The sequence below is a fragment of the Cervus elaphus genome, chromosome X (assembly GCF_910594005.1).
Source record: "Cervus elaphus chromosome X, mCerEla1.1, whole genome shotgun sequence".
In the NCBI taxonomy this organism is placed as follows: domain Eukaryota; kingdom Metazoa; phylum Chordata; class Mammalia; order Artiodactyla; family Cervidae; genus Cervus; species Cervus elaphus.
This window is the reverse complement of record NC_057848.1, coordinates 131,908,254-132,038,664: the sequence shown is the minus strand read 5'-3', so window position 1 is coordinate 132,038,664 and position 130,411 is coordinate 131,908,254. Positions and strand designations below refer to the sequence as shown.

Here is a 130,411-nt window from a genome sequence, read left to right as displayed (position 1 = left end):
CATGCACCAGGGTTGTTTAGCATCAGGTGGGTGCTTTCAAGCACTTGGCAGACAACATCCTTCATGGATCAATGTCCAGGAAAATTGGATCTGCATGGCCAGTCCCTCTGAGACAGAAAGAAGAAGCCTGTGCCTGGCACAATTCTGTCTCCTGGGGCAGAGGCATCATGGGGCCGAGGGGAGGGGGTGGCTAGGGTGAGCCAAAGGGAAATGACAGTCTTGGTGGTCAAGGAGCATTCAGGGTAAAAGAAGAGCTTGTCATGCAAGGGTCCAGCCATTCTCAGTCTGGGTTTCTCTGGAAGTTGGCAGAGAATAACAATAGGAAATATTAATCTGGGGTAGGACACCTTTTCGAGTTCAGGCAGGAGGGCCTTCCCTCCCCCAGGTCGAGGAGCAGAGGCTGAGCCGCCCACAGAATTCCCAGGGGACTGCTGATGGCTACTGGACATGGAACCTCTGTCATGTCCCCTCAGGCAGACCCTTTGTGAAAAGATGGGGTCTGGGGCCATCCTAAGTCAGGGGTCAGCACTGAGCACCTCACCCTGTTCTCACCACATCTCCCTATGAGACACTGGATATCTCTGGAACCCAGATGCTGCCAGTCTCCTACCTCCCCACCCTCACAGCTGAAGTAGACCTTTCATACCCCTGTTGAGGTCTGGGCCCCTGAATCCACCTGCACTGGTCTCCATGGAACCACAACTGAATCACCTACCAACCTGGGACCTGGTGTTCTGCCCCACTCACCTGGGCTTCCCTGATGGCTCAGATGGTAAAGAAGCTGCCTATAATGCCAGAGACCTGAGTTCCATCCTTGGGTCAGGAAGATTCCCTAGAGCTGGAAATGGCAACACATTCCAGTATTCTTGCCTGGAGAATCCCATGGGCAGAGGAGTCTGGTGAGCTACAGTCCATGGGGTCACAAAGAGGTGGACACGACTGACTGACTAACATCCTTCATTCACCTGCCCGGGTCACCCTACCAAGCCAGGTGTTCTGTGTGATTGGCACTACACCTAGATGGGTTGGCTTAGGGGGAAGGATATGGGCTGGCTCTCCTCCCCTTGCCTTCCTGAAGAAGGATATTCTGGAGTTGAGTGGCTGAAGACAAAATGTAGCCATTCTCCAGGCTGACAACAGGGAAGGACACCCAAGGCAGAGGAAATAGTATTGTCCACAGGTACAAGTCCCGGGAGAAGGTTCTCAGGCTGCGGTCAGCTGAGTAGACAAAAGGCCAACCAAACTCATTGGAGCCTTCCATGCTCCCTCCACCTATGTTTTGGTTCTCTCACCCATCCACTTTTTCATGGAACTCTTTCAAATAAGGAACCCATCTTTCTGAGGGCAAGCCATGAAAAGTATCCTTTAGCATCCCCCTGTTGGTCCCTGGGAAACACTGGACATGCATGGCACCATCTTCTCTCCATCAGCAAGATCTTGGCACCATTTATGTCAATGAGTATCCTTCCTATGCTTTCCTCTAGGAATTTTATAGTACCTAGTCTTACATTTAGGTCTTTAATCCATTTTGAGTTTATTATTGTGTATGATGTTAGAGAGTGTTCTAATTTTACTCTTTCACATGGAGCTGTCTAGTTTTCCCAACACCACTTATTGAAAAGACTATCTTTTCCTCCATTGTATATTTTTGCCTCCTTGAAAGTAAAAGCATTAGTCACTCAGTCATGTCCACCTCTTTGTGAGTCTGTGAACTGTAGCCCACTAGGTTCTGCAGTCCAGGGAATTCTCCATGCAAGAATGCTGGAGTGGGTAGCCATGCCCTCCTCCAGGGGATCTTCCTGTCCCAGGGATCGAACCCAGGTCTCCCACATTGCAGGCAGATTCTTTACCATATGAGCCACCAGGGAACATTCTCCTTGACTCCTTGGAATCCTTTGCCTCCTTGGTCATAGATTAATTGATCATAGGTGCATGGGTTTATCCCTGGGCATCAGCAGGATCTTAGAAAGGAGGAGGTCACCAACTGAAAGGACCCCAGGCAGAGGTCAAGGAGAGACATGAGGAAAAGCTGATGTGGAAGAAGAGGGCAGAAAGAGGAGCCCAGAAAGCCATGGGGAAGGAGGAATCCTTGGGCCTCCCAACATTCTGCAGTCACCTCAAGCTGATGCTTCCCAGAAATTCATTTTCAGAGTAGATTTTATTCTAGGTTGACCATAGTTTGATGAAGCTTATTTATACTAGCTGGGAAAGACTGAGGGCAAGAGGAGAAGGGGGCGATGGAGGATGAGATGGTTGGATGGCATCACTGATTCAGTGGACAAGAGCTGGAGCAAACTCTGGGAGATAGAAGGACAGGGAGGCCTGGTGTGCTGCAGTCCATGGGGTTGCAAAGAGTCAGACACGACTGAGTGACTGAACAACAGCAATAAAAACTGCCAGGAATCGACTTGGTGAGTTGAATGTCCATTTTGAGAAACCCTGATCCAAGAGGATTTCTAATGTAATATTTCACCAGTGTGACAAAACAAAATAGCAACATTTCAGGCCTGGGTCAATGTGTCCCTGCTAACTCAGATTCTGCACTTCGATGGCAGTTGGCCTTCCCTGTGGCCGGCTCTTCATCCGTCTTCTCTTCAACCACTTACAGCTCACCCACCATCTCCTTTTTGGCATGAGTCTTGATATTCTGTTTTTGTTTTATTAAGTTTATATGTTCATGTAATGCTGGATGTTGTCTCAAATTCTTTGGGAGGTAGCAGACAATAAACAAACACCTAAATACAGCAGCAGATTATTTAACTAGGTGTCTGAGCTCCAGAAATATATAACACATATGTTGAAAGGACATTTTTTTAAAAAACAACTACTCACTTTTTAACATCAGGTTATAATATTCATTGAAAAGCTGTAATAGTGTGGCTTAGAAGGCATGTCCATACTTAACTAATTATGAGACCTTAGGCTCATAGCATCTCTGAGAGTCAGACTCCTCATCTGCAAAATGTAGATGGGGATGATGTCATGATAAAATGAGATGATGTACAGTGCACGCCTGTACGTGCTAAGTCACTTCAGTTGTGTCCAACCCTTTGCGATCCCATGGACTGTAGCCCACCAGGCTCCTCTGTCCATGAAATTCTCCAGGCAGGAATACTGGAATGGGTTGCCATGAAAAGATTTTTGACAGCAGGTTAGGGAAAAGAAACTGTAATGCAATGAAGATAGCCTAGAGGTAAGACAGTTAAATATGTTAAACTCAAGAGCAAAAAGCTCAGTGCCACTGAGCATTCTGCCTTGCATGGAAACGGATTTTTGAGGAGAATAAACTGAACCACAATGCTTGAGGAAGAAATGGCTGAGGATTAGAGATGTAAAGAAGGGTGAAAGAAGAGGTCAAAGTGATCATGGATGGAGGCCAGAGGCTAAAATGTCTTTCTGCCGGAGTGGTATATGTCTTGTCAGTGACTCACTGTGAGATCTCAGCAGAAACGCCAAGAACAATCACATCAGAAAGGAGCAGCCCAGGCTAAGTGCAGGGTCTGATTAAATCAGCTGTTTCTAATATAGGGGCTTAGCTTCCACTGTCCACAGGCTGAAATGTCATTAAGATCACTCTCCAGGAGAAGTTTCCACTCGGATGAACCTTGCTCAGCACTTCAAAAGCAAACTGCTGCTGCTGCTAAGTCACTTCAGTCGTGGCCGACTCTGTGCGACCCCATAGACGGGAGCCCACCAGGCTCCCCCGTCCCTGGGATTCTCCAGGCAAGAACACTGGAGTGGGTTGCCATTTCCTTCTCCAATGCATGAAAGTGAAAAATGAAAGTGAAGTCGTTCAGTCGTGTCTGACTCTTAGCGACCCCATGGACTGCAGCCTGCCAGGCTCCTCCATCCATGGGATTTTCCAGGCAAGAGTACTGGAGTGGGGTGCCATTGCCTTCTCCATAAAAAGCAAACTAACAGAAAACAAATGACAAACCCACCACCACATTCTACCAAGCTGTCTTTACATTCACTTAGAGTACAGAGCATTCTAGATTTTTCCCATCTCTTATGTCTCCTGCATTGGCAGGCAGAGTCTTTACCACTAGCACCACCTGGGAAGTCCTCTATTTGGTTACAAGATGTAATTTATTGTGAAAATGGGAACCCACTCTTCTTAGTTTGGAGCCAAGGCTAAGATGGAAGTTAAGGGATCCTACCAGATTATCCAGGAGACAAGACCCTAAAAGGTATACAGTGACAGGAGTCATTGGGGACAAGCAGAAGTTGAAGTTCGAGAGGAAGCAGATAGGAGGGAGGTGAATGTTGGCAGGAAAAAAGACATCTCTGTTAGATACATTGAGTTTCTATAGAAAAACTAGAGGAAGTAAAGAAGTCGGGGAGATTAGGCCACTAGGGTTCAGGACACTTCTAATGTCCTGGCACATTGGCCATCGCTGCTGAGATGTGTCAATAGGTCGAGTGACACAGAAACCACTCTACTGTCACTCCCTTGGAATCAGCCAACATTTCTCCATTCCTATGTCTTAGTCTGCCCCTCCTTGTGTCCATTTTACCTTCACCACCACAGAAGGGCTTTGGATCAGGCCAACTCATGGGCCACTGCCCACTCATAGACTTCTATCTTTGACTCAGGAATCAACCCTAGTCCAATCTGTTGTGGCCAGAGTAGTAGGATCACAAAAGAAGGTGTCCTACCTGCAAGGATCCACTTCTGACCACTTAAAAAAATGTTTTTAATTTTCAGTTTTAGTTTTAGTTATGTGTATGTGCTGGCTTCCCAGGTAGCACTAGTGGTAAAAAACCCACCTGTCAATGCAGAAGATGTAAGAGACCTGGGTTTGATCCCTGGGTCAGGGAAGATCCCCTGGAGGAGGACATGGCAACCCACTCCAGTATTCTTGCCAGGAGAATCCCATGGACAGAGGAGCCTGGTGGGCTACAGTCCATGGGGTTGCAAAGAGTCGGACATGACTGAAGTGACTTAGCATTCACGCAAAACCTTCACAAAGTTCTATGAAGAGACTTGCCTTCTTCTCAACCTGCTAAATTAAACTTCTCATGTAAAGCATGAAGACATGTGGGTCTTTCCAAAGCACCCCACTAATTTTGGTGTGTACCCTCAGTTGAGAATCATTGCTTTAGACTCATCACCTACTCAAGAAGAAAATCAGATCCAACCACTTATTAGAGCTACCTCAACTAAAACATGATCAAGGCAGTTGATACTTTCAAAATGAATATGAGGAAATATGAAAATTAGCTCTCACTGATACATTCTCTTTAAAAAGAGTAGGTATGATAGGATCATCAAATCCAAAATTATAATGAAAATTACAGGAATCTATTCATTTATTTTTGAGAAATTTTGATGGCTTATACACCATAGTGATAAGGAAGATGAAAAGATGAATACAAGACAGTCTCTGCTCTCATGAATAGGTGACAATAACACCAGTGCATTGAATAGGATGCATAGAAATCACAAGTTTATCTTCTGTTGTTCATTTAAACCTGATCAGTGAGAGAAGTGTCTTCCCTTCTTGCTGAAAACCTGGGCAGGTCTGTGATTTTACCAATCACTCTTAAATTAGAGGCAATCCTAAGGTTTCTTTAAATCACAAAGCACAGCTTCAATTCAATAATTTGAATGTCTAATATTGAAAGTGTGAAAGTGTTAGTCCCTCAGTCGTGTCTGACTCTTTGTGACCCTAGGGACTGTAGCCAGCCAGGCTCCTCTGTTCATAAAATTATCCAGGCAAGAATACTGGAGTAGGTTGCCATTCCCTTCTCCAGAGGATCTTTCCAACCCAGGTATCGAACCAGCGTCTCCTGCATTGCAGGCAGATTTTTTTTTTTTTTTTTTTTTTTTTTTACCATCTGAGCCACCAGGGAAGCCTGTCTAATACTGTGGAAGAAGCAAACCTCTAAACTTGATTTAGGATCTTGCAGGAGCCTGTGGTTAGCTTTTCCTCTCCTTGCTTATCTTGCCAACTGTGAATTCTGGGACTTCATGGGTTGAGTGTGGAAAGTGAGGAGGGAAAAGGGCTCCTGAACATTCCTACTTGACTCATCCTCTTCTAAGAGTTTTATATGCTCTGGGCCTGGCTGTTATGAGAACTGACTTTTTCTTGTGGGGACACTTACAGACTTTTTTTCAGGGAATTTTGCACTGGCCTTTTCTGACTTTGACTACCATAACACAGGAAGACCTCTCCTTTGTCCCTCAATGTTGATCCCCATGCAGCTTCTGTTTTCTGGCAGTCTCGGTGACATACCCTCACTCTCTAGTCACAAGTGTCTTGAACAAAAGCCAAGACTTTAAATTCCTCTGGGGTGTTTCAAGTGGTAGAAAGGGTATCCTTGAAGCCCTTCTCACAAGGCTTCAGATGAGAAGGTAAAACCCTGGCCCTCCCTTTTAGGGTGGGTTGGACTCAAGAATGGTAACTTTCTCTAAAGAGATCTCTTCACAAATTTACCCCTTCAAATCCCCTCCGTGTGCTAGACAGTAGGGCCTTGTTATTTATTTTATATTCTCATGCATGTATGCTAAGTCACTTCAGTTGTGTCCGAATCTTTGCAACCCCATGGACTGTAGCCCGCCAGGCTCCTCTGTCCATGGGATTCTCCAGGCAAGAATACTGGAGTGGGTTTCCACGCCCTCCTCCAGGGGATCTTCTGACCCAAGGATTGAAACTGCATCTCTTAATTCTTCTGCATTGACAGGCAGATTCCTTATCACTAGTGCCACCTGGGAATCCCATTTTATATACAGTAGTGTGCATATTTTCATCTCAAACTCCTAATTTATCCCTCCCCCTTTCCCTTTTAGTAACCATAAGTTTGTGTACTATGTGAGTCTATTTTTTTTTTATTAAAAAAATTTTTTTTATTTCTGTTTTGTAAAACAGTTCATTTGTATCATTTTTTAGATCCCACATATATTCATTTTCTTGAAAAAAACCTATAATAGAAGAAAATGAAAAGAATATATGTACATATATGTATGTATATATATGTAACTGAATAACTTTGCTTTACACCTGAAGCTAAACAGAATATTGTAAATCAACTATATTTCAAGAAAAAAAAATTTTTTTAATTCCCATTCTTTTCATACACTCAAAACTGATGAGAGGTTTCATCAGACAAGAAATTGGTTTTTAGGTCTTTCATTTAAAGTTTCCCATTTTCATCTATCTCAGGATTTACCTTGGTAATTAATATCGAATGTAACTTGGCACCTCAAATCATGTAGTTTAACAAGATGTCATAATTGCAGTATCACAGTTTAAGTGTTACTCTGGTGGCTCAGACGGTAAAGAGTCTGCCTGCAGTGTGAGAGGCCCACATTCAATCCCTGGGTTGGGAAGATTCCCTGGAGGAGGGCATGGCAACCCACTCCAGTATTCTTCCCTGGAGAACCCCATGGACAGAGGAGCCTGGAGGGCCACAGTCCATGGGGTCACAAAGAGTCGGACATGACTGAGCGACTAACACTTTCATTTTCTTTTCTATGTCAGTACAGGACAAGAAGTAATACTGGGAGAACACTGAGCATCTTCCACGGGCCTGGCTGGAGGACGAGTGGTCCAGGAGATTCCTGAAGAAGGTAATCCCTTACTTGACTCTTTCATAATGGATGTTCCCTCATGGCTCAGATGGTAAAGAACCTGCCTGTATATGCGAGAGACCCAGGTTTGATCCCTGGATCAGGAAGATGACTCAGAGAAGGGAATGGCAACCCACTCCAGAATCCTTGCCTGGAGAATTCCGTGGACAGAGGAGCCTGGTGAGCAACAAACATTTTTCACTTAATGGATATGCTGGAGTTGAGTAGTATGACAACTCTCAGGGTGGGTGAGGCTGTTTTAAAGGGCAACATGCTCAAGTAGACACTCCTAGGACAAATACATTATATTTCTAGACAGATCCAAAAACCAAAATTGTTGCAGAAGTCTTTTTATTTTGGCCATGCCACACAGCATGTGGGAACCTCAGTACCCTGACTAGGGATCCAAACTGTACCTCTTACAGTAGAAACTCAGAGTCCCAACCACCAGACTGCCAGGGAAATCACTTCAGAAGTCTTAGTTGGTTTTTTCATCTCCTCATTTAGTCTCTAAAGTTCCTACAAATTCACAAGTGTAAATGTCACTGTAAAATCAGAAACTATATTATTATTGATTAATCCTGGGAGATTTCTTAAATGTCATTTATGCTAAGAATAATAACATTCATTTTCTAAAGGAGCATGTGAGAATTGTCATTTATGGATTTAAAATATATCCTGATAAAAGCTGACCTTGGGAGTTGAGATATATGAGTACTTTGAAATGAAGATCTCATTTAAAAAGTAGTTCGAATAGGATTAATGGACTGTGGAACTGTGGTTTTAAATTAATGAGTGTACCTAGTAAAAAGCTTTGCACTAACAGGCATATGAAAGGCCAACTGAAATATTACAATTATCTTAATTGTTAAAGCATCTTGCTTATTAATATGTCAATTATTTTGACAGCCTTTTGGGGGGCAGAAACAAGGAGCTCTGTCTTTTAGCATCCTTATCATATCATTATAAATCACTTGCCAAGTGCTCACATAGACGCCACCCATGATGGATCACACAATCAAAATGCATGCATCATCTGAGCTTCAAGGAAATTTTGACTAAATGCTTTTAAGCCTCAATTATATGCCTAATACTGAATCTTGATTTGATCTATCAAAACCCTGAAAGTCATTACCCAAAAAGAAAAGACAACAGACATCTGGTCAATCAACTTTATTTGAATTACCCAAATGTGCACCAACCTTTGTATCCAGATTCAGTGGAGGATACAAAAGGAAGAAAAGACAAGAACTCTTACCATGAAAAAAAGTAAAATGAGCTCAAGACACACTGCCTAAGACAGTAAGACTTAAGGATATATACTGAGTAGTAGCATCTGAGTAGCACAAAACAACTTAGTACAGAGTAAACCCACCCAAGGGGACACTATCAGCGACCTTGGCAGGGAGTAGAGAAGGGTGATTGGGCAATCCATCCTGAGAGACGGGATAAAGCAATGGACCTGTGTCCTAGTCACCAGAATATCAGTGGCTTATTGTGGACATTAAGCCATTAAGTTCCTCCTCTCTCCATTTCAGTTTGCTCAACTCTAAAACAGAAAGTAAGGATTTGATGGTGTCTAAGTTCTTCCAGCTGTAACAATATGGGATTTTAAAGACAAATGCAGAGAGCCTGGAAGGTTGTGGACATTACAGGAAAGAAGAAGGACAAGCGCAAAGCCATAGAGGTAAGAAAAAAGTAGTGTTTTATGTGTGTGTGTGTGTGTGCCTGGGCAATGTATAGCAGGATAGCAAGGACCTTTCACAAGCCAATTTAACTACTGTAAAGATTCTGGAGCCAGTGAACTTGGAAGTGGGTGAGACAGAGCTAGGTACTAGACAATACACAGGTGTCAAAATGGAGAAAGAGAGACTGTGTATTCTGTGGTCAGAAAGTCTGACTGATCGTCATGCTCCCCGCCTCACTCTACATTCTTCGCGTCTTTGTGCAACTTTATTACAGTGCCTTCCCCCAAACCCATACACCAGGGTGTGGTTACAGATGCCCTCTCTTTAGATTCGCATCAGGAGCCCCCTCTTGTGGGCCAGGTAGCCGAGAGCAGTTGCTGAAAAGATGGTGGTCAATCCAATCAGCTTCAGCAGGCCAGGCACAGAGGGCAAATGCCTTTGCAAGAAGGTGGTGGTGATGGGTTTTGCAGGAACATCCTGGGGTCAGAGAATACTTGGTGTCAGTACAGGGCTTGTGCACCTTGCTCCAGGAAGTCTGTATTTCCCCCATTTCTCTGAATGTGGCTCACATTTGCCAACCTCCAGGCCACGAAACATCACATTCCCTTTGCTCAGAACATTCATCTCCATTCCCCACCTGTTGTTATTGTTCAGTTGCTTGGTCACGTCCAACTCTCTGCAACCCCATGGACTGCAGCATGCCAGGCCTCCCTATCCCTCACCAACTCCCAGAGTTTGCCCAAGTTCACATCCACTGAGTCAGTGTGATGCTCTCCTTGAATTAGTTAACTCTGACCACTAACTTCAAGCCTCAGTTTCCCCCTCACTTCCTCCGGGAGCCTTTCCAATATCCCCAAGCTAAGTTGACTCTCTCTGTTTACATTCTCAGCATGTCATCTTCATCACACATGGGGCTTTTTGGTTGTCATCTCTTTTCTCCACCACGTGCTGAGCTCTGAAAGTATGGTTGTACCATTATCCCAGTGGCTGATGACACAATAAGTATTGTGCCAGTGGCGGGTTGCATAATAAATATGTGTTGAGTGAATGGATCTGTGGTCCACTCAGTCCTCAATCCCATCTCTGACAGAAGCACTAAGAGAAAGACTTTGGAGTGACCAGGCTATTGCCTTTGACCTGATAGACAAGTAACTCTGACCTTTCAGATACTTGTCCTCTACAATGCATTTCACTCTATCCCCCTATGTATCCTTCCTTCCAGTCAGGAAAATCTCCTGGGGTCTTATTACAAAATGATAGGCATATTGAAAATGCATTTTTTTTTTAATTTTTTTATTAGTTGGAGGCTAATTACTTCACAACATTTCAGTGGGTTTTGTCATACATTGATATGAATCAGCCATAGATTTACACTTATTCCCCATCCCGATCCCCCCTCCCATCTCCCTCTCCACCCGATTCCTCTGGGTCTTCCCAGTGTACCAGGCCCGAGCACTTGTCTCATGCATCCCACCTGGGCTGGTGATCTGTTTCACCATAGATAGTATACATGCTGTTCTTTTGAAACATCCCACCCTCACCTTCTCCCACAGAGTTCAAAAGTCTGTTCTGTATTTCTGTGTCTCTTTTTCTGTTTTGCATATAGGATTATCGTTACCATCTTTCTAAATTCCATATATATGTGTTAGTATGCTGTAATGTTCTTTATCTTTCTGGCTTACTTCACTCTGTATAAGGGGCTCCAGTTTCATCCATCTCATTAGGACTGGTTCAAATGAATTCTTTTTGACGGCTGAGTAAAATTCCATGGTGTATATGTACCACAGCTTCCTTATCCATTCATCTGCTGATGGGCATCTAGGTTGCTTCCATGTCCTGGCTATTATAAACAGTGCTGCGATGAACATTGGGGTGCATGTGTCTCTTTCAGATCTGGTTTCCTCAGTGTGTGTGCCCAGAAGTGGTATTGCTGGGTCATATGGCAGTTCTATTTCCAGTTGAAAATGCATTTTTAATTTAAATCTGCCCTGTTTCATTCCACTTCTTTGCCCTCCTAACAGAGGATACTGACTTATCTTCCCTTCATTTCCTCCACCCTATCACCAGGTTAGAGAGTTATTCAAGAGACCTTTATCGAGTTCTTAATAAGCCTAGAATTCTCTGAGTAATCTTACCCGACCCAAAAATATTTTTCCTAATAATCTGCAAGGCATGTGGCAGCTACAAATTTATCAAAGTTCTTCTAAATCCCTCACCTCTGCCCTTACCCATGAAATCCCTTTAAACATCCATGGGTTGAATCACTATGGGGAGGGTCTGTGAACATATGCAAGTGTGTTCTATTTGCAAATAACTGTTCTCAAAGGAAAGAGATTTAAATTCATGAAATAAAATAGAACCTACCACAGACTCCGGTTCAGGCAGCCAGATTTCATCCTCTGGGATCTTGCCCATGGCATGCAGGATCTGAAAAGAAAGAGCATCTTCGTGAATAACAAAAACAACACTGTCTTTCTCCTCATCTACTAATCTTTCTCTTAATCTCCTAATCTGCTCTTTAAATACAGATTAACAATGTCTTTTGGGATATCCATTAAACACCCCAGGGTAAAAGCCAGTGTAGTCCACTGAACCTTCAAAAAAGATCCAAAAGATCTTTCATCTGTGGCATCTTGGGCTTCCTTGGTGGCTCAAGGTAAGGAATCTGCCTGCAACGCAGGAGACTCGGGTTCGATCCCTGGGTTGGGAAGATGCCCTGGAGGAGGGCATGGCAACCCACTCCAATATTCTTGTCTGGAGAATTCCAAGGACAGAGGAGCCTGGTGGGCTACAGTCCATAGGGTTGCACAGAGTCAGACACGACTGAGCGACTAAGCACAATCATTAGACTCACAATAAATTTTAGTAGCCGCAAACACGTCTTAATAGGGATGAGACCAGAGGAACTGTCAGGAAATATATAAATGAATTCTGAGTCCTAGGCTAAACATGTTTGGTTTCATAATATTAGACCGAGGTTCTCTCTCAAGTATAGCCATGGTGATATTTTGCCCCATGGAGTCTTTTTACCTTGGACTCATTACTTTGGGGTTAAGGTGCTCGTTTCACCCAAGACTACTGTTAAAAGGGTGTTCTGTGGTTTTTCAGATGGGGGTTAATGGGGAGTTGGCCTCCAGGATCTCAGACATCTTTAACCTGCTTGTCAGGACCCTGAGTTACTTCCTTCTCCACAGCATGTGACCTCAGGCCCTACCTCTCGGGCCGCTCTCTCGCCAGCCTCCACAGCTCCCTCCATGTAGCCACTCCAGTGTGTAGCAGTCTCTGTGCCTGCAAAGTAAATCCTGCCCACTGGCTGGCGTAGAACCCTTGAAATGAAAGCAAAGAGGTAACAGTGGTCAGTCTCAGAGAGCCAGAGGACAGCCTTCCTACAAAGACCAAGGCTGGTCACTTTCCTCAGATTCTAAATGTCAGGAGGTCCAATGGCAATTTTGGAATGAAGTTCATAGTTTCCTTCAGTTCTTGCATGATCTCTGTCACAGACAAAAGTGGAATAAAAGCCAAAATTCACTCCTGCACCAAGAAACTTACAGGTAAAGGGGCTGTCATCAACCGAGGTAAAAGAAGCATTTGCTTCCAGTACATGAAGTGAGGGACTATATGTGCCCGGTCATGGATAGCTCCTTTTATGATTCACCAGGTTTGAGCAAGGAGACCCGTGCCCCCAGTTTCCCACCTGGTCATTCCACCAGTGAATTTGGCAAAGTGTTCTCTCACTGAGCTCCAGCTTCCCCAACCCTTAAGGGGCATGATCCAATGATTTTTAAAACCTTTCTTAACAGCAACATTCAACAAACCTGTGCATATCACTATGGCTCCACAATAACGATTCACTGAGCACTTTATCAATGTGAAGAGTTTTATTGCATTAAATGATAACAGTTAACATTTTGGGGGGCACCAAGCGCTCCTCTAAGTGCATTAATCTTTACCACAACCCTAAGAGGTCAATACTATCATTATCCTCATTTTGCAGATGAGAATATGGAGGTACAGGAACTATGGTGGACATTAGGTTCACCTAGACCTTCCTTCAAGAATGAAGGACTTACTCCCAGCTGCTGAAAGGTAGTCTTCTGATGTCAGCACTGTTTGGCTATTGCCTCCACTAAAGAAAATTGCCCCGGGCTTGCTGGTGGCTTAGTGGTAAAGAATCCCCCTGCAATGCAGGAAATGTAAGAGATGCAGGTTTGATCCCTGGGTCAGCAAGATCCCCTGGAGGAGGAAATGGCAACCCACTCCAGTATTCTTGTCTGGAGAATCCCCATGGACAGAGGAGCCTGGTGGGCTATAGTGCATGGGGTTGCAAAGAGTCGGACATGATTGAGTGACTACACAACAGCAACAACAAGAAGCCCATATGCTACATAATAGTACAGAAGGTCACAACATTTGGTTTCTAAGAGGGGTAGTTTGCTGTTACCTTGACAAAAATACCATAAGGGAGGCACCATCAATATGGCATTATTCATCCTAGTCCATGTTTCCATTATATTCCAGATAATGGATGTGGATGTCCAGAGCTAATACCCTGACTCTTAGCCACCACTGTACACCACTGAACTTTTCAGAGAAAACAAAACGAATTGGTTTGAACTGGTGGGTTTTCTTTCACCTAACCTTATTGCAGCCATCAAGAAAAAAAAAGGAGGAGAATAGAAGATATTATAAAAGACTAGAATGCTGATAACAATACACAGCATCATCTGGAATTACCCATAGCCAGCATGGGTTGCAGAGCCTAAGGGTCTTCAGGAAGGGTTCTCCAAGCAAGAATACCGGAGTGGGCTGCCAGGCCCTTCTCCAGGGTATCTTCCCAACCGAGGGATTGAACCCGAGTCTCCTGCATTGCAGGCAGACTCTTTACCACAGTGCCATCTGGGAAGCTCCAAAAGAGCTCACCTCCGCTTCGGGGAATGTAACCCCGGTCTCCCACCTGACAGGCGGGGATACTCATCACTGTACTAACAAGGAAACTATGCACTACGAAACCAAAAAAAAAAAAAAAAATTGTGTGACTCACTTTATTGTAGTGGTCTGGGACTGAACCCTCAATATCTTCCAGGTCTGCCTATACTGAAGTTTTCAACAGAATGCTTGGCAAATAGTTGGCACATAGGTAATAAGTGATGAATGAAATAATTATTACTGACATAGTCTACAATCAGCATATACAAAAATTAGCTTATTGACCCAGTAACTAATCAGGTGGCGCCCTTTTACCCCAGAATGATCTCACAGATGATATTTTGCCATCTTCAGGAAGATGCAGACAGTGCTAACCAAAGCCTCTATGTATCTTCTCACAAGCAGGTTTTAATCCTTCTTTGACTGGTTTTTACGAACATATTGATTAGCCATTTACATTTACTCACACCCCTTTTTTTTCTGTTGCATATTCAGCCTTTTACTCATCACTCTACATTTCTTATTCTGTTTAGATTGAGCTCTTGATACCAAATGATTCCTTGGTTTAGTATTGCTCTAACGGTCATAATAATTACTGCTGTATTATTAATTCATACCTTGTTAACTACAATAAACTAAACACTAATGATTCATACTTGTCTGCACAACACTATAAAATGCTAAAGCCATTGAATTATGCATTTTGAATGGGTGGATTTTATGGTATGTGAATTCAGTTCAGTCTCTCAGTTGTGTCCAACTCTTTGCGACCCCATGGACTGCAGCACGCCAGGCTTCTTTGTCCATCACCAACTCCCAGAGCTTACTCAAACTCATGTCCATCGAGTCAGTGATGCCATACAACCATCTCATCCTCTGTCATCCCCCTCTCCTCCTGCCTTCAATCTTTCCCAGCATCAGGGTCTTGTCCAGTGAATCAATTCTTCCCATCATGTGGCCAAAGGATTGGAGTTTCAGCTTCAGCATCAGTCCTTCCAATGAATATTCAGGACTGATTTTCTTTAGGATGGACTGGTCGGATCTCCTTGCAGTCCAAGGGACTCTCAAGAGTCTTCTCCAACACCACAGTTAAAAAATTTTCAGTGCTCAGCTTTCTTTATAGTCCAACTCTCACCTTTCCCAATAAAATCTCTTGCTTTATCAGCACATGTGTCTCCTCGGACAGTTCATTTCTGAGTATTAGAAAAGAGCCCAGTTTTGGGCCCTGGAAGGGGTCCTCCTTCCTGCAACAAATGGCAACTCTGGTGGGATTCTTCTTCGCTGAGACTGACATCCTGACCACTCAGGGTACTCAGGGGCCTGCTTGCCTGCCAATGGACCAGACCCAGTGGCCGCAACTGGGACCCTTTTGTCCCTGGTCTCCTCCTGACATGGACAACTGGCTAGAGTGCCCTGATCGGCCCTGGATTGGTCTATAGAGAAGACAGCTGACCTGATCTCACCTTAATGATGCTCAAACAGGAGAAACTACACTACACCAGGATGAGAAGACAGCGACATCAGAGGTAGACAGCTTGTCCAAGATGCTGGACCTGATTCGTATGATCATTTATGTTTTCTTGACTTCTTAGACCTTTGTATATAAATCAAATGCTTTTTTATCATAGGCCTGATCCTATGCTAGTTTTAGAAATCAATCCAATTGTTGGGTTTGTGGCCAATTACCTGTGTCTAGCTCTGGGTTACTTTAGTAAATTTCTCTACTACAAGGCTCTAACTGGTTGGCCCTGAGAAAATTCACTTAAAAAAAAATTATAGTCGTATTCAGGTCACTGTGATATTACTAGATGGGATCCCCTCACCAGGCCAATTAATAATGCCTGCTCTGACTCTGGCCATAAATTTGAGCTTTTATCTATTACTCAAGCTCAATCAGAGCAGCAAGAAAAGTTTCAGCAAAGGAGAAAGAAATCTCCCACAATTATGAGAAGGATTTATATAGATAACACCAGGCTATGGTAATTTAGGTTTAAAGTCTCCTCTGTGTTGGAAACAATTAAATCATACTAAGGATAATCAGTCTAGTAACACTAGAAAACTGGGCTATGTGCCTTATAGATGGTGGTGCCAATGTATAATTTCCCTGAAAGATAAAGATTCGTACAGAGTAGACTAAGTCAGACAACCTGGGATATACTGGGCTACATCTAATGGAAGCTCTTAACTTAAGTCTTACTTGTGACTTTACTAATACTGCTGGCTATGTTCTTTATATTTCACCTGTTTTACAAAATTACTGTTTCTTACACTGCCAAATGTGTGACTGAGGCCTCTGATAGAATAATATATAGTTCCCTATGAGATCGATGATGATAACAGTGTAACTCTAGATATGAGAAAAAGCAACAAGAGGGAATGTTTTCCTGGACCAAGAGGCTAGTAAGACAGGTGGTCCAGAGAATTTTGGATACTGTTTAATGGCCTAGTCCAGTAACAGCACATTGAGTGGCCTGTCAACAAAATCTTTGCCAAACCTGAGAATGGACATTCTCAGCACTATGGGATAAAATGGTCATGAAATGCCCCCCTCAAAATCATGGTCAAGTTTGTGAGCAAAAAGGGGCTCTGTCAATTGAAGATTGACACTTGCCATCTGCATCTACAGAGATTAAATCATGGCCTGTGCAACTGCTGACTTTCAACGGCCCTGAAAGGAGTTCAGGGTGAAAATCAGGAATGAGGCACTCTGTGCTCTAAAAAAAAAACTGGCAGAACAGGCCTTCAGATAGTTAGATCTTTTCAAGAGATTTTATGAGTCCCAATTCTTGCATCTTCTCATACCTAGAGAAACACTGACATCATTAATAGTGACATCTGCTTTGGCTATTAAGGAAAAATTTTACAATTAAAAGTCAAAATAGAGTACTCAGCTATGGTTCAGACATCCTGGGGAATAACCAGGTGTTACTATGGGTGTAATTTCAGACTAGACCTTGTATTGCTAAACACTTGAGTTTTCTGAGTCGTGTCAGGCTTAGATGCCACCATTTTCAAAACAATGTCTGCTGGAAGCTAGTAACTTATACCTTACTTTTTATAAAACTAGGCAACTGGCCACCTGGCTAAAAGTCTCCCCGAAGTGCCAGGTACAGACTGGGTTTCAGACCTATTCTTCTAAAAAAAAAAAAAAAGAGAGATTTACTTTGTCTACTAAAATTCCAGTTATCCCTCCTCCAGCTACTACTAATTGGGTCTGTTACAACAAAATGGCAGACCAAGAGATTGAGATTTTAATCATACAAGGCTCAGATCTAGGACTTGGAACTCAGGAATACTTCCAATTCAGTGTCTCTTCTCCAAGCTGAGGCAGTCCTATGCTCCATTTTGACAGGAAGTTATCACAGTCATAGTTGCCCTGTTCCCTAAATTAAAACTGAACAGGACTCTGTGGGGTGGCGATTCTGGAGTACAGATCTGCTGTGTGTTCTCCATTTCTTATCTGTAGGATATAGGCTTCATTCAGCCTCCTTGACCTTCCCTGAGTTCCAAAGGGTGGATTCAAACAATTGCTAATCAGGGAAGGGAGGGAATACAGAAACAGAGGAGAAACAATCAAATGGTGGTACAGCCTTGAGACAGGGTCCTAGTTCCTACTCAAAGAAATATGCATAACAATGTCTTTTGAGTTCTTCTACAGAACTGGAGCCCCCACCCAGGTGGAAAGTGGTAACTTCAGACTAAACACAAGATTCCTGGAGCACAGCTCTGTTGCTTCACCACCAGCCAATCAAAAAAAAAAAAAAAGTCACAAACCCTGCAGCCCTCACCCCAAATGTTGCCTCCTGTTTCTGGGGACCAGTGATGACCATCCTTTTAGGTCTCCTGTTTGGCCCCTGTCTATTTCAACTCTGAGAGGCGCCAACAGTTTCAAACCAAAATGCTGTTATTACAAGAGTGAAAGCTGGTTTCAGATATGGAACACCCCAACTTAGATCAGGTAGAGAGAGACTTCTGCTCTGCTAGGCAGACCTACGCCCAGGCACAGCAGGAAGAAGTTACAGAAGAAAGAGACCTCCGCCCCAATTCCCAAGAAGCATCTTGAGTATGAAGTCTCTCAGGGGGGAGTTGTTAGGGGAAGCACACTGACTGAAACCGCCCACCCTGGCCAGGCACCATAATAACCATTTGCATGAGTTGTTTTATGACAGGAGATCCTGATAAGGAATACGGAACTAATAAGCCACCACCAACCGGAAGAGTTCCAGAAAGGTCAAAAGGAGACACCACGTGTCTGTCCACTTCCCAGAATCCCTCTCGCTAGCACCCATCTTGGCTGATGCGTGTGCCACCAGGAAAGACTCTGAATTAGAATGATTGGCCAAAGACTACCCGGAAACAAATCCCATCACCATAAAACCCAAGACTGCGAGCCACGCGGCAGAGCAGTTCTCCTGGGTTCCCTTACCCTCCTGCTCTCCACCCGGGTGCCCTTTCCCAATAAAATCTCTTGCTTTATCAGCAAAAAAAAAAAAAAAAAATAGTCCAACTCTCACATCCATACATGACTACTGGAAAAACCATAGCTTTGACTAGACAGACCTTTGTTGGCAAAGTAATGGTATGTGAATTATATCCCAATAAAGATGTTTTTAAAAAGTATGCTCTCATTAATATACTGATTCTTGTCTACTGTATGCTACCTTGTGTTTTCTCATACACCTGATAAGGAAAATAAGGTTCAGAGAGAAATGGCCTGTCCAGGATGGAAAAGTTGGTTATTGGTAGAATCAACAGTGGAACCCAAGTCCCTTTATCCTCAGTCTAGAACTTGATTTGTTTTTATAATGCTGTACACATGTTGGCACTTATGTGGTGCCATTTGAGGAAGTTTCACTGAGCCCTACACTTGCTATAGAGACAGTTTTTCTGACAATATACATGAATCCCCTATCTAAATTCCTAATCTTAGGCTGCAATCTTCTTTGGTTCTATTGACTGGGATTGCTCCTTCAGAGGAATTCAGAGTCCAAAGTGCCACCATGATGTGGCATTGCAAAGACTTCAGTAGTGAGATTGACAAGATACAAAGGAACCCGGGGATTTGGGGATTTTTTCCAAGCATTTACAAGAAACAAGAGAGAAGAGCTACATGAACCTTCTTAGAGTTATGGATTCAGGTTCAGGGAATTTCAGTTAGAACTGAGCCCACTTTTACTCTACCTTCCATATTGAGTCATGATCCCAGGAGGGAAATAAGAAGTGTAGCAACCTGCTGAGTACTGCTCCTCACACCAGTTCTTCTCTTCATAGTGCACCGGCTGCAAGGCAGAGTGACAAAAATTCAGAGAAGAATCAAAGGAAGTGATCTCATCCAGAATAAATCAAACACATCACGGTAGGCTTCACTGGAGAACCAACATATATCTAAAGTATCACTCAGTTGTGTCCAAAACTTTGCGACCCCATGGACTATACAGTCCATGGAATTCTCCAGGTCAGAATACTGGAGTGGGTAACCATTCCCTACTCCAGGGGATCTTCCCAACCCAGGGATGGAATCCAGGTCTCCTGTATTGCAGGCAGATTCTTTACCAGCTGAGCCACAATGGAAGCCCAAGAATACTGGAGTGGGTAGCCTATCCCTTCTCCAGTGGATCTTCCTGACCCAGGAATCGAACGGGGGTCTCCTGCGTTGCAGGCAGATTCTTTACCAATTGAGCTATCAGGGAAGCCCTATGTCTAAAATAAAGCCTTATCGTTCTAATGTTTTTAGAGATATGACTTTGAACATGTAAATGTCCTTGGTTATAAACTTCTAAGAAATTCTGACTTAGAAAGTTTTCACCCTTGCTTCATTCATGTCCCAGGTACCATTCATAAATTGCAACTGTCTAGCTCCATGTTTAAAGTGGTCTTAGGTATTAAGAAGCTTTTAGTGCCTAATAGTTTCAGGACAAGTTTGAAAAAGGATTTATGCTTAATGGAGTAAAGAGGAGGAAGAAAAGTAGAAAGACTGACTGTTAAGTAAAAAGAATGACCAGATTCACGTTTTTGGTGCAAGTCAACTTTGTTAAGAGAAGCTAGGACAGACAAATTAATGTTTTCATGGGATGTAGGCAATTCTGTTGATGGCAATGTGCAGTGCTGTGCTGTGTTTAGTCACTCAGTCATGTCCGACTCTTTGAGACCCTATGAACTATAGTCCGCCAGGCTCCTTTGCCCATGGGGATTCTCCAGGCAAGAATACTGGAGTAGGTTGCCATGCCCTCTTCCAGGGGATCTTCCCAACCCAGGGATCAAACACAGGTCTCCTGCATTGCAGGCAGATTCTTTACCATCTGAGCCATGAGGGTAGCCCAAGAATACTGGAGTGGGTAGCCTATCCCTTCTCCAGGGGAACTTCCTGACCCAGGAATCGAACTGGAGTCTCTTGCATTGCAGGCAGATTCTTTACCAGCTGAAGCCCATTGATGGCAATACATGCAGGCAATGATCAGCCTGAAAAATATGTTTTTGCCATGAATAGGCAAAACATTAGCTGAGGTTTTGTGAAGTGCAAGTTTTATTTAAAAAAAGTAAACGTAAGTGTTATCATTAAGCATTATTTTGAAAAGTTATTAATAAAATCAACATGGCAAGTCTTAAGAGAAAAATGTTAGTTGTAAAAAGAGATTTGGAAAAGTTGTTTCATTTAAAACAATTGCAGTCACACATGGGACTTTGAATAGCTATTTGTAACAATGAACAAAGCACAAGGCCCTTTGTGCTAGGTATAAGTGGCTCCGATGCCTCTGGCCCAGCCCTCTTCCCTCTCTGCATCTGAGTGTGATAACCACCTCATAAGCATCCTTCTCTGCCTATATCCAGTCAGCCAATCAGAAGAAAGTTTGGATTTCATGTTTCACCTTTCCCTGCTCCCAGGACAAATGCCAAAGCAAGTGCCACTCTCTATGCCAAGAACAAACAACTCATTCTTATCATCAGAAATTAATTATCCATATTTTTCTAAGAAAAAGAGACTGTCCCCCTGTTAAAAATGATCAGCTTTTTGGGAATTTGAGAACTGTTTTCCCCTCCCACTGGGGTTCCCCAAACAACCATCTCACAGGTGGTCGGAGGATTCTCAGCTCTGCACTGCCTCAGCCTGAGGGTGTCTCAGAATGTAACTTCAAAAAAACTTGAGTATCTACCAGGGAGAAATATCTTGAACTGTATTTTTTAAATAGAAAGACCAGCCAATTTCAGCAGCTGTGACAGGATTAATTTTTAATGTGCGTATAGTTTGGGTTTTGCTTCTTCACTCATAGTATCCTTGTGTCCAGAGGCTATGCTTATACTTAATCTTGTTAAATGGCGTATGACAATGAAAAATGAAACAAAACCCATTCTTCATTATTATTATGTTTCTCTCCAAACCAATCAATTTGTCATTCTTGTTCATTTGCTGAGGACGAATTCTTCGAAGCTTCAAGAGCATGTGTTTCACCTATAACAAGTAACTCTTGCCTTAAAAGGATGAACAAAAATGACAAATTCAAAAACCACAACAACTTGACTAGAAGGAAGTCAGGCATTGCAAAGTTGAGCAAAATAAATGTTCAAGGGATTAGATGAAGCCATGGAGCTGTTCAACTCGGTCATGATGTGTGGTGCAGAGATTTAGATTTAAGAGGCTTAACAAGTTAAACATTCTTAGCCCCTTCATTAGAGTTTCCTTATGCTTTAACCGCTCATTCGTACATTGTTTTCCATTGTCTTCAAATGCTTCATGGATAACTGGATTTAATAATAACTTGCAAAAGGTGATGTAATCCGTGTCAAAACATTAAAAACCCAGCAGTCTGGTGAATGGAAGGAAACGTCGGCTTGTCTTAAATATTGATGGGGGTGGTGGTTATGGCTACTGGTTATGGGCACATTGGGTCCTTTGACTATCACCTAATGCCCCTACAGCCCTACCTCCCATATCATCCCGCCTTTAGCCATGAGGAGGGGAGGAGAACTACCTGCAAAGATGTCTAGGAAGCTCAGCTGACAAGGCTCACCTTGAGCCAATCAGCATGTCTTCCCTGCTCCAGGAAGAGCTCTGAACTCAGGGACAAGGGTAGCATCACGTAAAACACATTAATTTGCAGGGTCCCTAAGCTGCCACTTGGAGAAGGAAATGGCAACTCACTCCAGTACTCTTGCCTGGAAAATCCCATGGATGGAGTGGCCTGGTAGGCTATAGTCCATGGGGTCACAAAGAGTCAGACATGACTGAACGACTTCACTTTCACTTTTCAAGCTGCCACTAGCCAGGGCCCATGCCCTCCAGGACAACTCATAAGTTGACCGGCCCTGTTGTGCACACCCCACCAAGAATAGATCAAGGAAAACATGAACTCTAGAACCTGACTTGCATGAGCCCATCACTGCTAGGCCCAACACAACAAAGAAAGATCTCTCGGGTTCCCTGGTGCTCCAGTGGTTAAGATTCCCAGCTTCCACTGCAGGGTGCACAGGTTCAATCCCTGGTCAGGGAACTAAGATCCCACATGCTGCACAGTGCTGCCAAAGTTGAAAAAAAAAGAAAGAAAGAAAAAAAAAAGAAGATCTTTCTCCCATAGGGAAGGGTTGGGAAGCCTTACGTGCAAAGCTTCTTGTGAGCCCAGAACCTTTGCATAGAGGTCACAGAGTTTCTTCAACCTATGGGAAGAGGGGAGGAAAAAAATAAATGCAAATGAAGAAGGAAGCAAAAGTGGAAGAGGTGTCTATGATTCTCATCATTCAAAAAGATTCTGAGCCTCTGAACTTTTGCTTCCACTTGACATTTGATTTTAACTTTTCAAAGCAAGGCACTTTATTTTAGTTCCAGTATCTGAAATCTACGAGGTCACAAAAAGTTATAATGAAAAGAAAGGGATGCATTGCCTGCATCACCAGGGGCACAGGGCAATTTATTCATTCATTGAAGGAAACTTTGTGTACCTGTTGTCAATTTCCTAAGCACTGGAGATTCTGAGAGGACCAAGATAGGATTCCTGCTACCTTCCTTCTCTCCTAATCCCACTAAGAGGAAATGGGCAAAGTGGAGCAAGAGCAACTTTGAATTCTGCTTCTGTCTCTTCCATGCTGTGAAGTCTTAAGCAGGTTACTTAAGCTCTCCAACCTTTATTTTTGTCCACAAACTCATCTGATTTTTTCACTAATCACGGTAAAACAGTGTGGCCCCAGAACCAGTAGCAACTGCATCATTTGGGAGCTTGTCAGAAATGCAGACTCTCAGATCTCATCCCAGACCTGCCAACTCAGAAACAGCAGTGGAAGCATGTGTGTTTTCACAAACCTTCTAGGTGATTAAGTTTGAGAACCATGGGTAAAAAGCATATAAAGTTTCCAGTCAGACAGAACAAAGAAAATTAAATAGAACCAAATATATAAGGGAATTTAGAATCATAAAGGCGGGCATTTTAAACTCATGAAGAAAAGATAGATTATTCAATAAAATGACGCTGGGACAAACGGCTACCCATGAAAGAAGCAAAATTGGACTCCTATGTGACTTCTTACACCAAAATATATTTCAGAAGGATCAAAGATTCACACAGAATAGATGAAAACAGAAAAGCACTGAAAATGAGTAATTTAAACCGATCTTGAAACGGAAAAGTCTTTTCTATGCATGATAGACCATTCAGAAGCAATGATTTTAAAAACAGATCAACCTAACTTCATAAAAAGCTAAATCTTTATTATAGTATAAAATGAATAACCCATAAATATGATCAAAAGACATATTGGGAAAAGATCTGTTCCAGGCACTGGAGATTCAGCAGTGAACCGACCAGACAAAACTTCCTACTTTCACGGATTTTTTTTTTTTTTTTTTACTGTTTTGCAACATTTTATTTTACTTAATACTGTAATTATTAACATTTACAGATAATACTATTTTCTTATTGGTTTATAATATGTTTTATTGTATGCAATTTTTGTACATTCTTTTTTTCATATTCTTTTCCATTATGGTTTATCACCAGATATTGAAAATAGTTCCCTGTGCTATTCAGCAGGACCTTGCTGTCTATCCATTCTATGTATAAGAGTTTGCATCTGCTAATTCCAAACTCCCAATCCATCCCTTTTTGGATCTTAATATTCTAGTGGGGACATTTTTTAGGTAAGTGGCCCAATCAGACCTCCATAGCCCTGGCCAAGCACAGTGGTGGCAATAGTCGTAAAGCAGCAAGCTAAGGATGGAGGCAGGAGAGGATGTGCCATAATGTATTCATGGGCTCTTGTGTGTGCACGCTCATCATGTCTGACTCTTTGTGACCCCATGGACTGTAGCCCACCAGGCTCCTCTGTCCATAGTATTTCCCAGGAAAGCATACTGAGGTAAGTTGCCATTTCCTTCTCCAGGGGACCTTCCCAAGCCAGGGATCAAACCCACGTCTCCTGCGTCTCCTGCATTGGTAGGCATGTTCTTTACCACTAGTGCCACCTGGAAAGCCCTCCAGGGGCTCTTAGTTGGTAAATATGTTATCAGGGAGGCTCCCAAGGTGGCAGAGTGGTAAAGAATTTGCCTGCCAATGCAGGAGACACAGGAGACATGGCTTTGATCTCCGGGTTGGGAATGTGCCCTGAAGAAGGAAATGGCAACCTGCTCCAGTATTCTTGCCTGGGAAGTTCCATGGACAGAAGAGCCTGGCGGGCTATAGTCTTTGAACTTGCAGAGTCAGACATGACTAAGCATGCACACCATGCCAGAAGCACACCATGTTATCAGGGGTGGTATGGGAATAAATAGTTGGTAGTGGTGAATACAAATTGCTGAAAGAAATTGCCACCTCCAGGGAATCTAGTCCATCTGTAACTATACTTTTTCATTGTTATGCATCTTTCATGCAGGATGTATGGCAGAGTGCCCTGCAAGGGGTTATTTGTTTACCTGGTTGTCTCCTCCCCCAGTAAGTTTTCAACTCCTGGGCTATATCCATTTTTGTATTCTCCATAGCTCCTTGCATGGTATCTTATGCATGATAAACTCAACAAATTTGAATTTTGAACACTTGGTTCTTCAGTTATCAGCATTGTGCCTCTCTACAAGACCCTCATGATGAAACATAACAGATATGTCGTGTTAGGAATACACATTAAGCAGTCTTTAAGTTAAAAAGTTAAGTGAAGTTGAAAGTAGGTAGAAAGAAGAAACAGAGGGGAAAAGGAAGGGAGAGAGGGGGAAAGGAAGGGAGGGAGGGAGGCAGAGAGGAGGGAAGAAAGAACAGATACTTTTTTCCTTACCTTTCCTCCTTGGTAAGACGGGCCAGTTTTCTGGCTTTGTGGGCAAGGATAAATCTAAAACATACAAACAATAAAATGGGGGGAAATCAATGGATGCTATCATCTTGGCCTCATTTCTATAGCTACACATGTGTCTAGTGTACAAGTTAAAAGTAAACCAGAAGAAACAAACAACACACTATCTTATTTTATGTTCCATATTTTACTATTTAGGTGTTACATTCCTGACATTAAAAGATACCTTCTAGTTTTAGGAATTCAAGGGACTAAAAACAGATCACTGGCCATAATTTTTGCCTAGGGGTTTACCATGACTAAGCCATCTCCCCATATATGACTGGCGGTCAATAGGAATACACTCTGGGTCTCAAATGCCTATCTAAGATGTGCCTGAGACGTTACAGTTCCATCCAGTCCTTGTTCTTTGGTCCTGTCTTCAATATGCTTCTCCCTAGTGCCCAGCCTTCTAGAATCTGCCTCCATTTCCAGCCCTATGATTGCCTTCAACTAACCAACTGGTTTTGATTTCCCTCTTTTGACCTTTGGCTCTCTCTGAAATAAACTCATACATATCTTAAGACCCATCTCAGTTTTGGCTGCTCCAGGTAATCACCACCTTTCCATCCCCATGACATCCGCACCTGCGTTGCTGTTCCCTACCAAACTGAGGACTGGGCTGGTCTTGGCTTCTCTCTTGTGGGAAATCTCAGCATCCCACATAAGTACCATCGATGCTCATGTAGCCTCCACAAGAAGCCTTCTTAGTGGAACACCCTAAGTCAAATCTTCATATCATACTTTCACAAAAGATAGCTTACCATAATATATCAACTCCCAGTGCTAAACATGAAGAAGAAAACTAGTATAACACATTTTAAAATGTTATTGATATTCTAATTCCTTTCTAAATTTTTATTCCTTGAAAGACATTATTTTTATTTTTATTTTTTTTTTTTGGCCTTGCCATGTGGCTTGCAGGACCTGAGCAGAGATCAAACCTGTGTCCCCTGTAATGAAAGCGTGGAGTCCTAACCAGTGGACTACCAGGGAATTCCCAGAAGACATTATTTGTAAAAAATCAATAAGATCTTTCTTATTGCTAGATTTGGAGAAAAGTGACATTGGGTAAAAAATTATTGAACAAAGTTTGGGACACAATTACTGATAGTATAGGAATACATTATCAATATGGAAGATCATCACACCACCACAAGCATGCCTTACCCTATTATGGCAGGATAGCTGCCATCAGGTTTAGTATCATCCAATGCGTAGGCAACTGGAGCTTCCTCTCCTTCAATAATCATGCTTCCACAGTAATCTTGGAGAAGAACAAAATGGAAAAAGACATTCATCACCCTATCAAACTACCTGTAGCAGTTACAATGAAGCATACAGTTTTCAATTTGAGAAGCCCAAAGGATGAAAATAAGACCTTATACTCTAAATATATGAAGGCAAATCAAACTGATGTTTGAAAAGCGAAGGAGCCAACATTTGGTGAAAAACTCAAATGCTAAGTTCCTCTCTGCAAAGAAGCAATGTGATGTCATGAATTAATCCAGGCCACCATTAAATGCAATCTTGTTTTCCCTTACCGTTACCACATGTGTCCCCATTTCTTTTTTCACAAGAAATCACATAAAACCAAAGATGTGTCAAAGACATGCTATTCTATTCCTGTAAAATAGAAGGCACTGAACATTCACATTTTATGAGGGGCCACTTGGATGGCGCTAGAAGTAAAGAACCCGTCTGTCAATGTAGGAGACATAAGAGATGAGGGTTCGATCCCTGGGTCAGGAAGATCCCCTGGAGGAGGGTATGGCAACCCACTCCAATATTCCTGCCTGGAGAATCCCATGGACAGAGGAGCCTGGGAGGTTATAGTCCAAAGGGCCGCAAAGAGTCAGATATGACTGAAGTGACATAGCACACATGTACTTATGCTAACTAATTCTTGACTATCTGTAGACAGGGCAGAAAGCATTTCACACAGCACCTCCAGAACAACTTGGGAAACAATTTCAGCTCATTCTGGACAAAGTGCTTATCTGATTCCCCTCCTGAACAAAAAAGATATGTAATTTTAACAAAAGAATACAACAGGGCAATGGTGAAAATGTCAGGGCAGAATTTTAAATGTTAGACTAAGATCCTACTACAGTGTACCACTCTTCCTGCTCCATCATTTACTAGGAAATTGGGATTGTTTGAACAAAATTATGGTGGGACACTTCGGAGCAAAGGTTGCATAGAAAATCCAATGAGAGGGCTTCAAAATGAGGAATAAAGACTAGAGAAAGAACTTGGAGGATATGCAACGCCCCCAACTTGTGTGTGAGCAGGCACACCTGTAGACCTTTTAACCTGCATTTGCTTCTCTGTCTCCCTTCATGACCCTCCCCACTTGGCATCTGTGAGAATCAGTGTCCTAGTCGGTCACTGGATTGAGGGGCATTTGCATGTCCCTAAGGTGTTTTGGCAGAGAAGGCAATGGCACCCCACTCCAGTACTCTTGCCTGGAAAATCCCATGGATAGAGGAGCCTGGTAGGCTGCAGTCCATGGGGTCGCGAAAGGTCAGACACGACTGAGCATCTTCACTTTCACTTTTCACTTTAATGTTTTGGAGAAGGAAATGGCAACCCACTCCAGTATTCTTGCCTGGAGAATCCCAGGGACGGGGGAGCCTGGTGGGCTGCCGTCTATGGGGTCGCACAGAGTCGGCCACGACTGAAGTGACTTAGCAGCAGCAGCAGGTGTTTTGGGGTTAGGAAAAACATTGAGAAAAACTGAACTACAGGGAGAAGAAATGTTTAAAGTATGTCTGAGAATTTAAGAAGATTTAAGAATACAAGAGAAATAGGTAGGGAATCACCGTGTTATAAGAAGACAAGGAAGAAGATAGGATGTGATAAGAGGAAAGAGCAAGGGCACACTGGTCTCATAGTCAGCTGAACTGGCTGGGGTGGAGGCCCTGCTTCCTGGGCAGAGATGCTGCTTGGCCTCTGCACCACCCAGGTGCGCTGGGAGGAAACAAAGGACCAAAGGACAGAGAGAAGAATCCTGTTCATGCCAGGACAAATCAGGTGACAACAGTAGTATTTCTGTCATTTGTAGGTAGAAAGCTGAGGAGTTCTGCCCATGCATGGGGACTTCTGATTAACTTGCTCCAGCCTTACTCTTAAAAAGGGGCATTCAAGGACATCTAGACATTTAACAAAGTCCTTTAACAAAAGAAGCAGACAAAAGCAGAAACAAACTAACAAACAAAAAGGAATCCTCAAGAAAAAAGGACAGAGTAAAGTGGCAAGTAACATCCTCAGAGAAAAAAGAAGATATCGTACCTACGGTGTTGACAAAGAGGACTATTCCCAGGTGGTGCTAGTGGTTTAAAAAAAAAAAAAACAAAACCTGCCTGCCAACACAGAAGACATAAGAGATGTGGGTTCTAGCCCTGGGTCAGGAAAATGCCCTGGAGGAGGGCATGGCAACCACTCCAGTATTGTTGTCTGGAGAATCCCATGGACAGAGGAGCCTGGCGGGCTACAGTCTACAGGGTCGCACAGATTCAGACACGACTGAAATGACTTAGTACACGCATGCAAAGACCATTCAGAATAAAATAACACATGAGCAGCTTTTTTTAGTGTGGGAGTGTGGAAGGACTGCTGAGCAGATAGATGATCACATTCATCTGGAAGAATAACTGATATTTACCAAGGACAAAATTATAGGAAAAATAATGAAGAGAGAATGTGTGTGTGTACTAAGCTGCTTCAGTGGTGTGTGACTCTTTGCGACCCCATGGACTGTAGCCCTCCAGGTTCCTCTGTCCATGGGATTCTCCAGGCAAGAATACTGCAGTGGGTTGCCATGCCCTTCTCCAAGGCATCTTCCCGACTCAGGGATCGAACACAAGTCTCTTAGGTCTCCTGCATTGACAGGCAGGTTCTTTACCACTAGCACCACCTGGGAAGCCAAAGAGAGACTCTTGTACCAGATATCAAACATATATATTATAAAGCCACAGGGATTACAATAGTACAAGTGCTGCCAAAGGACTAGATAATGGAAATCAATGTTCTCTAAAGTGGAATGTGCACACCTAGATTGCACATCTGGTAGGGGAGAAAATTCTTATTTTCAATTTTAACTGTTTTGACTACTTTTGTATATCTTAGAATAAAGATATCTTTTTTCCGACATAATTTAGAAATAATATATTCAGTGGTTTTTTGTTTAGTTGCTGAGCTACGCCCGATTCTTTTGCGACCCCCACGCATTGTAACCCACCAGGCTCCTCTGTCCACGGGATTTCCCAGGCACGAATACTGGAGTGGGTCTCCATGCCCTCCTCCAAAGGATCTTCCTGACCCAGGGATCCAATCTGCATTTCCTGCACTGCAGGTGGATTCTTTACTGCTGAGCCACTGGGGAAGCCCCTTTTATATAGAGTGCTACAAAAAAAACATTTGGAACCCAGTGACAAAGATCAGAGAAGAATGGTTGGTCCAGAAAAGCCCCATGTAGATATATTTCCTAGTAGGATGAAATCATCATAAACATGTTTTTAAAAATGATACACTGGAAGAAAATATTTGCAACAGATGCAGAAAAAAATTAATGAGCACAGGATAAAAATATAATTGACAAAATGATTTTACATAGTTCTGAACTCTTATTAATGATAAACGTTACAAATTTTATCAAAAAGAAATGCTCCTATTCAAATCTTCAGAGCGATACGGAAGAAGCTGTTTATTGCAGCATCGTATATAATAGCAAAAACTTGGAAACAATGGAAATGCCTATTATCAGCATAAATACTGGACACATTTTTATAGAGCCATACAGGGAACTATTGTTTATTCACTTGTTATAATAAAGTAGATTTAAATGCCAAGATGTGGAGAAATGTCTGTGGTCATGGAGGGAAACAGCTTAGCACCAGCAAGCTCTCCATGGTGGGTCACGTCCGGTTCTTTGGAAAACATAGATTACTTGCTCAAGTGATGCACCAACCCAGTAACAGTCCTAAATATAATGTCCTGCAAAGGCGGAGGATTAGGAGGCTGCAATGTGGTGGAAAGGGGTAGATACAATAAGAACTGTCCTAAGAGAAAAATGTGGAACTTTCCCCCTTTGCCTGCAGCACAACCTTCCTCTCATCTTCTGTAATCTAGGTCCTCATTTCAGTCCACCCTTCCCTTTGTCCTCAGTCTCAGGTACTGACTGTTCTTACCTGGCCTCCTCTTAGAAGAAAAGGAGCTGTGATGAGGGTAAATGTGAGAAGACTCTAGCATTGTGCTGTTCAATACAGTACGCATGTATGGCTTTTTTACATTTGAATTTTTTTTCTTTTTTTAAGCTTTTAAATTTCATATTGGAGTAAAGTTGATTAAGAGTGTTGTGATATTTTTAAGGGTATAACAAAGTGACTCAGTCAATACATTAATATATATACACGTATCTACTCTTTTTCAGATTCTTTTCCCATTTAGGTTATTATAGAATATTGAGCCAAGTTCTCTGTGCTATACATTTAAGACCTTGTTGGTTATCCATTTTAAATAAAGCAGTATGTACATGTCAATCCCAAACTCCCTAACTATCCCTCCCCACAACCTTTCCCTACAGGGTAACCATAAATTCGTTCTCTAAGTCTGTGAGTCTGTTTCTGTTTTGTAAATAAGTTCATTTCTATATTTTTCTTTTTAGATTCCACATATAAGTGATATCATATGGCATTTGTCTTTGTCTGGCTTACTTCAGTCAGGTGATAATCTCTAGGTCCATCCACGCTGCTACAAATGGCATTATTTCTTTCTTTTTAGTGGCTGCATAATATTTTTTAAATTTTAAAGCAATTAAAATGAAGTAGCCATGTGTGGCTTCTCATATTTGACTTTGAAGCAATTAAAATGAAACAAAATTGAAAAATTCAGGTCCTCAGTCTCATTAGCTACATTTCAAGTATTCAGTTCTCAACACAAGTGATCAGTATACTGGAGAGAACCACTCTGGAACATTTCCATCATTGTAGAATCTAGTATTTTAGTGGGCATCTCTGTAATGTTCTATCCAGCAGAGCAACACACTTATTGAATATCTATTTTACACAGTAGAATCCTGACACAAGCAAGAAATTGCCTGGAAATTTTCAGAATCCCCATCTTTGTAAATGGCTCTATAAACTCATACTTTAAAAAAAACTGTATCAGAAAGTGTTAATAATCTATTTTCACAAAATTATGTGAAAGGATTAAGTAAACATTATATTGAATTATGATGTGCTGTGCTAAGCTGCCTCAGTCGTGTATGACTCTTTGAGACCCCATGGACTGTAGCCCACCAGGCCCCTCTGTCCATGTGGATTCTCCAGGCAAGAATACTGGAGTGGGTTGCCATTTCCTCCTCCAGGGGATTTTCCCAACCCAGGGATCGAACCAGAGTCTCTTACATTGGCAAGCAGGTTCTTTACCACTAGAACCACCTAGGAAGCCCATATTGAATCATAAAAAGAGTTAATCATATTCTAAGGAAAGTTAATACCATGAGTTTGTGCCAATGTACTTTACTTGATGGAACTGCCCTTAGAACCTGGATGAATGTTTTATGCTCGCATGCTAAGAAAAACAGTTATACACAAATGTGTAACTTTGCATCAAGTTTTTTGGACCTTCTACCAAAGAAAAGTACTCACCCATATTCCTCCAGAAGGGCTCTTTATAATAAACTATACTCTTGATGACTGAACCCAAAGGCACACGAGTGATCAGCTGATTTCTCATCATTGGCAGAGGGGGATTGAAGTGAATCTTCATGCCCAGAACAGGAGGAACAGCGCTAATCACATACTTAGCCTGGAAAAAAAATGGTGTGATAAAACATTGTTGGTGGGTTGTTTTTGCTCTTTTTTCAATGTTTCTCCCTCATTTTACCTTTGTCCCCCACTCAATCTCTTCTTAACAGAGAAACTAGAAGGGCCCTGTTAAAATCAAAATGAGCTCTGATTGTTCCTTAGTTCAAAACCTCCAATGACTTCCCATCACACTTGGAGTCAAAGCCAAGTTCCTCACAGTCACTTTCAAGGCCATACATGAGAGGAGCCCCTGTCACATCTCTGATCTCATCTTCTGTTACTCTTCCCCACAATCCTCTTAATATCACCATTTTTACTACCTTGCTGTTACTTCATTATGCCAGGCTTGCTCCTACCTCAGAGCTTTTGCACTGATGTTCAGTCTATCTGAAAAATTATTCCCCAGAGGGCCACCTGGCTCAATCTGTCATCTCTTTGGGTTCTGCCCTCAAACATCACCTTCTGAGTGAGACCATCCTTGATGACCTTGTTTCAAATTGCATAACCAGTGGCCCACCCCGCCTCTGGCACCACCCCCACGTCCCTTCCCTGTTTGGTTTTTCCCACAATACTCATCACTATCTGGCATTGTCTATGTTTTAACTATATATTTAATTACAGCTTTTCTCCTTCACTAGAACGTAAGTCACATGAAAGCAAGCAATTTTACCTGTTTTGTTCACTGCTACGTTTCCAACTCCAAGAAGAATGCCAGGCACATAGGAAGCACTTAATATGTATCAAATCATTGCTTTCTTTGGTTTTCTAATTCTGCAGGAGCCCAATACAGAGGATTGATAATATATATTTTATAAATCTTCTGACTTAGCCCCAGATATTGTGGTTCCCTTTTCCTTTCTTTCAGATAGAGGTAGCTTTTTCACTTTGGGCAAAGACATTGTCTGTGAAGTCTGGAATGTTCTTAGCTTTATTTACTCTCTGGTTACCTATGGGACTCTGGTCTCCTCCACCTGGTTTAAGGCTCTTGGTTACCTCGTACAATTCATGGTTTAGGGTCTCCACAAGGACATTTTCTCCTGTCTGGTCAATGTGGATCACAGGCCTCTCCAGCTTCACTCGATCCCCCAAGAGGTCCATTATCCGCTCACTCACTTGACCAGATCCACCCACAATTTTCCTCTCCTGGAAAGGAAAAAAAAAGACCCAAGAAGTGAGTAGGAAATATAAGAATAGATACAAATTGCTAGTTTCCCTCACACATCTTTACTGTGTGAGGTTTTATTTTATTTAGCTTCCTGTTGCTCTCGTGGCTGCTTTCTTCACCATTGTTTTCTAACTAATGATGGATGCATCTGTCCTCAGTTGCCTCAGTCGTGTCCTACTCTTTGAGACCCCATGGCCTGTAGCCCACCAGGCTCCTCTGTCCGTGGGATTCTCCAGGCAAGAATACTGAAGTGGGAAGCCATTCCCTCCTCCAGGGGATCTTCCCAACCCAAGGATCCAACTTGGGTCTCCTGCATTGCAGGTGGATTCTTTACCACTAGCACCACCTGGGAAGCTGCTTTCAACAAAATCACAGGTTTTCTAACAGTCACATTTCATACTGTGTTCTGATGGGCTCCTAGGCTCCAAACTCAGGTGGACATCCTCAGCCTGACTCCCAAGTCCCACCTGCTTGGCCACTGCCCCCACTCTGTGTCCCACCTGCATCCTTTGATTGGGTGGCTGGGCCAACCACTTGCCTGAGCCTGCCTAGGCCTGTTTCCCCTCTCCTTGTCACTCAGTCTCAGAACCTTGCTGGCCTACCCATCCCCAGGCCAGCTTACTCCCTGTTACAGTCTGTCTGTCTCACCCTGGGTCAGGTACCTGCTGTTTCTGTGGTCACTGAGGTCATTTCACCTCCCTGCACCCCCTTGTCCCGAGCCCAGGAAAACACTTCAAAATGTTCTGTGTGATTGTACACACAGTTGAACTGACCACCTCCTCCTACATGTTCAGTTCAGCTGAATTTTAAAAAGACTATTTCAAATAGTTCTCAGAAGAAAAAGGTGAAAGAGAAAGAGAACAGAGGGGGAGAAGGAGAAGGGAGATGAGAGGAAGGAAGGGGGAGGAAGAGTAAGGAGAGAAAAGGAAAGTGGCTGTCAATCAGATTATCTAAGAACTCTAATCCATTTCCTACAGTGCCCAGCACAGCCACTTATACAAGGCTGGGGTTCAGGAAATAAGCATGAGTGAATGAATAAGAATGAGTGAATGAATGAATTCCACATGGTGCATGTGTTTTTAATTGAAAATGTATTTCTGATTTTCTCCGTTGAGCTTTCTAAGAAGTACCCAGTTCATCAGCCGGTCTCTTACAAACTTATTAAACTATCATTGGATGTATATCCAAATGGAAGATTGCAAAAGTACATTAAAAAGCCCAATTTTTAAATGCTATTGGCCACTGGGTTGTCACATTTGATACCTAACAACAGACTCCCCCTTTCAAAAGTCACTTTGAGCTGCTATGCTTAAATTCCAAAAGCCACAAGTGTGCCTCCAGCTCCATCTGTTCATGACTGAAGGATGGATGATGGGAATCTTTCAATTAGGCAGTGGTGGTTTTCTGTTGGAATGGTCTGGGTATGAATGGGTACCTGCCCTCCATTGGATGTTGAGAAGATCCTGGTCGTGCCCCCACACTGCTTCACATACCACAGGAACCAGAGAGCGGAGACCTCATGGATCTCTGCAGCGACGCAAAGGTTCACAAAGAGAATAGCAAGCTGCTTCGAAGATCTGCTCAGGAAGAAATAAGGGCAACATTGGCAAATGCAGGGGAGCATCTTCTTCATTGTCTGGAAATTATTCAAACAGCAAATTTACTTGGCTAAGTGGAATGCAATTTGGCAAGTTGCAGAAATTTGTCACTAGAATCTAATATTATAAAACATGACATCAGAGATTTGGGGAATAAGAGCTATATTTTCCCCTTCATCAGAAGACCTAACTCAGAATCAGGCTTCTCTGGTGGCTCAGGTAGTAAAGAATCTGCCTGCAATGCAGAACCCAGGTTCGATCCCTGGGTCAGGAAGATTCCCCTGGAGAAGGAAATGGCTACCCACTCCAGTATTCTTGCCTGGAGAATCCCATGGACAGAGGAGCCCAGTAGGCTATAGTCCATGGGGTCACAAAGAGTCAGATACGACTGAGCAACTAATACACACATGATTTCTCTCCACACACTTGCTACTCTTCCAGTCATCCCCGTCTCAGTAAAAGGCATCACCATTCATCCACTTGCTAAGGCCAACACTAGAGAAATAAACTTTACTTTCTCTTTCCATCATTCCCCTCCCCGATCCAATCCATTGAGAAGTCCTATTGTTTCTCACCACATCACTCCATCTTCATCACTACCAATATCTTGCCAAGGTTATCGCAATTATTTCCTCTAGACTGGTTCCTGGACAAGGTTCCACTTGTCCTCACCTAGTATCTATTTACCATGCTTGAAGCCAAAATCTTTTTACTGCCTTTGCCTCTGTGATGCTCTTTTTAAAGTGTAAAGTCACGTCATCCCCCCGCTTAAAACTCTCCAGTGGCATCCTTTCAAAACCAGAATAAGATTCAGATTTTTTACCACAGCCTTCAAAGCCCTAAGTAGTCTAACCCATTTCTGTGTCTTCTACTTCATCCCATACCTTCTCTACTTATTCTAATATCTCCTCAGAAAGATGAGCTTTTTAGACTAAATTTTAAATTTTTTGTTTAGTTAGTTAATTATATAGTTACCTTCGGCTGTGCTGGGTCTCCATTGCCATGTGGGTTTTTCTCTAGTTGCAGCAGGTAAAGACTACTCTCTAGTTTTGGTGTGCAGGTTTCTCACTGTGGTGGGTTCTCTCGTTGTGGAGCATGGGCTCTAGGGCTGTGTAGGCTCAGTAGCTGTGGCACATGGGCCTAGTTGTTCTGTGGCATGTGGGATATGGGTCCGATCCCTGGTCGAGGAGGATCCCACATGCCACAGAGCAACCAGGCCCATGGACCACCAGGGAAGCCCCAAATGAACTCTTACATGTTCATGAAAGTGAGCACCAGCTTCTATATTCCCAGCACACTGGCATTCTCTTTCATTTTACCACAGTATCATTTAAATTCTTTTCACTGTCTTATCTTAATTATTGGTTTATTATTTTTTATTGCTGTCTCCCACACTAGAATATCATCAGTGAGACGGGAATCTTAACTTTTTTGCTCACCATAGTGTCCTCTTTAATAAAATAGTGTCTGGCACATAGTCAGCACTTAATAGACTACTTGTTATATGACTGAATGAAGACACATTGATGAGAAATATCAATTCAACATTACTTTCATTTTATTTATTTATTTATTTATTTGGCCATGCCACACAACTTGCAGAGCTTCACTCATGTCTCAGGAGTAAAGAATCTACCTGCCAGTGCAGGAGATGCAGGAGACCCAGGTTCGATCCCTGGGTGGGGAAGATCCTGTGGGGAAGGAAATGGCAACTCACTCCAGTATTCTTGCCTAGGAAATCTGAGCAGAGGAGCCTGGCGGGATATAATCCATGGGGTAGCAAAGAGTTGGACACAACTGAGCAATTAAACAACAAAACAACTTATGGGATCTCAGTTTCCCAACCAGGGATTGAAGCTGTGCCACAGCCTGGAATCCTTAACTACTAGGCCACTAGGGGGAACTCCCTAAAAAAATTTTTTTTTTCCTCTTTTTTTTTTATTTTTTTATTTATTTATTTTTTTTATTAGTTGGAGGCTAATTACTTCACAACATTTCAGTGGGTTTTGTCATACATTGATATGAATCAACCATAGATTTACATGTATTCCCCATCCCGATCCCCCCTCCCACCTCCCTCTCCCTAAAAATTATTTTTAAATGATCTATAAGCAAGGAGATCAAACCAGTCAACCCTAAAGGAAATCAGTCCTGAATATTCATTGGAAGGACTGATGTTGAAGCTGAAACTCCAATACTTTGGCCACTTGATGCAAAGAACTGACTCATTGGAAAAGACCCTGCCGCTGGGAAAGACTGAAGGCAGGAGGAGAAGGGGACAACAGAGGATGAGATGGTTGGATGGCATCACTGACTTGATAGACATGAGTTTGAGCAAGCTCCAGGAGTTGGTGATGGATAGGGAAAAGTGGCATGTTGCAGTCTATGAGGTCTCAAAGAGTCAGACACGACTGAGTGACTGAACTGAACTGATAATGCTCAAAGGATATGCTAGGTGATGTACCAAGTACAGAATTAGTCACAGTTACCTATTCAGTTATTTTACCACCTAATGGAAGACTAGCCCAAAGAATGGAGGAGGCAAAAAATAGATGAACTTTTGCTTGAGGATGGCAGGTAAATGATGAGAGGTTATGTCCTACCTATAGCCACACCAGAAGGTGAAAGATCTCATGCAATTCCAACCACTCAGTTATATCTAACAGATCCTAAAATTCACCAGGAGTAATGTGTACTCTGGGATATCTTTAATTAGGACCAACCCCACTTTTGACTTTGACATAAAGTTTGCATGTTGTTTTACATCTGACGCAGAATTTGCTACCTGGTAATGCTGACAATGCATGGAATAAATAATACCGTCTTTTACTTATTGAACTCTTTCATACTCCATGGTTTTTTTTAAACCCACTGTCTTACTGATTTGCTCTAAAAATGACAGTTATTATTTTTCCCCTGTTCATAAGCCCCAAAACTGAGTCTCAGGGAGCTCACTAAATGGTACCACTGTAAACCACATCATACATGATTCAAACCTCATGCTTTTAATACCTCAAAATGCTTTATAATTAATCAGCTGACCTCGAAGGGACAAATACTTACCAAGGGACACCTCTCTACTTTAGCTCTAGAAGTTTGTAGAATCACATAACACATACCAGTTACTTGTGACAATGTTTGCAACCATAACCACCTGGTAGCACTTTTGTGTGGAGAAGGAAATGGCAGCCCACTCCAGTGCTCTTGCCTGGAGAATCCCAGGGATGGCGGGGCCTGGTGGGCTGCCGTCTATGGGGTCACACAGAGTCGGACATGACTGAAGTGACCTAGCAGCAGCAGCACTTTTGTGATAGTCCCCATCATTAAGCCTGAAAATAGTGTAATATATATGTTCTAGTGACTTAAAGTTAGTTTTGCAAGATTCCTCATGATAATTGAAGGGACAGAAATTGCTGACTCATGCTTTCTTTGCAGAGGCAATTTTTGTCATCTATCTAAAGCAAAGAATGGTTTAAAATATTACTTCAAAATAAAAATATCCTTTGCTGTTTCCTGACGTCTTTTTTCCTTTGTTCTTTAATTTATAGGTGAATTCGGACAATATAAGGTAAAGGGAGTCATAAATAACTGAAATCTAATATTGCCCTAGCTAGATAACCAATATCAAACATAAAAATGGTGCTGTGATTGTTGCTGTTGCCACTTTAGTGAGAAAGAAAATAACTGGTTTGAAATCAAGGGAGATGTATAAGTCATTCTCTCTGGAGGGTCAGGCCATATCTAATGCTTTATTTGATTTACTCTGGGAGCTTCAGTGGGAAAAGAAATGAGAAGAAAAATATCTGAGGGATGGAAGGTCAAAGAAGCGAGTGCAATAATATTTTTGTGTTCCTTGCCCTGTCGACTTTTTAAAAGGTAAGTGTTACTATATTTTCTATGTGGAAAAAATATATATATATTATATAAAATTTGGAAAATTCATAAAAATAAAAAGATGAGAGAATGAGTATCTTCCACATTTCTGCCTCCTCCAAAGACAACCCCTAGACTCATTTTGGTGCATTTTTTCTAGTTACAGATTTTAAAAAGTATATTTACATAGTTGCGACTATATCATAAATTCGATGTGTTTCTTAAAGCATATTATAAAATGATAATAACAGAATGATCAACATTAATCTTTGAATGTATGATTGTACTTTAGTTTGAATCACAGTAGGTTGGATATGGTGAGGATTTAGTTCAGTTCAGTTCAGTTCAGTTCAGTCACTCAGTCATGTCTGACTCTTTGTGACCCCATGGACTGCAGCAAGCCAGGCCTCCCTGTCCATCATCAACTCCCAGAGTTTACCCAAACTCATCTCCATTGATCCGGTGATGCCATCCAATCATCTCACCCTCCGTTGTCCCCTTCCCTTTATTTTATTTATTTTTAAAATATTTATTTGGCTACACTGGGTCTTAGTTGCAGCATGTGGGATCTAGTTCTCTGACCAGGTATCAAACCTGGGCCCCCTGCATTGGGAGAGCAGAGTCTTAGCCACTGGACCACCAGAGAACTCCCAAGGGTTACTTCCTTTGAAACTAGGAAATGATATCATAGTTATCTTGCTTAGGAAAAATTTAAAAATTAGCTTGTGTTCATATAGTCCTAGCATCTCAGAATGCAGTATTTTGTCAGCCAACAATCTTAAATATTCACTAACAGGAGGACAAGGCCAAGGACTATGACAGAAAAACTCAGATCTCTATGAGACCAAAGAAATATAATTAGTCTTATCTTCAATAAGCTTTAAGGCTCTCTGGAGAGTTCATGAATTTATTAAAAGTTTTTTATAACAGGAGTTATAAAATACATGCAGGTAATAAATACTCATTATATTTTGAAAATCTCATGTATAAAAATTCAAACTTAATACTGCAATTTTATTACAAAAAAATACTTTGCATCACAAGCTACATTCTCAAAAAATGTGGTAAATCACATGTGTTAAAACGATGTAATTAATAATAGGCATAATTTCATGACAATAAAAGGGTTTTACTCTTTCAAAATTGGTTGCTTTCAAAGGCTGAAGACATAAGAGTAGTACATTTTCATCACAAACTATTATATAATAATAATGGAAATGACTAAAAACTGGAAGTAACTAAAATGTCTAATGATAATAGATAAACACATTATGATATTCACTTTTCATGGAATAGCCTGCAACCATGAAATATGGTATTTGATGAAGAATTTTAATTACTTGGACAAATGTTTGCATTGTAATACATGTTAAAAAAAGTTCTGATGGGTGTCCATTGCTTGCAATGCATATACTGTTTTCTTTTTAGAAATGAGATTACACTGTACATACTTGGTTATCGCCTGCTTTTCTATTTGTTTAATAATACAATTTTTTCAAGCCATTAAATAGTCTTCTACAACAAAATTTTTAAAGATTTTAGGGTATTCCAATTTTCAGACAAAGCATAATTGATTTAACCAATCTTCAATTACAGGACCTTTAGATTTTCCTTTTAAAAATAATGCTTTGAGGAAATTCCCTGGTGATCCAGTGGTGAGGACTCTGTGCTTCTACTGTCAAGGGCCTGGGTTTGATTCCTGTTCAGGGAACTAAGATTCTGCAAGCCATGTGACCAAAAGAATAATAATAATGCTTTGAATCTCCCTTTCTCTCTCCTTCTTTAAGCTAAATTTTTAAAGTTGAATTCACATATGAAAAAGTATGTACATTTTATGTCTTTTGATTATTTCCATATCTCAGATTCAGATATCCCTAAAATCTTTTTTTTCACATTTAGTTGCCAGAGCTCCAACTTCCCTCCCCAATGCCTAGAGGATGAAGCTATCAACCGCAGAGTCATATTCCCAACTAATGCTGTTTAGCATGGGCAAATACCCTCATTGCAATTCCATTTTCTTACTTTGCTTACCACAAATTCACCACATGCTTGAGATTTAATCCTTTCCCTTTTCCCTGATGTCCAAGATCAATGAGGCCTCTCCATCTTGTCTGTCTATACAGCTTCCACAACTCTGCCAACTGCAATTTAATACTTGACTCATGCGCACTTTTTTTCAATGCTACCTATATCTCCTTAATGGGGAGTAGTCAGTCCAGTCATCCATGTTTCCTGGATACTTGTGAATGATCCAGAGAACTTCTCTAGAAGTTCCTCTTCAAAGCCTTAAAGAGTTGCACCCCATTTCATAGGTGTTTGAAATGTATATCCTGATACACTATCTCCATACCTGACCTTTAGCAAGGAGTACAAAACTATCTTTACTTCTTTACTTCAACAGCTTGATAAATGAGATCTTTAAACTGTTCCTTTTTTAAAAAACACATAACATATTTATTTTTTTTTTTATTTATTTTGGCCATGCCATGAAGGATCTTAGTTTCCCCCACCAGGGGTTAAAACCGTGCCCCCTGCACTGGAAGCACAGAGTCCTAACTACCGGACCGCCAAGGAAGTCTCCCTTTAAGCTGTTCTAAATAAAAAAGATGGCACATTCTAGACTGTCCTGAGGACTTTATGGGGCAATATCACCTTTGTGATGCAAAACTATTTCAAAGAAGTAGGTTTGATGTATAGACACCTTTAGGACATGATCCCAATATTTTTCAGCCCTCCACTTGACCAACTGTGGTTTTAGACACAAAACAGCTCTTTATCTCAGAGCTGCTGAATGGAATTGCTAAATACATCTGAAAGTGGGTCACAGTCAATGCTTGTGCTTGATGGCAAGTCTTACTCTGTCCAGCAGATCTTGTCTAGCAACTCCTTCATTGTCATCAGGTCCCACTGTTCTGCAAGGGGTGCCTTCCATGGGGCATCACTGGGAATCTACATTCAGGTGATGATTCAGAGGGGAAAAAACAAATGCAATTTTCCATTTTAAATAACCGTTTCAATAGTATTAAAAACCCTAACTGAAACAAAATTCCAAATTCCTTCAATAGTGGTTTTTATTGCACAATCCATTTCCTATTCCTATTCACTCAATCCATATTTAATTTATGCCAACCTTTCCTCTACTATAAATGGAGGCAATGCTGTAATCAGGCAGTTTCCAAATAACGACTAAGTTACTAATTTAGAGAGAACAATATAGAAGTTCAATGCCTTAACAAAGATCAGTCAGTTGCACCAAATCATGTTTAAACTGGACCTTCAGGTGTGTTTACTCTGTCTGTGTTTACTTAGGAGATGCAGGTTTGGGCATGGTGATGACTCAAAGATCCAGAAATCTTATTTGCTATTTCTGAAGATATTCTAAATTAGAAACATTATCACAGGAAGGTTGAATGATATAAAATCTGCCCCCAACCATTGGTAGTATGCAAATAGGAGCCTGTTGGACATCTCATTCTTTCAAGGGTTAGAAACAAGTTCATTCATTCATCTCACAAATCTTTACTGTGAGTCACTGTGCTACACAATGTGCTAGGCATTGGTAACATGTTTCACCTTCTTTCAAGGACTAAACTTATCACGAAGAATACAAATGTCATCAAACAAGTTTGTGGAAGTTTTACCTCTCGTCCCATGTCATCCATCGTCCTCCAGAGGTTGTTATGATCTAGGTAGGCGATAGGATTCCACACAGATGGGAATGAGCCCCTGAAGGGGTAGGATTTGCCCTGTGAGATACAAGATATTTTTCAAAGGAAACATTTACTTCGATGGAAGAGTAGTTAAATATGTTAAGCTGTTAAATAGCTGTAAGCAAAATCATGTTATCAGTATGTGCATGCTAAGTCGCTTCAGTAATGTTGGACTCTTTGCAAAACTATGGACTGTAGCCCTCCAGGTTCCTCTGTCCACTGGATTCTCCAGGCAAGAATACTGGAGTGGGTTTCCATTTCCTCCTCCAGGGGATCTTCCCCACCCAGGGATTGAACCCAGGTCTCCTAAATCTCCTGCATTAGCAGGCGAGTTCTTAACCACTAGCACCACCTGGGAAGCCCCCTACCAGTTTGTGACAGACACTCAAATGTTTTAGTTCCTTGTGTTCTGAGAACTTAACTTTTCAGCATAAAGATTTTCAGCAGAATTTTCTGTTACTAAATAAATTTGGTGCCACACCCAACACAACAGAGAAGCTTCTTTCTGAAACTGGAACTCTTACCATGTAAAATATAAATGCCAGTACAGAAGTGAGGTTACCTAATCTCATTTGCCAATGGTACTTACAAATATCTCAGAGCCAGGACATCCCTGCATGGTGGAGGGTCAGAAAATGGAAACTATAAGTATTACACAATTTAGAAGGGGAAGGAAAACCAATCGCAGGAATGCAAATATCTCTAGGGAGAATCACAAAAGAGGGCCCAGCAAGTTTTTCCCAGGAACAGATACACTAGGTCAACACAGGAGTTCCAAAAGATCAATGTCAAAGCAAAAAGAAGAGACAAGTTAGGGAGTTCCCTGGTGGTCCAGTTAGGACTCCTAACTTTCACTGTCATGGCCCCAGGTTCAATCCCTGGTTGGGGAACTAAGATCCTGCAAGCAGAGTACAGTCACACACACAATAAGAGATGACTTTAAGGCTCTCTTTGTGACATGTTTACACTACCTGGTGCTTCCAAGAGAGCAGGGATACCTCAACACAGAGATAAAAGGCATATATTAATATTTCTGCAAGGATCACTACTAATATGGCAGCATGTAAGACATCTCTGGGAAACTTAACTTGTTAATGCTGGAAGAAAACAAACATTAATCACTTTTGGTTGATTTGAAAACCTGAGTCAGAAGTTAGGCTGTGTATTCTGACATCATCTTGCAACCAAACTGGAGTAACTGAAGGTCCACAATCAACCCAAATCTCACAATAATCTCAGTCATTCAGCAAAGTTGCATCTCATACTGATTTTGTGCTCACAGAAATAATTTTAATTACAAACTCTATGGTCATATTGCTCTTTCTCCAACAAGGTCCTAAGGTTCTCAGGGAAGAGTTATCATATAGGCTTATTTTTCTTCTTCTATTAGTCAAGATTCTCCAGACAAACAAAGCCAATTGAATATGTGTGTGTGTGTGTGTGTGTGTATGTGTGCGCGCGCGCGCACGCATGGGAGTGATGAGAGAGAGATTAATTTAATTTAAGGAATTGGCTCAGGTAATTGTAGAGGCTTGGCAACTCCTTAATCTACAGGGCAGGCTGGCTGGCTGGAAACTCAGGGAAGAGTTGCAGTTCAAGTCCAAAGACCATCTGCTAGCAGAATTCCCTCTTCCTTGGGGAACCTCAGTGTTTTCTGTTAAGGCCTTTAACTGATTGGATGAGGTCCACTCACATTATGGAGGGGAATCTGCTTTATTCAAAGTCTAATTTAAATGATAATTTCATCTAGAAAAATACCTGCACAGAAGCATCTAGAAGAGCGTTTGATCAAATATCTGGGTGTTGTGGCCTAGCCAAGTTGACACATAAAATTAACTACTACACTTTTCAGCCGGCAAAGAATCTTTCTGCAGTGCATGAGACCCTGGTTCGATCCCAGGATCGGGAAGATCCCCTGGCAAAGGGAATGGCTACCCACTTCAGTATTCTTGCCTGGAGAATTGCAGGGACAGAGGATACAGTCCAGGGGGTCACAAAGAGTGGGACACGACTGAGTAACTAACACTTTCACAAGGTATAATTCACATAAAATGAAACTATTTTAAATGAACCATTTGGGAAGTTTTTGACCCATTGTATGTACCTGTGTAACCATTATCACAATCAAGATATAAAACATTTCCATCACCCCAGAAAGTTCTCTCCTACCCCTTCCCAGTCAATTCCTATTCCCTTTCTGCCCTCAGACAAACACTGATCAGTTTTTCGTCACTATAGATTGGTTTTGCCTGTTCTAGAATTTTTTCTTTTTTTTACAAATGGAATCATGCAGTATGTATGATTCCACCTTTATCTGCCTTCTTTTGCTCAACATGGTGTTCTTCAGGCTCATCCATGCTGCAATGGTCCCTTTTGATTGCTGAGTGTTTCACTGTATGGATGCACCATGGTTTGTTAATCCATTCCTCTGCTGATGATTGTTTCCAGGTTTGATTCCTTGTGAATAAAGCTATTATGAACATCTTTGTACAGGTCTTTTTGTCACACACACATTATGTATTTTTTTTTCTCTTGAATAAATGCCCAGGAGCAGAATGGCTGTGCTGCATGGTAACTGTACATTGAACTTTTCAAGTTTAACAGTTTCCCAAAGTGATTCTACCACTTTACATTCTCACCAGAAATGTACAAGAGTTGTACTTGCTCCAAAGCCTGAACAACACTTGGTTGACTTTTACACTTTAAGTACCCTTTTGATTTTAGAATATTAGACTTATGGAGAAATTGCAGAGACAGTACAGAAAGTGTCTTTATACCTTTCGACTAGTTTTCCCTAATGCTAATATTGTACATTACCACTGTACATTTCTGAAAACTTGGATCCACAGGATCATTCATTGCAAAGGACATGTGGGTCCCACCCCAGCACTGCCTCTCCAAAGTTGATTGACATGGAACAAGTAAGTTGCTTGATCTCATTAGGCCCCATATATCAATCTTTCCAACTCGACAACTCTTGGCCCCATCATCTTCCTCTGGGAAGTATGTCCAGATTACCATAAACAACTGGGTTGGGGGCCTTCTCCATGTCCCAGAGCTCTCCTGACACTAACTACCCTGCACTAGTGTCATGCATTTACCACTCTGTGTTACCCATTGGACTCTAAGCTACAAGATCACATACTCTGGAGCCAATCTTATGATCAAGTCACATCTCTGCCACTCACTAGCTGTGTTCAGCTGCTTAAGCTCTCTGTCCTCAGTTTATCCATGTGTAAAATGGGATGACAGTCACTACCTCATAGATGTACTGGAAAGATGAAGTGAGATGACTCACGTGAGTTACTCTGACACCTGGCATATTGTCAGTTCTCAACAAACAATGTTGCTGTTATTCCTGCAGCAGTTACCACTGCTGTAATTATTATTTTTGCGTGTCTAGGACCTGTGGGCATAGACTGCTGGCACACAGTAGGTTCAGAATAAATGTTGGATATCATCTCAGGTGTGTGACTTTGAACTTACTTTTTTGACACACAATGTCCTAAATTCTAAGAAAGATCTTTGGTCTTAGTCCCTTTGGGCTGCTCTAACAACAACAACCCCCCCCCAAAAAAAAACAATACACTGGGTTTTTATGAATAACAGAAACATATTTCTCAAAGTTCTGGAGGTTGGGAAGTTCAAGGTCAAGACACTGGCAGATGTGGTGTCTGGTGAGGACCAAATTCCTGGTTCACAGATGACCATCTTCCTGCTACATCATCACATAGTAGAAGAGACAAGGGTGCTTTCTAGGTCTCTTTATAAGGGCACTAATCTCATTCATGAGGACTTTGCCCTTATGACCTAATCACCTCTCAAAGGCTCTGTCTTTTAATACTATCTCACTGCGGGTTAAGATTTCAATATATGAATTGGAGGGAGGGCACAAACATTTGGTTTACAGCAGGTTTCCTATGCTATTATTAACTTCTTTGCTTTTAAGTTCCCTCTTTGGGCCCCTGCAGCTCCCCACCATCAATCTTTGTCCCTCTTCCCACCACACCCCAGAGATGCACTTATAAAAGGAGGTGAGAGATAGAACTCCCGCAGTAAAGAAACAGGTCAGGCTACCTCGCAAAGACAGAGTAACCCAAGGCTGGCACTCGAAGACCTCTCCCTGGACTCTTTGGGCCTTCTGCCCACAGGTAAAGGAGATCAGAAAGAGATAAAACCACAAGCAGGTTGAAAAATCACCCCTTAAATGGGAAGCACAGCCCATTTTTGCTGCAAAAACCTTTAGGACCAAGAATCGGTTCAATTCAGTTCAGTCGCTCAGTCGTATATGACTCTTTGCAACCCCGTGGACTGCAGCACGCCAGGCCTCCCTGTTCATCAACTCCTGGAGTTTACTCAAACTCATGTCCATTGAGTCGGTGATGACATCCAACCATCTTATCTTCTGTCATCCCCTTCTCCTCCTGCCCTCAACCTTTCCTAGCATGAGGGTCTTTTCAAATGAGTCAGTTCTTCACATCAAGTGGACAAAGTATTGGAGTTGCAGCTTCAACATCAGTCCTTCCAATGGACATTCAAGACTGATTTCTTTTAGGATGGACTGGTTAAGAGTCTTCTCCAACACCACAGTTCAAAAGCATCAATTCTTCGGTTCTCAGAGTCCAACTCTCACATCCATATAGGACTACTGGAAAAACCATAGATTTGACTAGATGGACCTTTGTTGGCAAAGTAATGTCTCTGCTTTTTAGCACGCTGTCTAGGTTGGTCATAACTTTTCTTCCAAGGAGCAAGCATCTTTTTATTTCATGGTTGCAGTCACCATCTGCAGTGATTTTGGAGCCCAAGAAAATAAAGTCTGCCACTGTTTCCACTGTTTCTCCATCTATTTGCCATGAAGTGATGGGACTGGATGCCATGATCTTTGTTTTCTGAATGTTGAGCTTTAAGCCAACTTTTTCACTCTCCTCTTTCACTTTCATCAGAAGCTCTTTAGTTCTTCTTCACTTTCTACCATAAGAGTTGTGTCATTTGTATATCTGAGGTTATTGATATATCTCCCAGCAATCTTGATTCCAGCTTGTGCTTCATCCAGGCCAGCATTTCTCATGATGTACTCTGCATATAAGTTCAATAAGCAGGGTGACAATATACAGCCTTGATGTACTCCTTTTCCTATTTGGAACCAGTCTGTTGTTCCATGCTCCAGGACCAAGAATGGAGGGGAAGAAATTAGTAATCAGACAGACAATTAGCTTGTTCAGTGCTTTGAGTGTGCTTGTTTTCACAAACACTTTGGTTCTGCCAGAAATCACCAGCAGATGACTTGAAGAAGCATGTGAGCCCAGCAGATTTGATTAATTGGTGCCTGCTCTGTCACTGCCAAGGTCTGCACCAACAGCCACAGCAGCTCCTGGGAAAATAAGGGCAATGGCTTCAGAAACTGGGAACTTCCAACTGATGCATGTGGTTTGGCCCAGGAAAAGGTGAAGAACACCTTTTGGGTGAGGGCAGAGTTACCATGACCTGCACAGAGAGCCCCATCCAACAACAGTGACCTATTTCTCCTTTCTGGTTAACCTTCAACCTATTGTGAAATGGGTACCTCTCCACCATCCCTCCCTCCTTTCTCAAGGATAACACCTTTGTACAGCACACATCATATGGAAAGGATATGATGGAGGTAGGGGGGTGGCTTCCAAGACTGCACTTGATAGATGCCAGCTTAGCAGCCCAGTTGAGACGTCACCCCCACTGAAAGCCAGGCATTCAACTGGGTCCTAAACACAGTGGGGGCTGCACCAAATAGCAATCATTCCAGCAACGTGATGGGGTCAGAGATCAGCTGCCAAAGCCCTCCTAAATCAGAAATGTTCTTAGATAGGAGGTGTGTTCAAAACTCTAAAGCCAAAACCAAAGTGAGAAGTGACCACCACAAAGAGCTCTGTGTGAGTAAATGGAAACCAAACAATGTACAAAGATCACCATGATGAAGAAAAATAAAACACTTTACCCTTTTTATGTGCTCATTTACTGACAGTCCTTGGTGTCTTACACCCAAGCAAGTAGCACCTTAGCTAAGTTTATAAAAGCGATTACATCTTTTAGTGTCTTTGGGTACTGTTTCCAAGACCCACAGCAGATACCCAAATCCATGAATTCTCAAGTCCCAGGGCTGACCCTCTGTATCCGTGAGTTCTATATCCATGGATTCAACCAACCACGATCATAAATATAATACATGATCTGTGGTTGGTTGAATCTGCAAACACGGAGAGCCAACTGTATTGTTGTATAAAATTACAGAAATCTTATGATAAACCCAGGAAATAATTATTATTAGAGCTGTAAAAACTCAAGTCTTCAAGCTTCAGGGAATAAGTAGGGGAAGTAGGAAAATGTCTAAATTTGTTTGACATGACCAAAGATACTGCGAGACTTTTGTGCCTCAGATTTGGCTTTTGTAGAAACATTCCAGTGATTATTACTATTTAGAATATTGCCCAGGGAGGCTTGTCTCATCTGAGGAAATCATGGGAAGATATCAGAGTAAGTCCCCAGCTCAGGGACAAAGCAACATATCACAACAGATTGAATGCCAAATGCAGATAGGAGAATCCAGTTATTTCCTCTTCAGCAAGATGGGAAAGATACGCAAAAATGAAAATCAATGCCACTCACTCATGTGTTTGCTTTAGAAAACATCTTTTTTTCCCATAAAACTATGTTAACTTGTCATAGGGGTATTATTGTTACTTTAGGTGAATTGGGCTTCCCTGGTGGCTCAGCTGGTAAAGAATCCACCTGCAATGCGGGAAGCCTGGGTTCAGTCCCTGGGTTGGGAAGATCCCCTGGAGAAGGGAAAGGTTACCCACTCTAGTATTCTGGCCTGGAGAATTCCATGGACTGTATAGTCTAGTGGACTATATATGGTCTAGTCAAATGGACTATATATAGTCTAGTCAAAGCTATGGTCTTTCCAGTAGTCATGTATGGATGTGACAGTTGGACTATAAAGAAAGTTGAGCACCGAAGAATTGATGCTTTTGAACTGTGATGTTGGAGAAGACTCTTGAGAGTCCCTTGGACTATAAGGAGATCCAACAAGTCCCTCCTAAAGAAAATCAGTCCTGAATATTCATTGGAAGGACTGATGCTAAAGCTGAAACTCCAATACTTAGGCCACCTGATGCGAAGAACTGACACATTAGAAAAGACCCTGATGCTGGGAAAGATTGAAGGCTGGAGAAGATCAGACGACAAAGGATGAGATGGTTGGATGGCATCACCAACTCCATAGACATGAGTTTAAGCAAGCTCTGGGAGTTGGTGATGAACAGGGAAGCCTGGTGTGCTGCAGTCCATGGGGTCGCAAATAGTTGGACACGACTGAGCAACTTTCACTTTCACTTTAGGTCAATTAATAGATATTGTTTAAAACTCTCAGTTTTGATTCCTAATATGGAAAATACAAACAGATGGAGTCATTTGAGCCAAAGTTACTTGAAGTTCTCAGTAATTTTCAAGAATGTAAGTCTGAGAAGACCTGAAACAGAAGCACACGAGGAGGGATGCAGGGTGGCTTGAAAAGACCAAAGAATGGATTCAAAACAGTCTCTGAAACTTGATAGCTGTGTGACTACAGACAAGTTGCTCAACATTTGTGTACTCCTATCCTTAGATTTTGAATAATGGTACCCATCTCACAGGGGTATTGTAAGAATTAAACCAAATGATACATAGCAAATAGGATGCACTCACTAAATGGATGGTGCTGATGGTTTTAGGATCGTGAGGCATGCCCTGTCATTTATACAACCACTTCTTACCCATAAATCCATGTTTATCAATTAATCTCCTTTGGGTAAATTCCTAGAATCAGAAAACCTGGCTCGGAGATTGATGTGTGACAATTTAAAGGAAACTTGCAGACAACCAGCAACCAACTTGATTATCACATGGCCTTATTTTGTAGCCTTTGAGCCATGTAAGCCAGTGAAAACACTTGAAAACTGCCTTCTCGGCCCATAATGAGATGGGCTGGCTTGGCAGGCACACACATCACTAACGACAGTGACAATCCTGATGTTCCAGGTGTTCTCGCCCTTCTCCTGACCCTCCTTCTCTGGAGGCAAAGACTGCCCACCCTGAATTTGGTCCCATATGGGATGCCCTTTTGCCATCTTATTTCCCACATTGACGCAAAGAACTGACTCATTGGAAAAGACCCTGATGCTGGAAAAGATTGAAGGCAGGAGGAGAAGGGGTGACAGAGGATGAGATGGTTGAATGGCATCACCGACTCAATGGACATGAGTTTGAGCAAGCTCCAGGAGTTGGTGTTGGACAGAGAAACCTGGCGTGCTGTAGTCCATGGGGCCGCAAAGAGTCGGACACGACTAAGTGAATGAACTGAACTTCCCATGCTGACCCCAGTCTCTGCAGTAAGGACAGGTGAGCCCAAGCTACTTCCAGTTCTCAGTAATCTTCAAGAATGAAAAAAGTCTAGGAAGGGCTGGAATACAACCACAGGAGAAGGGGTACAGGGTGACTTTTAAAAGACCAAACAACAGATTCAAAACAGATTCCTTCTCAGTGTCTCCTCTGCTGTTCATGGAAATCTTGCCTTCCTCACGGCTGGGAGCCAGAGCCAGCCACCCAGCCCCTCTAGAACTCAATCATTTTTACAGCTCTTGGCAAGGACTCCAGTCGAGTCAAAGACAAAACAGGAGGAGGACCAAGCTTAACTTTTGATCTATATTTCCAGTTTGGAAGAAAAGAAATTTAATCTACCCCATGGGGGAGGAGGGCAGGAAGCTCTACTTGGGCAAATGGCTTTCTTCCTCTGTTAATGTGTTCTCATTTCTAAGTGCTTGGAGCCTGGTGTCAGCACTGTGTTCTGATTGCATCATCACATGGGTGAAGCTGGAGGGAGGCACAGACAACAGTGACACTTAGTAGAGGAAAGGCCTGGAGAGGTTAGGCAACTGTTGACTGAAACCACTCGCCTTGGCCAGGCCAGCCTGACTTTCTCACAACAGGAGGTCTTGATAAGGAATAGAATGCTACTTCCAAAAAACAACCAGGAGAATCTGGGAGGTGCCAAAAGAGGGAGGGTCAAGGCTATGGTTTTTCCAGCAGTCATGTATGGATGTGAGAGTTGGACTATAAAGAAAGCTGAGCACAGGAGAATTGATGCTTTTGAACTGTGGTGTTGGAGAAGACTCTTGAGAGTCCCTTGGACTGCAAGGAGATCCAACCAGTCCATCCTAAAGGAGATCAGTCCTGGTTGTTCATTGGAAGGACTGATATTAAAGCTGAAACTTCAATACTTTGGCCATCTGATGCGAAGAGCTGACTCATTGGAAAAGACCCTGATGCTGGGAAAGATTGGGGGCAGGAGGAGAAGGGGACGACAGAGGATGAGATGGTTGGATGGCATCACCGACTCAATGGGCATGGGATTGGGTGGACTCTGGGAGTTGCTGATGGACAGGGAGGCCTGGTGTGCTGTGGTTCCTGGGGTTGCAAAGAGTCGGACATGACTGAGTGACTGAACTGAACTGAACTGAAAGAGGGAGGAGATGAGCAACCTCCCAGACATCCTCATGTTGGATTCCATCTTGGCTGAGAGATGTACACCACCAGAAAGGACCTTGAGTCAGACCAAGCAAGGTGACTGGTTAGAGACAACTCAGAAAGCTAACATCATCACCATAAAACCTGAGACTGCAATCTACATGACAGAGCAGTTCTCCTGGTTCCCTTACCCTCCTGCTCTCCTCCTGGGCACACCTTCCCAATAAAGCTCTCACTTTGTCAGCCCGTGTATCTCCTCGGGCAATCCATTTCCAAGTGTTAGACAGGAGCTCACTCTTGGGCCCTTGAAGGGTCCCTCTTCCTGCAACAGAACTGTCCATGTAGGGGGAAATAGGGAAGGTGATTGTGGTAGTGGCTGAGACATTAGGCAAAGCTCTGCAGGAATTATAATAACAAACATTAACAGCAACAACTGAGAGTGAATGTTTACCCCATTCGGGCCTTGTTCTGTATACTTTGCATGTATTAATTCATTAACCTTCACAGCCATCCTTTCAGATGGAGAAGCTGAGACACAGAGAGGTAAAATAATTATCAAAGTCTCACAACTACTAAGTGGCAACAGGATTGAAATTCAGACATTCAAAAGCCAATGCTCTTGATCATGAAACTTTCCAGCCTTTAATTATAATTATTGAATACCATTTGCCAGACACTAGGTTAATGGTCTTACTTAAATTAATTCTCACAACAACCCAGTGAGTAAATTGCTAATTGTATGTTTCACTTTACAGATGCGTTCTGAAGCACACAGAGGTTGAGTGATATGTTCAAAGGTCACACAGCTTGCATGCAAATAGAACAGAATTTAACCTCAGGTTTGTGCATTTAGAGCTCAAGCACTTACTTAGATCTCTGCTCTGTGAGCCGCTGCTCAAGAAGGTCTCTGGAAAATATTTAGATTCAGGAACCACTTGAGATTCTTACAAACCAGGTGTAAGCTAATGATGGGTTCAGTAACCTGCCAGATCTTCTCTGTGACTCTCCAGGCAAAGACCAGTCCACCCCCCTCCTCAAATGACTTCCATGCCAGTTCATTAGCTCACAGATACTTCTTTTTCTTTCTTTCTTTTTTTTGGGTGTGAAACAAGATACAGGCATAAAGAACAGACTTTTAGAGTTTTGAACTCAGAGAAGGAGAGGGTGGGATGATTTGAGAGAATGGCATTGAAACATATATATTACCATATGTAAAATAGATAACCAGTTGCAAGTTTGATGCATGAAGCAGGGCACCCAAAGCTGGTGCTCTGTGACAACCTAGAGGGATGGGGTGGGAGGGAGCTGGGAGGGGGTTTCAGGATGGAGGGGACACATGTATACCTATGGTCGATTCATGTCAATGTATGGCAAAAACCATCTCATTTTTGTAAATAATTATCCTCCAATCAAAATAAATAGATAAATTTTTTTGAAAAAGAAATTTTAAAATTACATAGGTCAACAAATATTTCTTGACCACCTCCTAAGCACCTATTCCAGGCTCTGGGGGCACAGTACTGAGTGACAACAGATAAAAGTCTCTGCTCTCCTGGGAGCTTGCACTGTAATAGACTGAAACAAAATAAACAAAGCAGAGGCTAAAAACATAAAGAAGAAAATCATGTGGCATATTAAAAGATGATAAGTGCTATGAAGGAAGTGCTGCTGGGTGCTCCGTGGTGACCTAGAGGAGTGCAATGGGGGATGCGGGTGGGAGGGAAGTCCAAGATGGAAGGGGATATATGTATACATATAACTAATTCACTTCATCGTATAGCAGGAACTAATGCAACATGGTAAAGTGATTACACTCTAATTAAAAAGCAGAAAGAAAAAGAGAGTAGGAAAGGCAAAGAGGGAGTGTTGGTGGTTTGGGGTTGATTGTAATTTTAAATAAGGTGGTCAGGGAAGGCCTCACTGAGAAGGTACTGTTTGAAGGAAAAGATGAGAAGAGGGAACCATGTGACTCTCTGTGGTGGGGCAGGAGAGGAAAGAGTGCTTTAGTTAGAGGACCCGGCAAGCATCCTGAGATGAAACAGATGCACAAAGAACAGAAAGGAGGCCTGTTTCACCCTCTTTCTTCTGCTCACTGGAATAATCCAGGCTGGAAGGAGGTGGTTGCTGAGGAGAGGCCTTCATGCTCTGATCTCTGCAGGACAACCTCACCCCGGCATCATGGCTCCATGTGCCCTCAAATGTTCCTTTGCCTTCTGAGTTCTGGCCGTGCAAAGCTTAAACTACTTTCTACACCCAGCTCAAGACTCACTTTCTTCAGGAAGCCTTCCAAAAATTCACCTCACCCCCTATTACTGTTCAAAACATAAAGTTCACTCCACTTTGAATTCTTACCATAGCAACTTATATTAATATTTGCCCATGTCAGCTCGACATTATTCTCTAGGTGTTCCATGTGATTTTGTCTTCTTTCCCCAGCTACTCAAGGAAAAGAATCAATCATTTACCTCCTCCCATGATGCTTTTGAACTGTGGTGCTGGAGAAGACTCTTGAGAGTCCCTTGGACTGCAAGGAGATCCAACCAGTCAATCCTAAAGAAAATCAGTCCTGAATATTCATTGGAAGGACTGATGCTGAAGCTGAAACTGCAGTACTTTGGCCACCTGATGTGAAGAACTGACTCATTGGAAAAGGCCCTGATGCTGGGAAAGATTGAAGGTAGGAGGAGAACAGGACAACAGAAGATGAGATGGTTGGATGGCATCACCGACTTGATGGACATGAGTTTATTTATTTATTTTTTTAACATTTTTTTTCATCTATTTTTATTAGTTGGAGGCTAATTACTTTACAATATTGTAGTGGTTTTTGCCATACATTGACATGAATCAGCCATGGATTTACATGTGTTCCCCATCCCGATCCCCCCTCCTGCCTCCCTCCCCATCCCATCCCTCTGGGTCTTCCCAGTGCACCAGCCCTGAGTACTTGTCTCATGCATCCAACCTGGGCTGGTGGTCTGTTTCACCCTTGATAGTATACTTGTTTCAATGCTATTCTCTCAGAACATCCCACCCTCGCCTTCTCCCACAGAGTCCAAAAGTCTGTTCTGTACATCTGTGTCTCTTTTTCTGTTTTGCATATTGGGTTATTACCATCTTTTTAAATTCCATATATATGCATTAGTATACTGTATTGGTCTTTATCTTTCTGGCTTACTTCACTTTGTATAATGGGCTCCAGTTTCATCCATCTCATTAGAACTGATTCAAATGAATCCTTTTTAATGGCTGAGTAATATTCCATGGTGCATATGTACCACAGCTTTCTTATCCATTTGTCTGCTGATGGGCATCTAGATTGCTTCCATGTCCTGGCAATTATAAACAGTGCTGCAATGAACATTGGGGTGCACGTGTCTCTTTCAGATCTAGTTTCCTCAGTGTGTATGCCCAGTAGTGGGATTGCTGGGTCATATGGCAGTTCTATTTCCAGTTTTTTAAGGAATCTCCACACTGTTCTCCATAGTGGCTGTACTAGTTTGCATTTCCACCAACAGTGTAAGAGGGTTCCCTTTTCTCCACACCCTCTCCAGCATTTATTGCTTGTAGACTTTTGGATAGCAGCCATCCTGACTGGCGTGTAATGGTACCTTGTTGTGGTTTTGATTTGCATTTCTCTGATAATGAGTGATGTTGAGCATCTTTTCATGTGTTTGTTAGCCATCTGTATGTCTTCTTTGGAGAAATGTCTGTTTAGTTCTTTGGCCCATTTTTTGATTGGGTCATTTATTTTTCTGGAATTGAGCTGCAGGAGCTGCTTGTATATTTTTGAGATTAATCCTTTGTCTGTTGCTTCATTTGCTATTATTTTCTCCCATTCTGAGGGCTATCTTTTCACCTTGCTTATAGTTTCCTTTGTTGTGCAAAAGCTTTTAAGTTTCATTAGGTCCCATTTGTTTATTTTTGCTTTTATTTCCAATATTCTGGGAGGTGGGTCATAGAGGATCCTGCTGTGATTTATGTCGGAGAGTGTTTTGCCTATGTTCTCCTCTAGGAGTTTTATAGTTTCTGGTCTTACATTTAGATCTTTAATCCATTTTGAGTTTATTTTTGTGTATGGTGTTAGAAGTTGTTCTAGTTGCATTCTTTTACAAGTGGTTGACCAGTTTTCCCAGCACCACTTATTAAAGAGGTTGTCTTTTTTCCATTGTATATCCTTGCCTCCTTTGTGATGGATGTTAGTTTAAACAAATTCCAGGAGATGGTAAAGGACAGGGAAGCCTGGTGTGCTGCAGTCCATAGGGTCTCAAAGAGTCAGACATGACTGAGTGACTAAATTGACTGACTGATAATGCTTAAGGGTGATGTATATTTGACTGGTGTTTGACAATTGTTGGATAATGGGATGATTGGATGGATGGATAGATGATTGATTGGATGAATAGTGCTACAGACTGAATATTTGTTTCCCCCTCTAATTTGTATGTTGAAGCCTAACCACTCCCCACCCCGCCCCGTGATGGTATGTGAAGGTGGGGGTCTTTGGGAGATGGTTATGAGGGCTTCATTCTCATGAATGAGATCAGCGCCCTTATAAAAGAACGTCTGGAAGCTTCTGCCAAGCAAGGACACAGCGAGCAGACAGCATCACCAGATCTGCCAGTGACCTTGATCTTGGACTTCCCGGCCTCCCGAACTGGTAGAAATAAATTTCTGTTGTTTATAAGCCATCCAGTCTATGGTATTTTGTTATAGCAACCCAAACGGATGAAGGCAAATAGTTTTAAAACAAGAAGAAGAATTCTTCACCGTCTGAAACAGAAGAGCGACTGAATGCTCTCTAAACACCATGAAACTTAATATCTTCTGAAAAAAAACTTAAAGTGTTTCAACTGGGAAACTGAAATTTGTAATTTTTCCCCCCACCAAAACTTTATCAGTATCTTTGTTCTCTTTACTTTCCTAATCTTTTCTAAATACACCTGCTGATGGAGATGGAGACCTCCACAGGAAATAGTTCCCAAGATAAGCCCATACATTTACCTCAAAGAATAAGAGTGTATTGAGAAGGATGCAGGATTTTGTGCCCCTAATCCTCTGCTACTTGTATTAGCCATTTCCAGCTGTATCACATTGCAAACCATCAGGACACATCACTGATGGCAAGAGGTTGTTTCCAAAGCAGAGTAACGCCCACAGCTAAAATCTATCTTCCTGAGTCATTTTTTTTCACTCCTTCAATTAATAGACACGTGTTTATTTGATCAAATTAGCACAGACACCTAAAATACCCCAATAAATATCATCTCTTTTTTTTATGGCATAAAATTTTGAACATTGCCAACACACTGCCCGACATCCGCCAGCACTAGCAAAATGCCAGAGTGTTTGGCCTTCCATAATGTGCTTTTCAAAAATAGAGACAGCTACCCAGCAGTTTTAGTTTTCCCAAGAGGAATCTTGGCTCGAATAAACACTATGTGTACCATTACAGTGTTAAGGATTATAAGAAAGCCAACAACTTGAAGCTGTGGTCCCTGCCCTTCTCTGGGACAAGGGACTGACGCTCTGTAGAAAACCACGTAATCTCTCCAGTAAAGCACACACATACAAACAATTCTGTATATTAAACCAGAGTATAACTGAAACTTAACTTGAGCCCTTTCTCAAGAGTCACGAATTTGAGGTTGAGAAAGCTTGATGACAACACTGAGCGTTGGTGAAATTAAGAAGCAACCAGAACTGCCATGTCCTGATAATGATGGTGCAACATAGTATAACCACTTTGGAAAACTCTTTGCCAGTATCTACTAAAGATGCTTATGCACACAGTTTATGACTCACTTCCAGGTGAACACGCAAGAAAATGGTCCCCAAGCACCTACACAAGAATGTGAAATGTCCATGAACATTTGTGTATTGACCCATTTTACAGAGGAGGAGAGTAAGTCTTAGGATAAACAACTTCCCCAGGATCACCCAGCTAATGAGAGGGGTTCAAGTTTAGCCGTGTTTAAAATCAAGCTGTTTCAGGTCAAGCTGGTTCCCCACTTCATGCCACTTCTCATGATGCAGCAGTGTTGCAGGGAGAAAGCCAATTCTGACTCCAAGTTGGAAACAGTTTCTTTGACTTGCTTTTCGTTGCTCTTGTTATTATAATCATACTTAATGTCTTCCCTGGAGAACCCTGACCCTCTGCTTGACTGTAAACTAAAGGGTCTTTGTTCAGCTCCTGGAGAGATAGCTTGTCCCTGCCCACCTGTGAATAGAAGAGATTAACACACCCCTTCCATAGGCTGCTCCTTTGGAGATGTTTTGCAAGGCTGAAGACTCTTTCACTTTACTTCCCCACTGCCTTTCCCTCTCTATTCTGCCTTTTTACTTTAGTTACTTATTGCTTCTTTCTCTCTGATCTATAAAAGAACCTGGCATCCGGACCCCAATAAGATGGTGATTTTGAGGCGCTAGCCTGCCATCTTCTCAGTCTGCTGGCTCCCCAATTAAAGTCTCTTTTTGCCTCAACACCTCATCTCTCAGATTCATTGGCCTGTCACGCGGCAAGCAAAGTGAGCTTGGACTCCGTAACAGCAGGAGATCCAAGATCTGGATGGTCACAAGGGCATAAACAACAGCAGACACCAATGTGGCCCACTTCACTGTCATTCCACTCTGTCTGCTTAAATGTGTTTGTGACTTTTAAAGTCCCAAGCAAAGGATAACTATCAAATTAGAACTGAGACTATATTTAGCTAAATGATGAAGAGAATTAAGATCATTTTACTGATAGGCTTGGATGTTGCTGTGCTTAGTCGCTCAGTCGTGTCCAACTCTTTGAGACCCCATGGTCTGTAGTCCACCAGGCTCCTCTGCCCATGGGGATTCTCTAGGCAAGAATACTGAGAGGGTTGCCATGCTCTCCTCCAGGGGATCTTCCCAACCCAGTGATCAAACCCAGGTCTCCTGCATTGCACTTGGATTCTTTACCATCTGAGCCACCAGGGAAGCCTAATGATAGGCTTGGATAGGCCCAGAAAAAAAGTCTCTAGGCATCATATTTTTAAGTGCTAAGAACATTAGGACAATTTATTTCAATCACTGACAGCATACTGACCACAGATATGAGACAAGCACCATGTGACCCTCTGAAGACACAGAAATGAAATAAGACACAATCCCAGGCTCAACGAGCTTCAAAGTCTAGTTGGAGAGCAGGTCCATGGAAACAGTTACAGCACCATAATTACAACATGGCACATGGTTGACTTCATGGTGTCACCTGGCTACATGGCTGTAAAGGGAGCTTTGCAGAGTGCAGTCAGCAGGATTCATGAGGTCATCTGCCTGCGTGCATGCTCAGTCACTTCAGTCATGTCAACTCTTTGCCACTCCATGGGCTGAAGCCTGCCAGGCTCCTCTGCCCATGGGGATTCTCCAGGCAAGAACACTGGAGTGGGTTGCCATGCCCTCCTCCAAGGGATCTTCCTGACCCAGAGATCGAACCTGCGTCTCCTTCCTCTCCTGCACTGCATGCAGATTCTTTACCCCTGAGCCACAAAGGAAGTCCCGTGACTGCACCTATCTTACCCCAAACACCCCTATGCATATCCATCCAGAGCCATTCTGTTAGCCAGGGGGCTAAGTCTACAAAAGCTCCAATAAGTAAAACTTGGTCTAGAACTATGTAAGAGCAGAGTGGTCTACCCAAATGGTCAATATGGTGGATGCTGTGATGAGCTCGCCCATCTCCCCACCCAGAAGTAAGGGTCTTATTTCTTTACCTGCTAAGAGTGTTCCTGGCAGGCAGCCCTTGGCTCTTAGCTTCCTTCAGAGATGACCCCAGCTGCAGAAAAAACCACTTTACCCAAGGTCATGCTCCCTTCTCTGAGCAACACACTTGCAGTGACTGACTGATGTGAGGGCAGAGAGGTCTTGTCCTCCCGCCCCGGTCAGGACAGCTCTGAAGTGTCATCCCATCTTCAGAATTCCTTGCAGGGTGGGCTGAGGATTCCACTGAAAATATATCACAGTTTGACTTCTCCCTCTGCTGGGTCCTGCCTCTTTCCCCTACCATCCACAGCTGTTGATGCCCAGAGCACGCCCCAATAACCCTCCAGCATGCTATAGACATTACTTTGCCAACAAAGGTCTGTCTAGTCAAGGCTATGGTTTTTCCAGTAGTCATGTATGGATGTGAGAGTTGGACTATAAAGAAAGCTGAGCGCCAAAGAATTGATTCTTTTGAACTGTGGTGTTGGAGAAGACTCTTGAGAGTCCCTTGGACTGCAAGGAGATCCAACCAGTCCATCCTAAAGGAGATCAGCCCTGAATATTCATCGGAAGGACAGATGTTAAAGCTGAAACTCCAATACTTTGGCCACCTGTTGTGAAGAGCTGACTCATTTGAAAAGCCCCTGACGCTGGGAAAGATTGAAGATGGAAGGAGAAGGGGACGAGAGAGGACGAGATGGTTGGATGGCATCACTGACTCAATGGACATGAGTTTGAGTAAACTCCAGGAGTTGGTGATTGACAGGGATGCCTGGCGTGCTGCAGTCCATGGGGTTACAAAGAGTTGGACACGACTAAGTGACTGAAGTGAAGTGAAGCGATGCTCCTCTCCATCTCAGAGATCTGCTTCCTGGGAAACTCCCTCGTAACAGCCATTCAACGGAATGGACACAACAGACTATAGCAATGTCTAAAGACTCTCAATCTGCAGGCTCTGGGGGTGGGGGAGGGGGTAAATCTCAGGAAAATATATAGAACCAGGTACAATGGGACCCCCTTTGAGAATATGGGTTTTCTTTGGGGAGGATTCGTGAGGAGGTCCCAATCTTCTTCTCCGTGATCCTGACCAGAGACTTGCTAAAGGAAATAAGAAATACAGCCATAGTTGTTACAAACATATTCAGACAGGTTAACAGACAGACAGGGGGAATTGAGAGGAGAAAGATTGTAATCAAATCTAAGTGAAACTGAGCAGGACCCTGCAGGACTTCCAGATACAAATCCTTTCCGAGTCCCACCCCCAGTCCCTGTTTCTTGTTTGTGGGGCCTCCCAGGCAGCTCAGTGGTAGAGTCTGCCTGCCAATGCAGAAGCCACAGGATACACAGGTTTGATCCCTGGGTATGGAAGATCCTCTGGAGGAGGAATTGGTAGCCCACTCCAGTATTTTGCCTGGAGAATCCCATGGATGGAGGAGCCTGGTGGGGTACAGTGCACGGGGTCTCAAGGAGTTGGACATGACTAAGCATGCATGCATGTTTCATGTTCACAGGAAATAGGCTTCATTCAGCCTCCCTGACCTTTTCAGAGTTCCAAGGGTGCTGATCAAGGAAGGGAGGGAATGCAGAAACAAAGGAAGAGGAATCAAGAAACAATTTGTTGTTGTTGTTCAGTGGTTAAGTCTTAACCAACTCTTTGCAGCTGAATAAGAAACAATAGCATGGCCATTAAAGCAGGGTCCTGGTTCCTGCTCAAGGAATATACATAATATCTTTGAGGTCTTCTGCAGGAATTAAGGCCCCCATGACCCTCCAGACTTCAATCAACTAAAACTTGGCCTCTGTCGACCTTGGTCCCAATTCTATGCTGAATTCTCCTTTGCTCAAGCCCTTTCATGAATATGCATGTACCTTTAACTTAATTTTGTTGGGGGCTTCCCTGGTAGCTCAGCTGGTAAAGAATTCGCCTGTAATGCAGGAGATCCTGCTTCGATTTCTGGGTCAGGAAGTTTCCCTGGAGAAGGGATAATCTACCTGCTCCAGTATTCTGGGGCTTCCCTGGTGGCTCAGATGGTAAAGAATGCACCCCAATGAGGGAGACCTGGGTTCGAACCCTAGATTGGGAAGATAACCTGGAGGAGAGCATGGCAATCCACTCCAGTATTTCTGCCTAGAGAATCCTCATGGACAGGAGCCTGGCCGGATATATACATTCCATGGGGTCACAAAGAGTCGAACACGACTGAATGACTAAGCCAGCACAATTTTGCTGTTGGGAGACACTGATTTGGGAAAGATCCCTTGTGTTCTTCTTTGCTGCAAGTAATAATAAATTCTCCTTCACTTTGACTTGGGTGTGTCTATTGGCTTGACACCCATGAGTAAACCAAGTTTTCAGGTGACTGAAGGCCTACAAAGCAAAACTCACTTTTATATCATACGTCATAATTTTAAAATCTCATTGAGGTCACATAGAGGTTTGCACCAGGAGCAAGAGTGAATTTGCTATCATAAAAGTATCTCCAAGGACTTAAAAAAAATAATTCCTATTGAATGTTTTGAGTTATTTAGGCAAGAACCTGGTAGTTAAAATCCACATGGTCTCCAAATTCCAATAAATTTTAAACAAATCTAAATATTTAAATCTTCCCTTCCATGCAGTTTTAACATGCTCTGTTAGCTGCATTAACTTATACACAATCTTAAATTAGAGAAAAGATCATTGTAGTCTCACTAAAAGACTTTATAAAATCCTCCATAAATAATTTACATGAAATATAGTTTTCTCAGCTCTAATATTAGAGTTTAATTAATAAATCCAATGTGGCTTTTCATAGGGAAAAATACATCAAATGCTTATTAAAATAGCCATTACTGAAGAGCTGTAAGAGCTTATATAGATATTTGGAAAATGCTACTTTAATAGTGTGATATTGTGATAATATACATTTGGTCTTTATCTCAAGTTCCTGGCACAAGAGCTTCTAAAACCCTTAGGAATTCTTGAGCAACAGGGGTGAGAAGAGTGTCTTTTGTTATTCCTAACAAGCCCCCTTCAACCAAACCAGAGTTTATGCTAATGAGGGTGACTCTTAATGGTTCTTTAGATAGCTTCTGGATGGGAGCTGGTTGCCAAGGAAACCCACCACGTGAAGAGAGGGTTGGAACTTTCAGCCCCGCCCCAGAACCTCCAGGGAGGAAGGGGGTTGCTGATTATTGATGTAATCAAATGCCCAGTGATTTAATCAATCACGCCTACATAATGAAAACTCTATAAAACTCCCGATGAAGGGAGTTCAGAGAGCTCAGGTCAGTGAACTAAAATGCAACCATATGCCTAGAGGGTGGTATACACCAATTCCTTGGGGACAGAAGCTACTGCACTTCCAAACCTCACCCTGTGTACCTTCTCATCTGGTTGTTCATTTGTATCCTTTATAATAAAACCAGTAATAGTAAACTGTTTTCTCTGAATTCTGTGGGCTGTTCTAGCAAATTTTCGAACCTGAAGAGTGTGTCCTGGGAACCTTTGAATTTCTATTGGTCAGTCGGAAGTAGGTGAGGCCAGGAAATTTCAACTGGCATCAGAAGAGGGAGCAGTTTTGTGAGACTGAGCCCTTAACTTGTGGGGTTTATGCGAACTTCAAGTAGTTAGTGTCAGAATTGAATTGAACTGTAGGTTACCCAGTCAATGTGTAAAGAGTTAAAGAATTGGTTGGTGTGGGGAAAAAAAAACACACATTTTGTGTCAGAGGGGTTGTGAGTAAAAAATAGATCATAGGTGACTGAATTGTAGGACATTAAAGAAATTAAACACAATTAGTCCTGACAAAAAAGGGACACTGGCTTAGTAGTAAGTGTGGCCAACTCTTATTTTAGAATATTCAGACATCAGAAGTCACTTGAAAAAGATCCCTTATTGTGCCCAATTACACGCGATTAGAGATGAGAACACAGCTTGTGATGTCCAGCACTAGGCAACCATATGAACTCTGGCAAGCAACTTCCACTGTCTAATCTCTGTATAATATGGCTTTAAATAGAACCAATGTCATGGTGTCGTTGCTGGGAAGCAGTACATCTCTTAACAGAGTGCCTTGTCTATAGCAAATGGGTAAATACTGACTAATATCATCACTACTGTCCCTACACTTTTCTTTCCACAAAAAGTATCACCAATTAACCTTTTTTTAAATTAAAGTATAGTTGATTTACAATGTTGTGTTAATTCTGCTACACAGCAAAGTGACTCAGTTATACATACATATACATGTTTTAAAACATATTCTTTTCCATTTTGGTTTACCATAGGATACTGACTATAGTTCTCTGTGCTATATACAGTAGGAACTCATTGTTTATCCATTCTGTGTATAATAGCTCAAAGCTCTTAACCCCAACCTTTCACCCCATCTCTCCCCAAACTCCCTCCCCTTTGGCAACCACCAGTCAGTTCTCTACTTCCCTGATTCTGTTTCTGTTTTGTAGATAGGTTCACTTGTGTCATGTTTTAGATTCCACAGATAAGTGATATATGGTATTTGTCTTTCTCTTTCTGACTTCACTTAGTATGATCATCTTTAGTTGTACTCATATTGCTGCAAATGGCATTATTTCATTCTTTTTTATTTACCAACTGTCATTTAGAGGCCAAGAGACTGAAAGAAACAGATTGCATAGAAAGAGGCTGATTCTCTGACCAACTGTAGGTAAGTTACTCTACACCGCTGACACTTTCATCATTTATAAAATGTGTGTAATAATACCTACCTCCAGGGCTGAAGAGAGGATTACATGAGATACTATATGTAAAGTTTAAGAAGGATACTAGTATTACTATTTTAGTAAATACAATATCTCTTTACAAACACATACTGACTCGATGGACATGAGTTTGAGCAAGCTCCTGGAGTTGGTGATGGACAGGGAAGCCTGGCATGCTGCAGTCCATGGGGTTGCAAAGAATCGGACACGACTGAGCAACTGAACTGAACTTTACAAACACAGTGCCCTGGGGTCCTCTAGGGGAATTCCACTGTGTGAGTCCCTGGAGGACTTTGCAGCAGAAGGCGCAAAGCTTCCTGCCCTTACGGTGTCACTCAGCATGCTGGGATTTACCAGCAGAAAACAATCAATCCCCACTGCTCACCCCAAAACACCCTTGTCAGGGAAGGTGTTCATCCAGCCACCTTCTCTGTCAAGGACTCTCTCAACCTCCTGACCTGGACCCTGAACTCCAGCCTCGGAGAGCAGCTCAGCTAATCCCAAACAACTGCACCCCTTTCCTAGTCCAACTGTAGCCTCACTGGGCTCACAGGTGCCAGACGACAGGTGCGTCCCTAGTCTTTCAAAGGTATTATCCAAATGCTTTTGATGTCCCTAAACTATATAGAGTAATGAGAAGATGAAAAAGCTCTTTGTAACTTGGGCACACACAACATCAAAGGGGAGAAAGAGAGAGATTAAGTCTCCTAAAAGAAATAATTTTTCTCACAATGGATTTTTCCTCAGATGTCAATTATTACCCTCTTTGGGTTACTATCATTTTGAAATCTGAGGATATATGATGATCTATGTCTGGAAAATATATGTCTAAAAAGTAAATTATAAAAAAAAAACCCACCTGAAAGGTTTTTCTGCCACATAAGATTTTATAAAATAGTAAAGGTACCTGATATTTATAACATCATTTTATATCTTATCATATTTAATTTTCATGACAACACTGGGAGTGGAAACTAGTAGTCCCTCTTTACAGACTAGAAATTGAGGGTTCTAAGAAACAGTAAATGATATATCTGGAGTCCATAGTGAATTTATTGAAAGCCCAGGACTTAACGAAGGGCCATGACTCCAGAGTTAGTCTGCCTTCGTCTATGGAGAGGTCCTCTCCCGAGATGGAAATTCATATTCTTGAATGTATCCAACACAACATGTATTCTACTTTCCACTGAATAACTCATCCAGTTCCAAAGTCAGCCACTGATTAACACCAGTAAGGATTTCAACTTTTCACTCCATAAATAGTTTGGGGCAAATTGTTTACTTTCTCTAACGGTACAGACTAAAACGATGATTCACTTTAGATGAGTCAGAAGATTTCAAGATTTCAAATGCAATGCTTTGAAATAAGAACTCCACATTGGAATAAATCAAAAGAGATTTTATGCATAAATAGAATGGTTTCCTTGGCCCCAAAATGAACATTGCTGCTATGGACATTAATCCCTGTGGTAGAATCTGGTAGAGAAGAGACACGGCAGGAGAAACTTGGAGTGAAATTCAGATGAAGAACGAGGCAAATCTGGCAAAGAGGCCACTCGTGAATTTTACATACACTCTGTAGACACTTTAAGGGAATTCAAACTTTACCAACCAGCCTGAGATGAAAGGAATATCCCAGAAGTATCTGTTCATTTGAAAAAAATTCTTATCAGAAACAAAGAGTTTTCAAAAAAATTCACTTAAGGGGTACTTCTGATGGATGTCCCTATGCTTAAAAAAACAACAACAACCCACCACTGCAGAAGGGAAGTCATGAGCAAGAAGAAGGTGGGTAAGAGAAATAAAGATTGTGATAGGCAAGCATCATAATTACCATCATCACCATGGATAACACTTTCTGGACCAGGAATTCTGGACCAGGCATTCTTCCAAGGATTTTACAAGTTTCATTCATTTCTCTCTCAACAACCCTACAAGGAAGGTGTTATCATTATCTTCATTTTAGATTAAGAAATAGAGGTGCAGAAAGATTAAGAAACTTGCCTCAAATTGCAGAGCCAATAAGTAGTGACTCAAATTCAAATTCAGATCCTCTGGCTTCTAAGCCTATGATCCTAATCTTTAATATTTATTGTAGTTTCTTTACAATGTTGTGTTTCTGCTGTATAGCAAAGTGGATCAGTTATACATATATCTCCTCTTTTTTAGATTTCCTTCCCATTTAGGTCACCACAGATCATTGAGTAGAGTTCCCTGTGCTGTACAGTAGGTTCTTATTGGTTATGTATTTTATACATAGTAGTGTGTGTATGTCCCAACCTCCCAGTTCATCCCACTTCCTTTCCCCTCTTGGTAGCCATAAGTTTATTTTCTATGTGTGTGATTCTATTTTTATACCTTGCAAATAAGTTCATCTGTAACATTTTTCTAGATTCCACATATAAATGAGGTTATATGATATTTGTCTTTTTCTTTCTGACTTACTGCACTCTGTACGACAATCTCTAGGTCCATCAATGTCGCTGCAAGTGGCACTATTTCATTCCCGATCTTTATATTATTACAGATGGGAGAGTTGTTTTTATCTTTTGATTTTTGTCCCCAAAATGTATTTTCAAGGCTATGGAGAACCTTAAAATGATACTGCCAACATATCTTCAAGCTGGTGGAAGATCATAGCAAAAGGCCATTGAGACAAAGGCTGTTTCATTCATAGTTAAGAGAGATACTCTTTAAGATGTCTTATATTTAAGATTTATTGTAATTAAGACATATTCACGGTCTCTGTTAAATTTATAAGCATTTACCTCTTTCTTCTTCTGGACATTATTTTCAATCATCTCACTTTTTCTGTCTCCAAGTCTATGTATTTACACTCAGGAAGTCTGTCACCATACAAGTATTTTTTCTTTCTTTGATCTGTATCATTTAGACTCACTTGAAATTAATCTATTAACTGAGACGGTTCCTAAAATACCTCTAACACCATTCATATGCATAGCTTCAATTGTAAAATTCCATTCAGGGATACTATCTCATACGGTTGTTTTAAATTCCAAAACAGTCCACAAGGTGCTAGCTAACTTATGCTGACTGAAACTAGATTTAAAGGATGATCATAGCAATGAGAAATGCAGACTGTCAAAGTATAGTTTCAAAACGCTCCCCTTCAAAGTTATTGAATGTCTGCTGACAACCCTTATGTCTCCTAAATGTACATAAAATAGAATGCTATGAGCTTCCAAGCTGGAGGACAGAGCAGGATCCTAAGAATATTTTTAATGAAATGAATATAACTAATTGTGATGACAGCTTAAGGCTTCACCATGTATGCTGAATTTTGCTTTTATGAGAAGCTCTAGGGTTGAATAAGCCATATATTCTTAAAAGCTATGATAATATATGGCATTTTTTTATTTCAGCAAGCTCTTGGTTAAATGCCTCAATGAAGCAAAAGGATCAGCCCTTCACAGGAAAGGATGTGTGTTCTTCTCTTGTATCTGCCCCAAAGAAAAAGCAGAGTGGTGGCTGGGGGGAATTGACATCTATGAAGAAGAAATACACACATAACCATGTGGTCATGTGCATATATGTATATGTGCCTACACACACACACAGAGTATCTATTTTCTCATGAGCAAACTTCTGTAGAATATAACTTTTAAAACAAAATTAAGATCATGTTACCTCTCTACTTAAAATCTTCCAGTGTGGATTTCCTTGGCAGTCCAGTGGTTAAGACTCTGTGCTTCCAATGCAGGGGCCTTGGGTTTGATCCCTGGTCAGGGAACTACATGCCACGAGATGGCCAAAAAAAAAAAAAAATCTTCCTCTGGATTCTCATAACACCCAGAATAAAAACCAGTATTATTATAACTGCCTATAAGAACTGACCTTCCAGTGGGGTTGCTGGGGCTTGTGCATACTGAGTCAGGAAAACCCACCATGCTCGTCTCTTCCCAAGTCTATATTAATTAACAGTATGTTGGTAGGTTGACCTGAGCCACAGTGAAGTATTTACATCATGCAAACCCTACTGATTAGAGTTAGGTTTTTGTTGGAATGTCACCCGCTGGGTGAGGCCCTACTTTATTTGATATTTGATCCCACTCTCTTACACTCCCATACCTCCAATTATTTGTAGCACTTGGGACTTTCTGAAAAATAATATATATATTCATCCAAATATGGTTGAGCAGATGTTTTATTACACATTGCTTTAATGTATACGGGGGATTTAGCAGATCTGGTTAAAAAGTTTAAATCCTTCATAAAAATTTAATTAAATCTTGACATGGGAAAAGTAACAGGTTTTAAAAGCCAAAGCTTTCTGCATAATTCCACAAGTTGGTGGTTAACTGATTTTTAACTCTAAAATATATTTGAAAATTAACTCATATACCTATTAGAGTTGAGAGCGTTAAATTATAAATGAACTTTTAAAAAAGTTTCAGACAAAGAAATATATGAATTTTTGGTACATCTGAATTAACTTCACTTTTAATAAAATCCATATTTTATACCCTTTTTTATTTTGCATTTTTTCATATTTCTTGATTGTGCCTGAAAAGTAATATAAAACCAAACATGGTTAATCCTAATTCTATTTTAGGTATATAAGTTGGGTTTTCTATATATTTTGTTTGTTTACTACAAATTCTACCCAGTTAACACATAAGCTCCATGAACACAAGGATTTTTGTATGTTTTGTTTGCCTCTGTATTTGTAAGTTTATTTGTAACTTAATGGTGAACAAGTCTTTAGTTGTGAAATTCTGGTGGGAACTGGTGGTGGATGTATTGAGATGGAGGTAGGGTCTCCTGGTTTCTTGACATCAGATGAGGTAGGCATTTGTTATAAGACTAGATTTCTTGTGACTAAAATATTTCACTTTGTTCCTAAGAGCAATACCAAATCAAAGTCCGCCCAATTGTGTTCCTACAAGATAGGCTCACATGGGGTCGAAGATCCATTCTTTCAGTCATTCATGCCAAAAACATTTACCTAAAGCCTAACATGCACCAGGTCCTTATCCAAGTGTTGGAGGTATCTCAGTGGTCAAAATAGAAACAAAATTCTTCCCTCATGGAACTTATATTCTACTAGGAGAAAGCATATGAAAACTGAATACATGGGGATTTCCCTGTTGGTCCAGTGGTTAAGAATTCACCTTCCAGTGCAGGTGATGTGGGTTTGATCCCTGGTCACAGAACTAAGATTCCACATGCTGTGGGGCCACTAAGCCTGTGTGCCACAACTAGAGAGAAGCCTGCAGGCCACAATGAAAGATCCACATGCCCGCAACCAAGACCTAAGGCAACCAAAAATAAATAAGTATTTAAAAAGAAACACTAATACATACATAAATGATGCTAAGCATGTATAAATGCATTGGAAAAACAATAAAGCAGGGAAGGGATAAATTAGGAATAGAGAATATTAGGTGGGAGTGGGAGAGGCTACTCCTTAAGGTGAGGTTATCAGAGAAGGTCTCTCAGGAGGGGATCTTTGAGCTGAGACCTGAGACAGAGCATTCCAAATGGAAAAAACAGCAAGTATGTGTTGGTTATCTATTGATGCATAAAGAAATAGTCCATGTCAGAAAACATTAGCCTGTTCCTATCTCTTATAGTTCTATGGATTGACTGGGCTCAGCTGGGCAGTTGTCGCTTGAGGTTACTAGTGTGGCTTACGTCAGAGAATGGCTGGGACTGGAGTTATTTGAAAGCTTGACTGTGTTGGATGTCTAAGACAGCTTCACTGCCAAGTTTAGTGACTTGAAAGGTAAGGCTGGAAGGCAGCATTCAGCTGGGACAGGAGACTATATATTCAGCAGGGACAGGAGACTATGCATATGCGGTTTCTTCCAGCACAGCGGTCTCAGGGTATTTGGACTTCACATATGATGTAACTCAAAGGCTCCAAGAGTGACTGTTTCAAGAAAGAAGTGCTTTTGCCAGTTTTTTAAGTCCTGGACCCCCAAACTAGAACCGCATCACTTCCATCATACTCTACCTGTCAAATCAGCAACAGAGCCCTCTCAGCAGTGGTGGGTGGGGGGAGGTCATAGAATCCCCCTCCCCCTCCCCATGGGAGGGGTGTCAAAGAATATCTAGTCACTTTTTTTTAATGTTTTAAAAATTGAAATATAGTTAATTTACATTATATTAGTTCCAAGTATATAGCAAAGTGATTCATATACATGCATATATCTACATATGTATTATTTTCAGATTCTTTTCCATTATAGATATTACAAGACATTCATATAGTTCTCTGTTATACAGTAAATTCTTTTTGTTTATCTATTTTATATATAGTGATGTGTATCTGTTAATTACAACCTCCTAATTTACCACTCACTCCCACCTTTCCCCTTTGGTAACCATAAGTTTGTTTTTGAAGCCTGTGAGTCTGTTTCTCTTTTGTAAATAAATTCATTTGCATCATTGTTTCATATTTAATTTACTTCAAAGTGAAAAAGCCCTGGGATAGGAATAAACTTGACATACTAGAAGCCAGAGTGCCTGGAGACTAGAGTGACCTGGGTCAGGACACTGGAAGGGGCATAGCATGTAGGTAGTTGTAATCCGTAACAAAAATTTAGTTTCATTCATTCTAATTTATTTTTTACTGCTGTTTCTCTTCCAGGGTTCTACAGTCAAGAAATCAGCCTGTATTCATAGACAAAATGTCAAGAATGACCTGGGAAAAATGCCTGGAAGTAATAATGGAGAAATATGAGGTCCCTAAAATAGCATCAGTACAACCACCCTGGCCTTAGAAAAGAGAGGTAGGAGCTTAAAACAACCTGTTGTTTTTTAGAAGGACTCTCATCCTTTCTAATCCAAAGGATCAATGTCATTAGGTATCATAATGACCCCATTCAACTGCCAGAACACCTACCCTACATAGGTCACCCTTAAATACATAATTTTACCTTTTCTTTTCTGCCTTAGCATCAAGTTAGACATAGAGCAATGCTTCTTCTTCTAACTATATTATGTTTACAATTTGCAGTGGGAAAATGAAATAAATGTGAGGCACATATATGGTTGTCTACTCTCAGACTGACCTGGTATAACAGAGTTCCAGCAGTCTTACCAGAATGAGCAACTTTAATACTTTCTTAAACTCCTGGATATGAATGAAATGAGATGGTTCAATATCTCTCTGAGATAGAGATACTGAGAGCCTCTGATTAAACCAAAAGGAAAGTTCGTGTCAGTGGCCTCCATGGGCTCCTAATGCCACCAGGAGATCACCTCCTGAGACCTCAGGAGGTGAAATGGAGGTTTAAAAAATCAGCAAGGAGGAATAAGACAGAAAAAAGGTAGCCTTAAGGAGCAAGACTCTGGGCAGAAAGAAGAGGGTTGAGTCCGCAGTTCAGTTCTGAGCACCTTTACCCTTTTCTTTGTTTTTCTTGAGACTTCCGCTCCTCTTACATAAGGATTTCTGGGGTTAGCACTGCAGCTATGGAGCCAACTACACAAACTCTGGAGTGAGGGGGATCATCACTTACCAATTGAGAGATCTTGAGTGAATCACCCAGACATCTTGTGCTGAAATGCCCTCATTTGTAAATAAGAGATAGTAATAGCTATATGGCTTTCCTGAGGATTAAGATAATGCATATCAAATGCTTAGAATGGTGCTTTGCACATATTTGAATCTCAAAAGGTGTTGGCTATTATTACATTCAATTTTGAACTGAGTTTCCAGGAACCACAAGGCACATATGTGTTTGATTCCATGTAAGAACCTAAACTATAGGTGACTGTGAATTGTAATTTTTTTTCTTGGTTTGTATGTGACTAGACACTGTCTGCACCAGCTGCCCTTAACATTTGCCAACTTAAAAAAGAGGGAACAGTAAATGTCAGCAGTAAAAGGCTCCAGGTCACTCTGCAGCCCTTTTGCTCAAAGCTTTGCATGGAGCAAAAGATGAAATGAATAAACATCTTTCACTTAACTATAGCCATATCTTCTCTACAGCTCATTACTTGTGGGAATTTTCCTTAACTCTATTTTAAAACAATAATAATTTATAACACTTTGGGCCAGTTCCATGGTTTCTCCAGAGTCAGTCACAGTCAGAGACAGTTTAACAACTTCATTAAAATAATATTAAAGTAATGCCACCATAGGAAAAGTATTTATGCTCTCCACAAAGTTAGTCCCTTAAATTTATTTAGCAGTGTCTTTCAAGGTTTTGAGACGTGTCCAAAGCGCTCTCTATGGAAGCATCTCTGACTACCTCAATCCTGTTTAATTCCAACTTGCTCACTGTCTTATACATGAAAACCTCAGGGACATGGCCTCTTTCTGGGTACCTAGGAGAGTTTTTTAAAAGGGATTCTAAGCTGGTTTGCTCTTAGGAAGCAACAGGCACATAAGGAATTGCACTCTGTTTATTTCTAAGTTCTTTGTGATGCCATACATTTGGAGTTGCCAGAATAAGCAAAATTAATCTATGCCACAATGCAGGGTTTTTGTTGTAATATTTAGACATGTTTTAGACAGACTTTTTAAAAAATTGAAGCTGGATTGGAAACATTTGGAAAAATACACAGAATCTGCTAACTTTCTAGGCCTCTGCGGTTCCCATACAGTAGCCACTAGAGCACTTAGTATGGGTATAGTCCAAATGGGCTTCCCTGGTGGCTCAGACGGTAAAGAATCTGCCTGCAATGCAGGAGACCCGGATTTGATCCCTGGGCTGGGAAGATCCCCTGGAGAAGAGAATGGCAACCCACTCCAGTATTCTTGCCCGGAGAATTCCATGGGCAGAGGAGCCTGGAAGGCTACCATCCATGGGGTTGCAGAGTCAGACACAATTGAACAGCCAACACATTGTTGGTCCAGTGGCTAACATGTGCACTCCTAATGCAGGGGGGTCTGGATGTGATCCCTGGTCAGGGAAATAGATCCCGTGTGCCACAAGTAAGACCCAGTATAGCCAAATAAATACAAGTTTTTTTTTAATACGAGGAATAAATAAAGAAGACTGGATTTTACAGTAAGAGAAGATATATTTCACTGTATAAGGCACCTGTGGAAATATTTTCAGGGTGAGTTTACTGACCTGGTTTTCATTTGAAAAGAATTTGTATAGCTTTATCCTATCTGGTGTCTCACCATTTAAATTTTTACTTGGTAGTAAGAACCCTCAGAGCCTATTAGAAAAGTTTGTTTTCAAAAGGAAAGGATTTTGTCATACATTGATATGAATCAGCCATAGAGTTACACGTATTACCCATCCGGGTGGAGAGGGAGGTGGGAAGGGGGATCGGGATGGCGAACACATGTAACTCCATGGCTGATTCATGTCAATGTATGACAAAACCCAAAAAATAAAAAATAAAAAAAAGAAAAAAATAAAAAAGGAAAGGAAACAGGCTCTATCAAAACATTCTTGGTATCTTCAGTGTCCCACAGTAGTCTTATTGGTGAAAATAATGTTAATCAGTGTCTTCTGTTCTCTTTTTTCTTTAAAATCTCAAAACACTAAATAGGACAGGTACAAATATCCACCTTTTGCAAATGGAAATCAAAGTACAAAGCAGAAATAACATGGCCAAGGTCACAAAAAAAGTCAGTGATGAAGTGTGTGTGTGTGTGTGTGTGTGTGTGTGTGTGTGTGTCTGTAGAATACACTGGGGAAATTCTGCAGCCCATTAATACCAGGATCAGAATCTTTGAGGGTCTGCATTCAAACAGCTGCTTTGGGATCTAGACTGTCTAAACTCAAAGGGTCAAAGCTCAGTAGCTAAGCCTGGCTGGAAGCAGTTTGGTTCTTGTTAATAGTTATGTCACCCAAGAGACTGCTGCCTGGGCATGTGAGAATAACAGAGATCTGCTAGAAACACTGGGCCTAACCTCTTCTCACAGACCATGAACTCTCAAAGTAGCATCTTTACGTAGAAAACAAATTATGGTTACTGAGGGGGAAAGGTATGGGGAGGCATAAATTAGGAGTTTGGAATTAGCAGATATATACTACTATATACAAAATAGATAACCAACAAATTCCTACTGTATAGCACAGGGAATTATATTCAGTATCTTGTCATAAAGTATAATGGAAAAGAATATGAAAAAGTAGAGTATTTGTCTAATTACACTTTAAAAATAAAAATGAAAGGAGCTCTTCATAAAAAGTTTGAGCAGTACTCAAAAATACAATGAAGAAGGCCACAAATTACTTCAAATCGTATTACTCCAGGTTAAAAAAAAATAGCTTATAACATGACATTCCAGACCTCTGTGTATGCATCTACAACATCAAAAGAAGGATGGATGGACGGTTGGTATGGATGGACAAGTGAACCAATGGATGACTGAGAGAAAGAGGAAGGAAACAGAAAAGTAAGAAATGAAGAGAAGAAGGAGCAAAGAAAGAAATACAAATATATGAGAATCAAATCAGATAATATTTGCTATTTTAATGACATGCATGAGTGCTTAGTTGCTTCAGTCAGAAGAAACACAAACCGAAGGGAACTGAAGAAAGGGTTAAACTTCAAACGCATGTTGCCTAAAACAAAAGAGCCCTGTAGCATAAAGTCAAAAGATCATAAAGATCATTAAGAGATTTGACTCTTTTTTTTATTAGCTACAAGTATAATTTTGGTATATACTGATTCCATGCTATGATGGAAAATTTCAAGTAACACTCATCTTTCCTATACTTCTTCCTTTCTCACCTTCCTCACATTCTGATTTTGTAGATTCCATAATGTTTTACCATATAAAGGTTTTCTTTAAAAAAACAAACTATAGTACATTTTGTACTACAATCATAATTCTTCTAATTCTTTATGTTTAAATCTTTATTTAAATGTATTTAATGTTCAGTGCCAATTTCATCCAAGCTGGTCCATTTCAGAGTTCTTTATTTGGAGTCACCATGTGATGATAACTCGAAGTGGAGCATTGCTAGGACAAAATTTTAAATTGTGTACCATTAGCTTAGTGGACCTGGTGCAAGTGCCCAGAAGAGAAATGGCACAGGATTGAAAGGTAGAGAAAGCAGTAGCTTAGTCGCATCCAACTCTTCATGACCGCATAGACTGGGGCCCACCAGGTTCCTCTGTCCATGGCATGTGTGGATTCTCCAGGCAAGAATATTGAAGTTGGTAGCAGGTGATATTCCTGACCCAGGGATCAAACTTGGATCTCCTGCATTAATAGGTAGATCCTTTACCGTCTAAGCCACCAGATAAAGTGGTAAGGCATTGGCAAAACTGTCACCTGGATGATTGGGAAAGCAGACCAAGTAACTTAACGACCTTGAAGCGCCAAGAGAAACTGTGGAAGTCGTTAGTGATTTTTTTACTTTGTAACACGTTTGCTTTCAGCAAAAGAGTAGTTCTGGGATTGAAGAGTCAGGAATGAATTTTTTTTTTGCCATCAGCCACCAATTTTCTTGCCATCAATTCTCAAATTTTATGATCTATGGCTGCAGTCTTTTCCTGGTTTAGCTGCACCATGGAAATATTTTTTCCCTTGCTTTATTTTATTTAATCACTGTGCCTTTTTTTGTTTCTTTTCATAATAAAAAAAATTTTGATTCCACAAATCCCACAACAACTTTACCTCAAATTGTCACAAACTCAATTATTTAGTCCTGTGCCTTGCATAGTAGTAACCTTTATTAGATCTATATTACATGTTAGACCATTTGAATAGAGTAGAGAAGCTTAATTAATGCAACCAATTGGCAAAATAGCCACTATATTGCAGAATGTTCTTGGGACAGAATATTGTATATCTATTTTAAATGGTATCTACAAAGAACTTCTAAGGACATTAGGAAATATCTGTGGATATTTGTAAGTGAAAAAAGCAAACCTAAAAACTTTATGTGAAAATACAAAAATAAGAATCCAAGAATGTCAAATGTAAACAAAATATGTTCTCTGTGTGTGTGGGAGGTAGGGGGCAGGGTGCTTAATCTTAAAGTACAAATAACAGACTTCTTTCTACTTTCAATGGCTTCCCTCACAGCTCAGTTGGTAAAGAATCTGCCTGCAATGCGGGAAACCTGGGTTCGATCACTAGATTTGGAAGATCCCCTGGGGAAAGGAAAGGCTACCCACTCCAGTATTCTAGCCTGGAGAATTCCATGGACTGTATAGCCCATGGGGTCGCAAAGAGTCGGACATGACCGAGCGACTTTCACTTTCTACTTCCAAACCACTTTTCACAAAATGTAATCAAGAAAGTGAGGAGGATACAGGACTTGGGAAGAAGTCAGTGGAATAACTGGAGTCAATTGCAGATAATTTTAAAGAAGGGAGGATCTTCAACAGGGTTTTTCCAAGATGCTAGAGTGTAAGTTTGGCAGGAAAGAAGGAGGACAAAGGCAGGTGCTGGGGTTCAGATGGAAATGACAGAAAGTCTCCCATACAGAGGACAGCGAGCTCTTTAATGTGTATTCTTGGCATCTCAGTTCATGCTCTGACTGCATCACTTCCTGCCATATGCAATTAATCTCTTTAGCCTTTACATTCTTATCTGTTAAATGGGGATAAAACTTCTAGCTATTTGAGACTCACATTTGTGAGGTCCAAATAAGATATCATGAGGACTTCCTTGGTGGTCCAGTGGTGAGGACTCCACTATAGCGGGTGTGGGTTCCATCCCTTGTCAGGGAATTAAGATCCCACATACCAAGCAGTCAAAAATAATAATAATTAAAAAAGAGGTCATGAGTGAAAGCACTTGGAAGGTTCTAGATGTCCATACCATAGCAACGTTCCCATTGTTATTATTTACTAGTCGAAGCAGAGGCCAATAGAAAGGCATGGGCTCTGCGAGGGTGTGGCAAGGTAGGCTAACATATTTTAGGCCATCTTCTACTTCGTGCCAATCCCTACAGGCTGCTGAAGCTTTGACTTACTACATGATCACCCTTGTTAGTCACCATCCTTTGATGAGTTGGGCCTCTGCCAACGCATCTCCTTTGGACTACTTGGCTTCCCAGGTGGCACAGTGGTAAAGAATCCACCTGTCAATGCCCTAGACACAAGAGACTAGGGTTTGATTCCTGGGTCAGAAAGATCCCCTGGCAAGCCACTCCAGTATTCTTGCCTGGAGAATTCCAAGGACAGAGGAGCCTGACGGGCTACAGTCCATGGGGTAGCAAAAAGTCAGACTGAGCACGCACATAGTCAAGTAGTTGGACTACCTGGCCATACTCCATGATGATACGGTACAGCTGCTGTAAACGTTTCCCACAAGATTTTAAGCCACAGGCTTGTTTCCTTTTGTGAACTTCACCACCATAACTGAATTCTATACATTCTCTACCCTCTACTTCCACTATAATTTAAAACTCTGTGTTACCCACAACTCTAACCATTGTTAAATTTATCCAGATGTGTGTGCATGTGTGTTTTTACATAGAAACTATGTTTACAGATTTTGGAGAAGGAAATGGCAACCCATTCCAGTATTCTTGCCTGGAAAATACCATGGACTGAAGATCCTGGAAGGCTACAGTTCATGGGGTCACAAAGAGTAGGACACAACTGAGCGACTTCACTTTCTTTACTGATTTCATCATATTTTAAATTCTAAAAAGGAATCTTGAAGGCTTAGAATAAATTCCTCTCGTATACCCAAACATTCCTCCACATTCAGCCACTGAAAGCATCATCCTCATCAATTACATGTCAAAAATCTGCCTTTTATAAACACAAATTAGCACTTTGATTTCCAGAAGAACCTAACATAAGCTTCAGAATGATCACTAGACAAACAGGTTTTGCCTGCTAAAGAGGAAATTACTATTCTACATATTTAGAGGGGGGGATATTCCAGTGATGATAAGACATATCTGTTTCCAACAAATAAGAAATGAAGTGGAGTGGGGGTGGGTATGGAAGAGAAGGTTCAGGAAGCCCATCTCAGAACCAGCGAGCTCTGGGTGACATGTGTGAAGTTCATGGGAAAACGGCAGCTGTTCCTGGGTGAGATACAAAATTTTGTCCAGCCTGTTCCTGGATTCTTCTGTCATTGTGAGAAAAGCAAGTACACCCTTGACTTTGATCCAGGCTTCTCTGGATTAATAATGTTGGAGGGAGAGGCATGCTGAAGGGCATACTAAGAGTCTGAAGAAGACTGGACGCTCCTGGTCTGTTGATTTCTGCAAGATACTGAGGTCCTACATCTTACAATGGTTTTCATTCTCCAAATGCAATTCAAATTTGAATATTTTCTTTTTCAATGTCTCCTCTAATTCTCTCCCCAACACGGAGAGACAGTGATCTCTTCCAAGAAGTTCACCCAACTGGTCTGATCGCTAGAGATCTAGTTTCTACTCTATGCCTTCATGTGCTCTTGGGGGTACCATAGTTTCTATTGGCTTTCGGTGTTCTTAACAAATGGAAAAGTTCTGCCAAATGGTGCCTCCTCCACAAAGTTGTTTAAGCAATAGCAGTTGTAGCAGCAACACGTAGGCAAAGTATTTTAGAAATGGCTCCTCATCCCTTCAAGCATTGATATTGACCACATACAACACAAAAGCGACTTTGACAGTGATCTTGGCTTCTGCTCATTGGGAAGTAGACTAAGACCAGAGCATTTTTTTTTCTTTCTCAGTTTATCACAAGAGGTGAAGGTTGGAAACACACAACTATCAGTGTGAAGTTGGACTCTTAAGTTTAAGTCATGCTACATCTTTACATTCACCAGACTCCTAACAGTTCAGCCTTTGGGCCTAAAGCAGTTGCATGCATACTTTCACTTGACACTAATTCTAAATTTCAGACTTATAAAACTCCTGAGACAGAGAAACACTAAATGTCAATAGCCTACATTGTACAAAACCCCTTCAAAGTATGAGCCTGAAAGAATAAAAAACAAACAACACAATAACCACACATGTGAGCATGCAAACACACACACACATACACACACACTAGATAAAAGAGGAAGAGGTGCAAGGCAAAATGCAGCAACATTCCTTAAGAGGTTTATATTTCTTGTATTTTTCTCTTTAATTATGAGTTAGTCCCTAAAAGGGGACATTTTTCACAAGGCACTTCCAAGGCACGTAAACAACTGCCTTCTAAATCATCCTAGCAGAAATTAGCATGACTATCTGTGAAATAGATTATAAACTTGAGTAGATGTTTCACAATAATTGTTAAGCATGAAGGACTGTATCACTGATTTGAGAAGTGTGGAAAACACCTTCTAAATTATATAAATTTGAGCTGAAGTGATCATTTTCCCACTGATAATTAAATCCCCATATAGCTTGGTACCACATCTTCAATTCACGAACAAGGGTTTGGAAAGCCACTTTTTAGCAATGTAAGACAGATCTACTGTAGCACTAAAAATGAGTACCACTCAGTAGACAGAAACATTTCCGGAGATTAGAGGCAGAGAGCAAAACGTGCTGTATATCACAACACACCAGGGGTTGATGCATGCTTGTTATGGGACAAGCATGGGCACAACCCAACTGTCAACAGACCACTTCTAGTACTATCAGAGAACTGGTGATACTGGGGGTCCTCGTTTCTTGGAAAAAACATCCTTCCTTTGGATAGCTAGCCTATCACGGGCTGCTATAGCCCCTCACCCCTCTATGTGAGTAGCTCCATCCATTTCACCAGTTTCAATTCCAACCACCACCTTCAAACTCTTTAGCTTAATGTTATTAAGGCTACATGTAAAACTCTGTCTTACGTTAATAATAATGTAAGAAATTGAAAAAAACAGAGTCCTTGAGCAGGCTGATTTGAATAGCAGGATCTGACAATATGAGAAGTAACACACTTGATACTCTTGAGATTCTTAGGCTTTGGGTTGAGAAATACAATGCAGGTCCACTGAAGAAACGAGGCACAAATATACTAGATATTTGCATGAATCGTTGTTTGCATTTGGGAACAGTAGTTGTTGAAATAGGTAATAGGTAATGTCCAAATGGCTAAAGTACCTCCTACCATTACAGAGGAAACAAATTTCTGAACTACGTTCTTTGTCGGAGATCAGATGTCAGAGCTCTGGTCAATAATTCCAGAAATGGATGGAAGCATCTGAGATGCTTTTTACAGATTCAAAAGAAGAAAAACGACATATGAGCAAAGACATGGAGGTGATGATGGTGGAGAACAAATTTTTAGTTTAGGGAGGACTTCTTGGCTCTAAAATCTTTATTATTATTTATTATCATGTAACACTTCACTGGATACAACCAGTTTTCAGTGGACTAAAAACTGAAATCTTTCATAAATTCATTAGTGCCTTAATTGTCTCAGGATGAGAATTAAAGAGTAACTATATCAAACATATACACATATGCATATGTATACAATATTTTTAAGTATACTGATATTTCTTATTTCCTCCAGCAGAGGTCAGAAAATAGCAACATAGGAACATGAAAATCTATGTACCAAAAGAATATTTTAGAGTGATTTTCTCTAGATGAGATTATTGAAGGGGTTTTTTAATTGTTTTTCTCTACCCAAGTTTTCTTCTTATATTTTTACAAAAAACCTGCTTTCCTTTTGTAATAATTAGAAAGCAATAACATTCATTTGAATTTCATGAAGACCAACATTGGCATATATATTTATTCTCTATCAAATCAGAGATAGTGCTTAATTATTTTCTTAGCTGCATGTGGATTATATGAAATAGCTAAAGAAAGAAGCATATTTGGTCATCATTCTGAAAAATTCAAGTATAACATCCTTGCCACAGTTGATGACTGTGAGCAATCTCTTTCAAACAAGGAACATAGTGTTGGCGGAAAGATTTCCAGAAAAACAAAGTGTCCTGAACATAGCCCCTGACTGCCAAGAAACCCTGCCCACACAAAGACAGAAAAATGAATTTAATTTCTAGTCATCATCTCCTTTGTCCAGAGAAATCTAAAAGAGATCCTAATGTTCTGGGAATTCAGTCTCTGCAAGTCTTAAATGTTAGGACATGAAGACAGAAGAAATCAGTCAAGATGATCTACATATAAAAGCCAGGAACACAATGAACGATGTTTACAAAGAGTTGCTGATGAATGTTCAATAAATCACGCTATCACCATGCTTCATTTTCATTTCTAATTCATGTGTCTCTTTTCCCACTAGACACATATGGAAGCAAGGTGAAAAGGCTCATAAAACAAAATCTGAAGGTCAAACAAAACATTTATTATAAATGTTACCCACATTATACCAAATCATATAGATTTTTATTTTCTGTTTCATTAAACAATTCACAACATATAGTCTATTGTTTGTCCTTCTTAATATTATCACCCACTAATAATATAACGTTGACACTATTATGTGATTCAAAACTAACTGTTGCTAGTTTCTTCTGTCTCCTAAGGGTGTAATTTTTTCCAGTGAGGAACTTGTCTCTATATTGCTCAATTCCATTTTAGGAGGTAGGTGAGGAAGAGAGAGGAAAGAATGAAATTAAAAATCTCTGCCAGTCCTTCTGTGGGACTTCAGAGTAGGGTCCAGCACAGGTGACTGTTTGTCAGAGAACATCAGTAATATTTTGGACCAAGACAGAGATGCTGGGAAAACAAAGATCAGGGAGTTGTGAGAAGAGTCTAAAGGGAGAAACATGGTGGGAGACTGGAATCCACAGAAAAATGTGGCCAGTGAGAAATCACCAAGGGCACCCTGTTTGAAGAGCTTCCTAGAATTACAATGTCCGATATTCAATTCTAAGTCGTTTCTGTGATTGAACCCCTCACCCCCACTGTTCAAAATTTCAGTCCAGTCTACTGGACTGGGGTGGTCCAAAGAAAGTCAAGACAAAGAGGTGAATTCGAACCTAGGTTGACATAGAGCAAAGGAAAGAAGAGAGTCACAGGCCATGAATGTGAATGCATATGTGTCATGGAAGCAAGAACCATGGACCACAAATGATCATGAGAATGTGAGACCCAGTAAACTCACAGAAACTTGAGGGAGATCAATGGAGCTTTCCCACAGAAGATGAAATTTTGGACTTGACCTATTTTTATGTAAATCTCCAAAAGAGAGTGAGTTTAGCCTATATATAGGACATAATAACCAAATTTCAAAATAATTACATTAGACATATAGCAAATACTCTATCACATGATGTCTAAAATAGCATTTGCAAAACTGTACACAAGTTTTTGTATACATGAAAGAGCCCTAATTATTTTAATAGAGGTATTTAATAAATCATAAATGTTTTTTCTTTATTGGTTTTGTTCAACTTGTTACCAAATGGTTAATACCACTTCATCAATAACCTTCCCAAATAGATTTAGAATTAGTCTTTGATAACAGTAAAAAAAATTCTTAGAATGGTTGACATATACTTATAAAATACATATGCGTCATTCAAGGATGAAGGAGATTGTCTGAGGGGAGGATCTGGAATTTGTACTAATATATGGAAATACCGATAGAAAAATCTCCAAATCCTTCAAAGGTTGTTCCAGGCTTACCTTTGTATGGTGAATCAGACGCTCTACTTCATTCACTTTGTAGGTCTCCAATCCTAGCTCCTTGGATAATCTTAAGATATGATTCTGAGTTGGCCCAACATAAGATCCTCCAAGGTCCACATATTTAACTTTTTGGTTCTGTTTTCCCATGGGAAGAAATAAAAATAAATATTTTGTGAACCTGTTATTCTTAAGATAAAAAAGACAGCCCTCAAAAAAGCAGATTGGCATTTCACAGGTTCTAGACACACCTTGAGGAATATCTATAGAAAATTGGACTCTGTTCTCGACTCTACCGCATTCATGCAACTAAATGGTTATTGAATCACTCCTAATTTTAAACTAAAATTGATTGGACTTGAAATAAGCAAGAGATTTCTGAACCCCATCATTCTCACTACGTACCACAACGTGCTCTGGGTTTTACTGACTTAGATTTGTAAACTATGAATTATTGATGAATTTCTCTTTACTTAGCATTTCTGGCTAATTTTGAGGCACCTAATGCTAGAGGAAAAGCAAGAAAGGAAAAGACCCCTTTTTTATTGAAGTATAGTTGATTTACAATGTTTCAGGTGTGTAGCAAAAAGATTCAGTTTTATGTGTGTGTGTGTATATATATATGTGTGTGTATATATATATATTATTTTTCAGATTATTTTCCATTATAGGTTACTAGAAATTTTTTTATATACTTCCCTGTGCTATACAGTAGTTCCTTGTTGTTTGTCTATTTTATATATAGTAGTGTGTATCTGTTAATCCCAAACTCCTAATTTTAATCCCAAACTCTATTCACTTTGGTAACCATGTTTGTTTTCTATGTGAGTCAGTTTCTGTTTTGTAAGTTCATCTGTATCATTTTTAAGGTATCTACATATAAATGATATCATATGATAATTGCCTTTCTTTGTGTGACTTTCTTCACCTGTATGATAAACTCTAAATTCATCCAGGAAATGACAATTTCTTTTGTGGTTTGTTAAACCAGACACTTGAAAGATAGCATTAGAGTCCTAATTTAAACCTTTGAAATTGCTCTTATGTTCAGTAGAAAGGTTTTCATATGGTTTTGAATTAGCTTCCTTTGCAATGACTAAGGACCAACCTTTGAAAAAGAGTGACTAGAAAAACTCCCTATATTTGAACACGTCCCAACATAACTGGATTCCTAATAGTCAGGGACACCAGAGCAGGTCCTTCTTTTCTGTTTTTGTTTGTTTGTTGTATGATGGTATGGTTTAGTCGCTAAGTTGCATCCAACTCCTGAGATCCCATGGACTGTAGCCCACCAGGCTCCTCTGTCCATGGGATTCTCCAGGCAAGAATACTGGAGTGGGTTGCCATTTCCTTCTCCAGGGGATCTTCCCGACCCAGGAATGGAACTTGGGTCTCTTGCATTGGCAGGTGGATTCTTTATCACCTGAGTCACTATAGCTCCCCCACTTAAAAAAAGGGGGGATATATGTTTCACAAGGGCAGGGAGTCTTTGTTTTACTCACTAATGTATTTCAAACATCTAATTATTGATGCAATTGTATATGGGGAAAGGGCCAAATGTTATGAGGCAAGAAGAGAAAATGGACAGAAGAAAGACATGGAAAGAAAGCAAATTGAGAGGCTGTGGAGTGTTTTGAAATAATTTTCACTCTCTTGAAAAGAGTCAAGTGAAGTTCAAGACTTTCAGAAAGAAAAAAGGAAACTCAGTTTCAGGGTCACATTTTTCCAGCCCATTCTTATTGTCTTACCCTAAGGGTGTAAGTCCTGCCTCCCACGCGGTCCCGGGCTTCCAGAACAATCACATTCAGGCCAGAGTCATGCAGAAGTTTCGCTGCTGCCATACCTGGTAGAAAATACAAGAAGAAATCAGAATCAAACACTCAACTCCAGATAAGCTCCCCGTGCTAACAGCCAATGAGAAAAGTCTATGTTGGCTCATACACATAACATATCATCACGTTCAACTTAACCAACTTACAGGTGTCTAGGGTTTCTCAATAGAGACCCAGATTCCAAGTCTGCAAAACCAACTGCTATTTCTTGAAAGAATAAAAAAGGGTTTCATTTTTAGTAAAAGTCTCAAACCTTAAAAAACTTCTTTGGTCACTATATCAAAATGTTTATCTTTAAAGACTAAATTACATGATTATGTGTCTGACAACATGAAAGAAAACACAAAGCCCCACAAAAAAGAAATGTATAAGCCCCAGCAAACCCAAGACCAAATGGAGCAACTGACTTCATTCTCAAGGCAAATCTGAAAATCCAATAAATTTAGGTGAAGGAGTGAAGGGGTGAGTCAATCTTCAAAGCATGTGAAAGGACCTAAAATCCACTATTAAAACTGAACTTTGGGAAGTTGATGTAAAGTTACAAAACCAAAGACATAAAATGCAACTCATTTAATTGTCCTCATTCCCTGTAGGATCCATCACTGAAGAATAAAATGACTCCATTCATTTATTCATCTATTAATGTAGTCAAAAATACTGTATGCCTACTACAATTCCAACATCATGAATTCAACATAACAAAACAGTTTACTGAGATACATTTATATAGAATAAATTTTAACCACTGAGTTCAGTGAGTTTTGATAACGTATAAAGCTTAGTGTAGAGTTCAAATATGTAATTTTTGGTATAAGTACATCCTGAATGTAGTTTTTGATCTCACAAATCTTCAAATTCTGCATCTTGGACTTACAGAGTTTAGTAAGAGTTTTTTCAGACAAGGTAACTCTAGTATTCTTACCAAAATGAATTGAATTTACTCAGTTCCAAATACCATACTCATTTGCTTTATGAAATCAAACAAAATCAAGGAAATGCCAAAATGCTGTGCCTTACAGAGAAATGAAACAGTTTCTACCTTGTCTTTTAAAAATAATAGTTCTGGAACTTTTAGATCCCACTAGTGGTAAAGAATCCATCTGCCAATGCAGGAGACACAGGAGATGAAGGTTCAATCCCTGGGTTGGGAAGATCCCCTGGAAGAGGAAATGGCAACCCACTCCAGTATTCTTGACTGGAAAATCCCACTGACAGAGGAGCCTGGCGGGCTACAGTCCATGGGGTCGCAAAGAGTCAGACACGATTGAGCGAAAATCCCTATGAAAATAGCTCATATTCCTATAGTGCACACAACATTTCAGATGCTGTTCTGAGTGTTTTAATGTATCAATTCAATGAATTTTCACAGCAATCCAATTTTAAAAAAAGGTACTATTGATATTCCCATTTTTTTTTGTCCTCCAATAAAACTTTATTTTTTTTTCTTTTTTTTTTTATTAGTTGGAGGCTAATTACTTCACATGATATTCCCATTTTATGGCTGAGGAAACTGAAGCACAAAGAGGTGTCCAAGATCACATAATGAGCCAGCAACAAAGCCAGGCAGTTTCATGCCAGTGTCTGCTTCTACAACCACTATGAGCATTGGTTTCCATGGGGCCTCAGAGCCATCCTTTTCATAAATCACATCTCTCAATTTCTGCTTCAGGAGAAATTACATTTCAAAAGTGTTTTTCACTTTGTTTGGGTCACCATGTTTGTTTGTTTTTTTTCTTTCTTTTTTTTTAAATTTATTTATTTATTTTTTGTCATACATTGATATGAATCAGCCATAGATTTACACGTATTCCCCATCCCGATCCCCCCTCCCACCTCCCTCTCCACCCGATTCCTCTGGGTCTTCCCAGTGCACCAGGCCCAAGCACTTGTCTCATGCATCCCACCTGGGCTGGTGATCTGTTTCACCATAAATAGTATACATGCTGTCACCATGTTTTGAAAGCACATTTGTATCTTGTGGTTTGATAAGAATCCGTGGAACATAAGATATGAGTCTTCCGTGGAAGCCATAATGAAAAGATGAGGCTCCATTCACCCTCTGTGAGCTGTCCTAAAAGAGGAAACCCATTTTTTTTTAAAGAGGCTTATGTGACATTTCATTATTTGAGTTAATCCACCTTCTGATAACTGTCCTTGGGGCCATGGCCAGAACATCCAGCAGGTGGTGGGGTGATGGTGCCAAAGTCCACCCCCCTACACACACACAGTGTGCACAAGCATTGCACAACCCTAATTTAGAAATACAAGGCTTGGATTTTTAACTACAGTTTCCTAATTTTACCTCCATAAAGAAGAAAAAAGAAAACCTTTCTACTGAGTCAAAATTGCCCACGATTCAATGCCATCTCTCTTATCAAGCATCAGTTCAACAAATGAAATATGAAATAACATGCAGCCATAGTAACAGCAGTTATCATGGAATTCAGATAGACTTGCTAAGCATGGTGAGGCTTAAAAGGGGGCTCAGAATGAAACACATCACTCAAATACACTAGTATTTTATAGTCCACAAAAGACATTACTAAGTAAGTACCTGATGCTATACAGAAACATTTACTAGAACAAGCCAGGGCCTTATCAGATCATTGACTAGAGTTCTCTAGGTTCATGTGCTTTAGAAAAGCATAAATAGAAACTACAAAAGTATCTTTAAACAGACCAATACAAAAACATGTTGTGGGAAATACCTCACAGTTTGTCTCACTCATGCTCATGCGTGGTGGTATTCAAAATGCTTGTTGGACATCAACCGACAAAGACTGATTTGAAAAATAATTGACCCAAATAACAATGGCCTAAGAAAGTCCCTGCAGTTTGTTTCTGTTCAGTCGCTAAGTTGTGTCTGATTCTTTGCAACCCCATGGACTGCAGCACGCCAGGCTTCCCTGTCCTTCACTATCCCCTGGAGTTTGCTCAAACTCATGTCCAATGAGTCGGTAATGCCATCCAACCATCTCATCCTCTGCATTTTAGGAAGAGGGAGTTTTAGGGTACCAAAAAAACTGAGGAGTTGGAGTCTGGTCTGGAGGTTATTAAGATTGTCAAGATGTATAAACAACATGGTCTTACTGTACAGCACAGAGAACTATATCAAATATCTTCTGATAAACCACAATGGAAAATAACACTTAAGAAAGAATGTATGTATGTATAGATAGATAGATAGATAGATATAACAGAATCACTGTGCTATACAGCAGAAATTAATCCAAACACTGTAAACCAGTTATATACTTCAATAAAAATTTTTTTAATAAAGAAAATTTAAAAAGATTGTTTACATGTAGCTGTCAAGCGAGGGGCTTCCCCAGTGGCTCAGTGGTAAAGAATTCGCCGGCTAATATAGCAGACAAGGAGATGCGGGTTCGATCCCTGGCTTGGGAAGATCCCCTGGAGGAGGAAATGGCAACCCACTCCAATATTCTTGCCTGGGAAATCCCATGGACAGAGGAGACTGGTGGGCTACAGTCCATAGTCCATGGTGTTGTTCAGTGTTACACAACTGAGCAACTGAGCTCTCAAGGGATTCCTCACTGATGACTAGCAAAAGGATTAATGGTTTGATTAATCAAAAGATAAGCAAACAACTAAGGACCCAGAGCCCCCAGGGCTGACGACAAGGTTGTTTCCCAAGAGTTCATGTTTATGTCAGTAATTTGGAACTTTTAACACATTTTGCCATAAACAAAAATAGGAGAGATGGTGTGTTCTCTTGGAAATCTGAGAATTTTAAAATGTAATACTATTGTGAAAAATAATATAAAGTAGAAACACTAAACAAAGTAATCAGTGCTGTTGAAACCCTTAGGCAATCATTTCCTGACACAATGCAGTAACAGCTAAAAGAGGAGAAAGAAAATATCCACGATAATAACAAACGCCATCATAAAGCATTGAGCATTGCTTTGCTCTGTGTGAAGAAGCAGTGTTTCACATAGAAAACCCATTTGATTTTCACCACAGTACTGACAGGTATTATTATCCTCATTTTAAAAAGAAAAAAAAATGGAGGCTAAGAGACATTCACTGACTTGCCATAGACTACACAATTAGTAAATGGTGAGGGTTCAGCCCCAAACCGGAATTCTTAGCCACCACCCTTGGACCAAAAAGCAAAAGTTAAAAATGCAGTAACTCTATACACAGATTGATGCAATGTCTTAAAAACATTCTGCTGTCCATCTAAACAGAAGAATCTTAAAATATTGGTTTTTCTTTTAAACAGATATTTAATTTTTACAAACAGTTTGAAAGTGAAAGTGGAAATAAAGTCTCTCAGTTGTATCTGACTCTTCGTGACCCCATGGACTGCATGCAGCCTGCCAGGCTCCTCCATCCATGGCATTTTCCAGGCAAGCATACTACAGTGGGTTGCCATTTCCTTCTCCAGGGATCGAACCCAGATCTCCCACATTGTGGCAGACTGTTTAGGCAACCAGTTTAGAAACAAGTATATAATCATTGCCTACTTTTAAAAAGCTAATAAAAACTTGAGTTTAATATGCAGGATCAATGAAAATTTCACAAAACAAATGATTATTTGGCGCGTTCAGAAGTAGCACCTATGTGTCCTAGACAGATCCCTGATAAGATCATCTCACTTGTTAGTTCTAAATGATGCAGGATCTATGGTATTTTGGCTCAGGGAGTCTCCTTTGGATGAATAAGCATAGTATGGCATAGCTGACTAAATGGTAGACAAAAGCCTAATGCCATGAAATGATCAAAATATTGCATCTCCCTTTCCATGTAGTTCACTTGGAAAATGTTTCCTCAAAGTGATGACTATCTCAATTATTTGGATATTTCAATCTGTATTAGACACCCAAATTATTGTAAGTACCTAGAAATCAGTGGTTTGCAGCATTATTAACATTCTATGCTTCCTGTTTTGTGCCATGGAAAAGGGCTTAAGAGTTAGAGACTGTAGGAGACTGAAAAGTACACAGCGCAAGTAACAAAAAGGCTTCTAAGAGTCTTAAGAACAGTGAAGGAGCTGGGATTTGGAAGGAAGATAAAAATCAAAATCACCATCTGCCTCACTCTTCGCTTTGTCAGTCTGTCTCATGTCCTTCCTATCAAAAGCTATATTTAACAGAATTTTTCAGCATTTTGAAATGCAAGGCTAATTGTTCTGAAAACATTATCAAATATCAGTACTTCCGTGTTACAAAGGACTTTTTCTCAGTTTAAAATTATCAAAAAAGTATCGTGTTGACCAAAACTGAGAGAAAAAAATTCACAGTACCACAAAGCATCTCTAAACTTATAACCCTAGTAAACCTTATAAGCACGCTCTTAGGAAAGAAGAAAGCCAAAAACATGCAAATAGCCCTCATCACCTCTGTCACTTCTGACAAAGCAACAGTTTTATGAGAAAATTCTAGAAACAACCAAGTGACCTTCTAATCAAAGAAGTGGAATTCTTTGATGTCTCTACAAAGAATGCCTTTTCAGTTATTTAACACATACACACACAAAAGAGGCTGGGGTAAGAAGAAAAAATATCACCAATGTGAGACTAAATTCATTAAAGGAAAGTGGCATTTATAGGTACAATTCAGACGTTAGTTGCTGAACTCTTCAACACAGAGTAGAGAGGCAGGTAGACACGGGTTCAATCCTTGGTCAGGGAACCAAGATCCCACATGCCCTGCAGTGCTGCCAAAAAAAAAAAGGAGAAGAAGAAGAAGAAAGAAAGTTGTGATCAGTGTGTTCTCAGGAAAGAGGAGTCAGTCTGGACTTAAGGAGAAGGAACTGTTTGGTCAAAGCATTTCTTAATGAATAGTTTAGTGGTTTAGTTCCCAAAAGACGGGAATATTTTGAGCACTGACTACAGGCCAGTTTCAATTCCAAATGTTTTACATATAAGAATTTATTTATTCTCCTAACAACGCTATGACGTTGGCAGATGTAAAAAGCAAAGCACAGAGAAGTCAAGTAATGTACCCAAGTTCACACAGCTGGCGACCAGCAGGGCCAGTATTCAAATCTAGGCAGTATAACTCCAGAAAACAAACATGGAAAGCAGTCTTCCTCACACTAAACGATGAAACACTGAAAGCCTTCTGTAGAACATCACGAACCACATAAATACCAGGGCCACTGCTAACACATTCCATGCCTTTGTGTAAATTACAGGAAGAAAGAAGAAATTACACTCGTGGCAGGTAAGTTTCAAAAAAGCATCCCTTCTTCAGGTGAATACAGCTCACATTGATGCTTGGCTAGCAGTGTGTGGGCTGGATTGCATTCCCCCTCTTTCTCTGCATCAGCCTGAATAGCTCATGCTGTGGCCTCAAAACTCAGAGAACTTATTTCCTGAATGATAAGAATTTAATTACCTAGTCTTTGTGTCCTCAGTGTGAGTACACAGTTGGCACTTACCTGGATTCATTTAATAGCCTTCAGCAAAGTTGATATTTAATTACTTAGTCAAGAAATAAACAACTGGCTGCAGAGTGGTGTCTATATAACCATATTTAATATAGTATAAGAAAACTAAAATATTTATGCACATTGAAACTGATTTCTTGTCACATCAGAAATGGTAAAGGGACTTTACCAAAGAAAAAGAGCTGGAAAGAAAGCCAGCCAATCAGTTATAATAACCACCTTACATTGGTACAGCACTATAGTTTCCAATTCTCACACACATTCAGTTCTTAACAATAAGCCTTTGAGGCTCGCATTGTTTATCCTATTTTTCAGATTAGAAAATGGAGGCTCATAGAGATTCTCAAGGGCTTGCTCAGTGTAACACAATTAGCGATGGCAGAGCTCGGTCTAAAGTTTAGCTCTGTTTCTGTGTCCTGGGTGTTTTTCATTAGTCACGTGACTTCCTATAACATACAAAGGCCAAAGTTGTTTAAAAAAATTGCTCAAAGTGTTCAGAGCGGGGATCGGGATGGGGAATATATGTAAATCCATGGCTGATTCATGTCAATGTATGACAAAAACCAGTACAATAAAAAAAAAAGAAAAAATAAATCTCAAAAAAAAAATAGAATATTTCTTTATTGACTTTCTTGGAAAGGAGATATTGATAAAAAACCACCTTAAGCATATCACTGTGCAAAACCCCAGGACCATGTAATTTACAGGCAGACGTGAAGACTGTAGGACACCTCCACTAAACTACTGATTAGGAGATGCTTTGGCCAAACAGTTCTTCCTTCTTAAGTCCAGACTGACTCCTCTTTCCTGAGAACACACTGATCACAACTTTCTTTCTTTTTTTTGAGCAGTGCCACATGGCACGTGGGATCTTAGATCCCTGACTGGGGATTGAACCCGTGCCCTTGCATTGGGAATGCCGTCTTCACCACTGGACCACCAAGGAAGTCCCACAACTTTCTTGAAAACTGAAATAACACATGATATGAACCAAACGTACCAATGTGCACTGTCCTTTTGATCATGGAGAAGCAAAGTCTAGAATAAGATTATTCACATCTTGCTCCCAAATACGAAAAATGTAAGACTCCAAGCCTTCTTGGAAGCCCTTTGCTCTGTTTTCTCTTAGACAGTCAAAATATACAACCCCCAAAACAAATGGCAATAGCTGCTAAAATACAGGAGACCTTTACTGAAGCCTTAGGCTGTAGGATGATTTATGCTCTTGAAAAGGAAAGAAAAAAAAATCAAACTTTCATGAGTTGCCATAGAAACCTTTCTCCAGATGTGCTGCTTCTGAAATACTATAATGAGACTGCCTTCCAAGGCCTTTCAGAATATGTCTAAAACCATACAAATCATTTTATCACACTTTATATGTAAATTATTGCATTTTCCTAAAATGTCAGCCATCATCATGAGTCTTGTTTCATAGCCAAGTTCTTGTCTTTCTTTGTTATATGAAAGGAGTGGGGTTATCTTTTGTGTTCTGCAATTGTGGTGGACAAAATTTGTTCTTGTCTTACCTCAATATGATCTCCCATGAAAAAAGGAGGTAAACCCAGAAATTCCAGCTTTGTCTTTTCCAAATATGTGTGGTATAGTCTTCATTTTTAAAATTGGCACATAAAACTATAATCATTTAATTCACCTGCCTTGAATCCTTTTGGAAATTCAATGGAATATGTATAAATAAATAAACATACTCCTTTAGCAATACTGTTTTTGAAGTATCAAAAACCATCATATGATTCCACCATAATTTCCCTGACTATGATTTAAGGGTGAAATATCTCATTGCCATGATAGCAGCCCTCCTATGGATTACCAGCATGATTAAAAAAATGTTTTTTTACCAACATGGTTTTTAGAATCACGAACATCCTTAAGGTGGAATATAAAATCGCAGAGATATCATTCCCACTTCGGCTCACCCACTCTCTACACCCTAGTCTCTGAAAGAGCTGGGTGTTACAAATGCCCAGAAAAGGGTCAGAAGTCTGCTGTAGAATACTTTAAACACTTCTCACTTATTTATTTTTTTTTGGGGGGGGGAATCAAAACATTTTTTATTTTTATTTTTTTTCTCATTATAAATAGTACGTATTGAATGTATTTTTTTTTGTCATACATTGATATGAATCAGCCATAGATTTACACGTATTCCCCATCCCAATCCCCCCTCCCACCTCCCTCTCCACCCGATTCCTCTGGGTCTTCCCAGTGCACCAGGCCCGAGCACTTGTCTCATGCATCACCTCTTTAACAAGTGGTGCTGGGAAAACTGGTCAACCACTTGTAAAAGAATGAAACGAGAACACTTTCTAACACCATACACAAAAATAAACTCAAAATGGATTAAAGATCTAAATGTAAGACCAGAAACTATAAAACTCCTAGAGGAGAACATAGGCAAAATACTCTCCGACATAAATCACAGCAAGATCCTCTATGACCCACCTCCCAGAATATTGGAAATAAAAGCAAAACTAAACAAATGGGACCTAATGAAACTTAAAAGCTTTTGCACTACAAAGGAAACACTTCTCATTTAAACAGCTCCATTCACCAAAACTGAGATGATCAACTTGGAATTCCAGAACAGAATAAAATGTAGGCATTGTTAAGGAAAAGAAATCTGGATGAGATTAACAAGTAACTGGAAGAAATGAAGTTACAAGGCAGTCACTTGGGAGTCTAGTTTGGAGCCTGGCCCAGGAGTTTTACTTCGCCCCAGAAATACTCTTGTGAGCTAGACACCAAGGCAGTCAGTGGTGTGCAAGGACTAGAGTGAAGGGAAAACAGAATCTCGTTCAAGGACAAGGCATTCTGTAGAAAAGCTCCATGTCTAACAGGCCTAATAAGCTGTATGACCTTGGACATGAGTCCTCACCTGTCTAGCCCTCACTTTCCCCATCTATAGAATAAAATGATTAGATTAACCCCCTTTCCATTCTGTGATTAGACTACATGAGACAAGACAACAATTTTAAATAATCCAAGATTTCATGATATAGGTGGTGTCTTCACAACCCCAAAGCATTATCCCAAAGCCTGCCCTGTGGAGAATGAAATTTGAGTGACCTCCAGAGGTGTTGATAAAAAACATGAGATTTTTGTGCTCTGCTGGAACCAGGAAATGCATATTCAAACAAAGCTGGTTGAGGATAGGCATGCTAAGGTAATTAGAGGTAAAAGGTCCTGATGCTGTGATTTCCTCCAAAATGCATCACAAAATAAGAAGGATGGTGGATAAAGAGCAGGATGGATAGATAGACAATACAGAATAAGGCAAATACAGCAAAAATGTTAACCACAGAATTTAGTTGGTAGGTATATGAGTGTTGACTGTATAATTCCTTGAAAATTTTCACAATAAGAAAATTCTGGGGGAAAAAAACATTAAATCAAGTGGTCAAAAGGTACAAACTTCCAGTTAGAAACTAAGTCATTGTGATGTGATGTATCATATGGTGACTATAATTAATAATACTACACTTACATATGAAAATTGCTAAGAAAGTGGATCTTCAGAGTCCTCATCACAAGAAAAAAATTTGTACCTGTGTGGTGAAAGTGAAGTCGCTCAGTCATGTCTGATTCTTTGCAACCCCATGAACTGTAGCCCACCAGGCTCCTCCATCCATGGGATTTTCCAGGCAAGAATACTGGAGTGGGTTCCCATTTCCTTCTCCATACACATCCACACACATCACCTATGTGATGATGGATGTTAGCTAGACATATTGTGGTGATCATTTCATAGTATATACAAATATTGAAACTTTATGTGGTGTACCTGAAACTGATATGATGAATGGTACATGTCAATTATATCTTTATTTGCTAAAACTGGCTATAAAGCCAAAATTATGAGGATGATTATTTGAAGTATGAAATAGGTGGATATATATATATATATATACACACACACACATATATATGTACATCTTTAATTGCAAAATACTTCAGGTTCACTCAACTAAAGATGAGTGAAGCACTGTTTAAGTACAAACATTCAAATATTTGCTGACATTTTCTGTATCAACAATGACTGTTAGTAATATGTTACCAAGCTGCTGTAAAATAAACACACACGCACACACACACGCAAGTTAAACTGGTTTCCATCCAGATGGACTTTCAGAGTCTTTAATTAATGTACTGCATATCTCCATCAGGGCTCCCCTGGTGGCTCAGACAGTAAAGAATCTGCCTGCAATTCAGGAGACTCAGGTTCCATCCCTGGGTCAGGAAGATCCCCTGGAGAAGGGAATGGCTATCCATTCCCTTCTTCTTGCCTGGAGAATTCCAGGGACAGAGGAGCTTGCCGGGCTACAGCTCATGGGGTCGTAAAGAGTTGGACATAACTCAGTGACTAACACACATACCTGCATCAGCAGATACTATATATGCATGCTTGTGTGCATGCTCAGTCGCTCCAGTCGTGTCCAACTGTTTGTGACCTTATGGACTGTAGCCCGCCAGGCTCCTCTATCCATGGAATTCTCTAGGCAAGAATACTGGAGTGGGTTACCATGCCCTTCTTCAGGGGATCTTCCCCACCCAAGGATCAAACCCATGTCTCCTGCATCTCCTGCATTGCAGGCCAATTCTTTATCTACTGAGCTACCTGGGAAGCCCCAGGTGCTGTATGTACTATTTACATCATTTCTTAGTCTCTATAACCTATTGAGTGACTGGGGTTGAAAGTGACTTTCTCAAAGGCAGAAATGTCTTTTTACATATTTTGGGGAATACTATCCTAAAGTAACTGGTCCATTTGGTCAATGTGGCTACAACTGGTGGTAGATTGGTCACAGAAATCCCTCTCAGAAAGAGTCCTCCTTTCTTCCCCGCTACATGTAAAACATTCTCAACCACACCATTGTCCTTAAGCTGCACATAGTCAAGGAGTTGATTCTCAAGCATGATTTGCCTCTAGATGAGAACAACGCCCAACAAGAGAGGCACCAGAGCAGTGGGAAGAAGATGACTGTAATGTATTTGGAAAGGGAGCTTCCTGGAGAGGCTGAAAAGTATATTTAGTTCCACCAAGTGGAAAATAGTGAAACGAGAAGGAAAAAGTGTCCTACCAAGAATGAAAGGAGAAGTTTCCCTCTTCCTTTCTCTCAAGACATGTACTACAGTAGGAAGGCCCATGGGCTACCAGTTTAGAACCTCTACTCTAAACTACTATCTGGGCCTCAACTCATTAACAGTGACATGGCTTCAGCAAAGGACACCATTTTCTTGGGTTTTACTGATGCATTAGCTTCTCACATGGCTTCAAAGATGGCAGTCCTTCTAACTACAAAGCAGGGCTGTTCATCAAACCAGTAAGGAAATCCCTAGTTTTCAGCATATTTACAATGTAGGGATGACTGACAAACCTGAAACTGGTGAATGATCAATTCCTATCCATTTTCCCAGGTTTTTTTCTTTCTGACTCATAATGTGGGCCCAGTCATTTGCCCAAGAGCCCATGAAATGAAACCTGGAATTCATCTTTTAATTTTCCTGGTCCCTTCTCCCATCTTACCCTTAATGCCCTAAAGATCCAGCATGACTTCGTCCCTGCCAACTTTTCTATCCTTATCTTTCAGCTCCCCACCTGGCACCATATACTCCAGCAATATTGAAATCCTATCCCACCCACCCCCCTCCCCATGATTCTTTCCATATCCCACACGATTTAGTGTTTCCAGGCCTTTGTTATACTGGGAAGATTTCACTTAGTTTCATCTCCCCCCCCCAAAATTTGACTCAGACTCTAGACAATTTGCCCTAACCAGCCTCCCACCCCAAGATAGGTTAGGAGCCCAGAGTCGAGGTTTTCATAACAATGAGTATGTTACCCCCTTTTAGATCACCTACAGTAAGAATGAGGAGGCCATCTGGGGCTGAGGCAGAATTTGCATCTAAATCCCCAAGACTATTTTGAGGGTCCTATAATTCTAAACTTCTCAATCAAGTTATTTTTGGAAAGAGGATGTTCCTGTTATTTCATATCAACAGTTCAGAGATAGGTTGAAAACGCTCCATGTCTGTTCAAAACTCAGCCTGTGGTTTGATAAAAGGCTTTCAGAAAGCCAAAATGAGCTGGCAATGTCTGTGAAGACAAGGCCTCAAATGGAACATCTGAGAAAAGCAATCTGGCAGTATCTATCAAAACCTTTAAACTGTCCATATCTTTAAATCAGACATTGTTACTTGATGATTTAATTCCAAGAAATAATATCAAATGTGGAAAAATATTATTCCTAAAGATCTTTAGGTTGATGTCATTTATAATAACAACACTCATGCAAAATAATAATGTCCAATAATCTAGTATTAGTTAAGTAAGCTATGGTAAGCTTATTTGATATTAAATTGTGTTCATAAAGACTGTAGAAATGTAGAAAATGTTCATGTTTTAATATCAGGTGAAAAGATATAAAATTATGACTATAAATATCAATGTGTCACACACACACGCAGAAAAAACAAACAAATGCATGAAAAAAGACTGAAAGAAAACACACCCAAGTGTTAAGAGTGGTTGTCTTTGGATGGTAAGACTCAAAAATGAACTTGTGAAAATAATTCATCCAGGAATAGTAAGAAAAAATTATTGTGATGCCAAATGAGTGGTTTAGTTTATTGGGCTATTTCCAGGATTCACTGTGTAAATGATTGACTTTTTGTTATAAATTTATACATTTTAGAGACCTAAAATTAAGCACTTAGAGTCCCATAGTTGTGAAACTTCTCTGTAAATCATAGTCTGCCTTTATATTGACACCAACTCTCCCTATTTCAGAAGAAAATTGCATGCAAGTAAATTCATAGACGTGCTTACCCAAAGCTGTCAAATCTAATAAACTCAACTCCTTGATATTTTATGAAATTTACTCCAATTGCAACCTAATGATGAGACTGGGGGAAAAAAGCAAAAGATGTACATCATTTTTTCAAGGCTCAGGAGCTGTTTCCCTTAATTGTTTTTTGAACACCACCAATATATCTTTATTAGATTACCCTCTAAAATTTGGAACTTAGTAATATTGTTTATATTGTGCTTTCTAAACTAATGAATACAATGTAATTATCGTTCACCCATTAAAGGACTGAATTTGGCATCATGATCTGTATTCCAGGCTCACAGGCCAGCTAAAATTCCCCAATGCTCATAGAAAAATTGTAACTAAGAAAAATACTTCTTATATGTTAAATACAATATCTAAATATACACATAAATATACTCCTGTAAATATACACATTCTCTATATAAGCATATACTTAAATATACAGGTAAGTATTTTCTTTGGTTAGGGTTTTCATGTGAATGTTGGAACATTTTGCCCCAAGGATCTCTTTCAGTCCCAATCATCTGGAGAAAGCATTCAGGAGAAGCAGGCAGCTCGACTGGTCAAGTTCCCTCTGTCTCATTCCAATTTCCTGGATTAATACAGTCAACTTCTCCTCCCAGAAGGCAACAAAACATACCAACTTTCTAGGTGCATCCATACAATGTGGTATCCAGAAAACCACTGAAGGTGACATTTAAAAACCTTAGGTATAGAAAACAGATTTGTGGTTCCCAGGTTGGGAGGCGGGGATAGGCAAGGGAAGGAATGGGAGTTTGGTATTAGCAGAGGCAAGCTATTATATACAGGACAGATAAACAGTAAGGTCCTACGATATAGCACAGGGAACTATATTCAACATTCTGTGACAAACCATAAAGGAAAAGTACACACACACACACACACACACACACACACACACACACACACCCCTATGTGGGGCTTCCCAGGTGGCTAGGTGGTAAGGAATCTGCCTGCAATGCAGGAGATGTGAGTTCTATTCCTGTGTTGGGAAGATCCCCTGGAGAAGAGAATGGCAACTCACTCCAGTATTCTTGCCTGGAGAATTCTATGGACAGAGGGGCCTTGTGGGCCCCAGTTCATGGGGTTGCAAACAGTCGGACGTGACTGAGCAACTAAACAACCACAATATAACACATATATGTATATAAACTGAGTCACTTCGCTGTACAGAGGAAATTAACACAACATTGTAAGTCAACTATTCTTCAATAAAATTTTAAAAAATCTTATGAAGATGATCCTCAGAAGGTTACACATAGATTTACCATACAACCGAGCAATTCCACTTCTAGACATCTAACCACCACCCCAAAAAATGAAAGCATAAGGCCACACATGCATGAACGTTCATAGCAGCACTATCACTATCCACGACCACTCCAAAGTGGAAACAAACAAAATGCCCATCAACTAATGAACAGATAAACAAAATGTGGTATATCCATACAATGAAATATTAGTCAGTCATAAAAAGGAATCAAGTACTCATACATGCTACAAAGTAGATGAACCTTGAAAACCTTATGCTGAAAAAAGCCAGACACAAAAGCCATTTATGGTATGATTGCATCTGTATGCAATGTCCAGAACAAGCAAGTATCTAGAGACAGAAAGTAGATTACTGGGAGGGCAGGAAAGGTATAAAACAAGGTGCTATAGAAAGGAAGAAGCGGGGGTGCAGGGTAGTGTGCAGAAAGTTGTCAGATAAGGAGACTCCCAAAAAAGTAAGTTTCAAAATAAACTCTGAAAGACAATCAAGTTGCCAAAGGGATAGGTAGGAAGGAGAAGAGATAGGAAGAGATCCACATGAAGAGCAAGTGCAATGGCCAAAGACTGTGGTAGACTGAGAACTTGAAAGTGGACTAATGTGGCTAGAGAGTGAACCAAAGAGGTCATGGGAGATCAGGCTTCCACTGTTAGGCAGGGCTCAGGATTGCAGCATGTCTGGGCCAGAGTCATCATTTTGGACTTGATCTTGGGTGTAATAGAAGGCCACTGAAGGGTTTGAAGCACATGGGTAACCTCATGAAATTTATATTTTAGAAAGATTATCCTTCCAGGGGAAAAGTCTGGAAAGATACATGCCAGACTGTCAAGACAAGTCACTTCTGAAGGACTGAGATGGGGTAAAGTCTAACGGGTAGTTAGCTTTGTCTCTGAACAACTTCATTTATATCACTTCTGACAATAAATATTTTTTTTTGTCGCTTAGAAACATCAAATTGTGCTTTCCCACTAAAAACAAATTATTCTTCTTCCTTCAGTGTAAGAATGGACTGGATGGCTGAATCTTGAGGGTATTATGCTAAGTGAAATAAACCAGACACAAAAGGACAAATGTTGCATGATTTCAGTTACATGAAGTCCCAGAGTAGTCGAATGCATAGAGGCAGGACGTAATATGGACCTTACCAGGGGCTGAAAGGAGTGAGGAATGGGGAGTTAGTGTTAAACGGGGACAGTTTCAATTTAGGGTGGTGATAAAATTCTGGAGACGGATGGTGGTGATGGTTGTACAATGTGGATATACATAACACTACTGAATTGTACAATTAAAAATGGTTAAAATGGTATTTTTTACATTATATATATATATGTAAACAAAGAAAAAGAATGGCCTGGAGAAGGGCTGGACCAAATGACAGACATAAATGATCAGACTCAGAACTAGAGCGGTCCACGTGCAGAACCCCAGATTCACAGGGACACAGAGGCGGTGAGATGGACAGATACAAGTTATATTTTGAAACTGCAACTAACAGGGCTTTAGGAAGAAGAAAAGGAGAAAAGAAGAAAATGCCTAATATCCCAAAGCAGACTGTGAAACAAGGAGTTGGATGCCACTAGTTAATTTGTAAGGAGACCTCAAGAAGCCCAGGTAGGGCTCAGGGGAGGTGAGGCAAAGAAGGGAAGGGAGGTAGTAAAAGTGTAGTATCCAGCAGACTGTCGTTGTGGGCAACTGATGATTGATTATGCTTGGGACCTGTGAAGACTGTGTGGAACATGCCTCGGTGATTCCAACTAAGTGGTGAGCCATCGTGTCAGTCTTAGGGAGATGGCTGCTCCTGGGGGCATTAACCCCACCCCACTGCTGTCCTGTCCTGAATGGAAGCCCCTTATGGTTTCCAGTGGTCAGAGAAAGCCCTCAGGCAAAGACTTGCAGCACTCAGAAGCCGTAGTTCCCCATATAGGGGAGTGCAGGGGGGACAGTGGGACCCCTCCAATGTCTGCTACCAATGTCAAGGGTCTTGGCTGGAAAACTGGTCTGAAGGTGATTCTGTTTCCCAAAACAGGGGACACTGGAGGTGAAGGGTGTCAATGCTGCCACAGGAAATGGAAGGAGCAGCTAGAGAAGGAGGAGGGAAGCAGGAAACAGTGGGATTGTGGGAGTGATGAGAAGAAGTGCTGTTTTAAAATGCTTGGTTACTACATAGCATAAGAAGCTGAAAAATCTTTTTCCAGACAGTGGGAACTCTTTTGGAAAACAGTTAAATAAAAGGTTATAGTTAAATAAACTACACAGTATTAGTTAAATATATAAAATAAACACCCTTATCCTGTGCTGTACCACAAGACTCAGATGTCAAACATGAAGGAAACACTATTCAACCAGACAACCCACAGTGAGTGAAATAAAAGCTTCCAATGCGGTTCCACACTCCACCTCTTTCTGACCTTCCACTATATGTAAAATCATACAAATCAATATATTGCACATACCACCTTATAGGAAGGATGTATTTGGGGAGGAAAAAAATCCTAAAATTGCTTTTATTTATATGTTCTTATATGTACAGAAGGTCCTTATATTAGTTTGTAATCAAGGTCCTTTAGCAATGTCAGGCAGATATTTTTGTTACTATATTTTGCACATGTGCTTTGTTCTTCACATCTCGTTCCAACGGTTTCACAAGATGGAATAAGCTCTCACTTTACCAACTACTTGTAATTTGAAAAATGCAGACATCATTTTTCATTGTCATTGAGGTCTTCATCCACTGTATTTAAAAAACACTGAAAAATAATGCTAAGAGTTTATATATAGAATGCATGATTTGAATACTGATTTAAATTCTAATTGCTAATACTATTTAAAATCCTTATTTTTCTAAGAAAATTAAAATCCCTAACACACAAACATTGATTGGAAATTATAATTCACTAATGCTTAGAATTTTAAAGATTGGTTTTAAACTTGCTCTCGCATAATCTTAAAACCTGTAAATTTACCTAACAGAAAGGAAGCCAGATTTAAAAGATACCTGTTTACTGAAATATACCTTTTAAAAGAATGCAGTAGGAGAAGAAAATGCCTTCTTATTTCCATCGCTTCTAGTCTATGGCCATACCACCCTGAATGTGCCCGATCTCGTCTCATTTCCATCGCTTCTCATACTATTCTGTTCACAAACTAAAACTCAGAAATAAAGCAAGCGTAAACCCAAAAGATTTTTCTTTTGCAAATAAAATATGTTTGCCTCCCTTATCTTACAGTCAGCTCAATCTTTTTGTACTTTTCCCCATTTCTCAGACCTGTCCACTGGAAGTGCAATATTGTGGGCCAGCAGACTGATTTATCTACAGAAAACTCATTTCCCTTTGGACATATTCTTCATGAAATCAGAGAGAAAGGACCAAGGGGAGAAAAGCAGACAACAGACAGTGTATTTTGGATGTTCTGCCTTTTATCAACTAGGGTGGACCATGTGATTTCCTTTCAAATTGTGACTGTTTCTGCATGCAACCCAATTTCTAATGACAGAAAAGATATTTGTGATGTTCTCCTTACCCCTCCTGAGGCCAGAAATATCACACTATCTATGAGTAAGACTAAAAAGCTAGCATAATACTTGGAAACTCAACCCCAAGTTATCTTAGTACCTATTCTGACTTGGTCCAAGGGTGATCTCTTGAAAGGTACCCAGAAGCTTCTTTCATCGAAAAAAAGGACATTTTGGCTCATGCAATAACAATAAATAGGCACAAGAAATGTAACTTAACATCTTTCCTTGTGTGTGGACCTGTGTTAAACTGGAACTGTTTCTTGACTGTTTGTTCCTAGCACCTGGCACATAGAAGGCTCTCACTTCAATTCAGTTCAGTCGCCCAGTCGTGTCCAACTCTGTGACCCCATGGACTGCAGCACACCAGGCTTCCCTGTCCATCACCAACTCCCAGAGCTTACTCAAACTCATGTCCATCAAGTTGGTGATGCCATCCAACCATCTCATCCTCTGTCCATTCTCCTCTTGCCTTCAATCTTTCCCGGCATCAGGGTCTTTTCCAATGAGTTAGGTCTTCACATCAGGAGTCCAAAATATTGGAGTTTCAGCGTCAGCATCAGTCATTCCAATGAATATTCAAGACTGATTTTCTTTAGGATTAACTGATTGGATCTCCTTGCAGTCCAAGGGACTCTCAAGAGTCTTCTCCAACACAACAGTTCAAAAGCATCAGTTCTTCAGCACTCAGTTTTCTTTATAGTCTAACTCTCACATCATACATGACTACTGGAAAAGCCATAGCTTTGACAAGATGGGCCTTTGTTGGCGAAGTAATGTCTCTGCTTTTTAATATGCTGTCTAGGTTGGTCTTAACTTTTCTTCCAAGGAGTAAGCATCTTTTAATTTCCTGGCTACAATCACCATCTGCGGTGACTTTGGAGACAAAAAATAAATAAATAAACTCTCCCACTCTTTCCATTGTTTCCCCATGTATTTGCCATGAAGTGATTGGACCAGATGCCATGATCTTTGTTTTCTGAATGTGGAGTTTTAAGCCAACTTTTTCACTCTCCTCTTTCACTTTTATCAAAAAATAGAGTAGCCATCATAGTAAACAAAAGAGTCTGAGATGCAGTACTTGGATGCAATCTCAAAAATGACAGAATGATCTCTGTTCATTTCCAAGGCAAACCATTCAATATCACAGTAATCCAAGTCTGTGCCCTGGTCAGCAATGCTGAAGAGGCTGAAGATGAATGGTTCTATAAACATCTACAAGATCTTATAGAACTAATACCCAAAAAAGATGTCCTTTTCATTATAAGGGACTGGAATGCAAAAGTAGGAAGTCAAGAGATAGCTGGAGTAACAGGCAAATTTGGCCTTGGAGTACAAAATGAAGCAGGTCAAAGCCTAACAGAGTTTTGCCAAGAGAATGCACTGGTCATAGCAAACACCCTCTTCCAACAACACAAAAGAAGACTCTACACATGGACATCACCAGATGGTCAATACTGAAATCAGATTCATTATATTCTTTGTAGCCAAAGATGGAAAAGCTCTATGCAGTCAGTAAAAACAAGACTGGGAGCTGACTGTGGCTCAGATCATAAACTCCTTATGACAAATTCAGACTTAAATTGAAGAAAGTAGGGAAAACCACTAGGCCATTCAGGTATGACCTAAATCAAATCCCTTACTATGATACAGTGGAAGTGACAAATAGATTCAAGGGATTAGATCTCATAGAGTGCCTGAAGAACTATGGACGGAGGTTCATGACATTGTACAGGAGGCAGTGATCAAGACTATCCCTAAGAAAAAGAAATGCAAAAGGCAAAATGATTGTCTGAGGATGCCTTACAAATAGCTGAGAAAAGAAGAGAAGCAAAAGGCAAAGGAGAAAAGGAAAGATAAACGCATTTGAATGCAGAGTTCCAAAGAATAGCAAGGAGAGATCTTCCTCAGCAATCAATGCAAAGAAATAGAGGAAAACAATAAAATGGGAAAGACTAGAGATATCTTCAAGAAAATTAGAGATACCAAAGGAACATTTCATGCAAAAATGGGCACAATAAAGGACAGAAGCAGAAGATATTAAGAAGAGGTGGCAAGAATACACAGAAGAACTGTACAAAAAAGATCTTCATGATCCAGATAACCACAAAGGTGTGATCACTCACCTAGAGCCAGACATCCTGGAATGTGAAGTCAAGTGGGCCTTAGGAAGCATCATGATGAACAAAGCTAGTGGAGGTGATGGAATACCAGTTGAGCTATTTCAAATCCTAAAAGATGATGCAGTGAAAGTGCTGCGCTCAATATGCCAGCAAATTTGGAAAACTCAGCAGTGGCCACAGGACTGGAAAAGGTCCGTTTTCATTCCAATCCCAAAGAAAGGAAATGCCAAAGAATGCTCAAACTACCGCACAATTGTAATCATCTCACACCCTAGCAAAGTAAGGCTCAAATTTCTCCAAGCCAGGCTTCAACAGTACATGAACGGTGAACTTGCAGATGTTCAAGCTGGATTTAGAAAAAGCAGAGGAACCAGAGATCAAACTGCCAGCATCCAGTGGATTATTGAAAAAGCAAGAGAGTTTCAGAAAAACATCTACTTCTGCTTTATTGACTCTGCCAAAGCCTTTGACCGTGTGGATCACAACAAACTGTGGAAAATTCTTCAAGAGATGGGAATACCAGACCACCTTACTTGCCTCCTGAGAAGTTTGTATGAAGGTCAAGAAGCAACAGTTAGAACTGGACATGGAACAACAGACTAGTTCCAAATCAGGAAAGGAGTACGTCAAGACTGTACATTGTCACCCTGCTTATTCAACTTATATGCAGACTATATCATGAGAAATGCTGGGCTGGAGGAAGCACAAGCTGGAATCAAGATTGCTGGGAGAAATATCAATAACCTCAGATATGCAGATGACACCACCCTTATGGCAGAAAGTGAAGAGGAACTAAAAAGCCTCTTGATGAAAGTGAAAGAAGAGAGTGAAAAAGGCTCTCACTTAATGTTTTCCCAATCGAAGACTAGCAGCAGATGGATGGAGACAGATTGGCATGTTGCCAGCCAAGATTTTTTTGATAGATTGTAAACAAAAGAGGCTGAATCACAGGATTAAAAACTAGACCACAATTTCCTTTTACAGACATTTCCATAAGTCACGGGCTTCATCTTTTTCAATCAGAGAACAGAATCCTCCAATTGTCAATGTCAATGTCATTATAATATTAATAGTCTAGCTCTAAAATGTTTGATCTGGTGGGGCGTGGGAAGAATGGACTTTCTCTTTTTCTCTCCTCTGTTTTGCCATGGAATGGGACAATGTGTTGCTCCTACTGGACTTTACATAATGCTGAATTATATATAGTCCTTGCCTTTTTCTATGCTTTTCCAATCATCTTCAAGATTCTTGCGTTTCTCAGTCCAGCAGAGGGGCCTTCCAGACATCCCTAAGCTTAGACTAAATGACTAGTTGTCTCCTCTGCCCAACTGTAAAATATCAGATTAATTACTTTTTTTACAGCATTCATTTTTCTGGCCTTTAAACCATTTGTTGAATCACACAGAGAATCCCATCTCTGGATATGCTGATTCAAAATGTTGCAGCTCATATAAATGCTATTAATGGTCATTTCCGAGAAGTACAATCAAAAGGTTGTCTGCCAAAACACTATAGCACTCTCCCTTGCAATCATGATCTTCTATCTTTCTAGTTCACTTGTTCAAATCCATCGAATATGAATGCCCTTTAACCCAAGATCGTCAGTCTATTAACCTTTCCACTTAAATCCTATCAATGTTTCCCTCACAGTGTCACTTTCTCTCTTGTTCATCTGGGATTCCATCATCCATTTCTGTAATCACTTTCAGTATCTCTGATTCCTTGTGAGAAATCCTACAGGAAGCTGCATAAAATGATTGTAGATTAGGGGAAGAATAGAGGTAGATGCCAATGTAGATTTAAATGTCAAGCACATAACATTCTATTTGATGAAAGAATATTTGAATTAGCTAACTATCTCTCTAATAAATCCTATCACCAAATCTTCCTTTGGGTCCTCTGAGGCCCCGAGGTGAAGCTGCCATATTCCTCTCTTCTGTATCACCTGAACCAGATGAATTTATCTTTCTCAGAGCCCACCACCGCTCAGAGAATTCACCTGTATGTAGCTGAATGTGCCTCCCTCTGCTTGGTGTATGCTTCGAAGAAAGAAACATGGATTATCCATCTGTATATTCCCATGTCTAGCCCCATGCTTGGTAAATAGGGCCCTCGATAAGGGTTTATTGGGTGAATGGATGAATCACTGAATGAACAAACTTGACTTTTTTTCCTCCCCTGCAGAAACAACAAAATAAAACATGTTTGATGAAATGAGGATAATTCATCTGAGCGTATGCGTTTATGGGTGCTTATCATCACTACTTAACAAGGGCTATTTCATTTTAACTGGCATAGCATAAAAGGGCTATTCTGAAACGGCCAACTGTATCTTACAGGACTCCTAAACAAACCAAAATCTATCACAGGATTTGAATGCAAACTGGAGAGGAAATTAAAATGTAAAACATGAAACAGCTGTTTGATCAGCTTTTACAACAGACTGTGGACATAGGCAATATTCATGTCTTATATAGATGGGCAAAAATAATCATAGAAAATGGTTTGCCACAGGACTATTCTTTGTTCTTTTCTGCACTGAAACACACAGAATGATCTAATTAATTATATCAAACTTGTAGAAGCACAGGATAACGGTATTCAAAAAATTTTAAAGCACTGTATAATATATAAATACCTAGTAAATAGTGGTAGGCATAAAGCATTAATTGCAAAAGTGGTTTGCCTGCATGTTATAGAGAGCAAAAAGAGCAAGAATTATATGCCACCACTGAAATTTTACAAAACTAAAGAACGTTTACAAAAACAGTACCTACAACTTCATTAAATTACAACTCTGAACAGGGGAAGATCCCTGATTTTCTTTGTGTTGTGTCAAAAACAGAAAAATACTGGCTTCCTAGAGAAGTAACTAAGAAGCCCATTATTAAAATTCCACCTTAAACTGACAAAACTTTCTTGGAGTAACAATTTTTTAATCATTAAGAAAAGGTTTAAAATGATTCCCAACACTTATGTCTAGGAATTTCCTAAAGAAGAAATCAGAATTATGCACAAAGGTTTAGGTATAGGATATTCACAATAGCTTTGTTTAAAATAGAAATTTGGAAACAACACAAATGTTCAGCAATAGAAGACTGGTAAATAAATACAATCAGATGAAATAATATAAAGTTATCAATATTGTATAGAAGAGCATTTAAGACATGGTTAAACATCAATAATATGTTGTTATTTATGTTAAAAGGACTACCAGTGAGTATGGTAAATCCAGTAGATGGTTTGCAAACAGAAAATACAGGTGACAATTGTAACAGTGGCTTTTTTGTAGGAATCAATTATAGACTATTTTCATTTTCTTTCTGCTCCTTTCTTTAATTTACACATTTTCACAATAAGTATGTATTATTCCTCAATTCACCCTATTAAAAAACATTCCTACCTCTCCAAAAAAAACTCCTTAAGCTGTAAATAACCAAGAAGGAATGTGATTTCATCTTTCATTTACATCAGTGGCCTGTTTTCCTAAAAATTTTTGAGGGAACTTTGGTCATTAATTTGATTATTAACTCTTTACCTGAAGTTATCTGAAAGGGGGCTGTGTTGGATAATAAAATTTTTCCAAAGAATTTGTTGCTTTAATGTAAAAAACTGGAGAATAACCCAAAAAAGTGAGATAGAATTAAACATGATTATAAAGACACAATTTAAGACAGAAACACAACTGGGATCACAGGAATAAAAAAAAAATACAAAAGATGAGGTCAGGATTCTGAATTCACTATAAATGAATCATTGGAAATGTCTGCAAGATAAATAACAAAGGGGGGTATTATTTAGGTTGGAAGGAGAGCAAATAAAACTAAGGACCTAGAAGGACACTTTCAGCATTGTGCAATTCTGACAAATGTGTTTTCTTTTAAGTTTATAACAAGGTTTTAAGACTGCTTGAGGTACAAGGTGCAAATGGATGCTTCTCAAAATGAATGAACATACAAATCATTATATATATTAAAAGCAGTATGTACATGTCAATCCCAAACTCCCTAACCATCCTTTTCCTCCAAACTTTCCCGGTGTGTGTTTAGTCGCTCAGTTGTGTCCAACTCTTTGTGGCCCCACGGACTACAGCCCACCAGACTCCTCTGTCTATGGAATATCACTGGAGTGAGTTGCCATTCCCTACTCCAGGGAATCTCCCCAAACCAGGGATCAAACCTGTTTCTCTTGCATCTCCTGCATTAGCAGGTGGATTCTTCACCACTAGCGCCACTAGTTTCCTTTTCTAAGTTTGGGAGTCTGCTTCCACTTTATAAATATGTTCATTTGCATCATTTTTTTAGATTAAGTATTGATGCTGATGATGAGTCTAGAGTGAAAAATGACCCAGGTAAGAGATGACTAACATAAGATCAAGAATGTAAACTTCTGACTTAAAATGGAAATTAACCAGAATATGACATTTAAGATGCCATTAAACAGAGACTCTGGTAACATAACTAACATTTGAAAGGTCAAACTTTGACCCTACTTTCTGATTTTGCCCTCTCTCTCACAAAACAATAGGTTTCAATGAAAACTCTTACATTACAAATAGGATGAACTATTCACTTTGTGTTTGAGATTGCTCAAGATGTGTGTTTGTCATTTAGTAAGCTGGGTCACAACCCTTAGGGAGAAAATCTCTTTGGTCTTATTTTTTCGAAAAAGGAAAATTTTAAATACAATCAAGTCCTTCCATTTCAACTGTAAAACTTCAGGGGGAAAATACTAATTACTTTTTGTGATACCTCTTTTCTAGGTGTTTTCTCAGTAAAACAGAACTTGTCCCCATTCTTGCCTCCCTTCACTTTCTCTTGCAATCTGCTTTGAGCTTCAGGGTAACTCTATTATAATCAGCTAATCACCTTTCAACCTATTCCTGAATTACTACCTATCTCTTTGTTTCTTTGGCTCTAGGGTTGCCCACTTTCACAACTGCCCATCTTATCTTTTTAGCAAAAACTGTCAATGCTTCTTTAGTTCCAATCACTGAAAAACATAGCAAACTCACTTTGCTTTTCAACATTTCATTGCTTGATCCTGCCCTCCTCCTTCCAAATTTATCACCCATATCTCCCTAGCCTACTATCCTAGACTTATTACACTTTCTACCTTCCTATAAATAGAAATATCACCTGCAAACTGGAGTCTATGGCCTTATGAGCTTAAAGCGTCTGCCTCCAATGCGGGAGACCTGGGTTCGATCCCTGGGTCGGGAAGATCCCCTGGAGAAGGAAATGGTAACCCTTCTCCAATTCCTGGGGTCTTCTGTGATTTACTTGGGTCCCACAGTACAGAACTCAATTATTTATTATTTCTAGTCATTTCTTATTGCCTGTATGTGCTGGTCTTGTGTCTCCAATTGCATTTTAAGTTTTCTGAGAGTAAGAACTTGGTCTTACAGAAGACTTTCTGTATCCCCCTTAAGTAAACTGACAGATGATGACTTGAGATCATGGCTTACTGATCTTCGTTTTCTGTAGTACCTTTGTTTACTGAGTTAACCGAAGAGACTGAACATGGATGCATTTTGTAAACTTGAAAGTAAAAACAGTGCATTCGAAATGTTAGTCATTTTTATCTTCCACATAGCAACATTTGGTCAGGTTCTTGTTCCAACTGCCCTTTCTCCTAAAACTGAGGGTTCATCCTCCAGAATAGGGACTTTATTCACTGGAAAACCAGGTGCTGTCACTAATAGATAAAACTAAAGATGCTTCCATCTTCAGTCACCAATGACTCTATTAGAGCAAAAAATTTTTTCTCTGCACCACATGGCAGGCAGGATTTCTGTTCCCCTACCAGGGATTGGAACCATGCCCCGCTGAAGTGAAAGCACAGAGTCCTAACCACTGGGCTACCAGGGAATTTCTTAGAAGATGTTTTTAGTAGAAGAAATTTATGGGATTTGGATGGTTAAAGTCAAGAAAAAATTTTATACCATTATCAAGGGAATTACTGACTTCTAGTCAGTGAAAGTCACTCAATCGTGTCCGACTCTTTGTGACCCCATGAAGAGTCCATGGAATTCTCCAAGCCAGAATACTGGAGCGGGTAGCCATTCCCTTCTCCAGGGGATCTTCCCAACCCAGGGGTCGAACCCAGGTCTCCCGCACTGCAGGCGGGTTCTTTACCAGCTAAGCTACTGAAGACATCCCTAAAAAGCTAAGCCCAAGGAGCTTGGGGTCCTTGCAAAATGATAATGCTGTGCTTTTCACATGAGGAAATTTCCAAAGTATTCTGTTATGGGGACAAAAACTCTCATCCTGGATATGGCCTCTACATTTGGCTCTGTTTTGGGGACCTAGAAGTGTATTCAATCTTGTACATTTCCAAGATTCCCTCAGTTAAGCCCTGCCTGCTGACTTGTAAAAATAGCAGAGTTAACACTGATTGAGCATCCCAGAAGTTAGCCCCAGGAACATCACTCCACTTAATAAGTGATTATATGGGGGCTGAGGAAATAGGTAACTAACCGAAGCTATACAGTTAGGGACACAGGTAGGATCTGAACCCAAGTGTTAGGCTCCTAGGGTTCTTGCATTTAACTTCTGTGTTATCCTGCTTCCTCCAAGAGGTAAAAGGTTAGTCCCATCCTTCCAACAGCTCTCTGGTTATAAGGCTTATCTTCTCTGAGCCCAAAGCCTGAGAAGACCCACAATTTTGATCAACGGATTCTATCAATTTAATTCAATTTCTGAGGGCTAAGGTGAGCTGGGTTCTTTGCTAAACACCAGAGATAGGGAGATACATTGTACAAAGTCTTTGATTTTGAGCAGCCTATGATCAGGTGAAGGTTCACGGATGGTTAAACAAGTAATTTAAACATGGTAAGTGAGATCCAGTAATAGACACACACATGGAACACTGCTAAGACTATATGTATAATGGCCATCAAATCCAAAGATGAAACTACAGTTAGTGTGAGTTCCAATTCAGAGTGACATGCTACTGTACACATTTCATTTGTCCCAGGTGTCCCAGGTGACATTATACTATATGACCTTGCCACCTGTAATAATTCAATATTACCTAATTTTAAATGTTATTTAAAATGCAGAAGTTCTAATTCGGTGTACATCAGTTAAGGGCATGTGTATATAGACTTTGAATCTTGACAAGAATAAAGAAATGTACAAATATTTGAATTCAGTGATAGCAACATTTGTTGTCATTACTGATAACTGGAGAAATGCTTGATACTGGAACATTTTATTGACTTTATTGTGTCACTAGAACATGAAAATGCCACTGAAGCTCAAAATGTTAAGAGAAATAAGTTAGAAACTAAATTATCTCATCAAGTTCACAGGATAAATTTGAGTCAGAGCCCATCTGTATATTTATTGACAAAAATGTAGAAATCAACAAAGCAGCTGATTTTTTCTTTTTTCTTTTTCTTTTGCCCTATTGGTTGCATTTAAAAGCAGATTTTTTTTTTCCAGTGATAATCCAGTAATCTGTATATTCTTCCTTTCTTTATCTTTTAACCACTTTAAAGTTGAAGTATATTTAATCTTCAATGCTGTGTTAGTTTTAGGTGTACATCAAAGTGATTCAGATATGTATGTGTATATATATATATATATATATGCATGTTCTTTTTCAGATTCTTTTCCATTATAGGTTATTACAAGATATTGAATATGGCTCCCTGTGCTATACAGTAGGTCTTTATTGTTCATTTATTTTATATATAGTAGTGTGTATCTGTTAATACCAAACAACTAATTTATCTCTCCCCCATCACTATCCCCTTTGGTAACCATAAATTTACTTTCTATGTCTGTGAGTCTATTTCTGTTTTATAAATAAGTTCACTTGTATCATTTTTTATATTCCACATATAAGTGATATCACATAAATTTTTCTTTCTCTGTCTGACTTACTTCACTTAGTATGATAATACTTAGGTCCATCCAGGTTGTTGCAAATGGCATTTTCATTCTTTTTTTATGGCTGAATACACATGTGTGTCTCAGTCGCTTCACTTGTGTCCAACTCTTTGTGACCCTATGGACTGTAGTCTTCCAGGTGCCTCTGTCCATGGGATTCTCCAGGCAAGAATACTGGAGTGGGTAGTCATGGCCTTTTCGAAGGGATCTTCATGACCCAGGGATTGAACCCATGTCTCTTACATCTCCTGAATTGGCAGGTGGATTCTTTACCCACTGAGCCATCAAGGGAGCCCATATATATATATATGTATACACACACACACACACACACACACACACACACACACACCACATCTTAAATCCATTCATCTGTTGATGGACATTTAGGTTACTTCCATGTCTTGGCTATTGTAAATAGTGCTGTGCACACTGGTGTGCATTTATCTTTTTGAATTAGAGTTTTTTCTGGGTATAGGAGTGGGATTTCAGGATGATATGGCAACTCAATTTTTAGCTTTTTAAGGAACCTCCATTCTATTCTCCATAGTGGCTGCACCAATTTACATTCCCACCAACAGTGTAGGAGGGTTCCTTTTTCTCCATACCCTCTCCAGCATTTATTATTTGTAGACTTTTTAATGATGGGCATTCTGGCTGGTGTAAGATCAACTACTCATTGTGGTTTTGATTTGCATTCCTCTGCTGCTGCTGCCAAGTCGCTTCAGTCGTGTCCGACTCTGTGCGACCCCAGAGACGGCAGCCCACCAGGCTCCCCCATCCCTGGGATTCTCCAGGCAAGAACACTGGAGTGGGTTGCCATTTCCTTCTCCAATGCATGAAAGTGAAAAGTGAAAGTGAAGTCGCCAAGTCGTGTCCAACTCTTAGCGACCCCATGGACTGCAGCCCACCAGGCTCCTCCGTCCATGGGATTTTCCAGGCAAGAATACTGGACTGGGTTGCCATTGCCTTCTCTGTTGCATTCCTCTAACAATTAGCATATTCAGCATCTTTTCATGTGCATATTGGTCACCTATCTTTGGAGAAATGTCTATCTAGCACTTCTGCCCATTTTTTGACTGAGACATTTTTTTATATTAAGGTGTATGAGCTGTAAAACAACTGATTTTTCAAACTGATGACATACATATCACTCACATTACTCAATATATATGTCTTTTCCACTGTTCCAATGTGAACAGATTATATCAAAATAAATCCTAAGTTATTGCTACAGACTGGAAGGAACTGTTCCTGTAGTGCCATTATCACTGGGAACAGAAGAAATCAGCAGTGGTAGAGTACAGAGGTTAAGAGAATGGCATTCATTGTGGTTTCACCACTCACTAGCTGTGTCACCTTAAGCAAAATCGGTAACCTTTCGATGCCTTAGTTTTCTCATCTGGAGAGTAGGGATAATAAAGGTATCTACTTCATAAAGTGGTCTAGAGGGTTAAAGGAGAAAATGCATGTAAAATGCTTGGAATGGGGCTTAGGATCTGGCAAGCATACAGTAGACCTTGCTATTATTGCTAATCAGGCCAACAAAATGGCCTCTAACCACTAGTGGATGTGAAGTGTCAGTGTGCCGGCCAACTCCACTGTCAAACTTTGGCTGGAGGAGGTGGCTAGTGGCTTAGTGGCTGTGCATGTACATGTGCCAACACACACACACACACACACACACACACACACTCATGGAATATTGTCTTATAACAGGGCTGCTGTTTCACAGCCCTACTTTCTTGTATATGATTTACCAACACAGATGATGTAAGAAATGTAGCAGCTAAACTGAAAGAAAAATCTGAAATTCTAATTATTTTTTGTATATAGTTAAGAGATAAATATGTCAGAGATTCTAAACACAGAACAGATTTCTACACTAAGATTTTGAATTCATTTGGTGCCCGGCAGATGCTAATATTAAGATCACCTCACTGTTACTCAATTTAACATATAGACAGCACTCAAAATGCTGACTCTTCTATTATTTATTAAATAATTAATATTATTCAAGAGAGAAATAATAGTCCCATTTATTATTTCTTATAATTAAGAAGGGTGTCAAGTGGCTGAAATGAAGACCAGATTGGAAGAGGAAGAGCAGCCAGGCTGGGGTAGTGATGAAATACAGATCGAGGGCTTTGAAAATTTCTTCTGATAAGGAACACAATGGGTTTGGTGGCTCTGAAGCCCAGGGTAAGCCTGAGCTTCTCGGGCTCCTCACTGGAGGGACTGAAGGGATGGGGGCGGGGCAGGATGAGGTCGGAATGATGCCTGTTATGGATCCTGTAGTCACCTTATAAATGCCTCACAGCAAGAAAAATGACTGGTCAGTAAAGAGGAAGACGTGATTACAGAGATGCCTGCCTCTGCTCCCACAGATTAAAAAACCCTAGAAGCTAAAAAAAAGGATGTCTTTTCCAAAAAGACAAGCTGTCTTTTTGGTACAAGCTGTCACCATAATGGCCACTGTGTACAGTCCTTTATGTGCATTCTTTCTAATCCTAGCAACAAGCTCTCTGCCAATAATGGCACTGGGAGTCTCATTTTAAAAGGCAGATGAAGAACAGAGAGGTGAGGGAAATTTTAAGGTGACACACTAGCTAAGTATAGGAAATGGAATTCATAACGAGTGTGACGTCTGACGTATGCACTTTTAACATTGCATACTGCCTCTTTATATCCTGTCTTTGACTGGGATATACACATTTCCAAGCACTTCCATCCAATTACCATTTTTTAGAACATTCAGATGGGTTATGGGTGTCCAGGGAAGTTCTCCATCTTTCTTCATTAAAGGTGAGGCGGGGGCTTTGCCATTAACACACAGGCCTCATCTGCCTATCACATCCCTCAACTCATGATCCCCTGTGGGCCCTCTCTGATGCACCCTGTCTAGGCCAGTCCCTCCAGCCTGCAGCAGCCTTGCCCTCCTAGCCCTCCTGGCTGCAGAGATCACCTTCCAGGTGTTGATTACCACTTGGAAGGCTGACTTTGACTCTTCCAGGCTGTTAGCCGAGTGCCTGCCACACTCAGATAGCCAGATCACTTCTCTCAAGCCTGGAAAAAAAATTCTCCTTTCTGTTTCAAGTTTCACTTTTTTAGCTTTTGTTTTGAGGCTTGAGCAAGAGTCATTCCAGAATTGCAAAAGATAGTTTCCATGGTTCTACCAAACCAAACATTAAAATCGAGACTCGGAACAGAAGCCGTATGCTGTTGTCCAGCTCCATGTGGGAAATGCCATTACTCTGCCAAGTCCCCAGAGATGACCTGCTCCTTGGGTGAAAGAGATGTCAGCAGGTGCGCGTTTATATATCACATGCATTTTCCAAAACAAAAAGCTGTTCTACAGTCGCCTTGGAATTTTTCAAACATTAAAAAAGAAGATTATATATTAACCATCCATACCCCCAGTCCATCTCTGCTTATGCCAAAGGGAGTGATTAAAATTTGCTGACAGCTTCGAAAACTATCAGAGAACTACCAGAATGACCCAAGTTTAATAATTAACAAAGTTAACTGCGTCAGTCACCAACTAATCCTAAAATTCTGATTTTACCATTTTTCCCTTACTCAATAAGATTTGGCAGGACATGCAAAAGGGTCAGGAGTAAGTGGATGTGAATTTCAGATGCAATCAATTACTGCTTTGTGGGGATAATGTTAAAGTTTGTTCATTCAACACATTTGTTGAGTGCTAACTAGGCCAGGCAGAGCTCTGGAGCTGGAGTTTGGGGGTTCTCCAGGAGACACAGAAACACTTCCCAGGGCTCCAGGGGCTTACAGCCTAGTGGAGGAGAAAGTGATTGAACAAGAAATGACACTAATATGTGAGCAATTAAAAACTCAAGGAAAATAACAAGATGGCAGAGGAGAGTTAAACAAAGGCATCTCAACCCATTTGGAGGGATTTAGGAAGGCTGCCCCCAGTAAATGACATATGAGCTAAGATTTGAGATTAACCAAGTGTTTTTCAGTTTCTCAGTTTCCTCATCTCTCTCATCAAACTATAAAGACTGAAATATCTTCCTCCCAGTGAAGGACGTGAGCACCCCCTCAACCAGTTCTGTCCTAGGCATCCTCTCTTCTCTCTCCACTCTTGGTTTGGGTCATTTCACGGACTTCAGGGGCTTCAACTAAAACGTCTCTGTCACACAAATCTGTTAGCCCAACCTGTTCTCTGCACTTCCAGCTGCTAGACATCTCTCCCTGGGTGTTCTATCAGCACCTTCAACTCTAGATGCTCCATCTTTCCCCAAACCTGCTCTTCTGCACATTCCTCTTTTTTTATCATCATATTCCTGTCACTTGACATATCACTTTGTGAATAAAAAATCATTAGTGGCTATTCATTGACAGCGTGTGTGCTAAGTCACTCAGTCATGTCTGACTCTTTGTGACCCTGTGGACTGTGGCCTGTCAGGCTCCTCTGTCCATGGGATTCTCTAGGCAAGAATGCTGGAGTGGGTTGCCATGCTCTCCTCCAGGAGATCTTCCTGACCCAGGAATCAAACCGGCATCTCTTATGTCTCCTGCATTGGCAGGTGGGTTCTTTACCACTAGTGCTACCTGGGAAGCCCCCAAAATTAGCCACTCAGTCATGTCTAACTCTTTGCGACCAAGTGGACTGTAGCCCATCAGGCTCCTCTGTCCATAGGATTTCCTAGGTAAGAATACTAGAGTGGGAATGGGAAGCCATTCCCTTCTCCGGGGGATCTTCCTGACCCAGGGATTGAACCTGGGTCTCCTGCATTGTAGGTGGATTTTGTACCACCTGAGCCACTAGGGAGCTAAGTCTTTGGGTGATGACATACAAGGCTACCTACAACTCATCCCAACCCACCTTTGTAGCTCGGTCTCCCACAAGTCCCCCTCAGTTCTCCACACTGAAGTTCTTTGTTTTTTTTTTTTTGTTTTTTTTTTTAAGATTTTTTTCCTGTGGACCATTTTTAAAGTCTTAATTGAATTTGTTACAACATTGCTTCTGTTTTATGTTTTGGGGTTTTTTCCTTGAGGCATGTGGGATCTTAGCTCCCCGACCAGGGACTGAACCTGCAACCCCCTGCATTGGAAGGCCAAGTCTTAAACCACTGAAACACCAAGGAAGTCCCTGTGCTAAAGTTCTTATCTTTCCTAAGCATGAGAATATCTCACATATTTGTGATTTTATTTAAGCTATTCTTTAACTTCAGATACTTTCTTCATCCAGTCTCCTGGTGAATTCATATCCATTCCTTAAGATCTACTTCACCACTCCTGTGAAGTCTGCCTGGATATTCTCAGAGGGAGTTCAACATTCACCTAGAGTTCAACATTCACCTTTCCTATAACCTTCAGTAGGAGGTCCTAGGAAAAGGCATATATCATAGGTCATTAGTATCACTTGTTCATGACTCTGCCTCCCACATCAGCCTATGAGTACCCCAGGGGCAATGGCTCTGCCCAATTCATCTTTCCTTCCCTTTGGGATAGGATGCGGGACAGGAAGCAAATGTTCCTTGAATGAATGGATAATGAACTAATGAATAGACCTCTCTTGTGGCACCTACCACTTTCTACCTTGTATTGCCTTTGTCTGGATACTTCATCTCTTTTCCTAGACTGACAAATCTTCCGGGACAAGAAAAACATGATCTAGTTTTGTATCCTCAACCACAGCCTGCCCTTATGTGTACTGTTTAAATAAATGAGCGAAACTCTTGTAATCCCTTGTGTCATACATATGTCAGACTTTGCAAAGCCATTTTCACACACATTGCTTCACCTACCTTTTAGAATGACCTTGCAATCTAGCTATGACTAGTTGGTGTTATCCTCACGTAGCAGATAAAGCAATTGAGTAAGGCCTTGGAATCCTGCTTTCTCAGTTTTTAGAACAATGCCTATTCCATGTGACATTCTTGAGAAAAGGTAGATCTACTCACCAGTCCCTTGTTTGGAGAGTTTGGGAGTCAAAAGCAGAGATTCACCACTGCTATAAAAGATAGCTAAACCCTTATCTATCCTTCCAGTACGAGTCTTACATGAATAATTTGAGTGAGCGTGAAGTTTTGGAGAATGAATTAGAAAAAACAAAATAAAGGGGAAATGAAGAATTGGAACACGTTAGACATAGTTTGGGTAAGAAAAGGACTTTGAAGGCCTAGAAAGAGAGGTTTCCTCTTCCATAAGATGCGAGTGCTGTGCAAGGCAGCACAGACATGCACTGAGTTCCTCTAGGAGAGATGATGTCAAAAATACTGAATGAAAATGAAATCTATATAGCCAGAGTCCACCACAGCATGCTGCTGTACTTAAAACATCTGTAGCACCATGCACAGAGCCTGGCATGGGTGAGCTCGGGGAGGGGGTGGGGGGACCAGGCAAACAGAAGGGATAGCCTGAGATCTGACTCAAAGGTGAGGAAGGCTGGAATGGAGGCATGGCATCCAACATCCAGCACCTTGCTTTCTTCACCTGCCACAAGAGAATCTGAGTGTCTCTGCACTGCCTGCCCCTCAGGGAGCAAGTTTGAGGCCGGCTCCTGACGTCTGGTTAAAGCACGTCTTAGACAACACAGTGGTGGATTTTGGAGGTGTCCTCATTATTGCTCAAGCACCAGGAGGTCCTGGGGGTTGGACCAAAGCATTCTCAGGGGTCTGTGAGACAGGCTGTTCTGGACTGACCCCACCTCATAGGATCTGCCTGACTCTCTTCGGGGGGGGGGGTGCCCCCGCTGACCCCATCCATCTTCTGGCATCTGTTTCCTGAGGCCCAGTCCCACCTCCCTCCCCCGTGTCTATGAGGGTACTTTCTGTCCCCCATCCCTTCCAAGCTTTTTGGCCACCCTCCACTGAGTGTGAGGGAGAGGAGAAGAAGGGGCAGAAGGAGAGGAGACATTTGACAAGAAGGCCCTGCAGCTGCAGGTAGACCCATGGCAATCGTGGAATCAGAAAAAATCGGGGTCAGGAAGGTCGATGCCCCAGGGGCCAATCCCTTCTTTTTGAACGGGAAGCTGTTCAAGGTCGTTTTCCTGGTTCCAGAATATCAACACGTCGTGGTCCATGCCTGTTCCGAGTGAAGGTGTAGAGTGTCCAGGTCGGGCTGGAGCAAAAGGACTGACCTTTGCTTGGGGGCAATGGACTGACAAGGGCATAGGGGGCAAGGGCATAAATGCCACCCCCTAGTAAGAGTCTCTCCCCTGCCCGTTTTCTCACCACCACCGCCCTCTCTCCCCGCCCCCGGCGCTTTGAAAATTCCAGCAGTCTCAGGCTTGGCAGCTGTCGGGGCAGAAGTTCAAAGTCTAGCCCCAGACCTTCAAAAGACATCCTCCGGCTTCTGTCCGGGGAGGGAAGGGGGCCACCAAATCCTTCTCCCCCTGAGGGAGGATTCCGTGTACGACGCTTGGGACCGTCTAGATCCCCTCCCGCGCACGGATTGTCTAGGGGCTCCAGGGGACACCCCGCCGCACGGCCGCCCCGCGTGCCTCCCAGGGCGGCCACTTGTCGGAGCCGGGGAGGGGGAAGGAGGGCGCGCAGCCGCCACTGACCTGAGATGCCGCCCCCCACCACGACCACGTCGCATTTGTTGCTCATGTTGCTCGCCCCTCTCCGGGCCACCTGGCTGCCTGCTGCTTCGGTGTCTGGATCTCGCCCCCGCCCGCAGCGCTGCCCCCGCGTACTAGCGCCTCCGCCGAGCGCCTATATTGGAGGCCCAGGGCTTCGGGTCGCGGAGCCCCGCCCGCCCGCCTGCCTACGCGCCGGCGGGGCTGGAGCGCACCGCCCTCCTTCCCGCCCGGAGGTCTGCGGCTTAAATCTGGGGAGGGTGGACGCCAGGGCAGAGAGGTCATCCAGGGCCTCCAAGAGTCCATTCCTGGGGCCACCACTCCCCGTTGGCCTTATGCACTGCACGGTATTTCCCCATCAGCTTCCCTGGTGCGCTGTTCAGCTGGGGGGCTGGGAGGATGGCAGATAGGGATGTCCTCCTCCAGCACCTCAAATTACTCCCTGGAATGGAGCAGTAGAGAAGGGCAAGCAAATAACAACAAATAACTCAGTTTGAACTCTGTACTAAGGATTATATAACAACAACGTATCCTGCTTCACTAGTGTGAAGGCTTTTCTGGTACCAGGCACCGTACTGGGCATTTTACATGCATAATTCCAGTTAAACCTTACAACCCATTTTATGGATGAAGTAAGTGAGATAAAGTCGTTAAGGAGGGGCAAAGACAAGAGAAAGAGTCAGAAACAAACAATTTCCTGAGAGCCAGGAAAATTCCAAGCCCTACCTTGATCTGCTACCCAGGATTGTCATTATCTTGGCACTGTACTTGAATGGGAAATAGATGGGGAGACAACGAAAACAGTGACAGACTTTATTTTCCTGGGCTCGAAAGTCACTGCAGATGGTGACTGAAGCCATGAGATTAAAAGATGCTTGCTCCTTGGAAGAAAAGCTATGATCAGCCTAGACAGCATATTAAAAAACAGAGACATTACTTTGCCGACAATGGTCCATCTAGTCAAAGATATGGTTTTTCCAGTGGTCATGTATGGATGTGAGAGTTGGACCATAAAGCTGAGTGCCGAAAAATTGATGCTTTTTTTTTGTATAGCAGAGTTTTATTAAAGTATAAAAAGGGACAGAGAAAGCTTTTGATATAGACATCAGAAGGGGGACAGAGAGTGCCCCCCTGCTAGTCTTTAGCAAGGGAGTTATATACTTTTTAATTAATTATTACAATAAATCAAAAGAATGTCTCAAGGTTGTAAAGATCTTGATCTTTACTGGATCCACTCTCATAATTTACATTTTAAGATAACAGGATTAGCCAGAAGGTTTTCAGGAGGAGAAACTGTCCTCAAGCAGAATATCTTGTTGTTATATAATCCTTAGTACAGAGTTCAAACTGAGTTATTTGTTGTGTAATCATCAGTTCTGGGCTTTAAAAAAAATTTTTATGTGACTAAGACTAAGGAATGTAGAGAAAAAAAAGATGCTTGCCCTTTCCTCCTCCTTGAGAATTCCAGACCCCTATCTCCTACTCGAGAGCCCCAGACCCCTTTCTCCTTGAGGACCCTGGACTTCTTATCAACCTGCCTAGGAACTGACTCTCTCATTTCCCCCTTTTCTTTTAGGAGAATTATGTTGAAAAGGGAAAGGGGCATCATTCTCATTCCATAACTACTTCCTGCTGTTGAAGGGCATCATCCCTAAATAGTTGAGGCAACATTTTCTCCTAACCCTCATATTGAGGGTTTCTGATCCAGAGGCCCCAAGTAATAGTTGGAGGAGGCTATGACACGCATAGGAGCCTGGACAACCATTTGTAACCTAAAAGCCTTCACACGGTTAGAAACAAACCCCATTATGTAGTTTCAGATGTAAGGCAAAATAATCATTAAATCAAGTTACAGCTTAATCAAAATTAAAAGTTACATTATGTTTATATTACATCAGTCCATCTTAGGATTGCTAGATGTCATCAGATCAAGAAGAGGTGTCACATATGATTGTTGTTGGTAAAGTTATTCACAGAGCTGAAGAAAGTCCTTTCCTTGAAGTGGAGAAACCCATCATGGGAAGCCTTCAATTGATGAGGAGGTTGAAAAGCTGAAAGCTGAGTCAAATAGTTAGTTATAAGGCTTTAGGACAGTCCCTTCTTAGGCGCAGTTCAAGCCCTCATTAAAGCTATGGGTAAAGCTTTAAACTGCCTTGTGTTTCCTGAATTAGCTTACATGGATGTCTTTTAATAATATCATTAGCCTTTTCAACTTTTTCTGAAGGTTGGGGTTTCCAGGAAGAGTGTAAGTGATATTCTATTCCTAGAGCTTTCGATACCCCTTGAATTACAGCAGCTTTAAAGGTGGAGCATCTTTGCTCTGAACTTTAGAGTTTAAGATCCCACTTACATCATGAGAAGTCAGTACAGTAAAATTTCACCCATTAGTAAACCTATGAGCTTTAGGCACTAGCAAAACAATAGTAACAATTACCCTTAAGCAATGTGGCCATAGCCTGTTTTTTTTCAGTAACAAACAAACTCTGATCCTGTGGGCAAGCTCAAAGTGGGAGCCTACAAGAGAGCAGTTTGAAGAGCCTTAAAAGCATTTTGAGTCTCTGGGAACCAAACCAGCTAGTGGGTTTGCACATGCTGAGTCTCAGTTATAAGTTTATATAAAGGCTAGGCAAGTCCCTATAACCCAGAATCCAAATGCGGCAATAGCCTATAATGCCTAAGAATCCTCTCAATTGGCTTAAAATCATAGGTAGAGGATGATCTAATATAGGTTTAACTCTAGAAAGCATCCTTCAAATAAATGATTGAAAAATATTTGGCTTGTTTAGGAATATCAGACAATAAAGTATAAGGATTAGACACTTATTACTTGTATATCTTGAACAAGTGTCCATTTATCATTTGACTTTTTTACCCCCAAAATAGGAGTGTTGTATGGACTGTTACAGGGAATTAATAACCCCTGTTTCTTTAAATTTTCAGTGATGGGTTTTAACCTTTCCTTAACACTTCAGGCTTTAATGGATACTGCTTTAATGTGAAAATAGGTTAGGGTCATTGAGCTTGATGACGACGGAAACAGTATTTTGTGCTCGACCCACAGTTTTTCCATCAGCCCACACTTTAGGATTTACATTTTGTTCAATTAAAAGGGCAGGTTCCATATTTATGAAAACAGAGGCCTGGACCTTGCTCAGTATATCCCTACCCAGAAGGGGTGAGGGAGACTCTAGCAAGGTTAGAAACTCGAGAAAATAGCACAGAGTCCCAGTTTCAGGTTAAAGGATGACTGAAATAATAGCATTTGGGTCATCCAGACAACCTCATTATAGTAGTGGATCAGGAGGAAAGCAGACCAGGGGCTTTAGTGAGCAGAAAGTTGCCCCAGTGTCCAAAAGAATATTGACAGGGCCCTGGTAGGCCCTCCACAGTTATTAATGCCTGGAGTTCCTCAGGTGTTATTAGAATATGGGCTTGTGTGGGGACCCCTGGGCACCTTCAGTTCCGATTGTCTTGAGATTCCACCTCTGGGGCCTACACCTTGGAGGGCAGTCTCTTCTCCAGTATGGTCCTCTGCAGACTGGACATGGAGCCAGGGGCAGCTTAGATGCCTGAAGGCAATCTTGCTTGAGATGCCCCTTTTTTCCACAGTAATAACAAGTCCATCCCTTTTCACCTGGGTTCCTCTGGACATTTTTCCTCAGGCTGTTTCAGAGCAGATCTAACTGTCATTGTTGGGGCTTCAGTCCTTTGTCTGGTTCTTTTTTCCTCCTTGTATTCTCTACCATAATATACTGTAACAGTTTTTTAAAAGACTGATTTGGTCCAAACTCCTGTTTTTGTAATGTACAGCAAGTATCTGGAGCCAACTGAGTGATCTATCTTTTAAGATCATTTGTCCCTCTGAACTTTCGGGATCAACATCAGTAAACTTGCAGAGAGCCTCCTGTAGTCTATCTAGGAATTTACCAGGAGTTTCTTCTCTCCCTGTTTTATGTTAACCAACTTAGCATAGTCTAAAGTCTCAGGATGTGCGCTCACTTGAGGCCTTCAAGACTACACCTGACAAACTGGCTCTGTTATAGGAACTGCTTGCCTCCCAGTAGGGAGGAGGGCTATTTCGTGTTTCCTCTTTCCCCTTATCCCACGTTCAAGCCATTCATCTCCAAAAGTAGTAGCTTCTCCCAAAACTCAAGTTTTCGAGTCAGGAGTCAGTGTCTGTCTGAAGTAAGTATCTCTCTAAGTAAGGTCATAATGTAAAGTTAGTACCGTAAAGTCTTCTATGTACTTTTTGGATCCTCTCGATAGTCTCGACGGCAATATTTCTACCGAGACTGAGGCAACTCCTCCTGGAAGAGTGCCCTTATTCTCAATTTGTTCAGTCAGGAGCCCCAGATACAGGGACAAAGTAAGAGAACAGGAGGCAGCTGAAGGTTTTACACCCAAATCTTCACCCTTAGGACATAAGTTTGGCATGTCTCACAGAGAAATAAAGAGCAACACATATGGCACTTCTACCCATTTCTCTTGTTTTCTACAGAACTGGTCCAGTTGTAAAACGGTAATAACTGAGATCCTTCAACAGGTCAGCATTCCCCATCTTCCAAAGGATACTGTAGCTATTCAGTATCACAGAAGATCAGGTGTGTTTTTTTAAATTCTGGGAATCAAACTTGTCCCAGTTTTTAAAAAATACATTGTAAAGGAGTGGTTCTGAGACTGTTAGCTCCCATCTGTAAGAAAGAAAAAAATGGCCTCCACAGCTGTGGCTTCTTTCCAATGGAGGCATCCCTCCCTGCTCTAGATGGGGGTAGAGACAAACTTTCCACTGAAGCTTTCCTCCCTGGTTGGACGTGGTCTGTCCCTTACCAATGCAGGTGCCTTACTTGTCCCTCTCGGTTCTACCATCGAGGTGAGGTGAAGATGCATCAGAGGTAGACCTGATGGCATCCCAAGTTGATTTAGTTTCATACCACCAAGACCCTTGACTTGATTTGTCCTTTTCTCTGATGCCATCGAAAGTGGAACAGAGTAGCTTCCCCAGAAATGTTTCCTGAACTAGGCCTACTAGGGGAAGCATCCATCTTTACACGTGTCTGTGCACATTTCTACGTACAGTCCTGACCATAGTAGAAGCGGTGAGTCAAAGAGATGAACAACAACCAAGATGTCCCTTCTCTGAGAGTTACTACACCAGTATATGTGATAGCAAAAGAGGTAGTGAAGGGTCACCCAGTGAGGAAAAAGTGATTTTTCATCCTCAAATTATTAGTACCAATCCTTCCAGTTCATTTCCACAGATTCCACAAAAGGATTATCTAAGGAGTTGAGACAAAATCCACCAGAGAGCCTCCTCTGATACACTAACAGCACTACCAAAGGCAGAAGCCAGCTGTACTTCCAATCTGGGATTCTCGACCTATGTTCTTAGAAACCTCATGCTCTCTAGCAGTGCTTCCATCCATATAGTTCGGAGGCACAGCTATGACAAAGACTCATTTTCAGGTCGCTGGACCCTGAGGCAGGCAGCCAAGAGAGACGCTGCTGAAGCTAGAATTCCACCTCATTCCCAAATGTGCTCCTAGCAAGTCTGGGTGTCACATGACTATTCCAAGCTTGGGGTCTAAGAAAAAGTACACAGTAATGGCATGGATCACAAGTTCTTCAGAAATCTATGATCTGACAGATATGGTTAGTACTTCTAATTCCCTACATAATTATGAAATGGTCAAAGAGACCAGGAAAAGATGACCAAGAAAGGAAAGTTCAATCCACTTGCTTTGCCCATTTCTGGCTGCTCCCCTCACAGGGATGTTTGGTGTCTCTTAGCGTTGGCAGGTTGGTATAAACCCCTGACAAGGCTCCCCTTTTTGGGACTGCCTTCAGTCATTAGGAGGCACTGCAAAACCGCAGAGCAGGACTCATCACTTGCTTCGTGCAGGGCATGTTATTCATTCACACAAGCACACTGTAGAGTTAGTAAAGTAAAGCAGAAAAATGCATATACTGAGAAAGCAGAAAGGCTAGAGCTCTGAGCGTTCTTACCTTGTCCTGAAGATCCCAGATGAGCCTCCAAGATGAGCCCCCAAGATAGCTTACAGTGAATGGTTTCAGACTTGTGATCTCCGAAGAAGAAGATTTAACTTCAGGACAAGGGACCAGGCTTGATCACTCAAGAGCTTTTGTGTAGCAGAGTTTTATTAAAGTATAAGAAGGGACAGAGAAAGCTTCTGACATAGACATCAGAAGGGGGATGGGGAGTGCCCCAAATTGATGCTTTTGAGCTGTGGTGTTGGAGAAGACTCTTGAGAGCCCCTTGGACTGCAAGGAGATCCAACCAGTCCATCCTAAAGGAAATCAGTCCTGAATATTCATTGGAAGGACTGATGCTGAAGCTGAAACTCCAGTACTTTGGCCACCTGATGCAAAGACCTGACTCACTGGAAAAGACACTGATGCTGGGAAAGATTGAGGGCAGGAGGAGAAGGGGATGACAGAGAATGAGATGGTTGGATGGCATCACCAACTGGATGGACATGAGTTTGAGTAAGCTCCGGGAGTTGGTGAGGGACAGGCAAGCCTGGAATGCTGCATTCCATGGGGATTGCAAAGAGTCAGACATGACTGAGTGACAGAACTGAACTGAACTGAACTTGAATGGAATCCTTAATCCCACTCATGAGCTTCCCAGGTGGTTCAGTGGAAAAGAATCCACCTGCCAGTGCAGGAGACACATGAGATGTGGATTTGATCCCTGGGTTGGGAAGATCCCTTGGAAAAGGAAATGGCAACCCACTCCAGCATTCTCTCCTGGAGAATCCCATGGACAGAGGAGTCTGGTGGGCTACAGTCCATGGGGCTGCATAGAGTCAGACACAACTGGAGCAACTGAGCACGGCACAAGCCCCACTCATCCTCCTTCAGGATACCCACTCTGTCCCCATTCTCCCTGCCCTGAAGCCCCCAGTGAACTCAAGCAGGCTCTTCCCTAATGTTGCAAATGCAACACCTAAAGGTTATCTTAAAAAGTCTCATGTTTGCAAGTGATCAAAACAGACAATTGCTCCTGGAGCAACCCAGTGTGTCCCCTCTGAGAGCTGCTAAGGCAGGAGCCCAGGAAACTGGTGATGTCCAGGCAAGACTTTGGAGGGGCAGAGTGGAATTCAGAGCCCGCCCTGAAGCAGCAAGGGGGAATTAGCTATGAGCCTGGGATATGGGCTTTGCCAAAGTAGGTTGATTCAGCAAGATGACAGGTGTTTAAGCTGAAGTAGTAAAATAGAGGTGTATTTCTTCAGACCACTCGGAAAGCCACCTCTGAGAACCAAAAACAGAAAGAAGCAATGTAGGGTGGCTTTTCAAGAACTAATTCAGAAGTTCTTCTGTTCAAAATAGGGAAGCCAGGGGCCTGGTAAGGTCTGGTGAATTGATGAGAGCCTGAAGTGAGCCCCCATCTTATCACACCCCAGTGCCTATATCCACTTGCTGCCAAAGAATCCTGAGTTTCTTCTGCCCTCAAACTTGCTGTTGTTCACTCGCTCAGTCGTGTGTCTCTTTGCGACCCCATGGACTCCAGCACACCAGGCTCCCCTGTCTTTCAATAATCCCCGGAGTTTGCTCAAACTCATGTCCATTGAGTCGGTGATGCCATCCAGCCATCTCATCCTCTGTCGTCCCCTTCTCCTCCTGCCCTCAATCCTTCCAGCATCAGGGTCTTTTTAAATGAGTCAGCTCTTCACATCAGGTGGCTAAAGTATTGGAGCTTCAACTTCAGCATCAGTCCTTTCTGATATGAATGAATATTCAGGGTTGATTTCCTTTAAGATGGACTGGTTTGATCTCCTTGCTGTCCAAGAGACTCTCAAGAGTCTTCTCCAGCACCACAGTTTGAAAGCATCAATAACAACAGTGAAATATTAACAAGGAATAAAATTGTGGGAAGCATTGTGTGTATGTGTGTGTGCAAGCATGTTTCTCTTCCCAAGTAGATAATAAATTCCTGCAGGTAGAGATCATGCATTATCTTTTATTCATCCATTCCAAAATGATTTGTTGAGCACCAACTTTCTGTCAGTCACTGTGCTCATCATTGGAAATATGTCCTTATCAATAAGAAGCTATGCTAATCCTAGGAAAAAACCAAATATTTTCATATTTAAATTTCCATGGTAATTTCAATTACCATGAAACTAATTCGTGTTCCAATAGAACGATGCTCAGCATCTTTAACCAAGAAGCACAGAGGAATGCTGTTTGCCCTTAGTAGTGTTTACCTGCCTTTTCCAACTTGATGAAATCCGTGTTTCTTTCATCAATTAAAATGAACTTACTTTCTTTTCATTTTTTTTATTAGAAGCCTGCCAAAGAGATAAACTGTCCTTATTATTTCTTTCTTGCTGTCCGACTTTTCATTAACAGATATCTCAGTGAGTCTCCTATGATACTACAGGAGGTTTCAATAAAGAGGCAGACTGCAGAGCAGAGTTCACCAGATATTATCTAAGTTGTACATTTCACTTTTTTTTTGAATGCTGAAAGCTTGACAGGGGATAGAAAATTTGTTTAAAAATGAGATTCTTTAGAGTTTACCAGTTTCTTTTCCCCAACTTCTCTGTTAATCTTTTTTTGAAACATAGATGGAAGGATCAAATGATGAAAGGGTCTCAGTCATGCCTTCTCTATAACAATGTTAAATATGAATTTTAACAACTTTTAGCAATGGTTAAATGTTATAGGACCTCTGGTTCTGCCCAGTAAAAAATATCTGTCATCAGTTTGGATCCTAATCTGAGAGTGTCCAAATCCTCTCCTTGAGGACAACAAAAAAGGCAGTAGGGGACCTTTCATTGGACCAAGATCTTACTTTTGGCTTCAATGATTTACTTTAAAGGGAAATCATATCCTCAAACAGCCAGAGAGTCGAGGGAGCCCAGCTGCAATCCAAGTCAAAGCCCTTCATGGGGCACTGGGCTACAAGCTTGAGATCCAACTCAAAAGTCCAAATGCTGGTTTAAGATGCCAAAGGCCAAGGGACTGGTCATGAACTGGATCAAAGTACAGTTGGCAGGGTACAAGGCAGAAAACAGGTGGGTCTGCATGACTTCCCTTAACAGGCCGGCAGCAAGATGGATGCTCTGAGCTGGCTCATTGACACAAGATTGAGAGGGAAGAGAAAAGATTCTTCCTGCTCAAAGAACCAAAGGATGGCTCTTTCCTCCATGACCTTATTGCCACAAAAGAGAAGGATGGGACAAAGGAGCACAACAGACGGAGGCAGGCCCCAGAACACGTGGCCTCAAGCCAAAACTACAAAGCAACAAGGCTTTAGAAAGACAGAGGCCATACCTAGACATGTTACAGAGTCTGATGAAGAAAAACAACTCTTATCTGCAACCTAAGTGCTAAACCAACTGGACCAAAGTGATTTTTTTTTTTTACCAGTGACTATATGTCGAGACTATTTCCAGAAATCATAATAAAGTTTCCTAAACAAGGGTGATTATCAGAAGACAAAGATTGTAGGGGACCCACAGATGAAGAGCAAACTGCAAAATATTCAGCTCAAGAAGAAGAGAAGCTCAGAACATTTCCCAAGAACACTGTGTTAAGCATTTTCGCCAATTCTTTGGGGGAAGCTGCTGCTGCTGCTGCTAAGTCGCTTCAGTCGTGCCCGACTCTGTGCAGCCCCATAGACGGCAGCCCACCAGGCTCCCCCATCCCTAGGATTCTCCAGGCAAGAACACTGGAGTGGGTTGCCATTTCCTTCTCCAATGCATGAAAGTGAAAAGTGAAAGTGAAGTCGCTCAGTCCTGTCCAACCCTTAGCGACCCCATGGACCGCAGCCCACCAGGCTTCTCCCTTCCAAGGGATTTTCCAGGCAAGAGTACTGGAGTGGGGTGCCATTGCCTTCTCCGTTATATATG

General features: G+C 41.1%; 1 protein-coding gene across 2 annotated transcripts; it reads right to left on the bottom strand.

Annotated features, from left to right (window-relative positions):
- Nucleotides 1–8,731: 8,731 nt before the first annotated feature.
- Nucleotides 8,732–120,743, bottom strand: MAOB (monoamine oxidase B). Of its 2 annotated transcripts, XM_043897064.1 has the most exons (16): nucleotides 120,519–120,743; nucleotides 107,086–107,264; nucleotides 84,807–84,901; nucleotides 83,059–83,196; nucleotides 42,578–42,682; nucleotides 41,794–41,885; nucleotides 34,901–35,042; nucleotides 33,294–33,443; nucleotides 32,142–32,301; nucleotides 26,659–26,755; nucleotides 25,435–25,488; nucleotides 22,779–22,836; nucleotides 19,369–19,466; nucleotides 12,476–12,587; nucleotides 11,626–11,688; nucleotides 8,732–9,738 (listed from the first exon to the last, which is right to left on the bottom strand). In XM_043897064.1, exons 2-16 carry the CDS (start codon nucleotides 107,141–107,143, stop codon nucleotides 9,586–9,588), a joined length of 1,575 nt encoding a protein of 524 aa, XP_043752999.1. In that variant the 5' UTR covers nucleotides 107,144–107,264; nucleotides 120,519–120,743; the 3' UTR covers nucleotides 8,732–9,585. The 2 variants fall into 2 exon arrangements, with proteins under 2 accessions (XP_043752999.1, XP_043753000.1); XM_043897065.1 differs by lacking the exon at nucleotides 107,086–107,264 and having other exon boundaries at nucleotides 120,519–120,742.
- Nucleotides 120,744–130,411: the final 9,668 nt, after the last annotated feature.

Excerpts from the sequence above, each read along its gene's own strand:
- MAOB (XM_043897064.1), bottom strand. The coding sequence starts at position 107,143 with ATGTTTCTTTCTTCGAAGCATACACCAAGCAGAGGGAGGCACATTCAG. Across the intron at positions 32,302-33,293 it reads TAAACCATGAATTGTACGAG|GCTAAGTATGTGATTAGCGC; the intron begins GTAACCAAGAGC and ends TTTTTTTTCCAG. Across the intron at positions 26,756-32,141 it reads GCCCTTCTGGAGGAATATGG|ATTACTGTGGAAGCATGATT; the intron begins GTGAGTACTTTT and ends TTCTTCTCCAAG.